The sequence below is a fragment of the Quercus lobata genome, chromosome 9 (assembly GCF_001633185.2).
Source record: "Quercus lobata isolate SW786 chromosome 9, ValleyOak3.0 Primary Assembly, whole genome shotgun sequence".
In the NCBI taxonomy this organism is placed as follows: Eukaryota; Viridiplantae; Streptophyta; class Magnoliopsida; order Fagales; family Fagaceae; genus Quercus; species Quercus lobata.
In genome coordinates, this window is record NC_044912.1 from 43,913,313 (window position 1) to 44,057,491 (window position 144,179).

A 144,179-nucleotide genomic window follows, 5' to 3' on the forward strand; every position below is an offset into this window, starting at 1 on the left:
CTCTCCCATTCACAACCAGAAGCCTCTAATAATATAAGAGAGAGCGAGAGAGAGCTGGGTGCCAAAGAAATCTCCCCATTATTGACCATGTCAAATCCTAGGATTATAACGCTCACCCTGACCATTGTCCTAGTAGTAACAGTTGCACCTAAAGCCGAGGCAGCTCGGGCTTTCTTTGTTTTTGGGGATTCACTAGTAGATAATGGCAACAACAACTACTTAGCAACTACTGCACGTGCCAATATTCCACCAAATGGTATAGACTATCCCACTCGCCAAGCAACTGGCCGATTCTCCAATGGCTTGAACCTTCCTGACATTATCAGTGAGTTTATTGTTTTAATTTCCATTTCACTTCATATCTCTTTTCTAAGCTTAACAAAATTTTCTCGTACGAATGTGGTTCATTGAACTAATTAATAAAACATAATAAAATGTGTACAATATATATACATTTAGGTGAGCAATTGGGGGCAGAGAGCACATTGCCATACTTGAATCCTCAACTCACAGGACAAAAACTGCTTGTTGGTGCCAACTTTGCTTCTGCTGGCATTGGAATCCTTAACGACACCGGATTTCAGTTTGTAAGTCCAACATTAATTAAATTTGAGTTGGAACTTTTCTATTGTTAGGATCCGTTTGGATGCAACTTATTTTGTTGAAAATTGAAAACATTATAGTAAAATAATTTTTAAATATGTAAATAGTATTGTACGACCTATTTTTAATATATTTTTTTTTTAATAAAGTGCTTGTGAGTAACCAGTTCATTCTATCGTAGAAAATCTAAAATGCGTGAATGGTGTATAGTTGGAAAAGTCAAATTTTATGGCTTAAAAAAAAGAAAAAAGAAAAAGATAAAAGAAGAAGCTGAAAACGCAAACACAATAGACGCGAACACGGAACTAAACACATGCTTAATGTCTAGAAAAAGTTTATAAATGCAACCTTTGTCATAATTTGACATGTTTAACAGAAAACTGAAAATTATTAAATACTTTTGAAATACAGTGACGTAATGATCCTCTCTCAATCGTGCATGGTACCCCACCATAAACGTGGAAAGCGAGAGCACTATGCCATTATTCTCTAAAAGTATGTAATAATTACTCGTTAATATTGTGAGTGGTGGAGAAAATACTTTAGCAAGTTGTAGCAAATAGAGTGATTCTAGAAGAATTTTCGTACCAAATCTAGCTCTATTTTTGTCTACTTCTCAATAACATTCTCTTTTAGATTTTTTTTTTTTTTTGGTTGAGAAACTTCTCTTTTAGTTTTTAATTTTTTTATTATTTATGAACAACATTTTAATACCTCATTTTTTTTTTATAGGGTTTGAACATGTTCTAGCCATTAAGCAAATAATTTTAAACAAAAATCACCATCCAAATAGACACTTCATATGTAGACATATAATGACAAAAAAAAAAAAAAAAAAAAAAAAAGAGAGGTGAAAATATGGAACTTTGGCATGTGGAATTGAAAGACATTTTTCTAATCCGAACTCCAAAGTTGCCTTCTCTTGACTTCCCACCGAGAAGATTATGAAGTGGATATATGTATGTCAGAGCTTGAATTAGAAATGTACATATGAGCTTGTATATATGTACACCTAAAACTTGATATTGAAATAGATGGTTACCTAGTCAAAAGAGCATACATATAATACGGAATTCGAAATTGCAGCAGCCGCAAGGGTAAATTACTGCCTCTATGGTAGAATCAGTATTGATTCTACCACAGAGGCTAACGATAGACATACAATAACTCCACTCCAAACACAGTTTAATTTACAACTTTTATCATATTATGTTCTCCAAAAAAACCTGCTTGCAGAAAAAATTGTAGAATTTCTTGGGTCATATAGTTTATAAATATCCCCTACTTAAGTATAAGGTTACTTTAAATTTTTGACACCGTTTGGCAACCAGTCCTAAGTTTTGTACGTGCAGCAATTTTTCAAGCATTCCTTTGAGGTTTAAGTTTTTAATGAAGTAATGAGTAGTGAATCAAAATTTTGCATATTGCAGTTCAACATTATAAGAATCTCCAGACAGTTTCAATTGTTCCAACAGTACCAGCTAAGGCTGAGAGCGCAAGTCGGACAAGCCCAGGCTAAGCGGCTAGTGAACGATGCACTCGTCCTCATTACACTTGGTGGTAACGATTTTGTTAACAACTATTTCTTGACACCTTTCTCAGCAAGGTCACGCCAATTCTCCATCCCAGATTACTGCCGTTACCTCATCTCTGAGTATCGAAAAATTCTAAGGGTAATTCTCATAAATAAAAATTCCTTCCCTTCTCAAAATCCTAGCTAGCTAGCATATTCTGTTCTGCAAATTTGATTATTAATTGTCTCAAAATTTTTTAATTATTTGAATATAGTAAATTTAATTATTTAATTTTACACTTCTAACATTGCATGCATATAAGTTAGTTTGTTGCTTTACGTTGAGAAAATTGAGTTTTGGATGAATATATTTGGGGGAGTATTGAATTATTTACGAAATAAATGTTTGGTGGGTGAGGACCCAGTAGTGTTTAATTGTTTCATAGATATGGTACACACATTCAAGATGAAGGGCTTTTTCACAATTAATTTTTTTCACAATAAGTGTACGTAGACTGTAGAAGCATTAATTTTTTTTTCACAATTACAGATGATAGTACCACGTCCTTATATTTAAAAGAATTAAAAAAAAAAATTCTTTTGATCTTTCGCTATCCCACTGGATTAAAGACCCTGTAAACCCCACTTCCCTTTATTGCGCCGTATCTCTGTGGCTGATCAATGCGGTTGATGTGAAATCGATGTGCATACACTAGCGTAGGGGGGACATCCACTACATGCACTGTTGTCCCAAAGAAAGACCACAGATAGCTATATAAGACCAAGACTTATTCATTGATATTGTAATATTAATTAATTTCTTCATTTTTATTAATTTAAAATTTTAAAATAAATAATAATTTATTAAGCTTTATGATATAAAGCATATATAAGCGATCTTGCATTCAATCTTATATCTATTTTATCTTTCATATTCCATAAGTTAAAAATGAATTATCTTAAAATGATAAGTGAGATAATTCATAATTTATCAGTTTTCTTTAATTGATTTCCATATATCTTATTTAGTTCAACTAGCATACCAAAAAATAAAAGATTTGATTATGAAATTCGAGCTCCACTAGTCACTTACACCAAAAACTAATTAATGTTTTGATCTGATGATTAAAAAAAAAAAAGCATAATTCTTACAAGTGTGTTATATTTAAAATTTATTACAACTTACAAGTACTCAATTGTAAAATAAATGAAATTTACTTTAAACCAAAAATAGTTCAGCAAATTCTTAATTAGAACCTCTCTATCTTATTGAAAAAAAAAAAAACCATATGCATGTTTGGCTTTTGTTCTTTTTTTTATTTAATCATATATTATTTTGTTTGGGCCCTTTGGTGGGGATTGTTTTCTCACCCATTTGTGAAAGTGTAGAGACTGTACAAGCTGGGAGCCCGTAGAGTACTGGTGACAGGAACTGGGCCACTGGGTTGTGTACCAGCAGAGCTAGCCATGAGAAGCAGAAATGGGGAATGTGTACCAGCATTACAACAGGCTGCAGGAATTTTTAACCCGGAGCTCGGCCGAATGATTCAACAACTCAACAGTGAACTAGGCTCAAATGTCTTTGTTTTTGCCAATTCCTTCAATATGAACAGGAACATCATCGACAACCCCCAAGCATATGGTTTGTTTTCCTAATTAATTTGCACCCTTCCCCTCCCCTCTCATATTTATAGTAATATTAGTATATTACTGACACAAAAAATGTCACAATTATTTCACAACATATTTTTAAAATACTCGACCACCTCATCACACATGACCTACCATAATGTGAAATTTTATATTTTATATTACTTATTTGCTGATGATGTGAACTTTTATTCTGTAACTAGCATATTATTTTAAACATATATATTTATCAGAAGATTTAGAACATCCTCCTCGTATATATATTGGTTAAATAATCGTTCTACATTTATATCATGTATCACTAAAAAAAAATAAAATAAAATAAAAACCTCCTTAGACCTTTTTTAATCTTTTGGGCTTTTCATACCTTTTTCAAGGGTTTTGATCCTTAAAAAAAAAAAAAAAAAAAAAAAAAAAAAAAAAAAAAAAACCTTTTTTGTGGTGTACGGTCCTGGCCCTCCTGTGTCCGGACCTTGAAGAAGGCCACATAATCAATGAAACTTGTAGATTTTTCACGTCATTTGGTATAAGAAAAAAAAAATTTGTAAAAAAAAAAAATCATTTTTAAGATAAAAGTATTCCCCTAATATCAAAGGATTATTTTCAAATTAAATTCTCTCTCTTCAACCTAGCTATAAAAGAGGTTGGCGAAAATATATTGACAGGTGTATATAGAAATAATACAATATAGTTGATTGGCAGTTAATACTTGTAACGTAGCTACAGTACAAAGATCAATAAGTTTTTTTTTTTTTTTTTTTTTAATTTATTTTATTTAAAGGTCGATAATTTTGGGTGATCATGAAAAAGACTAGAACGTTTCAAAAAATAGTAAAACTCATGAATATATCCTCTAAAAGAGAAACAATAATATAGGGACCCAATAAACTTTTTATTTATTTTTTTAATTCCAATCATTCAATCTCTATAATGATTTTTTTTTTTTTTTTGGTGGAAATGGAACTCATGAAAGTATTTGAAAAGATGAATTTTTTTAATTTATAGTTTGAATTTTTATTAATACAAGAATTTAAAATATTCAGGGTAAAATATTATTTTAAATCTATTACATTAAACTTTATACCAAACAATTTATATAATTTTCAAAAATTTTTTGATTTTAATTCCCTAAATCCAAATGCATCCTATTATTTTGATTGGCCATATATCAGCAATTTGTGACATGGCTCTTATCTTTCTACTTCATTCTCCATGCATATTTGGTTGGGAAAAATGAGTAATTAAGGTTGAGTTTGGATTGCATTGAAAAGGAAAAAAAATTTGAGTCTTTTTTTTTTTTTTTTTGTGGTTCCTGTGCATTGTTCGCGAGATCCATAAGTATGAAAAAATGCAACTTTTAAGTAAAAAAATGAGTCATATGGCACTATTCACATATTAAAAAATTATTTTGTTACAGTGTTTTCAGTTTTCAGTAATAAGTGGTATCCAAATAGATCTTAATTGTATGTTACTCGCTGGGTGGACCAGGTTTTGTTACATCAAAAGTAGCATGTTGTGGCCTAGGCCCCTACAATGGACTTGGAACATGCAATCCACTGGCAAACCTATGCCAAAACCGGAACGCCTATGTGTTTTGGGATCCTTTCCACCCTACGGAGCGTGCAAACCGGATCATTGGTCAGCAGATCATGACTGGTTCCACAGAGTACATGCACCCAATGAACCTGAGCACCATTATGGCCATGGACACTAAGAACTAATATCTAGTATTTTTATTATATAACTAATAATCCTCAAGAAATTATATATTTAGGTTCCAATGTACTTATTTTTCTGTGTCTCTACTCTCTACCCCTTGAATGCATGTTTGCTGGTGTGGATTATCAGTAGAGTCTATAGGCAATAAGGTACGAGGCTCATATATCAATTGTGGAACTTTTTAAATATAAATATTGATGGGCTTTGAGATGTAGTTCCTAGTAAATCTGCAACTTGTGGCAGTGCACTTATGCGGTACTTGTATTGTATCTGATTTTCTTGTGTTGCACAATCACGTTATATTAATTTGCTTGGTTGAAATTTGATTGCATAATGTTGATGTATTATTAATAGCTCGGTGAACCCTTATTTTTCCTATTTCTTATTATTCCTTTAAGGCTTTACTGTATTAATTACTGATTGGAAGAAAATAAAGTTCTTTGAAATTTTGAACTTTAAAGTCTATACTTTTTGAAGTTAAAATAAAAATACTAGTTTGGTGAAGCCTATGTATGTATAGATGCAATAATATTCATGTCTCTTATTTATCTTATTTATGGGAGATGTATAGTAAGTGTATTCAAAGAAACCATTGATATATTGTCTGTTGATCATTTGCTTTTATGATTTCTTTGGACCAATAAATAAGATAAAAAAAACAAAACAAAACAAATAAGATGAGCATGAAAGTTCGTCAGTATATTTTGCCTATCATATAGTTGGTTTCAATTTTATTAAAAATAATGCTATGTTTACAACAATTTTTTTTTTTTTTTTTGAGAACCATGTTTACAACAAATTAATCATAAGTGACATGCTGTTTTTTTGTTTTAATTTGGACTCACCATTAAAAATACTTTTTTTTATTCATTAATAATAATTTATCATCTAAAATTTGTTATGAAACTTTTGTGGGCATAATATTTCCCTTATGTTAAACATGTTATAGTTATTGCCATCTATGCATTATAGTTATTGCCAGATTTTTATTGTCGAGATTTGGAGGGAAGAGACAATGAAATAAAACAAATAAAAAACTACATTAAGAAGAATGAAAATTTACCTGCATTAAGTTTAATATAATAGCTAGGGGTGTCAAATGGGCGAGTTTGGGTGGGTTTGGAGGGACAAAATGGGCTCCTGCCCTTTTCGGGCAAATTAATTAGCCTTTTGCCCTTCTTCCCAAACTAAATAGGGAAATACCCCTCTTTTGAAAATCGATTTAAACCCTATAGTGACGTTTTCAAGGACCTATAGTGACATTTATGAAGACCTATAGTGACGTTTTGTAACTTGATATCCATAAAATCGAGTTATAGGCAATAAAAAACGTCACTATAGGAAATCGAGTTACAAAACGTCACTATAGGTCTTCATAAACATCACTATAGGTCCTTAAAAACGTCACTATAGGGCTCTAGAATTTTTTTTTTTTTTTAACTCGATTTTCAAAAGAGGGGTATTTCCCTATTTAGTTTGGGAAGAAGGGTAAAAGACTAATTAATTTGCCCAAAAAGGGCAGAAGCCCATTTTGTCCGGGTTTGGAGTGAGCATAATTAAGTTGGGTATATAAATCTCATTTACCCATTAAAACCCATTTAACTAATTGCTTCTAACCCAAATCCAATCTAACTCAATTATTATGGGTAAACTCCAACCCACCCAATTACCAAAATTACAAAAATGCCACTAAAATGAAAATGCCCAAATTACTTTAAAATCTTCAAAAATGACCAAAATATTAAACAAATTTCTTGTAGTTTCCCACACTTTCTCACCTACCAAACAGTTGAAATCTACCAAAAATAAGAAAAATACAGAAAAGCCATAAAAAAATCTTACTCCAAATCAAAGAAATACAGAGAAGCCTAACAAATCTAACGCCAACAGATAATTCAATATTTCCAAGTCGCCAGGGGTTCCTTTTTTTCTCTCACACTCTGTAAAAACCACAAAAAAGTTGGCTTTTTAAAAATTTTCTAGTCCATTTTCTCAACAACCAAACATATCCTAAATTTAAAGAATTGACAATTAAACAAACCTTACAAGCTTACACTCTCAAATCTCAAATCTCCAATCTCCAGCATGTCACCCACCTCCGAAAACCAAGTAATTCTGAATCCCACCACGAGTGGACAACCACCACGAAGCCACCTCCAAGTCAAACGAGTTAGAGCCACCGCTCACCTACGATCAACCCCTGGAGAACGACTTGGACGCGGATTATTACAAGGCACACTCATTAGCCACGATTTTTCCTCATTTTCCATCATTTTCTGGCCTACCAAACATAGCACCACCAAACTCATTGTCCATTTCCACAATAGATTCTTATTTCCACCACAAATAACGCCTCCATTGAAGAGCTTCGTGCTCAAAGAGAAGCACAGAGAGTGAGGGAAAGAGAGAGGCTAGGGTTTGAGTAGAGAGAAGAAGATGATGGCTAGGTTTGAAAAGAAACACTGAAACAAGCTGGGGTTTTTTTTTTTTTTTTTTTAATTTTTAATATGGAATGAGCTGGGTTAAATTTGGGTGTATTGTTTTTGGGTTAAATGGGTTTTTAGTTAAAACCCAATAATTACTGGGTCTAATTGGGTTGATGCCCATTTAACCCAATTAATAATTGGGTGGGCATATGGGTTTGAGTTTACTTTACCGTCTCTAATAACAGCTGACAGCTATTATCCTCCATTGAATCTTCAGTACAATACTTGAACCTACTGCTATACCACTTCTATTCCTAAATTATTCTAATGAAACAGAAAAACAACTGTTGATTAAAACAGAATAAGTATGCATATACAAATACCCTACCAAAACTTTTTGATGAGTAATACTACTACCATCCAAACTAGACATTTACATGATGTCTAAACCTTAAAACAGAATCAGTAAGCATATAAAAATCCCCTACCAAAACTTTTTGCTAAGTAATATATATACCAACTAAAACTAGACATTTACATAAAGTCTAAACCTCCAAAGCTCATTCCAATGAACAGTGTGTTATAAGTGATATAACCGTAAAGAACCAGCTAAAAGCCTAAAACATCTCCAATCCAAGTTGATCTGCACCATAACCAAAACCCAGTACTGAATCTGTGTTGCATAGAGGATCACCATTTAATAGTGCCATAATTTCAACCATAAAAATTTCATTTTCTGAACAATCCGGCAAGTACTCCTGTCCATTAGACTCATCCTTTGATTCTACCCCCACCAAAATACTCGGCATGTCAACTTCAATGACTAGATAATATAGAGCATCCTCCTTAGCCAAAAACTTAGACACACAGGTAGGCTCAGTGGCAGAGCCAGAAAGTTTTCTTTAGGGGGAGGGGGGGCACGACTAACCTAAAGGCCCTAAACCATATATCTAAACAACACAAAACTCAAGAAAAACAAAAAAGTTCTTATCATTATCATTTATATTCAAAATGCTTTGAAGAATTCTTTTTATATTTTATGTTTTTGTTTATTTATATTCTTTAGATGTAAAAGAATACTATGTTATTGTATATTATTTACTCTATAATTTATAAGTTATCAAAATATTAAATAAAACACGTTTTTTTTTTTTAACAATTTGCTAGTAGCCAAAGATTGTAATTAAATCAATTATAAATTATAGATATGTGGTTAAACGATTGAAAATTACATGGAATAAGAAAGAAAAAAACATTACACTTAGAAAGATATTATTACATTTTACACACCAAAAAAATTGAAAAACACTAATGTTCTTTACAACCTAATATATATATATATATATATATATCATCACTCTTGACATATATTATGAGAGGATTATTACTTAATTATTTATTGATTATGCTTACTCTAAAAAGCATTTAATTTAGACATTTAATAACAAATTGAGGGGGCCAAGTTGTATTTTTCCAAGGAGCTACTTATAAATATAATTACACCATAAAGCGAGAGAGATATTTTTCAAAATGTTTGGGGGGGGCCTTGGCCCCCTCTAGTCCCTTTGATCATCCGCTATTATTAGACTCATCCATTACTTCAATCCCCACCAAACAACTTGGTGTTGTAGCTTCAGTGATAGGATAATAAGGGGCATCCTCTGCACAAAACTCAGAAGGATTTGTTGCAGTTGTGGATTTAGATCCCTCAGGACTTCCCATCAAATAAGGGCCTGATTCAGAAGAAGACAAACAACACTCCTTCGCAAACTCCATCATGAATGTGTGACTCATCACATCTGGAAAGTTGAGTCAAGTAGAGGCAACGTATGTTGTCCTAGTAGCTTCATCATAAGCGGAGGCAACATCAACTGCAGTATCAAAAGTCCCCAGCCACAGTCTCTTTCCGCCATTCGGCTCGCGAATCTCTGCCACCCATTTATCCCATGTCCTTTTCCTAACCCCTCTGTAACGGCACTGTGAATTTTCAGGCCCTCCCTATCCTTTCATACACCCTTTCTTTTACCCTTTGGCCGGAACTTTAGGACTAGCACAAGACTCAAGTTGGGCAGCACTGTATTCTTTCCACTTAGCCGGTGTCTTAGCTACAGAGACTTCTCTAGTCTTCCTCTTCCTTTTCTTCTCATCAGGATTGTCCATTTGAAACTCTTTTAGACAATTCCAATAATGCACATGTTCAACACAATACCCAAAAACACTAAAATTCAGTAACAATGTCTAATTTCTCAAACAAAGAAAATCACAAACCCTTTAGCAACAAACCCTAGAAAAATCAAACAATCAAAAAAACCCAAATGCCAAAGGAAATTTATTTATTTTTTATCAGTCAAACAGAAAAGGAAATTGAATTTCCCAAACAAACCCTTTTGAAACAAACCCTAAAAAAATAATTTAATAATAAAGAAAATCCCAAATGGAAAAGGAAATTGAATTGCCTAAACCGAACAATTACAAACCCTCTTGCAACAAATCCCCCCCCCCCCCAAAAATAATAATAAGAAAACCCAAAAGGAAAAAGGAATATATAGAAAAGAAAATTAATTTTTTTATAATTATTAAAAAAAAAATGAACCGCTCTAAGACTATGGAAAGCACGGGTGTGCCTCTAGGGGCTGCGCACTCATTTCTAACACGTACAGATGCACCGTGCGGCTATTTACACAGTTGCACACACATCCATCACAAATCCTTTTTTTCCGATTTTTGATTCGGCCTGAGGCCAATTCGGTTCGGAAAGGGCTGAAACAGTGCCGAAATAAGTGTTTTTTTTTTTTTTAAAGTTAAAAAAAAAAAAACAGCAAAACACACCGTTTGACTCTAGTTTAAAGAAAAAAAAAAAAAAAAAAAAACTGCAACTCAAGCTCTCTTGTTCTCTCTGTTTTCTTTGTCTCCAATCTCTCTCTCCAATTCACACTCTCTAACCCACGACTCATCCAATCAGAATCCCTCCATCTCTCCTCAAGTTCACTCTTCATCTCTCAGTCATGGTTTTCAGACCCGGACCGTTCATTGAACCGTAAAAGGAAGAGGTTCAAGGTTTTTGAGGTCGAATCGAGGTTGAATCGAGGTCGAATCGTAATGACGTAATAATTAATTTAATAATTAATTAATATGAAATAAATAAAAATTAATGCATAAAAATTAATAATCTTAACTAAACATTTAAAGAAAATCAAGTATTCAGAGACTAATAAAAATAAAATGTATTTTTTACAGTTTAATATAAGTTTTAAATAGATATTTTCTTATCATTTATAATATTTTAATAAATTTGTACATTAATCAACCTAACAATATCTTTAAAAGTCATGATTTATACCATTAAAATATTTAACTATTTATCATCCACAACAGCCTATCCGCCTAGGCTACAAAACAAGAAACAAACTAAACACTACCACGTACAGAAGACATGACTAAAGAAACGAATAAAAAATTAAAAGATGCTGCGGCAGACCAAAAAAGTGACTAAAGCAAAGAATAAAAAATTGAAAAAAGCTACGTTAGACTAAATCATGTCCTCTGGTTATAAATGATAATTCCAAATCTCAATGTTTAAAGTTTCAAGGTGGCTAGCTGTTAGGCATTTGGGCATTTGATCTGACCGTGGCTTTGAAAAATGAAGTATCAACAGATTCAACACTAACTTTGCAAGACAAAAAATGCTTCTCTCTCTCACCCAAACACCGTTTTGCAGAACCCATTCTCTCTCTCTCTCCATGAAATCTCTTGTTCCTCTTTCCTCTTAGACCAAAATCACAAAGTGAAGATGTCATCTAGTCCACTGTGGAGCTACGCTGTGAAGAACAAAGTCCATAGTGAGCTGTGACCTCAGATCTGGTTCTTTTGGACCACCATTTTTTAGGGGGGAAAAATGGCAGTTCCGTCAATTCAACCAATCACGAGACTCAGACGCAAGCTTTAGCAGCAACCGTCCTTCCTCCTCTGTTAGAATCCCTCGTTCCTTCGATCTCCTCTACAAAGACCGTTCGCTCCAACAATCGGCCCTCTCCACCATCAACTCTTACTCTGAAGGGAGTAGAATTTAAAGCTTGTTTTTCTATGTTTTTTTTTTTTTTTTTTTTTTTTTTTTTTTTTTTTTGAGGTTCAGATTGAAAGGGAAGGAGGGAACCATGAGAAGCGGTCTGATCACGGTTCTCAGAACCGTGAGGTCCGACCGCGGTTCACACGGATCCCTGTTTTTTTCACATAGAGAGGTTCTTGAAGCTAAAAGAACCGCAAAGATGAACGGTTCGAGGTTTTCCCGGTCGGACCGTACGGTCCGGTCCGGGTTTCAAAACCTTGCATTAGAGTGAGTGTTATGACACTCACTCTATAGAACAAACCGCTATGGCCTTCCTAGACTCTCATGCATGAAATTTGGTAGGCTGAAGTGAAACAATCTTCTGAGCAATAATTGTCGCTTTACCACAAGGGACCCCTTGAAAATAGCGAATTCCTTCATTTAGGCCCCGAAAACTGCGATTTTTCCGTTTATAATAATTTGTGTTTCCTTAATAACTTTTTGTTCAAAAGTCAGAATAAGGTTCCGCTTATTTTGGGACAACCCTTAAGGTTAGTAGTTTGGAACTCTGCTTTGATAAAATTCACCAACACCTTTAAAATTTTGTTAATTGCACTATTAATTACTATCAAATGTATCTAACAGCAAATTGTGTATGGATTTATAACTTGTAGATGCAAAACGTGAAAAAAAAATTATTCTTGCATTTAGTCAATATTTATCTTTGTTACTTTTTGTTAGTTAATTAGAAATTAATTATAGTTTTTTAGACATTAAACTAATATTTAAAATTAAATATTTTAATAAATGAAAGTTTAACTTATATTCCTGTGAATTTAAAATGTTGCTATTACTTCATACTATTAAGTATAGCAGTATCAATTCACCTCAGTGTTTTTGCAAACATAAGGCAAATTTTTGCAAACATAAACATGTTCTTAACGATAACCATATATCTTAAACATATAAAAATTAATAATGATTTCATTCTATTTATGTTTTTTTTCCATGATATATATGCATAGTCAAAATATGTGCATCCAATCTTTCGGAGACATTTGATAAAGTTAAATAAATTACATAAAATTATAGCACTATAATAATTACTAGCCTCATCCCACGTGCTTAATTCGCGCGTGCGATGAGGCTTTTTTTTTTAGTGGTCTTATTTTGTAGAAAAAAACACCATGTAGGGTTGCATTTTTATATATATAATTTTTATTTTGAAAATCTAATTTATAAGGGAATAAATTAATTTGAAAATTAATAAGAGAGTTGTCCTATTTTTTAGGCAATATTTTAGTGGGAGTTAGAGTTGCATTTTTACCGGATTGTCCTTTAATTTTATCTCTACTTAAATATAGGGGTGTGGGGCATTTTTGAACTAAAAAAATAAAGAATCCAAACAGAGGAAGCCCCTTAAATAATAGTATAGATAAGTGTACACATACACTTATACACGGATGGTTGTTTATGTATGTAAAAATTTAAGTTGGCATCAACTCAATACAGTTTGAGACTTAAGAAGATAAATTAAAGTAGGGTCATCTTATATTTAAATTTCTATGTTAGAAACTTTTTTTTTTTATTTAAAATCAAATCTTCTTTCTTTTGGGATGCAAAAATTTTAATGAGTTTTTGTATTTATGTTTTTTTAACATATTCTTATCAATTGATAATATGACTAATTCACTTAATTTTATTTTGATACAATCAATCTTATGTGTGATTTTATCAATTTTAGTTTTCAAAAACTTCTATCTATATAAACAATTGTAACAAGTATTGCTAGTAAAATTCCATAATAATATAATCTTTTTTTATAATGAAGAATTATTATGTAATAAATATTTTATCAACATTTTTTTTAAATATCTTACTCCTTTATGTTTTTTATAATAATGCATTGTTAAATTTTCTATATTGCAAATAACAAATTTTGTATTGAAAAAGTTTTAATATAAAGATTGATGCATTCTAGTAGAAATATATAATTATAAAAAAAAAATTACTAATAAAATTAAAACAATCCACAATATAAATTTATAATATAAATATAATAAATTAAATTGTAGAAGAATATAATTTTATCAAATGCACTATTTGAACTTCACTGAACAATAGAATAAAAAAAAACCGTAACCTACCGAGAAAAATGAATTGAACATATATAACTCGAAGAGTAAATACAAATCAAACCAATATTAATTTTATATAAAGTGTCAAAGATTATAATTTCATATTCAATTTTATTTCGGTGTTGAGTGAGATATTGTTTGGTATGTGTGGCCAAGTGGGAGATTTTGGGATCTATTATAAGGGATTATTGACTTATAATTTTAGGGGATTTCCTAAGGAGACCCTAGTTAAAGACCTAATTATAGATATGGCCTTGGTTGAAGGAAAAACATACAAACAGTAAATGGCAGATAAAAAGAATGAGAGAAAGATGGAGATGACTGTTTGGATTGCAATTGGTTTTTTCATAATGGGATATTCTAAGTGTAATTATCTATATCTTTCAAAGAGCCCTAAATCGGGTAGTTATAGGCACGTAAAATTCTCAATGCTATACTTTAGTTCCTAATTAAGTTCAAGAATTGAACCTTAATTCACTCTTATCCACTTCATTGATCACACTCACTAGCTCCATATCTTTGTAAAATGAGAAGCCACTTAAATTGCACATTTGATCACATCAACCCCAACACCCCCCCCCCCCTTCTCTCTCTCCAAAACAAAACCTAAAAGACCATTAATATACATTGTATAAAATAACTTTTACATCATGAAAAAAATCCCAATTGTGATGTAAACTTAACTCTTTTATTTTTCTAAGCCAGAATCGAGTCGAACTGGAGTCTAGTGACCCAACACCTAGACCAGTCCATGTGTTTAATTGGATTGTTTTTGTAGAGGACCTGGTTAGTCCCAAGAGGTTTGTGGTGAATCGTGTAACCCGATTGGGTTTGTATCACTTGCCTGGATTTGTGAATTTTGTAAATTGCATTTATAGATCCACTCTATTTACTTCTTTATTATTTAATGTGTGATCATATAGTAATTTAAAGAGGAAAAAACCTATAAAAAAAATGCACTACTCTCTACCATTTGCATGTTGTGCCCTTGTCTAAGTGAGCGTTTGCGCGGATCCACGTTCATGTTTTCAACTTTTCTCTCTCTCTTATTTATTTATTTTTCCCAACTCGTGAACAGTAAAATCACATGAATTTACTGTGCATGAGACAAAATACACTGTTCATGCACTGTTCATGGGTCCCACAACACTATTTACATATTTAAAAATTATTTTGTTACAGTGTTTTCAGTTTTCAGTTTCAGCAAAAATAAGTTATATTCAAACGGACCCTAAGAGTTCCATCTCATTCAAAGACTACTATGTTATTATTGTTTTATGACATTTCAACCTTTGTGATTATGCCTAAGTTTTTTTTTTGCTCCTGATTAGTTTTCACTTTCAGTCGTAGCCCATAGGTAGTATATCGGTTTATGTTTTAGTTTTATAACTCCAGGTTTTTTAGGCTTTCAGCCTTTAAGGCTTTAAAAGAGGTTTTTCCTTTGTTATGTTTAATGTTTTTGTCGTGTAGTGTGAGTGTGCGATCGGCTTCTTTTGAGAATTTTATTGTTCTATATTCGTTTATTGCGTTAGTTGGTTTTGGCTGTTGGATAGTATTTTTTTACTATTTAATTTATTTTTGCTATTATTTATAGATTTTATTACACATTTTGGTACTATTTATGAATTCCACTTTATTATTTCAGCTAACTTCTACCATTATCTAGAGTACTTTTGACAAAAAGTTTTCAGTTTCAGCTAAATAAGTTGTTTCCAAATGGATACCGTTGCGTTTAACATTGGCTGAAAAGCCAACTTTTTTTACTATTTAGTTTATTTTGCTACTATTCAACTTATTTTTAGTACTATTCATAGGTCTCATTTTTGCTACTATTCAACTTATTTTTAGTATCTCATTGTTTGGGTACTATATCTGAAAAAAGTTTTCAATTTTGTTGCTAAGGTAAATACCACTGTTGCTAAGGTAAATATTAGGAATGGCAATAGGTCGGGTTTGGGTCGGGTTTCTTTATACCGAACCTAACCCGCGGGCTTATACCCATTACCCGAACCCAAACCGTTTAATAAACGGATTTTTTTGGTTGCACCCAAACCCGCCTTGTTCCAAAATCACAAACCCCAGCCCAAAATCACAAACAAAGAAATCAGTACAAACCCAAAATAATCATAGCATGTTCTTGCCATCTAAACGGATGCCAAGATCTAACAAACCAATTTGTATAAAAAATCTAACAAATCCCAAAAAATTTGCAAACCCATAAATAAAATTAGCAAATTTGAAAATCCCACCAAAAAAAAAAAAAAAAAAAATCCAAACCCAAATTTTGCTCACAAAAACACGAAAAGAAAAAAAACCCAAATCCAACCGGTTGTAGGTCTGTAATGGGTGAGGGGTAGTTCACGGGGGTTGTGGAGATTTTCATGGTGCTTGATGCTTGATTGTGGTTAGGCTTGTCGGCGAGGTGCTTGATGCTTGATTGTGGCTAGGCTTGTGCGAGGATTTTCTTGGTCGCTTGAGGGAGGGCTTGCGTCAGTTGCGTGGGGCTTGATCACTTGAGTTGAGACTTAAGAGTGAGAGTGGAAACTGGAGTTGAGCTTGAGTTGCTTGAGTGCTACGGCGACGGTGAGATTGTGAGTGAGTGTGTGAGAATGGTGAGCTGAGAGGCAGCTGAAGAGATTATGAGTGTGAGTGAGGTGAGGTAGGGTTATAACTATATATATATATATATATATGAAGATATTTTAGTAATACTCACACACACACATATATATAACCGGGTCAGGCTGCGTCAGAGTTTGGGCCGGGTTTTTGTAAAAACTTGAACCCGCTTCGGTTTTTTTTTTTTTTTTTTTAAATCCAAACGCGACCCTATTTTTAATCGGACCGGGTAAAACTTGGCCCATTAGGGTTAGGTCAGGCCGAGTATCTGTAGGTCAGGTAGAAATTGTCATTCCTAGTAAATACCTAATTATATATATACATATATATAATTATTTTCACTCCAAAATTAATGATATAATAATTTATGTTGCTTTTGAATTATCTTATGTTGCGTTTGAATTCTCTTTGCAGTATACTTAGTGTGCATTTAGATACCTCTTATTTTGCTGAAAACTAAAAACAATTAAAAAAAAAAATTTCGGGTTACTGTTCATTTGCCTGTTTGCACCGTTCATGAGACTTAAAAAAATAAAATAAAAAAAAGGCAGACGTGATGAAGGCGACGCCAATCCAAACAAAGCTCTAAAAAAAAAAACCTCAATGGCCTCTGTGTTCATAGTGACCCCGTCACCCACACCTCTGAAATCCATGAGATCAAACACCGTAAGTCTCAACCTGGCATAGGTTTTCCTTGATTAACACCATGACTAAACACGAAAAACGCATCAAAGATATTCCTTTGCCAAATGAAAATCGAAGCGCACGCAATGATTCACAGCACAATGAACAACGTTCTATGTGATGAAAACAATGCTACCAATACCTCTGGTGATGTAACAAGTTTGATAATTTTCTTTGATTTTCATTTTATGATCATGGCTACTGCCCAGTGCCTTGGGTAATGGTGGGTTAGCTTGGTTTTAAGGGAAATAGTGAGAATGGGAGAGTTAGAGAGAGACAATATGATTATACAAACTTTCCGATGAAAATGTATGGAAGCATCTGGAGTATCACCTTTATAGCTCTTGGTTGGTCTAACAATTTCTCTCATTTTTTTCTTCTTTGTATAATCATTCCAATTTTTAAAGATCCATGTTTGTACTTGTTTTCTTTTGGATTTTAATCTTGTTTACATTGTTTGCTAGTTTGGGTCTAGTTTTACAGTATTGATTTTTTTTTTTAAGAATCTTTTTACAGTATTGATCTCAAGTGGATATTCGATTATGAGGTGATTGCATTTGTTTCCTTAGCTTATTTTATTCTTAAAAGAATTGTACAAAAACTTTTATTTTACTCCAATTTGTATTCAATTGATTGGCCTAATTGAAGGAGCTTGAAGAGTTTTCGTCATGGAGTCTGAGTTTGAGGATAGAGAGAAATCGAGAGAGAGAGAGAGAGAGAGAGAGAGAGAGAGAGAGAGAGAGAAGGGGACACAAAGAGCGTTATAGTAAATTAGAAATTGTTGATATTTATAATTAATGTCGCGTGGCAACTTATGTGAAAGTCATGTAGTATAAAAAATAATATTTTATTTTGAATATTAGCCATGCGAGCATTTTTCATCAATTACTTAATGGTTGGATCATTTTAACACAATATCAAAAGGTTATAGATCAAACTGACACAATTAAAAAGTTAAGGAACAAATTAAGATATATCGTAAAGAATAGGGACCAACTTTGTAATTTATCCAATAATAAATTGTGAAGCGGTGCAATAAATGCAATAACTAAGAAAAACGGCGTAGTTGCCTCTAAATATCTTGGCTTTCATGTGTTGCTGTGTCCGAGCGTGAGGGTTGTCCAAAACCCAAACCAAAACCAAAAACCTTATTTTTTCCAAAGAATGAGAGAGGTTCCATCTTTGATATCCTTATGCGTTCATTCACTCAAGAAAGAACTCATCCACGGTATTAATTTATTTCTTTTACTTTTATTAATTCATTATCATGCTTTAATATCATTTTTTTTAGTTTGATTTTGTTGTCTATGTGGTTTCAAACTTTCAGGAGATGATCTTGTACCGGTTGTCTTCGAGCTTCCACACGAGTTATCTGATACCTTAGTTTTAAGTTTGCCCCCGTTGGCCTTGCAAAACGTGCAAACACAAACGTATGTTCACTCGATTCTCCTACTTTCTCACCAACACTTTTATTTTATTTTATTTTATTAATATGTTGTGTTCACTGTTGTTGGATTTGGATTTTTATTTCTGGGTTTCTCTTTTGAACAATCAAAGAATAGAATTTATCAGAAATGAGAGAAAGAAATTTTTTTTCCTTGCACTTGAATTCAGTGTTATTCTTTTTTCTTACTGTAGGATTTGGGATTTTTTGTGAACATTAAAGAAAGGCTAAAATGAGTGTGACTCATGATCAAAAGCAATGGTGGGTGTGTGTAGTTATAAAGTGTAATGATTATTACATTTAATAAAAAATTGAAAAAGGTCATACCCAATGCATGAAGCTTTGTGTTTTCTTAGAGAGGTAATTGGTAGGCATCCTTATCCCCAAATTTTTTTTTTTTTTTTTTTGAGAGGCTAATTTGTGAACTCGAACTCACACTTTGTCGCTTTTGGTAAAAGACACTTGGCATCACACAGAGGCCCGACCTCTACAACTATGAAAATTTAATGGTTGTAATTATATGGGGCTAGTTGCGCTTCTGTTTAGAACCATTTTCGGGTGGGATCAAATCCGAGGTCCTAGGGACAATACTCATGAGAGTGTATGAGACTTTAGGAGTAGGATACCGGGCACCTTTGTTGATGTAGTTAATTCACTTCTCTTCTACCGTAACTAATTACTTTCTTTTTACTCTGTAATTGTTATCCAATTTCTTGTTTGAACAGGCCGTTTGAGGACCGTAATTACCAGGAGTTTACTGATGATTGCTTTAGAAATGGAAGAAAACGTGGAAGGTTTGGAACAATTAAGTGTTTTATTTATTTATTTTTATAAGAACAATTGAGTGTTTTATTTTCTTTAATGACATACTCATTCATACATTCTGTGGAGTTTTTACTCAATTTAGGGATGATATGTAGAACAGTACAAATGCCCTCTGATTGGAACTTTTTATTTTTTATTTCACAGGCATTGGAAATTTAACACAGCATGGAGGGCATTATGCAAATTGCGTTGGCGTGACCTTGTTGAACAGATCGAACCAGTTGATTGGCAGCAGAAGTATTGGGAAATGCATTTGCAAAAGTAGGCCCATTTGTGGACACAAACTTTTAAGTTCGTATTGTTACGTATTCATGGTTTCATCTTATGATTTAGACCTTTTGTTATGTTGAACAAACTTGAACAGTTGCGTAGATGAGGCAACAGAGATAGCTTTGCTTCCATCTTTTAATGGATGTATTGGTGACATACGAATTCCAGGTACTAATTATGATGCTTTCATTATCTTTCAGCAGTTTTTGAACATTCTGAGTGAAAATGGCTTCCAGCTTAAATTATAAAGTTTTTCGAGCCTTGTTATAGAAAATTGGGTTTAATTTTCCACCATAGCTGGATGACATCATCACTTGCTTCCTTTCATGTACATACAGAAATGCATCTGTGTTATTTCTTAGTGTAGATCATGATTATGAAACTAATTTTATCACTTTGGACGCATTTCATTGCACTTGTAAAGTAATCCAAGATTCTTTTGTGTGTTAGAAGTATATTCAAGTGAATTTGATGAAATAAATAAACAAGGTGATGTAGCTGTTCTTTCAGGACTAAATTTTATTTATTTAATATTTCATGGATGCCCTCTTGTGGAGCTCTATGGACAGGGAATTGATGATTAAGAACTCCCCCCTGATTCCATTGTAGAATTGAGCTTTTGAATCTCATTAGTAAGTTTCAAAAACTGCACTTTGTGGGTACACATACATCACAACATTTTCTTTTTCATTGTCTCCTTTTGTGACTGTTATAAAGATTCTACATAGAAAAAAAGAAGAAGCAAAACAAGAGCTTTCTACTTCAACATAAATTTTTTTGGGGGGTTCGTTTTTGTTTTTATTGATACCTTGCTAAGTTCGTAAATATTTGTTTCCTCATTTTTTGTTCTGTGCAGATGCTATATTAAAATATATTGGGGTTGACGGACAAGAGAATAATTTAACTTCTGATTATTTGAAGTTATCTTATCATTGCCAAGCTTTTGGTTGCTATGCTAGGTAACACATTATGCTAGTTTTTACATTCTGAGAGCTTATGCCAATGGTCTATAATGATTGGCTGGATTCTAGTTACAATATAACAGAAGTACTTCAGCTATCTATTCCTATGCATTTTTATGCTTCTTTTGCCTGTATTTATTCTTACTGTACTAATAAATTTACTTATGATTTATTTTACACTTTGCATCATCTAGGTTTCTTGCAAATGTGCTAAAATGAAGTCTCTAAAGTTTTTATATCATTAATGTTTTTTTAAGCCTAAGTCTTTAATTCTTAGATCATGGTATAAATGGATGCTTGGTTTTGGCTGCATCCATGTTTCTTCTCCTTTAGATTCTATAGATTGGCTAAATATTGCTTCTAAACTTTTTGGGGAGCCTTTTTCTATTCATCCAAGTGTACATTTGGTCTCTCCTCCTTTTAATAAAATTTTTTAATTTTTAGTACTTAGAAAAATTAAAATAAACATCTGTTATTCTTTCTTTGTTGATTTTTTGAGTTATAAGGATTGTTTAGGTTGTTACATGATTTTTGTTTATTTGTGCAGACGTCTGAGACTGCAACATATACTTTGCACTGCAGAAACTTGTGTATGTTATTCATTTCATAGTAGTAGATGTCAGTTACTTGATGAGTTGGCCTTTAGTATCTAAATATGTTTTTGTGCCCTGTTTCATTTGGTTTTGGATTATATGCATGTTTTGGATCCCTTCTTTCATTAATGAAAACAATAATAACAGATTGGGTTCTATTTTGCTTCTCTTAAAACTGCATTCACTTTTCCATTAAAAAAAAAAAGCCTGCACTCACCTTATTTAAAAATTTAAAAAATAAATTTTTACTAACACATTTTTTTCTGCATGGAGGGGCTATGAACTGTCTTACAGACTAGGTTATAAGGTATATTGCTGGTGGCATAAGAATTGGATCTAATTGACTCTGAGAGTGCGTGCACATGTGCATCCATGCACATCTGCTAGTGCTAACATAATAGCTTGACATATGTTGTCACTTTTTCTGCCTCTAATATTATTCTTTTGCAGCATTTATTGAGAACTGGCAAGTTAAAGAGCTTGGTGCTAAGGTGGATCAGATCCAAAGAGCATGTATGTTCAATTGTTTTTCCGAGTATTCTTAAGTTTATAAGACACTTGTGCTCCTTTGATTTGTGAGACGAATAACTTCATTGGTAAAGAGATGAAACTATTTACATGCATAAGAAAGGAACAATTGAAGCAAACACAACAGAGAAATAGAATAAGTTATTAACAGCCAATGTGCTTTCGCTCAACTGGCACCTCCTCGGCTCTCAAATGCTAGGTGGAGAGTGAGGTTGTGAGTTCAAAACCAACTGGGTGCATGCATAACTTACCAATAAAAAAATTGTTAGCAACTTTTTTCCTTAATTAGTATTTTCTTTCTATCTTGATTAGACTTCCTAGGTCACCAAATATTTTTCTAAGCAACATTGAGTCATGCATGTTCCTAGGCAACTGATTAGGGATAAGGTAGTTTTTTCATTTCAAGTCTCTGGCTAATTTCTTCTCTCTTTTGTCTTTCCTCTCCCTACTCCCCCACCCCCACCAAAATAAAAATCTCACCTATTTGATTGCCTCATCTTATAACAAGGATTCATCACTTTCAACAAGCATTTTCCAGGAAAATGCATGCATAATTCTATCCATTTCCCTGTTAGTTTGGAAAACTGACTAAAAGTGTCAAGAAAATGATTGTTTCCATAACATGGACTGTACATATCATCCCATACTTGGAGATCACAAGAAAAATAAAAGACAGGGAGTTTTAGTGTTTCAGTGTCATGTAAACTTAGAAGACTGATTGATAGTCCTATAGGATACCACTTCAAGGAAAAATCATATCAGTTTTCACTGAAAAATATGAGTGTACAAATAATTTACTTAGGACAGAGCATTGTCAAAGAAAATATGAATGGAATCTACAAGAAAATCTAATCATCAATAAAAATTTTGAAGGGAGTAGTCTAAGTTAAACTGCATATGAGATTCTTTGTGGACCTGAAGATAATAATTTGCCCCTTTTCCATTATTCTATTGGGGGGACTGTTGAAATATTGACTAAGTTGGCAACTCAACAAAATACATTCAGTATGCACCATGGAATGAAAGTAGAAAATTTTTATCTTTATATGGTGTGATTCTGCTGAAGCACCTTCTAGGAAAATGTTTTGGAATTTGTTACCAGTGCTAGATTCATTAAAAAATATTTTGGTTTACATGAATACTTAATGCTTCCTTCCAAATGCTAATTGCTAATACAATAATTTTCCATGCACCTTTTTTCAGACTGATGGGTTATGCAAACTTCTGAACCAGAACAGTGAAACATTAACATCACTTGAATTCATTCACTGCAAGCTTTCCCCAAATTTTATCAACGCAATTTGTGGTTCTTTACTCATACAGAGTATGCAAACCCATGGGATACAGCACTTCTCCATCAATACATCTAGCTTTCTTGAACACAACCTTTTTTCATTACCCATTGGACTTTCATCATTTTTATCATCGGGAAGGTACATCCATTCTATTAATGGTTCACTTTTATCAACTTGTATGTATATGTTATCTGTGATTGACTGGGTTGCTTAACATGCTTATGAACTCACAAACCCGTAGATTGTAACTACAAAAACTGCTGTCTGCTGTATTCTAATTATGTTTCCTTCTTATTACAATGTGGTGCTTCAAGGGGTATATGGGGTTGACATCTTATAGAAGCAATTTGTCCTTTTCCCATGGCCAACCATGAGTAGTGGAAATCCTTTTGACTGCCACTTGCTTTATTTTGTTAACTTCTCCTTCCTTCTTCTTCTCTTTTTTTTTTTTTTTTTTTTTTTCAATTACAATACATTGTTCCTCTGTATTTTGTGGTGCACTTATGTTGGCATAGCAGTTCGCACTCTCTTATTTTGGACCAATAATGTTGAAGATTTAGAGTTTGATCTGCTTGTAAGGAAATCCCATCTCTTAAGATTTGCAAACTTTTCGAAGAAGTTGCAATCAAGTGATCTACGATACCAGAAAACCCTAGTTCAAATCAAATGGTACTCAATGAAATAGGTGTTTGAAAATGGGATAAAATCAATGTGGCAGACAGTATCAGGCAGAGAAGTCAGTTCTAGGTGGGACTCCATATCTCAGATTAGATAACAGCGACAATCTTTATCCACTTCTGAGTTGGGTGCAATAGAAAGCATACAATCAATTTTCCAGTACCCTTGTGAGTTGATGGAGTTTCAATGCCTGGACTTTTGTAGTGATACTAATTGGGCTTTCTTCTTGGATTTTCAGAGCTTGGGATCTAATCTCATTAGGCAAACTTTGTCAAGGCCTAGTTATCTTTAATGCATCACACATTTCATTCTTGCACAGCTATATGTTTATTGCTTTCAATTTTTCTTTAAAAAAAAAAAAAGAGCTCTAGTTTGACCAATATTGCAAAATCATATTATACCTGCATGGAAGAATGCAAATATTAATTACTTGCCTAAACATTTAATCTCATTTAAGATGGAGTCTGAGACTCTGAAGTATATAAGCATGTAATACTATTACAAAACTTAAATGTTTAATTATCTGCCACTTAAAGAAGAATTCAGATGAAGCTTTAAGCTTTTTTAACTGTATGTGTACTTAAGGACTCCAACATATCCAATGGTATATGCCCTGAAGTCCCTGTTATTTTGCCATCAGGTCCTTGTGTTCATTAAAATTCTGTGACAACCAGCTGGGTCGAAATTTTGCAAAAATGGTCTTTAATACCATTCTCGATGTTTCATCTAGCATATCCATCCTTGATCTTTCAGAAAACAATGTGAGTCATGCATTCTTTTTTAGATAATTTATATACTGTGTATTTGATTAGCCAAAGAAAAGGAGAAGAAAAACATATATGTATACTTTGTATCTTTTACTTTAGACCAACATAAAGCTTCATAAACACTTTGCAGATATCTGGATGGCTTTCTGATTTTAACAAAAGATCCCCTGGTGGACCCTTATCATCCCTAGGAATTGGCAAGTCCTTGCAATCTTTACGTGTTCTCAACCTGAGGTACCACACTAGCAAAGTTATGTCTTATATGCAAAATTATTATTCCCTAGGATCAATTCATGGCAGTTGTGGTATCTTGGAAATTGTAAATTGTACCCCTGGGTTTGTGCCTAGTCTCTTAGAGGATATGAACTACCACAAATCAATGCTGATAATGTTGTAGTGAGTTCCAAATAGTCTTCCATGCAAAGAGAGCTTACTAATCTGATTTTAGGGGTAACAATCTACGCAAAGATGATGCTGAAAGTCTAAGATATGCATTAGTTCATATGCCTAACTTGGAGAACCTGGATATAAGTGACAATTCCATTGAGGATGAAGGAATCAGGTGAGTTGAGTTTCCATTCTCCACATGTGTTTTTCGATGCAGTAGTGAATAGGCATTTGTTTTCACACACTATCTTTGAACTTGCAGGAGTTTAATCCCCTATTTTGTTGAAGCAACTGAAAGATGCTCCTCCTTGGCTGATTTGAATTTGGAGACTTGTGAGCTTTCTTGCAATGGAGTAACCCAACTTCTAAATACCCTTTCAACCTTTAAAGGACCACTAAAGTCCCTATCTCTTGCTGATAATTGCCTTGGCAGGTTTGTCTGGTTGACACTGGCATAGACATTACACTTCACCTCATTTTTTTTTTTTTTCAAATATGTTGAGATTATTTGTACTGTCTTTCAGCCAGGTAGCTGTAGCTTTGGGAAAATTTTTGCAGACATCCATTGAAGTACTGAATATTGGAGGTATTGGACTGGGTTCAACTGGTTTTCAGGAGCTACAAGAAGGCATGACAAAGGAGTTGAAGCTAGTCAAGATTAACATAAGGTTCGAATTGATGCTTATATATGTTCTTTGTAATTTTTTGTGGTTGCTATGGTAACTAATATTTTTTACTTATCAAAAAAAATATGGTAACTAATATTTTAATGAATTTCATACAGCAAAAACCGTGGTGGGATTGAAACTGCCAAGTTTTTTTCAAAACTTATGTCATTTGCTCCCAAACTTGGTGAAGTTAATGCAGCATATAATTTTATGCCTGTAGAATCCTTAAGTATCATCTGTGCGGCACTGAAAGTTGCAAAAGGTAATTATTTGAAACTCTTAGTAATTTTTGAATGGATAGCTTTTTTATTATTGTAAATTTTCAAATATATATTTGAATATTCACTAAATTATAAGTGCAGCTGGTTTCCTTCTTTTTGTACTGACATTACCAGAGAATTCTAGAATACACCTTCCTCTCTTCCTTTGTGTTTTCCTCCACAGTTTGGGGTTTTTCCATTCCCTTATCCCCCTCCTCCAACCCTGACTACCCTGTCCCCACCATCTCAGGGGCCTAACCTTGGCATTTTGCCTAACCCTGTACCTGCACCTGTAGCCTCACCCATTATTCCCTCCTTAAAAACTTCACAAAATACCCCTCCTATAACTTGTGTGCATGGGGGGCAGCAAGAGGTCTTTTCGTATTGATGCAAAACTCTTTTCTCTCTCTTTTGATTGGGGGGCGGTCCAATTCGTATGCCATACATGAGAATCGCCGGAATGTTAGGAGTTCTATTTGGGTTGGACGTAGGGGCATGGAGTGGATCATTTCTTGTTTTTCCGACATTCGAGATTGGGTGCCTAGTCAAGACGACCTTTGTAAAAGATTAAGGGAATATGGAAAATTGATAGAGTTTTGTGGTAGATCTAATAATGCTGGTCTCTTTGTGGTTATAGCAGTTTATTTTGGGGGGGCTCAAAGAGGATGTGTTATGATACCGGCAAGTTCTAATCGTGCTGGTTGGTCTCTGATCCAGAAGGAACTAAGGAATTTCTTATCTAGAAGGAACTAAGGTATTTTAAAGCATACTGGTAGGCTTGTTAAAGCCCAACCTGTTGCTACAGCTGACCCGTTAAGAGTAGGTAATACTGCCAAGCCCAACACGACACTTTTAAACTCAAGTGCTCATAGTATATGGGTTGTGGGTGAAAGCTCGAGCAGTGGTGGTACGCGATTGTTGGAAGATATTGAGGCGCCGGCGATAGTTGTGCCGGAACATGTTACCCATACAGAGGATCATTTTCCTTTCGCCCCGGTAGACCCATCTTCTATTAGGGTGGGGGAGGCTCATCCCGTCAACGTGGGTAGAGCGACGGTGGCTCACAGTTCTAGGTGTATCGGCGAGGCGGTGATCAAGGGGGGTATGGGTGCCACTTTTTTGACTCTGATGTTTGCTGTCTTGAGCTCAGGGGCAACGGTGGTGCCGACGGGGTCGGGGCTAGAAGATTCTACTTATCAACAGAACTCGTTACTTGATCAGAATCAATTTGCTCCTCTCTCGGCCATGGGTAATGAAACGGGCTTCTGTTTTGGGGTGAGCGATGACCTTACGGAAATTTCGAGTGTGGAAGGAGATCAATGGTGCGCTCCTCTAGAAGGGTGTGTGCCATTGAGTAACTTAGATGGTGTTGAGTTTTTAAAGGGTGATTTTGAGTTTCCTCTTCTACAGTGGAAACACAGTGAACCTAACACTCACGAGGAGGCAGGGAGTGCCTTGTTGGAGTGTTCCCCACTGTCTAGGTGGGATCCTTTTGAACAGAGGGAATTGGAGGTGACACAAGCAGTGGAGGAGGGAGAGTTTCTGGGGCTTGAGGGGAAGAACTTGAAATGGGTGGTGAACTTAATGAAAAGTTTCTGTAAAATTGTGGGTTTTCCCATTGTAAAACATGAAGACCAATGTCTGGCTTTGTTTCGTCTTCTAGAATAGGACTACATTGATGTGGTTAATGTTGGGAAGTCTAAAGGGATAGGAAACACTAGGCAGAAAGGGCTCAGGGAGCTCAAAGGATTGATTTCTTCAATTAATTATGATGGGGTACATTCTAAAGGGAGGGACAGAGTTTCTTCAGTTGGTACAGGGGTGTTGACTAGTTTTAATTGAGTTTAAGGCTTTTTATCTTGGAATGTTAGGGGATTAAACAATCCTCAAAAGTGAGAGGTATGTAAGAATCTTCTCAAGGAGTGGAAGTGTGATTTTATTTGCTTTCAAGAAACTAAGTTGTCTTCTTTAAACTCTTCTGTTGTTCGTAGTCTTTGGGGTAGTCCGTTCATTGACTGGGTTGCTCTGGATGCAGTCAACACTGCAGGAGGGGTCTTACTAGTTTGGGATAAGAGAGTCTATGAAAAGATTGACAGTTCTACAGGTCAGTTTTCTGTTAATGTTTTACTATAGGGGGTTGTGGACGATTTTGTATGGGCATGTTCAGGAGTGTATGGTCCTAATGATGATAGCCAATGGGGTGCGTTGTGGGAGGAGCTCACAAGGATACACTCCAAGTGGAATACGACCTGGTGTGTTTTTGGGGATTTTAATATTATTTGTTATCCGAGTGAGAGATTTGGTTGTGAGGCTTTCAGTCCGGCTATGTTTGCGTTTTCAGATTTCATTGAGGTTAATTACCTTGTGGATTTACCACTTGAAGGGGCTTTGTTCACCTGGTTTAGAGATTCGAGGACAGATTGTATGTTAAGTATTGACAGGACCTTAGCATCGGTGAATTGGGTAGATCATTTTGGGAATGTGTCTCAAAGGGTACTCCCCCGAGTAGTCTCTAATCATTGCCCACTTTTGGTGGTTGCTGGTTGTGTCAAGAAAGGTCGAAGTGCCTTTAAGTTTGAGAATATGTGGTTGAAAGAAGAGGGATTTGTGGAGAGAGTTCAGCAATGGTGGAATGGGTTTTGTTTTCTGGGTTCTCCGAGTTTTATTCTGGCTTGTAAATTAAAAGCTCTTAAAGATGACTTGAAAAAGTGGAATAAGGAGGTTTTTGGGAACTTGGCCTTTAGGAAGAAATGCCTTTTATCTGAGTTGTTGGAGTTGGATGCAAGGGAGGACTTGTTGGGTCTTTCGCAAGAAGAACAATCGCGTCTTGGTCAGATTAAAGGAGACATTGCACTTTTAGCCTCTTTGGAGGAGACTTCTTGGAGACAAAAGTCCCAGATATTGTTTGTGAAGGAGGGTGACAACAATATTCGCTTTTTTCATTGGGTAGCAAACTCGCATAGAAGAACTAATCATATTCAAGGTATAAAGGTAGATGGGGTCCTTTATGAGGATGAGGAAGAGGTACAGTCTAAGGTGGTTCAGTTTTACCAGGGCTTGTACACGGAGTCAGATTCTTGGCGTCCTTCTATGGACGGTTTGGAGTTTGCTCGTATTGAGGAGGATGAGCTGCTTGTTCTTGAGAGGGATTTTTCTAAGGAGGAGGTGGTACAGGTCCTCCAAGAGATGGAGGGTGATAAAGCCCCAGGTCCTGATGGCTTCACTATGGCCTTTTTTCAAAAGTGTTGGAGTGTAGTGGAAAAGGATGTTATGGCCTTCTTTGTTCATTTTCATAGAAGCTCAAAGTTTGAACGCTTTGAATGCTTCTTTTCTAGCTTTAACCCCCAAGAAGAATAATGCCCTAAATATCAGAGATTTTAGGCCTATCAATTTAGTGAGCAGTGTGTATAAGTTGCTATCTAAAGTGTTGGCTAATAGATTGAGGACAGTGTTGGATAAACTCATTTCGGAGTCTCAAAATTCTTTTGTTGGTGGTAGACAAATTTTAGACTCAGTGCTTATAGCTATGAATGCTTAGATAGTAGACTGAAATGTTAGATTTTAGGGGTGGTGTGTAAGTTGGACATTGAGAAAGCCTATGATCATGTAAGTTGGGATACTTTGTTCTATTTGCTAGAGAGGATGGGCTTTGGGGGTCGATGGAGAAGTTGGGTAAAGGCTTGTCTATCCATTGTTTGTTTCTCAGTCTTGGTTAATGGTTCTCCTACTGGTTTTTTTGGTAGTTCTAGAGGCCTTAGACAAGGTGATCCATTATCTCCCCTCCTTTTTCTTTTGATTATGGAGGTTTTAAGTTGGATTTTGAAGAAAACCGAGAACGGTGGCCTTATTCAGGGTTTTCATGTGGGACCTATTAGCCCTACTGGCATTTGTTTTTCTCATCTTTTATTTGCTAATGAAACCATTCTTTTCTATGATGCTTCTAGGGAGCAGTTGCTATCCATTAGGTTGGTTTTGTCTTGTTTTCAAGCTTTTACTGGTTTGAAGGTGAATGTGGGGAAAAGTGAAATTGTCCCTATTAAGGAGGTGAGCAACATTCACAATTTGGCTAACATTCTTCATTGTAGGGTGGGTAGTTTGCCCATGATCTATTTAGGAATGCCATTGGGTACTTCGTATAAGACAGCCTCTATTTGGAGTCTGATTCTAAAGAGGATGGAGAAGAAGTTGGCAGGCTGGAAGCGGCTTTATTTGTCAAAGGGTGGTAGACTCACCTTGTTGAAAAGTACATTGTCAAGCCTCCCGACCTATTATCTTTCCCTTTTTACTGATCCTAAAGTTGTGGCAATGAGATTGGAACGTATTCAAAGAAATTTTTTGTGGGGTTCTTTAGCGGAGTGTTTCAAATACCCTTTTGGTGGCTTGGGAAAAAGTTTGCTTACCTTGTGAGCTAGGTGGGTTGGGAATTCGTAATTTGGTGTCTTTTAATTAGGCTCTTATGGGAAAATTGCTTCGGAGATATGGTCATGAAACTACTCATCTATGGCGAAGGGTTATAGCCACGAAATATGGGGAGGGGAAAGGGGGTTGGAGCACTAGAGTTTGTAGAAGGGCTCATGGTTGTGGTTTATGGAGAAGTATTCGTGACGGGTGGGAAAATTTTTCTAGGCATGTGTCTTTTGTGGTGGGGGATGGTTCCTGTATTCTTTTTTGGCATCATAAGTGGACTGGGGATAATTCTCTCAAATCTTTTTATCCTCAGCTATTTGTGTTTTCAGCCAATAAGGAAGCTTTTGTTTCTAAAGTGTTAAGTCCTTTGGCTGGTGATAATTATAGAGTATGGAGTCTAAGATTTTATAGGGAATTTAATGATTGGGAGTTGGCAGCTTCCTATTCCCTTCTTCACTTCATTCAAACTAGAATTCCTAGGGGTGGAGGTAGTGACAATCTTTCTAGGTGTCTTAATAGAAGTGGGAAGTTTGATGTTCAGTATTTTTATCTTAAGATTCGAAATGCAACTCCTTTCCCTTGGAAAGGTAGTTGGAAAACAAAGGTTCATAAAAGGGTGGCGTTCTTTATGTGGACAGCAGCTCATGGTCAGATCCTTACTTTGGATAATCTTATGCTCCGAGGCTGAACTTTGGTAAATTGTTGTTGTATGTGTTGCTGTAATGAGGAATCTGTGGATCACCTGTTGATTTCTTGTCCGATCGCTCATTCTCTATGGATGTATATGCTTCAGCTGTTTGGGATTGATTGGGTCGTGCCAAGTTCCGTTATAGACTTATTTTTTTGTTGGTATCAGTGGCTTGGGAAACATAATTCTGATATTTGGAATCTGGTTCCGGGTTGTTTAATGTGGAATATTTGGGCAGAACGGAATCGACGTTCTTTTGAGGATATGGCGAAATCATTGGATAAGTTGCTAGATTTATGCAGACGGACCCTCTTTGATTGGTCTCGGTGTTGGGGCCTCTCGGAATGTTCTTCTATCACGGATTTTCTTTTGTCTCTTAGGATAACTTAATGCCCGTTTGCTGTTCTTTTCCCTCTTTTCTACTTGTTCAATATCGTGAATCTTGTATTTTGTTCTTGCTTTTCTCTTTTAATAAAATTTTTTCTTTCCTATCAAAAAAAAAAAAAAAAGTAAATCATGCACTTAAGACTAACTGCATTTGGAGTTGCAAAGATGCAAACAATGTTCTATTTACTCTGTTCTTCTTCACGTAGAGATTCAGTACACTATCTGAGGAAAAACCCTCACTCAACCTTACTTTGATTGAGCCAAGAGAGAGTATCATTTGAGTTGCATCTATAATTGCAATCTTGATAGTATTGTTGTACTTGTATCTTTAGTCCCATTAAACAACATGCCAGTGTAAAGGAACAGATATCATCTTTTTTCAATAAAGACTATGCAACTCTAGAAATTTCAAATGCATAAAGCTAAACATATTATTAATTTGGAATGCTATTTAATACATAATTGAACCATTTTTTTTCGCTGATTTTGCTTATGCTAAGACTAATATTTTTTTAATCAAACAACAATAATAGGCTACTACATAAAATGAATAAATAAATAAAATAAAAAGGGGGGGGGTGTGGGGGTTAGTGTGTCCATAAGAATTCCTCCCATCAGGAACATTTGGAGAGTTTTACTATATTCTGCTTGTGATTTAGGTAATCTTGAGTGTTTGGACTTGACGGGAAATACTTTGGACTATCAGTTGGCTCAAGCTTCAGTGCTTAATGGAATTGAATGTAATGGAAGGCCCATTGTAATTCTTCCAATACGATCAGCCGCAGATGCACCTTATGATGATGATCCCTAGATGTTAATGCTTTCTTCTGTTTTTACTCAACCATTATATATGGGACTGCACGTTGCTGTTTCCTGAGTTTGTGATCAGTGCATTGAAATTATGCCAGCATTTTGAATGTAATTTTTTGTGTAATGCATAAGGCTTTTTCCCTTCATAGTTTGTAATAGGTTGTGGTTGTTCACTGCTCAACAATTCTGGTGTATACATTAATTTGATTTGAGCTGTATTAGATTCATCAGTCTGTTGTAACCATATTTAATTTCTTTGGCTTGCATGACTCATTATATTCATGTTGTAATTTTCTTATACATGTCTTGCCAATTGGAATATATAACTTTTGTAAAGCACAATGATAGTTAAACTTTATAAGATCTTAGGGCCCTCCATCACAAAATATGTGGGGTCGAGATTTTGCTCTTTGATTATGTTTTCAACCCCAAGTGTCCAGCTGGATTTTATTATTTCTGTCTTTCGGCTTGCTGTCTTTTATCTTTGGATGGTGGTTCTACTGCCTACTTCCCAAGGGAACACAGAAAACTTAATGGGTTCAAAATCCTGATTGGCCCATTTTTGTTTTATATTGTTTTGATGAACGAAAAATGGGTAGGGGGTGCGACTTGAGTTTGCATCTGGGTTTCTATTTAATCTGAATACTGCTCTGCCGTGTATTTTCTAACGTACCAAATCAAGCTCCACAGAGGGAGATGCAAGGATTTATTAAGTGAAAACGAAATATTGCTCTCAAGGCCTAGGCATGGATTCGCTTGTATAGAAGAAAACAGACAACATTATTCGATATAAATCATGCAATGACAGTAGGCCAATGTTTTGGACAGGTGGTTCTAATAATTTGCTTTTTCTACGTATCTAAGATTTTCAGTTCTTTTTCAACTTCAACCCTAGTTTGGATATCCCATTAAAATAGGGAGGTTTTATTATGTCTAGAGACATGGGTCACCCATGTCACTGAAAATGAAACAAAATAGGAATTCAAATGGCTGCCAATAAGATAATAACAATGTTACAAACACAACAAAATTCACAATTTTTTCCAAAACTTTTTAAGGTTGCAGATTGTGATAGTAAAACATCACCCATATGAGATTATTTGTATTGTATACCAAGTACAATCTACCAACTCAATAATTGTGAAAAATGTTGGCAAAATTTGTTGGGTCATTTGATTTATGAGATTACCACCGACATTATTTATATTGTATACCAAGTACAATCTGCCAATTTAATAGTTGTGAAAAATATTGGAGAAAATTTGTTGGTTCATTTGATTTATTGATAAGATAGTAACTATTATTCTCAAAGGCGGCTCGTGCATGAAAAAGAATGCCCACACGTGTTGCTGTTGCAAGCTTCTTTTTTGTTTTTTTTTTTTTTTGAGAAAAGTGTTGCTGTTACAAGCTTCATGGTCTGTATAGTGCAGACTCTCAAAGTCTCAATAAGTAATGAACCACCTGTTGTGTGTGTGTGTTTTTTTAGAAAGAGAAGAAGTGTGCGAGTACTTTAATAACTTATGCATCATATGGAGGAAGAGAGTCGTTTCCATCATAGTTATGAGGAAGGAAAAAGGTGATAAAGACATCCCATCTTTAAGAAGTTGGACAGGATGGGGTTGTGATGCAATGTAAAAGCTGACTTGTCCATGAAGAATGGTACTAAAATAAAGGCATCACTCTCACAACTTTTTTTTCTTTTTTCTTTTTTTTCCTCTCACTTGGAAGCTCCTCTCATGGGTTTCAATTAGCTAAACTAGTAAAGTTTTTTATGGTTGAATAAGAGATCTGGGGTTCAATCTCCACTTATACCAAAAACCGATTGGTGTTTTGGTTTGATGATAAAAAATTATTATCAGAAGCGGACGTCATAAGTTAAAATTCTTTCTCAAAAAAGAAAAAAGAAAAAAAGAAAATTAGAAGCCCTCTCTAGGTTATACCGGAGAGACAATGATTTTCCTTTCTTTAAACCCTCTCTCCTCCTAATGTAACATGAGCCATTCAATTTTAGGTTCATTGTTCAACAACATTCAATTTTAGGTCTATTAATTGTTCAACGACAATGAGAGGCTTTATCTTTACTAAAATTGATTTAACTAAGCTTATATTTATGAAAACATGTTTGCAAATATCGAATTATCAATAGTAAAAAAATATATTTATAATTGGTATTCTAATCTATGAAAACAATAACACGCAAACCTTAATACTCCGTTTGAGAGGAGGAAAAAGAATGGAATGAAATGAATTGTTTTGGAATATTTATTTCATTCATTTGCTTTCTATTCCTTTGTTTAGAAGTTTAAGTGAGAGATAATAGAATAGGTAGGAAGAAATACTCATTTCTTTCTAGTTTCTCAAAACATTAAATTTCCATCCAAAAATTAGGAAGAATATGAGGGAATGTAATTAAGTTTAATGACATTTTTACTAAAAATTCCTAAAATACTTCAATACATTCAATCATTTATTGAAAAATGAGGAGTGTTACATTCATAACATTTTCATAACAAATTATAGGTGATAAATTGTTAATGGTTATAATTTGAATCCACAACTAAAATTACTTTTTGCCACTCATAACAACATGTCATTTAAGATTTAATTTATTATGAAAATGTTATAAAAATGTTGTGAACATAGTATTTCTCTTAAAAAAAAAAAGTTTTCCTTTTCTTTTCTTTTTTTTAAGAAAAAACATAATACTCATTCAATTCATTTCTATATTTCTTTAGATTAACTCGTTTCATTCCATTCATTTATAAACTATAAAAAAAAAATGAAGTGTAATAGTGTTGGGATTGCTAAGAATTGCCCTTGTGCTTAGATGCGCATGTATTCCCAACAAACCTGATCAGCCAAGCTGTAAAGGTCAAACTATTCACAACAAAATGGCAAAACCCACTTAATTATATCTTATGGTATTAGCAAAAACCTAACATGATTTTATAAAATAAAATAAAAAAGAGAGAAAGTGGACAACTTTTTTTCCTTGAGCTATGTCCAAAAGTAGTTGTTGAGTTGGCTTTGTCATGAAGTTAGCCTTTTTCCCTCGTCGTGCATTGCCAATCATCTCCCATTGGGAACTTATCCCATCCAAAACCAAATTAACAAACATTTTATTATGAATCTATCATTACTTCAACGACCCGTGAACAAACAATCTGTTATTAATTTCTGGTAGCTAGAGCTTGTTGTCATTGTTCATTTTGGAGACTATGCCTATGCCATCATTTTATTTATGGACCATTGTTTCAATATCCCAAGAAATAGTGGTCCTGCTCCACATCAATCTTCATCCATTACAGTGGCGGATATATCTAAGACCATCTGAAAGGGTAAAAACTATAGCCTTGTATTTTCAGAAAGCAAAAGAAGGCTGGGGGGTAAGATGAGAGCAGGGCAAGTCAAGATGGAGTGCGAGGTAAAGGCATTTTGTTATCCCTAATTAGATGGTTCTACTTTTATTCTTGATTTGATAGTGATTATAGAAAAATGAGACAAACGCAATGAGAGCGTTGAGAAAGAATTAACAATTATGTTTAAAATATAGTAATATAAAATATATAAATAAGATATGTGTAAAAAATTAAATTATATATATACACACACTCAAAGCGGAATGGGACAACACAAGTCCCGTCCCCATTTCAGAGCAAAGCGAGCTAAAACAAATCGAGCAAAACCAGAAAATTTTGCCATCTCGGCTTCTCAATTCTAAAAAAAAAGAAATTGAAAGGAGGGCTGATTGATGTAACATAGATAAATACACGCCAATTTGATAGGCAAAGTATTCCTTCTTGCATAAAATAGAATATATGATAATCTGATATACTGCTTTATTATAAAACTAAAAATTAAGGTAATGCGTGATATTCACACATGACTGAATCTTGGCTTTAACGTGATTTTGGAATAAAGAACAGCAAAGCCTTTTAGAAAAGTATTGGAATACTGACAGAATATTTTAGATGAAATCACTATATTAATTAGCAATAATGGGAAAAGCATTATGGTACGAATGCTAATAGAAAGTATGAATCTATATCTATAAATTCACTACTCTTATCATTAAGGTGTTGAACCTTAAACCTTCTGCTTATTATATCGATGGTCCAGTGGCAATTAATGAATACTTCAAAATGAAACTTCATTGATTATGAGGCTAAAAGAAAGGAAAAAATTTTCGATACTTAGGTTGCGTTTGGATAGCTTATTTTTTGTCAACTTATTTTACTATTCAGCTTATTTTTGCTATTATTTATGGTCCCACTAGACTTTTTAGTGCTATTCATGGGTCCCATTATACTATTTTAGCTAATTTTTACCTTTATTTACAATACTCTTAACAAAAAAAAAAAAATCAATTTCAGCAAAATAGGCGGATCCTAAACAGATCCTTAGAAAGACAAAATTATGCAAATGGAAGAAACAATATGTGGAGCCCATGAGAGAGAGAGAGAGATGTTCTGAACATATGTGAGTAAAGAAGATTGATAGAAACAAAGAAACACAATTTATCAAAAATAGTAGCTAGAATTAACACTTGATTTATATATTATCCTTATGGCACTTTTTTTTTTTTTTGGTTAATAATTTGATAGTTGGGAGAGGGAACTTTAAACTAGACGCATATTTATTGTAAAGATTAAGAGGTGTCAGTCAAGCCACAAAACACTTGGCTTTGTAGTTTGCTAACTAAATTATTATTATGAATCTTCTCCTAGCATATTTTATTCATGATTGACCTAGTTCCTGCCTACATTCATTGAATGTGTTTTCAGTAGAATAGTGTCACCAAAAAAAAGAAGGGTCATGTTAATGGCTGCCCTTATGATAATTGTTAATAAATTATATTAGGAAAGTTTTAACAAACTTTTATGAGAAATATAAAAAACTATTAACAAAATTAATTGTTTTTATCATTTTCTCATAAAATAATTCTAAAAATAGTTTATAAACCAATGCCCCTAGAGGGCATTTGTTAACATTTCCCAAAAAAGAATGAAGATAAGGCAATAGCCAGTAAGAGTTTTACTTAGTTCTAGTGTTTGCAGTTGCTGATGTATGTTACTTCTTTTTTTGGCTTCAAACAATATTTCAAGTTATATGATACATGGATGTTAGTGTTACATGGGCACCATTTGATTACTCATTGTTAGGAATGCCACGTTTATTTATTTATTTTTCACAATTGTTGACATACCTTTTTTTTTTTGGGAAATTACTTTTTTTGGCCTTAAATTATATCTATAGGGACTCAAAAAATAATGGCCCGAGCCCACTTAGAACAGTGTTATCTTATCCTTCAAATTCAAGCCCAACAATAAAAATTTTTTAGAGAGTGGGCAAACAATTCAAGTGCAATTCTAATCTGAATTCAAGTCAAAGACTGAAGAGCCCAAGATAATAGAAAGGAATAACACAAGTAGATAATGAGAAAAATAGCTCTCCTTGGGTAGGTCTGGGGATTAGTTTCTGATATGTAAAGTTTGAGATCTACACCAAGTAAAGCATTGTTCACTTTCTCTTTTTTCTATTTTCAAAACAAGAATGTTCGTCCCCATTTTTGGGAGACTCCCCTCTTTTTATATCCATTTTCTTTGTATTCTAGCCCTCCATCTGTATGCTTCCAGGCGTTTCTAATGATACTTGTCCTATCAACACTCTATTGAAGGTGGTGGAAAGGGCTATTAGTTGTGAAGTTATTGTTCAGGGGTCATTTTCTCATTAAAAGCAGCTGATAAGGTTGTTCCAGGGCATTTAATGCGGAGGGGGAAGGTATACCTTTCCAGGAAGCTTCCTCCTTCCGTTTCTGCCCCCCTTATGGTCCTATCTATTTCACACAGGTTTTCATGAAACGCTATTCCGTATCTCATCCCATTCTCGGGTTAGTGAAGTCCTCGAGGCTGATACACTTCTACGATTGGGTTTGTGCGAAATAATTCATGTTTTAGTCATCTTCGGTCCTCAGACCCCGCACAATATCCTTTTTACAATTACCCCTAAACTTTAAAGATAAATACTTTAATTCCCTTAAACTATGTCATTTTTACACTTACCCCCTAAACTATGAGAATGCACATATACTTTCCTAAATTATTACCCATTGGATAAGGGACAAAATGTTATATGGGTACTAGTTTAGAGGAATAAGTGTGCACTCAGTGGTGGCTTCAAGATTTTTTTCTAGAGGGGTCACCAATGGTATTTTTCATGGGGACAAGTAAAAAATAAATAAATAAATAATTTTTTTTTATATGTACAACTTCTATATTATATACATTGTACAATAATCTAAAAAAGTATTCTAAATATAATTTAGTATAAATATCGGTAAGACAACAACCATTGAATGCATAAATAAATATAATATAATAACTAATCATACACATGGTCAATCTATTGGAGTTGGACTAATGGAAAATGTGAAACTAAGAAAAAAAAAAGTAATTGATATAAGTTTTTATTTTTAAAGTTTATGACTTCTGAACCATACACGTGGTCAGTCTCTCGGAATTGGAGCAAGCATTAAAAGACTTCTTGGATTTGGAAATCTATATAGCATTTATCAAACTGCTTGATAAAAAAGAGAGAGAAACTAAGAAAACATAAAAGGAAAAAAGAAAGATAGAGAGAACAAGGAAATAATCACAGATATAGATACAAATCTATTGGTTGTAACAGTAGTGTACTTTTTTTTGTTAATAAAGAAGAAAAGTGCAGGGAAAAACAATTTTATTCTATTATTAATGGAAAAGTAAGCCAAAGTCCTAAAAAAAAGTTTTTTTTTTAACGAATGAGCAAAAATTTCTTTCTTATAAAATTAAATATTTTAAGAGTAGTACTATTGACATAACACTTTCACAATAAAACTTAGGTGACAAGTTGTTAAAGGTCGGAAAAAAGTGATGTTAATTGTGGGTCCTGATAAAAACTAATTACAACTTGCTACTTAACCTTTATTGTTAAATTATTGTGAAAATATTATGAAAGTAGCATTAAGATGATCATATTCAAACTTATATCAGCTAGGTTTAAACAAAATTTAGGGTCAAGGGATTCAAAATTTTATTTTAAAGGCTTAAAAAAATTATTAAAAATTATATATATATGTATATATATATACCTTAAGGTAACGCTGCCCCTGTGTATACTCTAATAGCTTAGGGGAGGCAAGTGTTATGTGGCAAGTCAGTGGGTTCATTTGAACCCCCTGACCTTAAGATAATGCCGCCCCTATGTGCACTCTAATAGTTTAGAGGAGGCAAGTGTTACACGGGTAATAGTTTAAGATAGTAAGTGTGTATTTTTCATCATCTAAGGGGATAAATGTAAAATAGGGTATAATTTAGGAGGGTAAAATCTAATTTATTTTATTTTTATGGGATATGGCTTGTTTTAATTGGTATATAATAAAAATAGTATTAGTGATGGACACATATAAAAAATGATGTTTCTTTGATTACCAAAAGCTATGTCAACAATTGTATCAAATATCGTGTCCTAGTATTACTCTAGTTCTAAAGGTGATACCGCACAATGTAGGAAACAGATAACTTTAAATGTAACTTTCCGGAACTAAGGCAGGAGACAAAACCATAATTTTATCTTTGGGAGGATCTCAAAAAAAAAAAAAAAAAAATATATATATATATATATATCTTTGGGAGAGTTAAAGTATGAAAAAAAAAAAAATCAGCATTTAAGAATAACAAATGGACAAAATTGGTTGTAACGTAAGATTATAACCTTACTCAATATTTCTTTATTAGAGATAAATTTTGACAAATCTACTATTAGATTACATCTTTTTCTTATATACTCCATACTTACCAAATTTATAGAAAATTAAAGATCAATAGCTATGTTATCAATAAATTGTTTAAATTGCAAGTTTTTGTAGTTTAAAATTATGCATAAAGTATAAGCTTATAGATCACATAGTAAATAATATCTAATTGACACAAAATTTGACATGTGTATTAAGAGCGTAAAGAATATATAATTTAACGGTTAGATTTTCAAAATATGTAGCAATATTTATTTTATTAAGTAAAGTTGTAACCTTAAGTTACAACTAATATTATAACTAAATTTTGTCTTATACTAAAATTTTAAAATAAAGCAATGTATGTTTAGTGTTAACTTTTTTTTTTTTAAAGAAATAAAATAACTGTTTTTAATACATTTCACTCAATCATTTATCAAAATGGAACACAAAATTCTTTTAAATCCCCATATTCACTTATGGTTAATTATGTACTAAATTTGTAGAAATTTTCCTTTTAAGGTATAAAATTAACGAATCCATCAAAAAAACCATCTTCCCTTTATTGTTAACGCTTAGATTTGGCTTCTAAATTATTTGAATTTTTTTTTATAAAAATTGAAAATGTTAATTATTGTAATATGTTTTTCCCACAATCTACAAAATTAAATAAAAATTATCTTTATATATTAAGAGAATTCAGTATGTTAGTTATTGTCTTTTTCACTATAAAAAATACGCCTAATTTAATTAACTTATCATTCTTCCATGGGGTTAAAATAGTAAATTGACAAAAAATTAAAATTATTCCTATAAAAGAAAAACTACCCCACGACTGTTACTCATATATATATATATATATTTATATATATATATATATATATTAAAAAAAAATCCTATTAAAAAGTTCCTTCCTACTTCCACTACCATAACTTAAAAATTAAGGAAAAAAAAAAAAAAAAAATACCCACAATCTCTATTAAAAAAAAAAAAAAAAAACTATCCATTCCCATGTTATATATATATATATATATATATTTATATAAACAACTTCCTAACAAAAAGAAAAAAGAAACTACCCACATTGTATTAAAATAAAATTAAAAAAGTCTTATCGTACGTGTAAAACACATGAGGCTAATATATATTATTCAATTATATGTTTAATATTCTTTCTACTAAATAAACAAGGATAAAAATACACACTCAAACACAAACAAAAAAAATTATTAAAAAAAAAACTTAAACAATCTTTTAGAGCTAGACAATACGGTAAAATATATGAATTTGAAGGTCTTTTTTTTTTTTTTGATAATCTGAATTTAAAGGTCTTGAAGTCTTAACTTTGGATCCCAATAATAAGTAACCAAAGGTGTCGTGTCAAACAAATTTGTACTAAATTTAATAAAAAATAAATAAATAAATACACGCACCATCATTTAAATAAGGGGGAAAAGTCAAATACTGAAGTCTGAATTCTGAAACACTATAATTATCGCAATCTTAAAGAAAGAATCTCCATGAGAAACACTGTCTATTGAGATTTGAGACTATTATCTAAATAAAATTAATTCTCAAATCAAGAAAATGGGTCAATTTTCAATTTTGGGCATTCATTTCTGACTAAGGCTATATATGAGTAAATATAACGCTTTTATCAACTTAAGTATATTTTCCTATCAAACAAAAAAAAAAAACTTAAGTGTATTTTATTCCTTTCCCTCCAAAATATATATATATATTTCTTGTTTCTCAAAAAAGAAAAGAAAAAAGAAGATAGTATATTTTATTCCTTTTAATTTACACTAAACGAATTCGATTAATTAATTATTAAGATTCTTAGAAGTCCATTGCTTAAAGGCTCGAATTATAATTCACTATCATCACCTGAAATTTGATGTTGTTCAAAGACTTCAATAGGACTAAGAGTAGGAATTAAATGTGGAATTCGTGCAAAGCAAATTCAGATCCTCTATGCTTAGAAGATTACCCAAAAAAAGAAAAAGAAGAGAGAGAGAGAGAGAGAGAGAGAGTAGAACAAGCTGCTCCAACCCTACAAAACCAAATGGTTTGTCTATTGATAAAAAAACTACATCCGAAAAGGACATTTATTATAAAGGTTATGTTAACAGATGCACTTAGAGTAAAGGTTAATAAAAGGAAAGATTTGATGCTACTTTCATAGAAAATATGAAAAATTTGTCAAAACAATTAATTGTTTTTTTATTTTCTCATAAAGAGTTTCTAAAAATATTTTCTAAACAAATACACTTAGGGCATCTGTTAAATTTTCCCTTATTATAAATTATAATGCAGTAATTATGATTTTTTGGGCTATTTGATAACTAGTCTCAACAAAAGTAACTAGATTGTCAAAATGGTTAAATACTGTTTTGGTCCTTAAACTTTACAAAAAGTTTTTTTTTTTTTTTTCATCTCTAATCTTTAAAAGTTTGTTTTTCATCCTTGAACTATTGAAAAGTTCATTTTTTGCCACTAAACTATTGAAAATGTTTTACTGTTCTTAAATTTTACCAAAAATTTGTTTTTCATCTCCTAAACTATTAAAAAAAAAAATTCCATCCCTATTTTTGTCTTTAAGAATTTTTTTACAAAATTTAAAAACGAAAATCAAAGTTTTGGTAAAATTTAAAAACCAAAATAGTATTTTACGCTTGTTAAAATGTTGATCATAACCATAAACCCACTAAGTTGGCTTGGATGTTACTTGTTAGCATGGAGATGGAGGTCACCTTGAGTTACTGGACATTTAGCAAATTGAGCATCCACCAAAAATATCCAAAAGAATGAAATTCAACTGTTTTCAAACTTCACATGAAAAGACATCAAGGGTTCGTTTGGATTGAGCTTATTGTTGCTGAAACTGAAAACTGAAAACACTGTAGCAAAATAATTTTTAAATGTGTAAATAGTGTCGTGGGACCCATAAATAGTGCGTGAACAGTATTTTTGTCCCCTGCACAGTACTTTTACTGTTCACGTGCAGAGGAAAAAAAAAAAAAAAAAAGTAGGAAAACGTAGAGCTGAAACGCAAGTTTCAGCTCTACCCAAACGGGCACCAAATGTCATAACTACTTGGAAGCAGATTAAAAAAAAAAAAATGATAAATTACAGAGTACTCTTTTAAAGTTTGGAGTTTATTGAATTTTACACCTTGAAAGTTTGGTTTTGTTAGCAAAACTCCACTCTTTGTTAGTTTTGGTTGTTAAGTGATACATTGGTGTGTTGATGTGATTTTTTGTTTTTTTTTTTTTTTTTTTTGGGTGCTAAATTAGCCTCCCAAAACGACATTGTTTCACTTAAAACAAAGAGTACTGTCGGTGCTTCCAAAACGACGTCGTTTTGAGAGGCTAATTTGGTATTAGAAAAAAAATACACATCAGCACAATAAAGGATCACTTAATGAATGGTGGAGTTTTGCTAATAGAAACAAACTTCAAGGGTGTAAAATCTAATTTCTCAAACTTTATGATGTAAAATCAAAGTAACTCTAAACTTTAGAAGTGTACTTTACAATTTACCCAATATATATAGTTTTTTCCTTGAAATATGTAATATCAGGAGTCTTCACCAAACTGCACAAATTGTAAAAATTGCACTAAAACCACCCATAAAATGGCATAACCACATTGCACCGCAAGTAACAGTGCATCGCACTGTATGGTGCAATACAATTTGCGGTTTTGTAATAACAAAACAGCTCAAAGCACATCACACCACACCCTCTCTATATATTAATATATTTATTTTATAATATTAAATATATTATTAATAGTTTAATAACCCTAGTTTTTAAAAAAGAAAAAAGCTTAATAACTCTAGTAAGTGTTGATTAGGAAAGCTAGCCCAAAATAAAGAGAAACTAGTTCAATAGTTTAAAACTTGGCCTAAAATAAAGGAAAAATCAGTTTTAGGCTGGGCTAGGTAGGAAAAGCTCATAATTTGAAAAATATACCGGTTTTGAATCTCATCTTATGCACTACACCTCACATGTGACAACAAAAATAAGGTGCAGTGCAGTTATGGTTTTGGCTAAACTCTAAATCACACCACACCACATATGTGATCGCAAAAATAAGTTGTGGGGTGGTTATGGTTTTGGCTAAATCGCACCACAAAGTGTAATGCTAAAAATAACCCAAAATCGCACCGCAAACACTCCTAAATATACATGTGGGGACGCAAGCCCAAATATATATTGGGCCTTGGGCTCATTCCGAGGAGACACAATGGTCTGATAATAGATCAACAGTAAGAAATGAGTAAGACCAAGAACTCCACGAGCAAACTATGGCTGTAAAGGATGGGAGAGGTAAGCCGAGGAGAAGTATCTCCTTAGTTAAAACAAAAAAGGGGTCAAAAGGTGAGCTCTATTATCCAAAGTGACATTCCAGGAAATTTTATTGATAAAGATATGCACTGTGAAAGTACAGGACAAGATGGAAGCTGAGAAATATCTAAAGAAAAGCTGCTACCATCGCATTGGATGCTCTGCAGCTAATTCTCTGGTCGCATTTATGTGGAGAAGACCCTTGAATAGTGTTGCCTTGGCCACCCCAACTCACAAAGGACCTTTGAGGGTGTCCGATGGGATAATCACTCAAGTAGTGGTTTAGACGACTGACAAGTGGAGGGTCAGGATCATTCAAAGGGAGGTATATAATGTATGAGACCCCTAATGAGGAGGGAATCAGGAAATTAAGAGAAAAATACTGTAACAATCAAGAATTGAACTTGCAATCAAACTTGAGCATCAATATATAAGAACAGATCTCCTTAAACTGTGACGAGGACGATTTTCTTTTAGTTTAAACTTGACTATCTTCACTTTCTTGTCATCAAGATCTACCTTACTTGTTGTCTGCTTCACTAAAACCCAATTTTTCAACCCACTATCTACAAATTCATTGTATTGAGCTTTTTGGGCCTAAACTCATTTATCCTTTGAGCTAGGCACCCAAATCTAGTCCTTACAATACATATAAAAGTAAAAATAAGTCCCATACAATAAACATGATCTGCTCAAATTTAGTGCAGAACAAATTTTCTTGAGTGAGTATATTGATTTTTCAGCTACGATACATTTTACACTCTCTAAATTTGGATTACTTCTATATTGGTCCCTCAAAATTCAAAACTTGCAATTTATATAATCCACTATTACAATAATATCAATTTTCAGTCTAATACAACAACATTCTTTTTGGGTGAGTAAACGGTAGGTAGTAAACTTGTAATAGTAAGTTTTTTTTTTAAATAATTTTTAGGGGGAAAAACCGTAACTTTATCAATGTAAGTCGACTAACATAATAGTTGATAACATAAATCATACCATTTGAGAGTTGAGGGTATAAATAAAGACATGAATAAGGCTTAAAAGAAGATAAGTAGAAATTTTAAATGACGCCTTAATGGGAACGAGATTATTATAATGAAAGTTAGATTTCTTTGATTAGAGGATGTGCTAAAAGTTAAAACAATGCTCTATCGAATGTTATTATTCATTGTAAAGGTCTTAGATTTATTTTTATTATTTCCTTATATATTATTATTATTTTTCTTAATGCTAGGGGCATAGGAGTAAATTAATACAATATATAAATTAATACAATATACATTTTCTCTCATTTCATTTTTCTTCTTAACCAAATAAAAAAGTTTTCTATCTCTCCACTATTCCTCCACTCCAACTAAATGCCATGAGAGAAAATTAAAATATCTTCCTCCTATTTTTCTATCCCTTCCCAATTTTTTCACCCCCAACCAAGACCCTAAAATTTGATGAGTCTTCAGTCAATTTTTTGCAACTATTTTGAATTGATAACTTTGAAATTTCTAAATAGTTTATCAATTTTTCCAAATCATAAATTTTGTCTAATCTTAACTTACATTACTATTTTCAGCAAGATTTAGCACAAACCTTAGGTATTAAATTAATATTACACCAGAAAAAAAAAATTGATAACTATACCAAAAAAATATTGGTTGTTCACTTTAACCTCTTTAGAAGGAAGTTGGAGTTTTTATCGAATTTAGTAAATAAGTTTTCTGATTCTTAAAAAAAAAAAAAAAAGATTAGTTTTCTAAAAATCTCTCAAATTAGAGAGCTAAACTCAATTTTGCAATCTTTTCTCTTCAAATTTTTATATGTTCTAAAATTCTTAAAGCAAATGTAATAGAATTGACTCCCTTATGCCAAGAGTCTTGTAACCTTAACCTAGATTAAAATAAATAAATCAATAAAACCATTATTAGTGGGTTTTTGATGGGGGAGACCGACACAATAACAGAAGAATTCATACAGTTAGTTAATAAACATTGTGTTTTCTTAAAGGTCAGAGACAACTATGTATGCATGTACGCGTGGTACAACAACCATATAAATGCATGGTTTACTTCATTAATGTTTTCTTTTGAATATTTGGTAATGTTGTACCCTACCTACATTGTACAAAAGTGTTGGATTATATTAACTAACAGAGTTGCAGTGTATTCAAGAGTTAAACCCTTTTATATCTATACCACTGTCAGTTTTTTTAAAAACTTCTCCTCTCTCTCATTGTGTGTGTTAAAAATACTTAGTATTTAAAAAAAAAAAAAAAAGAGTTGCAGTTTTAGTTAGAGAACTGTTTTGTTGTTGTTGTTGTATTGGATGTGTTAATAATAACTCATATTATTATGTTGTGCATGCATTAATAGCTATAGTATTGTTGAATTAAGTAATATATCTCCACTTAACTCACTGGTATCCAATCATAAAGAAAGTTTACTTATTTTCTGCTTTTAATTGTTTCTTTAACTTGCCATATTACTACCTTAAACATTACAAAAATTAATCTTTAACTTTGTTTTTTTTTTATTTTTTTTTATTTTTTATTTTTTTATAACTACATGTACATTACAGAGCATTTCACATTTTCACTTCATTCCGCATTTAAAGTTTCCAATAATACCTCATAAATAAACTACTACTACTATTTTTCTAAATAAAATTCCATATTAAAAAAATTTTCCTGACAATAAAGAAGACCCCACCACGTCCAATTTGGAATTCGGAGCCACAAACCCAGGCCTATCACCATCTGGGCCACCACACACGCATCACACCCCGTGTAAATCCGGGCCAACCCACCAGACAATACCATCCTCTTCAAAATTATATAAACAAATAAGTACGTACATTTCTCCTTTAAAATTTGAGGTTATTTTTATTTTCGTCCTTAATATTTTTATTTTTTATTTTTTTTACTCTGTCTATTTATGATTTATTCTTTTTTTTTTCTTTTATATTGGTTCTATCATCTATTTTTTTTAGTAAACTGGTTATTCATAATATATTTTTATAAGTGCCACAATGAAAAATTCTTACATTACAATAAATTTTAGATCTAGTATTTGATGAAGTAGTTAAATATTAAGTGCACTCAGAGGGTTAAATTACTAAGAATAATGGATTACAAAGACAAGATAAAAACAAAATCTAGTAGAAAATGTCAAAATATTTATTTTTCCCAAATTGTTGTTTCTTTATTTCATTTTAAGATATCACTGGGAATGGTCCCTATTGAAAAGTCAATAGATCTTTCTAGACTTACCATTTAATTTTTTAAAATTGTGAATATCATTTTTTTTTCTTGCTAGAGTTTAAATGAAGGACAAAATTTAATTATAAACTTGGTAGTAGTGTTACATGTCAATTCATAATAGAATATGATGTGTACCTATTATGTGCATTGAACATGTCTATGATTATATTTAATCATTTAAGTGCGAGTCATGTGTAATGTACATGACAATGTTGTATGCCATCTTCTTATTGGAGATTGAAATTATAAACAAAATTGTTGAAATTATAAACAAAACTCGAATATTTTAGCTAATATAAAAGATAACGAATTAAATAATAAGTTTGATTTAAGTTATATTTGGTGTAATTTTAAATAATATTACATCAATTGATATTTTTTATTTGGATATTTTGTATACACTCCATAGTTGTAACATTTCAAAGTGATTAAAGATCAACAACCATGCCATTAATTATTATTTAAATTCAAGTTTTATAGTTTAAAATAATGTAAAAAATTTAATTTATTACTCGAACAATAAATAATAGCATTTAATTTAAGAACATATACGTAATTAAACTATAACAATTTCAAAATTTGAATTAAGTAATAGTTTGAATCCGCATGCTTAGAATTACAGATGTAACTTTAACAAACCCAAGGCATAAATAATACTCTTTTCCTAAACAATTGGATTTTAATAAACAACCTCAAATTTTGAAATAAATAAAAAAAATTAAAAAGAAAACAAGACAGATAGACAGACACAATGGTATATTGGGTAAATTATACAGAAACAAGTGTCAAATTGCACAACCACCGCCCCCAACCACATCAGTCTCATCATCTTCTTCCCCGTCAATCTTAGTAAAGCAACACCAACCTTCACTCTCACTCTCACTCTCTCTCTCTCTCCTCTCTCCCTGTCTCTGTCTCTGTTTCTCTCTTTCTTTCTCTCTCCGCTTAATTTAGCGGCTAACTCCTCCACTCTCTCTCTCTCTCTCACTCCCTCCCTCACCAACACTTTTGATTTATAAACCACGTCCAGATCTGACTCTAAACACAGCAGATCCAACCAGAACAACCAAAAAATAAAAAAATAAAATGGAGGAAGCATTAGAGCTCGCACGTGCGAAAGACACGAAAGAGAGAATGGCCGGAGTGGAGCGCCTCCACTCGGTTCTAGAAAGTTCTAGAAAAACCCTAACGTCTTCGGAAGTAACCGCTCTAGTCGACTGCTGCTTAGATCTCCTCAAGGACAACAACTTCAGAGTCTCCCAAGGCGCGCTCCAAGCTCTGGACTCCGCCGCCGTCCTCTCCGGCGACCACTTCAAGCTCCACTTCAACACCGCCCTCGTCCCCTCCGTCGTCGAGCGCCTCGGCGACGCCAAGCAGCCCGTCCGCGACGCCGCCCGGCGGTTCCTCCTCACGCTCATGCAGGTCTCTTCTCCGACCATAATTGTCGAGAGAGCGGGGTCTTATGCCTGGAATCACAAGAGTTGGAGAGTGAGAGAAGAGTTCGCTCGGACTGTCACTTCGGCTATCGCGCTCTTCGCCGCTACCGAGCTTCCTCTTCAGCGCGCTATTCTTCCTCCGGTAACTTCATCATTTTGCTGAATAATTGTTCAATTTTCAACGATTTGAAGAGTGTGATTTTGTTTTTTTTTTAAAATTAATTATAGATTTTTTTCTTTTTTCATTTTCAGATTTTGCAGATGTTGTCTGATTCCAATCCTGGTGTTAGAGAAGCCGCTATTCTGTGCATTGAGGTTGGTTTATGTTAAATTGAAGATCAGCTACATCCACTACTTGATTTATTTTATTTTTTAGTATCTCTGTAATTTTAATGTATTTATTTTATTTATAATTTTATACTTTTTTTTAGTATATTACTTTACTTTAAAGATCAGACAAGTTCAATACTTGATTTATTAATTTTTTTTTGATTTTTCAATGCACAAATGAATTTAGGATTGCTATGATTTTTAAAAAGAAAGGATACCTTGATTTTGTTCTGAGACATTTTGCTGACAATTATTATTATTATTATTTTTATGTGATGGAAGATTGGATGAAGGAAGTGTGTTAAGGGATTAAGTAATATGGAAGTAGCACTGATTTTGAAGCTTGCTATTAGTGAATGTTGGATTTTGTAGTTTGTCCTTAACCAATAATTTAATTCCGTGAAGAATGAAGATTCGCTATGAGTCTATGAATACCCGATGCGGCTTAAAAGTGTCTCAAGATGATTGGAGGATTATTACCATCTATTTTCAAGCTTTTCATGTCTTTTGTCACCAATTTTCTATGAGGGGATAGGAGATCTACTGAATATGTTGTCACTATGCGATATAAAATTTTTATTTTTGATTGGTAAATTATGTTTGCGCACTAAGCACTTTAGTTCTTGAATCCGGGGCTGCAGTCTACCTTTTGTGCCATTTGAGCTTTAGCAAGCTCATTGGCTGGGATAAAGATCATAAACATGCTCCTGCTACTCCAACTCATATAGGAACTCTCCATCTCCATTTACATCATGTTTATGCTTTACACTTGAAAAAGAGAAGGGCTAAATCTATGTACTCCCCTTCAAAAATTACCGCTTTTTAATTACACCCCTGATTTTAATTTTTTTAATAACACCCCTCGTACTTCAACATTAGTTTTTTTTTTTTTTTTTGACAAGTAATAAGGATTCATTGATATCAAAATAAGAGAGACACCCAAACATTAGTTTAATATAAACATGTATGTGCTATTTTATTATATTATTATTATTATTATTATTATTATTATTATTTTAGAAAGCATTGTTAGATGCGAGAGAACCCATATAACCATGTATGTGCTATTTTATGTCAATTGAATCCTTAGCCATTACATAGTAGCATTGCTTAAACCATCTTGATCTCAGATTTCGTATTCTTCACCCCTGCTTGGAGAGTGGGATACAATAAGGAGATTGGGTGTGCATGTGGAAAACTAATAGAAGAGCTATTTGGGTTCTTAGAAATTGGTTAGGAACTTAGGATTCTGTCAACCTTTTGTTACCTCTAAATTTTTTAGTTTTCTCTTCCTTGGTGTTTCCCATAACTTTTGTACTCTGATTTTTACAGTATTTGGGAAAAAAAATATATTTTTAGTTAGTTATGTCTAATAGCAATTAGGGGGTCTTACTTGGTCCTTCTCTTGCCTTTTGGGATTTGTATGCTTTTCAAGAATCAAGTGTCCTCCCTCGGGTCCTTAAATTACTGGGATTAGCATTCATTGATAGAAACAAAAGTCACTTCTGTAATGTAAATGTAAAGACAGATATCTTGTTACTTGAGTTGTGTTTGATGGTATGGCATGGATTGTGCTAGTTTAAGAGAATTCTTTGTGTTTGTGTGTGTGTGTGTGTGTGTGACCTATTGTTCAAATGCCTGTTATCTTCTGTATTGACCAACACCTCCCTGTCCCATTTTGTTGGTCCTTTATTTTATTTAGGATGTCCCAAAATATAGTCATCTTTGAAAAGTCAATAAACACATGAGATTCATGAGGTCTTGGGATCCAAACTTCTAGTCAGCATCTTAGGGCCACCTCCTCACATTAATTATTTGGTGTGTGTGTGGAAGGGGGGACTATACATACTTGGGGGAATAATAAGTGCTCGAAGAGCTCTGTAAACTCACGTTAGCAAAAAAAAGTTTAAATTAATGAAGTTAGCTTTGGAAATTTTTATCTTTTTATTTAAAAGACAATGCATTAAATGATGTTTCTCTGAAAAATTGGTTGTTCTAAATAGGACCAGGACGAAGAATTGAGCCATTTATGAACATTGGGACGTGATTTACAATCTTTGGAACTTCTCACTTGATGATTTGCTTATATTTGAAAAAATAGAAACCTTTTTTTTTTTGATAAAATAAAAAAGAAACCTTCTTAGTTGATTCAATTTAAATGTAGGACTGATTTGTTGCATTAAACAATTGTTATTGATATTTTTGAAGGAGTGATACAAGTTTTTTTGGGATTGATATTTTGATTTGATATGTTGCATTGAAGGATTGGAATTTTGGAATTTTAGGTGTATCAAATGCTATGGTAACCGAAGGGACTATTGCTATGCAACTGGGTGGTCTAGTTATGCTATACTCCTACCTCACATAAGTACTTTTATAGATGTTCTGCTTAATCAGTCATCTGAGTTGCTTGTAGGAGACAAATGAACTTCTAGACAACGAATTGATCTGATATTTTCTCTTTGTTTATTTATAGGAGATGTATGCACAGGCTGGACCTCAATTCCGTGATGAACTTCAGCGCCATAATCTTCCTTCATCCATGGTGAATATCTAACTGATAACATCCCCGTCTCACTCTCCTATAGTTTTTACATCTTGCAAATGTAGACTACTTTGTCTGCCTAAATTTCAGATATTGTCATAAACAATAAAAGCTTATATATAGACCGGTTGGTGATATTAAAATTTCTACATAAAAGGATGGTATTACTCTTTTTTATTTATTTATTGTTTTTTGATGCAATATATAACTGCAGGTGAAAGATATCAATGCCAGGCTAGAGAGGATAGAACCACAAATTCGCTCTTCAGATGGAGTTACTGGCAATTTTGCTGCAGGAGAGAGTAAACCTGCAAGCCTGAACCCCAAGAAAAGTAGTCCAAAGGCCAAGAGTTCCTCAAGGGAGACATCTCTTTTTGGAGGTCAGGATGCTTTGACCTCAAATTTTATTATTATTCTGATATTTGTTCACATGTGTTTGTTTTTGTTTGAAAAATTATTGGCCAACACTTCAACTTATGTACATACTTTTCCCTGCATTTTTTCTTTTCCAAATCATGGTCTCAAAAGTCCATAATTTTCAAAGTATCATGTCTCAAAGATAGCTTGCTACATCTTTGAAAGTAGCGGTTACATTGTTTTGTGTTCAAAATTATGTAATGCTACTAAGTGTGATTATTTTCAAATTATCTTTGTCTTTTGACTGCATGTGAGATAAATTTAGCCTTGTCTAAAAAGAAATAAAGAAAAGAGAGAAATTTGACCTTGGAAGGGTGGGAACTGATATAGTAGCATTGCAAGGTTACTTTGGTTGATTTTGGAGGTTAAATGTAACTGGAATTGTGGCCTTTAGAATAGATTCTATATCATATTCGCAAAAATGTAGTAATACACTCATTACTTTTAATTAGTTTTTTCTCTTTTTAATAATCTTTTTTTTATGGCACCTATTAGTTGCAAATAGGAGCTCTTTGTTTCAATTTTTATGTTCATGTTCTATGTTGTTGATCAAAGTTGGCAATTCTACCTAAAGCATTTCTCTTCCATGCAGTAGTTAAATATTTCATTACCGTAATGCACTTGGAACATTATAGGCAGAGATTAACTGTTGAATATTGCTATCTTATTTACTATTAATATAATTTTCTGTGGAAATGTATTTTTTGTTTTGTTCTTTTCTTGCTATATATGACATTTTGAATTACATGTGAAGCACATGGGTTTTGCTGGAAAAATTATTGATGCTGTCAGCACTACATGTGTTAAGTCTAATGTTCATGTTATGAGTGCATTTTTTATTTATTTATAAATATTGGCATTTTAGTCTTTTCACTCTGTAGATTTGGTGGCATTTGATAGTGGGTGCAATTTCTTTACAGCAGAAGGAGATATTACTGAGAAACCTGTAGACCCTATTAAAGTATACTCAGAGAAGGAGCTAATACGGGAAATTGAGAAGATTGCTTCTACCCTTGTACCAGAAAAAGATTGGTCTGTCCGAATTACTGCGATGCAGAGAGTTGAAGCCCTTGTTTTTGGAGGTTGGTTTTTGCTCCTGTCTCTCTCTCTACTTGTGCATCTTTGCTCGTGCCTGTCTCTGCATGTGTTTGAAGATTATGGTTTTAAAGTGAATACTTTGAAATTAAGATATGAATTTATTTACTTTTGCTGTTTTGGTAAAAGAGAATCTTGCCTTTGCTAGTGAAAATAAGAAATTATCCAAAGAGCTGGCTAAATGTGGACAAGTACAAGAGATGGGTTTGCTTGTAAAATACTGTTTAATGAAAGAGATGATGTGTTAATAAATACTGGTGTCAAGAGTACACATGTTTTCTACTACTTTGGTCATGAAGTTCAACGTAACTCCTCGATTGTGTGATGACATTGATGAGGTTCCAGTTTTGGTTGATTTAGTTATCATGGAACACGAGGCATTATTAATTATAGAATATGTGTAGCTCTCTATACATAGCTTGTTGTATATTCTTATTCATAAACAACTCGAGATGGGGTGTAAGTGTCTGTGCCCGTTTTATTAGGTCTTTTTAGGGTGTTATATCTTGCTTACTCTTTTATTGCTTAATATTTTTATGCATGTTTGTTATTTTGGTTGGTGATTGCAAACTAGTGAGGCTGTAGGAGGTTTTGGCTGAATTCATCTTTCCATTGTGCTATCAATCCTCCTCTCTCTCTCTCCCCCCCCCCCCCCTCTTTTTTTTCTTATCCTCCTCTTCTTGCATTTTTTTTTTTTTGAGATATGGGGCTTCTACCGGTCATTGTGTCTTTCACTCCCATGAGTATATAATATAATTGTAATGTTATATGTATGCAAGTTTAAATTATGCACGTATATGTAAATCAGGTGATTATTTTGGTGCCATTGTCGTCTATGCCCTAGTTTACCTCTCCCTGCTTCTCACCTTTTACAATTTAACTCTGGTTTGAATAGTTTTTGCTAATTTGTAAGGATTGTACTTGAAAAGGTGAATTATTTCCATCTAAGGGCACCTTTCAATGGAAAGTGTTTCAGATAATTATTTCATCTCTTAATTGTCAAATGGACGAAACCAGACCGGAGTTTATGACATTCATTGTGTAACTCCAAATCTTTTGATTATTATTTATACCCCTTTCTTCCATGCTTCAATTTGATCATTCAATTTGATTTGTAGCATACTTATGACGGACCAGATGCTTTGAGACTGGAATAGGCATAATCTTATACATTCTTCTGTCAGTATTGATCTTAGAAGACAATGATTCACCATTAATTAATGCTTTTCTAGATTAACTTATGAAAAAAAATCTACTATTGAACATTAAAATTTGGAGTGTGTGATCACTAATAGAATCTATTATAAAAAGGTCAATTATTTTTAACTTAAGGTTCAGGATCTCACTTTGCCAAGAGCCTTGAATGCTTGAAGCTCAATTGGAACTATAAAATTATCAAAACAAAAAAAAAGGGATCTCACTTTAACTAAAATTAAGATTTAACACTGAATTAAATATGCTTGAGTTGAGTTATATTAGTTTCATATAAAAAAATTACTTGCATTAAGTGCATTCCAATTCTTTCAATTGACAAAGTCTCTTGTTCTCGAATAAGAGATCTAGGGTTTAAATCCTGCCTACACTGAAAAGTAATTGGTGTCTTAGCTAATGATAAAGAGCAATCATGGAGTGGACTCATAGGTTGAAATTCTATTATACTTCTCAAAAAAAAAAAAAAAAAAAAACTTACATTAAATGAGCACGACTTTTGTGAAGTAGAGATCATCGATCTAGTTGGATGGGACATCCTCCCACATGAATTCTGACTCTTTAAATGTTGATAACCTGATATTGAATGTTCTAATAGGATAAAACCCACCCCAAATACTTATCTATTGACATTTTTGGGGCGCCTGCTTACGTTTATCAATTGAACAAGAATGCTGGAAGGTAAGGTTATGTTTGGTAACAGTTTTTGTTTTCTATTTTCAAAAACTTGTTTTAGGGAATATAATGAAAAAAACAATTTTCTTGTATTTTTGAAATAAAAAACATGTTTGGTTAGTTGAAATTAAAAGGATAGTTTTTTGAAAAAAAAATAGAAAATACCAAAATATGTTGTTACTAGGATTTGAACTCTAATACATGTCTAGTGATTCCCTCCTTTCTTTTCTTTGCTCCCTTTCTCTTTTGTAATTTTTCTATTGTTTGGTTTTCTTTTTTGTTTTTCTCTGTTTTTCTTTTCTTGTATTTTCTAGGTTTGCTCTATGTTCTTCATGCATAGAGTAGCCTTTTGTATATATATCATTCTTACTTATCAGAAAAAAAAAAAAAACAGCCTTTTGTATGTTTTCAGTTTCCTTCACAAATTGAGTTTTGAGAACAATTTTTGTTTTCTGTCCATTTTGAGTTGCCAAACAAGTTTTTTAGTCTAAAAAATAGAAAATTGTTTTTGGAAACAGAAAATAAGGGGAAAAAATAGTTACCAAACATACCCTAATATTCCTGTCCTTGCCATTGCCCTTGGTGAGATGAATTAGTAAATTAACCCTACTATTTTTCTGCTTCTTACATGTGGGAAGGTGGTGACAGGTTAAACAACACTTGAATTTACATTACTCATGTCATTAATTTGGTTGCAATTTGGTGTCCACGTATTGACAATCAGTGAGGGGCTCATTTTGGGGTTCCATTAGGTTAAGATCACTCTCTCTTGTCTACCTATGCATTCCCTTTGATCTTGTTTTTCCCCCTCCTTAATTCCTCTTTGATGCATCATTTTCCTTTTTTGTTTTCGCTCATATGACTAGTTGTGCATTTTACTTAAAGTAAAGGTAGTTGGCTTGAGACCAATTCATCTTTTTCCAATTGTAACTCAGGTAACATTTAAAAAAAAAATTGTAATACTACGAAAAAAAAGTAACCTCTTTTATATCTACTTTTTGATTTTTCTTTTCCCCTTTTGTCACACTTAAGTTATTTCAGAGCTTGTGTTCTCAATCAATTGGTTGGTGTAGCTTGGATATGAGTTTTGTCAAACTATTTTTTTCAAATTTACATCAAGGCATATTTATTATGGTCATTTTTTCTATCAGGTGCTACTGACTATCCATGTTTCCGGGGACTCTTAAAGCAGCTTGTTGGCCCTCTAAGCAATCAATTATCTGATCGGAGATCTAGCATAGTGAAGCAGGTGTGCTTGCATTTTGTTGTGTTTCCAGCTTCCAGTTGTAGTTCCTTTGTGTAATTCAAATCACAGTAGGGAAAAAAATTATAGTGTAGATTTAAATATGCATTAAGAAGGGAAAGTCTTTGCTAATCCCTGGCTGTAGTCTTGGTGATGTTTTGGAAGGAAGAATCTAGGAATATGGTGATATTTGGGTACAATGAAAATGTGTCTCTAATAAATTACACTGCTGCAACCCCAAACATTTATCTGTTTTTTCCTTCCCTCTTGAAATTCTCGTAGTTGTATGTAGCTTTTGATCTTTTTTCCCCTCCCTCTTGTTTGGTTCATTCTTTCTAGGCATGCCATCTATTATGCTTTTTGTCAAAGGAACTGTTGGGAGATTTTGAGGGATGTGCTGAAATGTTCATTCCGGTAAGTTTAACCTTTTCTTATTGACCATAGAAATCTTTAAATTTTGAAATATATAATGATTTTATTATATGATAATCAGGTCCTTTTCAAGCTAGTTGTGATCACTGTACTTGTAATTGCAGAGTCTGCAGATAACTGCATTAAAACGGTAATTCTAACCTTTGTTTTCTTTTTCATTTTTTCCCCCTTCACGCTCTATGTGCTTCCCTTGCCTTATCCTTTTTGCATTCTAGATGTTGCGTAACTGCAAAGTAGCCCGTGTGCTCCCTCGAATAGCAGATTGTGCAAAAAATGATCGTAACGCAGTACTTCGTGCAAGGTATGACTCTCAATTCTTTTATAGTATATAGCAGTGTGTATCATTGTTTCACTCACTATTTATATTCTATTGTACTTAAGGTGTTGTGAATATGCACTGTTGATATTGGAACATTGGCCTGATGCACCTGAAATACAGCGATCGGCAGATCTATATGAAGATCTTTTAAGGTGCTGTGTTGCAGATGCAATGAGTGAGGTAATTATATTTGGAATTCTTCTAATTTTTTGTGATTGGACTTAAAAATGCATTTTACACTGTTGTTGCATGATAGGTTATACTTGTGCTTGTGAACTAACATGCATGACATTAGAACTGGCCATGCATAAGCTGACAGGTTGTGCTTTTATAGCTGTTGTTTTTCTAGTTTTCTACTTTGAGTTTCTAATCATCATTCATTTTAAGTTATTTTGATCCTCCAATTTGAGGTTTTAATCTGTTTGTTTTCATTGAAGGGCCTCTCTCTCTCTTCAATATTTTTCTTTTAAAAGAAGGGGAATTTGGGATGAAGAACTCTTCATCATCACCATTATCATCTCTCTCCTTTATTGAGTTCAATAAATAATATGCTTCTCAGACTAAGTACTGGTATCTGTGATAAGAAAATGCTAATTTGTTCAACTTGACAGGTGCGATCAACTGCAAGAATGTGCTACAGAATGTTTGCAAAAACTTGGCCAGATCGTTCTCGCCGTTTATTTTCATCCTTTGATCCTGTTATTCAAAGGGTACATATTTCTTTTCCTCTTGATGTTTCATTTTATTTTTGATGATTAATATATTTATAGAAAGCGGGAAAAGGGGTTCAACCCTGGTACATGGGAAGTATACAATGGAAGATCCAAAAGTCAAAAAAAAAAAAAAAAGAATTATCTATCCAGAAACTCTATAAAGTTTGAAGTAGAGAAAGAAATAGAAGCCGAAGCCAACTCATAGGGCCTTCAAAAATATAAAAACTTTAGCTTCATCAAAGCTAACTCCTTTCCCTCAAAATAAATATTGTTCCTTTCTTTCCATATGCACCTCATTAAGTATAATGGAATAGCTTTCATTATTTTGGTACTAGTCCTCTTGCCGAAGTCCTTTACTAGTTTTCAACAAAATAGTAAATCCATCATGGAGCTAGGCATTACCCAACTAAAGTCAAACGAACAAAAGAGTAATGGCCACATTTCTTGAGCAGTATCATAATGGAGGAAGAGATGTATAACTGACTCCTTATGGCTCTTACGGATAACATTGATCTATAATAGTTATCCCCCTTTTCCTGAGATTATCTGTTTTCAAAAATTTCTTTAATGCAGCACACCAAGAGAAGAAAGCCACCCTCGGGGATACAAAAACTTTCCATATTCTTTGCCTTGGAAATTGTTTTCCCCCTTATATAATGCCCTTAAGTAGCTCTTCACTTGCAATCCATTGCCTTTTCAGAGGGGTCCAAACCATCTTATCTTCCTCCTCCCGCCCTAGCTTGCTAGCATAGAACTCATCCAGAAAATGCTTAATTGATTCTAGTTCCCAAAGTATTTATCAAAAATGGTTCTAGTTCCCAATCATGAGTCGCTTTGAAGAATACTAGGGTCCAATGAGGTTATCCATTGCACTAAATCTACCACCCTGGCACCTGTCTCTGGCTATTAGGAATAGCTCAGGATCCTTTTCCTTAAGCATAGTATCACCATTCTGAATATTATGCTGAAAGCAAATTCTGGATCCATTCCCCACATCAAATCTCACAAATTTAAAGAAGCCATCCCAAGATGTTTGTTTCATTTCATTGCTCAAAATCATTGTTGGAGGTAATCCTTTTTTCCACAGATAATAAATGAAGAGGATGGGGGCATACACAGGCGACATGCTTCCCCTTCCGTCCGTGATAGAGGTGCACTGACATCATTTACCTCTCAATCATCTGCTCCCTCAAATCTAGCAGGATATGGAACTTCTGCTATTGTTGCAATGGACAGAAGTTCAAATTTACAGTCAGGGACATCTCTTTCTGTTGGACTGCTGTCACAAACAAAGTCACTTAGTAAAGGTACTGAACGCAGTCTTGAAAGTGTCTTGCACGCGAGTAAACAGAAGGTCAGTGCAATAGAAAGCATGCTTAGAGGTTTGGATTTGTCAGAGAAGCATAATTCTTCAACGCTTCGATCATCTAGTTTGGATCTAGGTACCAACTGACTTTGCCTATTAATTATTTTTCCTTCACTGCAAACAATCATTGTCGAGTTTCAGAGCATGAAATCGTTCAGTGATGCTGTGATGAATGCCTTTGAAATAGTTACATTTTGAACAACCTGTGAATGGTAAATTTTTCTCTTATTGCCCCTAGTGCAGGAGTTGACCCTCCATCGTCTCGTGATCCACCGTTCCCTCCTGCTGTCCCAGCTTCTAATCATCTTACAAACTCTTTAATGGCAGAATCAACTGCTTCAAGTAACACTAAAGGTAGCAACAGAAATGGTGGCTTAGTTTTGTCTGACATCATCACTCAGATTCAAGCTTCCAAAGATTCTGGGAAATATTCATATCGGGGTAATGTGGCAACTGAGCCTTTGCCAGCATTTTCATCATACCCAGCTAAGAGGTCTTCTGAAGAGAATAATGACATAAGGGAGGCCAGGCGATTTGTGAACCCCAACATTGATAGGCAGTATGTGGATACACCTTACAAAGATGGGAACTTTAGGGATTCACAGAACAGTTATATTCCCAATTTTCAGAGGCCGCTTTTGAGAAAGCATGTTTCTGGACGGATGTCTGCAGGCAGGAGAAAGAGTTTCGATGACAGCCAGCTGTCACTTGGGGAGATGTCAAATTATGCAGATGGTCCAGCATCTCTAAATGATGCTCTGGGTGAGGGACTCAGTACAAATTCTGACTGGTCTGCTAGGGTTGCTGCTTTCAATTATCTTCATTCTCTGCTGCAACAAGGCCCTAAAGGTATTCAGGAAGTAAACCAGAGTTTTGAGAAGGTAATGAAGTTATTTTTCCAGCACTTGGATGATCCCCACCATAAAGTTGCACAGGCTGCTCTCTCAACACTTGCAGATATTATTCCATCTTGCCGAAAGCCATTTGAGAGTTACATAGAAAGAATATTACCCCATGTTTTCTCACGTTTAATTGATCCAAAGGAATTAGTTAGGCAAGCATGCGCTACAACCTTGGAAATTGTAAGCAAAACTTACAGTACAGATTCTCTTTTACCCGCTTTGCTCCGTTCACTAGATGAGCAGCGATCACCAAAGGCCAAATTAGCAGTTATTGAGTTCGCTATCAGTTCCTTTAACAAGCATGCAATGAGTTCCGAAGGCTATGGTAATAGTGGTATTCTTAAGTTATGGCTTGCTAAGTTGACTCCTTTGGTCCACGATAAAAATACCAAGCTTAAGGAAGCAGCTATTACGTGCATTATATCTGTTTACTCCCATTTTGATTCAACAGCCGTTCTGAATTTTATTCTTAGTTTATCGGTTGAAGAACAGAATTCCCTGAGACGTGCCCTTAAACAGCACACTCCTCGCATTGAAGTGGACCTAATGAACTTTTTGCAGAACAAGAAAGAGCGGCAGCGATCTAAGTCCTCTTATGATCCATTAGATATTGTTGGAACATCTTCTGAAGAAGGATATATTAGTGCATCAAAGAAGAGTCATTTCTATGGAAGGTATTCGGCTGGTTCTATTGACAATGATGGTGGGAGGAAGTGGAGTTCTACTCAAGAATCAACGCTGATCTCTGGAAATGTTGGCCAAACAGTTTCTGATGTAGCTCAGGAGAACTTGTATCAGAATTTTGATACTGGTTCTAACACTGAGGGTCTTAATTCCAAAACCAAGGATTTGCCTTACACGGTCAATCCTACAGGTCAGAATTTGGGCTCCTGGTCCACCCAGCTAGAAAATGTTGACAATAGCGTGAACTTGGAAGGTTTATCTTCTCCTCGCCTGGACATTAATGGTCTGATGAGCTCAGATCGATTGGGGGTCTTGGGCCATGTTGATGAAGCTCCAACTGAGTTGGACCTTAGCCATTATAAACCAATAGCTGTAAATATTAATGCTATGCCGGACACAGGACCCAGCATTCCTCAAATTCTTCATCTAGTGAGTTCTGTGATATCTGAAGCTTAAATTAGTTTTTTTCTCAAATTTATGTTGAAAGATTTACTTTATACACCTTTAATGTTGAGGACATAACTTCTAAGATAATTACACAAAGAGGGTTTACCTTTGTTTTTCTTTAGATATGCAATGGGAATAATGACAGCCCTGCTTCAAGTAAGCGTGGTGCACTTCAGCAGTTAATTGAAGCTTCCACGGCTAATGATCACTCTATTTGGACTAAGGTATGTTCAGTTTCCATATTTACTAGAGGCAATTGTATGTACCCACTTGTTACTAGAATGAAAATGCTAGATTTTCTTGTGATGTGGAAGAAAATCATATGTGACCTGATCTGTGTTGAGTTAATCCACTTTCTTGATCTAATAAATTGTTTGGAATCCCTAGGAGTATTTGAAGGTTTGAAATTAGTTTAATTGCAGTAGGCACTTATGTATACAACAAATTAACATTTCAGCTCTCTTATTCTGTGTTGGAATGATTATGGTGTTCTGTTCGGTATCACTGCTCTGATAAAACCTGGTTTATTGGTCACAATTGAGCAACCAAGTTCATTAAGCATCCTTTGTTGAGTACTGTGTTCTTCAGAAATCATCTTACAAGGGCAGTGAATTCAATGATTTTAGCAGTGAACAAGTGGAAAATTATAGAATAAGGATTATTCTATTAATACAATCTAGATACACTATTATGGAATATTTGTTGGAGTCTACTTGATATCTGTTAATTAGAGAAATAAATAATGTGTCAACTGTCAAGTGCTTTCCGACTCTGGCACACAACCAAGCACGTGGCATTATTACTTGACTCTGTTCTGTATTTGTTTTATTTTTAAGAAAATGATATAAATTATTAATTAAAATTTGATCTGTTGCTGCTGTGTTTTCCTTTATCTAAGCAGTAAATTTTGAATAGTTGAGGAGTTGGTTGTAAGTTTATAAATGAATCCCTTCAAAACATTTTCAGTAAATGTGTATGTTAATGAAATCTACTTTAAAACATTTCTGTCTACATGTGTATGCTAATGGGGTTTCATGGTATATTTGCAGTACTTCAATCAAATATTGACCGTTGTACTTGAGGTGTTGGATGATTCTGATTCCTTAATTCGGGACCTTGCGCTTTCATTGATTAATGAAATGCTCAAAAACCAGGTTTGTTTTTGATACACTTGTATATCATCCCATATATATATATATATATAGATATATATATATATATATATTTTTTTTTTTCGCTGAGGGGCATTTCATGCTTAACAACTATCTTCATTTTTCTCCACCCCCTTCTCCTCTCCTTTCCTCTCTGTGGTTTCATGTTTCCAGAAAGATGCAATGGAAGATTCTGTTGAGATAGTAATTGAGAAGCTGCTTCATGTTACGAAGGATATTGATTCCAAGGTAATTTATTCTGTTGAAATATCTTAGTTGCTGTCTACTTGCTTTCCCCTTCCATATCTTATTCTATTTTACTTCGTATTTAGGTTTCAAATGAGGCAGAGCACTGCTTGACTATTGTTTTGTCTCAGTATGATCCTTTCAGATGTTTAAGTGTATGTTCCGAAATACTCTCTCTCTCTCTCTCTCTCTCTCTCTCTCTCTCTCTCTCTCTCTCTCGCGCTCTCTCTCTCCAGGAATTTCTCCTTCCCTTACCATCTCCACCACACCTCAAAAAATCATATACAGAGAGTGTTTGCTTTGTTCACCCTGTGCTTTATCAAAATATAACAAAGATGCTCTCAATTAATGATACTGCAGGTTATCGTCCCTTTATTGGTTACTGAAGATGAGAAAACTCTTGTTACTTGCATAAACTGTTTGACCAAGGTACCTTCCTTGGAACAGCCATTCATTTGAGGTGTAACAACTATCAATATCATGCATCTAGTCTCTCAGTAGGAGGTTACTTCTTATTGTAGCATCATGGATATTTTTTTAAGCATATTGAACTCTTATGTTTAAATGAGGAATCTGGATGACCTATCTTCTGAAGCATCCTAAACTCTGGTTATAATTAAACAATCAAGTTACCTATTTTATGCAGCACGTTTATCTTTCAATTCTCATGCTATTTTTATCTACACTAATTTTTAAGCCAATGTTTATCAGCTTGTGGGCCGGCTCTCGCAGGAGGAACTGATGGCTCAGTTACCCTCCTTTTTACCTGCTCTTTTTGAAGCATTTGGAAATCAGAGTGCAGATGTTCGTAAGGTACTAATTTTTTAATCCGCACTTAATAATGTGTTTCTGAGCACTAAAACAGTTTTTTGTTAATGGTAGAAGTGGAGAGAACAGATGCAGTTAAAAATTTTAATAACTTATCTTTGGTATTTAATTACTCAGGCCTGATAATCATCCCCATTAACTAGAATGAGAAATGAAGTGTTGATGTACAACATTTATATTACAGTGTACAGCTAATCACTGCATGACCTCAGTTGGCCATATTATTTTTTTTTCTATACTTGCTGCACTCCTTTACATTACCTAGTAAGAGTAAAAGCTATAAACTTCACATCCTCTTCTCATCAATTCTTTTTTCTAACCAGATTGCCACACTAGCCAATTTCTTTACGGAAATTTAAACAACAGAGTTTTTTATTTTATAAAAACAGTTTTATTATTTGACAGGTGATTTGAGATCAAAGTAATGGATTAAAAGATCTGTTTTGTCCTTGTCTCAGCCTCTCACTAGATTATTCTTAAAACATTGTTTTCATAATAGTTTGTTTGTACAGGTTTTTGTTGTTGTTGTTTTTGGGTGAAATATTGTTGTTGAGAAGTATTAACTTGGTGCAGAAATGAGAAAATAACTTGGAACCTAGTAGACACGTTTCTATTGTTCCCCCCTAATAACATAATAGATGTGATGGCAAATTAGATAAAAAAGGGAAGGAATAAGAAGCTTACTTGCACGCTTTCCCCCTTTCCTGCCCCTTTTTTGTGGAATATAACTGATAGGAATGAATGATACGATACGACACTATGTTTCCAGATTACTATTAGACCAGAATATGTGCTCAGCATGTTTATATGGATGTAATTCTATACCCATCTTGTCTAATCTGTTCTATTTCTAATTTTGTGTTACTGTATGTCAATTTTGGGATGTACAGACTGTTGTTTTCTGTCTAGTGGATATTTATATCATGCTTGGAAAATCATTCTTGCCTTACTTGGAGGGGCTTAACAGCACACAATTGCGGTTGGTTACGATTTATGCTAATCGAATCTCACAGGCTCGGACAGGCACTGCAGTAGATGCTAATCATGATTAGCCAGTTGATTCAGAAGGATGTTGGTATGGGGTGTTGGCTTATTCATTGTTGTGTATTTTGTATATTGTGTGAATGCATTGCAGAGGCAGGTTTTCATCTCTCCCCCACTTCGCTTAATTTTTAATATATATTTTTATCTACCATTTTTCCCCCGGTTTGGTTGGTTTGTGGAAGTAGAGTGTTTTTGGTGGAAGCAAATATTGAATTGTACTATTGTGTCAATATTGTAATCTACATTTTTAGAACATTATCATTTATATGGAAGGTTTTGGAAATTTTTTTTTCCTTCTTTATTGCAAAAGTTGAACACATTCACATTTTGTATTGTTTGATGGCATTCACGTCACGCCCATGCATACCTGCACACACAAGGAAATGAAAATGATACACTAATCTCACAAGGTGGCTGGTGAAATGCCTTGCAGAAATACTCAACGATATATCATGCAGGGGGAAAAAAAAAAAAAAAAAAAAACTCAAATCCCGAATTTTGTTATGATTCTTATATAATTTTAAGAGAGAAAAAAAATTCAAGCCTTATTAATTTTAAAATGTAAAACAAACACACGATCCCTAAGCCTTTAAAAATACTGAAAAACGCTCTTTCCATAAATAGGAGAGGTATCCCAAGTTCCCGGCTGAAAGAGGACTAAAATTTCTTCCTATGGTAGTATAAAAGCTCTAGTACATGGTTAATGAACCAAACATTGAAACCCATGAATTTGCTCACATAAATCCTCTAGGAAACCATAGAATATACTCACCCGCACAAAATTCGAGCGACTTTTTCAACTAATAAAGGAAAATGTTAGCGACATCTACGCTTACACTACAAGGTTAAGTTACAGCTCACACTACAAGGTTAAGTTATATTTGGACTCCTCTTACACTACAAGGTTTAAGTTATGTTTATATTTGGATTCCTCGTAATTAATTATAAATCCAAGATTTACTTAGTAAACACCTAATGTGGAACTTAGCACTTCTCATAATCTATATTTATATATATCTAAATGCTGAAGTGTAGTATTTATTGTTGTTATGCTCTCATTGAATCACATTAGCAACTATGTCATTACAATTCTTTTTCCTGATTTTTTCCTATAATTTTAAAATACTATTAATTCTAGCCCTATCTCCACCATAAAGCCCAATCTTTATAGCTTTAATTATATATATGCATCTCACGTTAATGTTGTCCACCATAAAGCTCAATCTATATGTATGTATTACATAATATTGTCCACCATAAAGCCTAATCTATATGCATGTATATTATGTCAATGCTGCCAACGGGAGCTTGGCTAAGGGGGTAAGGCTCGGGTGCTTCGTGCACCATACCTAAGTTCGAGTCCCGCTGCCCACAGGAGTCCGTTGGTGGGCATCCTTAGTGGGGTAAAAATCTCGCACAGGCAGCAACCATAAATTCGGTTTGCCTGACGCCCTGCCCGGGGGTGTAATATAACCATAAATCCCCCCATTTTTTCATTTTACTAAAAAAAAAAAATATTATGTCAATGCTATCCACCATAAAGCCCAAACCCAATCTGAATGGTCCTTACTCTTTATGCCAACCATTTTTGTCTCCCCTCCTTTTGCTTTACTTGTGTTTCACGGTTTCAAAACTTCATCCCTTCAGCTTGCTAACACCAACCTCTGTCTTTCTCTCTCTTCCTCTCCTCATTTAAGGGAATCACTCCTTCATACCTCCTCTCTTTCCCCTCCTTTTGCTCTTCCTATTTTTCATGGTTTCAAAGAATCAGAAAACAATATATTTGATGATTCACTTCAAGTATCCACATCAGAAATTACACTTTAAAATTTGAACGCAATAGTAGGTGCTTATTAAATATTTCAATAACATCACATCAGTAATGTAGCCATTCCTTAGAGAAACAATGGTGCTTACTTTATTGCTATGCAATCTTTCTGATTTTAATTCACTCAGACTCCAAACACTTTCTTTTAAAACACATGCCATACCTTCTTGCTTATTTATTTACTTATTTAAATGTTAAATTTTGTATAATGGGTTTTATTTATTTTGATCGTTATGATATTTGCTGCTGAACATTTTTGCAGTTTTTGCAGTCACAATTTTTTATTCCTCTTCATCCCCCCATGAAGTTTGTGAGTTTTTTTTCTACATAATTAACAGATATGAACATAGCTAGCTATGTACCCATGTCTCTGTTTATATGATTGAATTCCTGTTTCGGGTGATTCAATTAATTTCGTACTTTTTCAGACATGTTTTGAGTAAAGATGTGGGTTTTATCTTTTTCACTGTGTCATATAGTCCATGTATCTAGGTTTAGGAACAAATTGTGTGTATCATTGAAATTCTGCAGACATGTTTGAGCAAAGGTGGGGTTTTCTATTTCCCACCATGTCTCATAGTCATTGTATGGGAATTTTTTAGGATCTCACTCTACTGTCCCATGGACCCTTTTTGCTTTTGCAATCTTCTCTCCTAATTAGGTGGATGTAAAAGTTTCCCACTTTCAAGAATGTACTTCTTCGGGTTTGGAATTTGTTGCTAGAAAAAAAAAACACAAAAAATCAACAAGCCCCTTGATGCAAATAATTTAATTTAAGCAGTTCCTTGTTACAAAAATGATAATAACTTGCACACGTGGAATGTGTCTTTTATAGATATTGTATTAATCTCAAGCCCAATGGGTATGTTAAAATTATCATTTCTTACTCGAATGAAGGATTTTTCCACTAAGGTATGAAGAAAATTGGGTGATGATATTAATTACTAAATTAGTGTTTCCCACTAAAGTTGATATGATTTCTTAATTACTAAATTAGTCTTGCCCACCCTTTTCGTGGAATAAATGGTTTCTGGGTAATCTCAATTTGAAAAAACCTCCCTTTTTTTATTTGTGTTTTAAACAATAGTTTTTTCAAAGACTTTTTCTTTGCTTTTGGAAAGCAAAAGGATTTTTTCTTTTAATTCTGACACAAAGCAATAATCCTCTGATATTGAATTGGTAAATTTTGAAATTTTCTATTTATTTTCTTATTAAACACCATATGACTTTATTCACTCTTATATGATCTTCTACTCTGTGCATAGCATGTGCTCGTGTTGTTGTGCAAGTGCAAATGTTTTTCTTGAATTAGTAACCTAATATACTAAGTTATAAAAGTAGCAGAGGTTTTTGGGTAAACTGTTTAAGAAGGTTCATATTTTTTTTTTTTTGATTCTCATTGGGGTGTAGAGGTAGATCTATGTGTTTTAATGTTTTTAATTTTTTTAATTTTTTAATTTTTTATAATGTTTTTTTCTTTGTTTCCTAGGTTTAGATGGTTTATATTTGTTCACTATTAAAAGTTGTAGTCAAAGCTTGAATGTTGTAGTTTAGTCATTTGACTAATGGAAATTAATCGTTTGTTTTAATTTTTTCGCTTTTAAACAAAGAAATAGGTGTTAAAGTTGTTGAAAAGGTTGATGATGGTCATTGCAATGGAATAATTTTTCAAAATCTAAAGCAAACAAGTGGAGTAGACCTAATTGGATTGAATAGAAACTGTTTAATTTTTTGGAAGAACAAATTATCTTCAACACATTTTAGAGAAAAAAATTATAAATAATATTATAATTACAAAATAATTATTTATACCCACGTATCCCGCGGGTCTGCGACCAGTTGCTTATAAACCAAGATTGACCTAGTAAACACCTAATGTGGACATTAGCACAAGCCTACAAAACACTCATTCAAAAAATTCAATCCAATCAAATCCACATAATTTAAAGTATTACAATCTCCTTCACTTGACGTCGTAGTTACAACCTACATTGTGTGTGTTAGTTAATATTTTTAAAAGTAAATTTATTATTTAATAGAAGAATCTATCCTCCAAAGACAATCAAATATAATTTTATTTATTGTAATTACTTTTTAATAAAAATTTCAACATAATACTAGTCGATATCCAATTTGATTAGGAGAGAACAACCTAAACATGTGTTTGCATACGGTTTATGTGTCCGGGAATATTGAATTAGTGAAAAGGGGATTCAATATTTCTAGAGTTGCTACTAATTGTTGGAATTATAAGGTATGATTAATAACTTATGTGTTACGTACCTTTATTTTATTTAATTTTATCATTTTAAAAATTAATTTTTTATTAGGAGTTGGAATACTTAGATAAGGATATGATAGATTATTAGGTTAGCTTTTGAATAAATCTTATCTACTTATAGTAGTAGATATTAGGTTTCATTGGAATTTGAATGCTACTTTATCTTGTAAAACCATTTATGTATGGCTTGATGTTGATTAATAAAGGAGATTGAAAAATATTATTATTGAGTGAGATTTTTGCTTTGGAGGTATGGACTCCTTTGAAGTAGTTCATTTATCAAATTAAGACTTAATTCCCTTGAAGAAACCAACAAAACAATTGGGTCCATAACAGTTGGTATCAGAGCTAGTTATGGTGGGCCATTGCATGGAGAGTGTTAAGAATATAAAGTAAGAGAGAGAAAGACTGAATAATTTGTATATTCTGTGTGAATAAAATTGTACAATAGAGAGCCTTATATAGGCTAAGTATGTTTGAAGTACAAGTAATATAATTGTACTACAAGTATAGTATACTGGACTAGGCCAGATGGGTTAGACTAAACTAAGCTATATACTAACATCCCCTCTCAAACTCGAGGTGGCAAGGAGGAAGCCAACTGGAGTTTGGATATCAGATCTCAAAGACAACCAGACGAGTAAGTTTTGGTGAAAATATCAGCAGGTTGGTCGACAGAGGAGATGGAGAATAACTGGAGATTGCTTTTCTTGAGTTGCTGGCGAGTGATGTGGCAATTGATCTCAATGTGCTTGGTGCATTTATGGAAGACATTGTTATGAGCAATGTAGATAGTACTACGATTATCACAATAAAGAGGAGTGGAAGTGGGCTGTGGAGCATCCGTGTCAGCCAAGAGCCATTGAAGCCAGACAAGCTTGTAGGTGGTGTCAACAAGAGCATGATACTCAACCTCAATATTGGAATAGGAAACCACGTCCTGCTTCTCGCTATGCCATGAGACGAGAAGTACCCAATAGGAAACAAAAACCTATGATGGAGCATCGATTAGTCGGATCACCTGCCCAATTCGCATCTGAATAAGCATGGAGCTCGAGAGAAGACCGAGAGGAGTAGAGAAGACCATGATAAAGTGTGCCCTTGACGTATCAGAGAATCTAAAGAATAGCAGCATAATGAACAGAACGAGGGGTGTCCATGAACTTACTAACCATACTTATGGCATGTGAAATATTCGGGTGAGTGACAGTGAGATAGATTAGAATACCAACTAGCTGACGATAACGAGTAGCATCTGAGATAGGTTCACCATTCAAGGGTGTGAGCTTGGCATTGTATTCCAAGGGAGTGGAAACAGTTTTGTTGTTTGTGATACCGGCCTTGGAGAGAAGGTCAGAAGCATATTTAGCTTGGGAAAGATAGTATCTATCAAAGGGTGAGGTAACCTCAAGCCCAAGAAAATAGCTGAGAGTGCCCAAATCTTTCATCTCAAAATGCTGACTAAGGAAGTGCTGAAGAGAGTGGATACCTGCAGAATCATCTCCAGTAATAATCATGTCATCAACATAAAGAAGAATAAGAGTGATACCAGCAGAGGATCTTTGAACGAAGAGAGTAGTGTCATGAGGACTCGAAGTGAAACCCTGCTAAGTAACAACTGAGCTAAAATTTTCAAATCAAGCCCGAGGAGCCTGCTTGAGGCCACAAAGAGCATGACGAAGGCGACAAACTTGACGGCCTGAGTGAGTATAGCTAGGGGGTGGTTGCATGTACACTTCTTCTTGGAGGTCTCCATTAAGGAAAACATTCTTCATATCCATCTGATAAAGAGGCCAACGATGAATGACAGCCACGTCAATGAGACATCTGACAGATGTAAGGCAAGCAACAGGAGCAAAATTTTCCTCATAGTCAATGCCATATTCTTGAGTAAAGCCTTTCGCAATGAGGCGAGCTGTGTATCGTTCAATAGATCCATCAGCCTTTTGATCTTGTAAACCCACTTACAACCTACTACAGACTGACTAGGAGGCAAATCAACCAGATCCCAAGTGTGATTTTTGTGATGGACATCTAGTTCTTCGGACATAGCTTGTTGCCAAAGAGGGTCAGTATGTGCCTCACGATAGGTGTGAGGCTCATAGAGGGTGGCAAGAGTAAAAGAGAAGTGATAATCAGTGAGATAAGGAGGAACGCTTACTTGAGTAGAGCAACAAAGGTTAGGACTAACAAGAGGCTCAGGGGACAGTGGTGCTGTAAGATCTAGGACAGGCGAGTCATGTGTCGGGAACAAAACCGGAGATGAGTTGTCAGGGGAGGCAGCCTATGTTGCAGCCTATGTTGAAGAATCTTCCACAAATTCAAGATAAAAAGGGAGGAAAAGATCAGTAAAAATGAGAGACTCTGAGGAAGAGGATACATGAAATTGCTGAAGACTCGTGAAAGGATGTGTTCCCAGAACTCAACATGACGGGAGACATGAAGGTGATGAGTGATGGGGTTATAGCTACGAAAACCCTTTTGGGATACATCATATCTAAAGAAGCAATAGAGACGAGCATGAGGCTGGAGCTTTGTTCGTTCATGAGGAGGAAGAGAGACAAAACAAGCACAACCAAAAGCCCAAAGAGATGAGTAGTCAGGGGTTTAACCATAAAGGAGCTCAAAGGGTGATTTGTTATGCGTGGTCGGTGATGGAACACGATTAATGGTGCAAACAGCAGCAAGTGCTGCCTCACCCCAAAAGCGCTTAGGAATAGAGGCAGATAATATTAAGAATGTGATGGTGTTTTCGTTCTGTACGACCATTTTGTTGAGAGGTGTAAGGACAAGTTCGGTGGGGGAGAGTACCTTTGCTATCTAAAAAGTACAAGAAAGATTTATCATTATATTCTTGAGCATTATCTGACTGAAAGATCTTAACAGTGTGATTAAACTATGTTTCAATCATTCTATGAAACGGTTGGTAAATGGACATAGGTTCAGACCTATGGTGAAGCAGATAAATCCAAGTATATCGAGAAAAATCATCCACAATATGACAAAATATCGAGATCCCCCCTCAGTGGGAAACGACGTCGGACCCCAAATATCAAAATGTATAAGATCAAAAGGTTCAGAAGAAAAAGAGTCACTATTATTAAAGGGCAATTTTGTTTGTTTGCCAAAATGACAGGAAGTACAATCAAATTTTGGAAACTGAATTGAACCTAAATGACCTGGAGAAGCTAACAACTGAAGACGAGATAAAGATGTATGACCAAGACGAGCATGCCATAAATCAGGCGAGAGGGTGGTAGTAACAACAGCAGCAGAAACAACTTGTGAAAGAATCTTCAAGTCGTGAACCTCAAGCATACATCCAACCTTACGCCCTGTCCCAAGCATTTGACCCATCCAGGGATCCTGCACATCCACACCATGATTAGTAAATAGAATATCTACTCCTAATTCACAGAGTTGACCAACAGAAAGCAAATTGAGGGACAATTTTGGAATATGAAAAGTGTCACTAAGGGATAAACTAGGAGTAGAGATTGTTCCTTTATGAATAACAAGCATAAGAGTTCCATCTGCAGTGTAAATAGAGATAGGATGTGCTAAGGATGCCTTATCAGAGAATTGTGATTCATCAAGGGTCATATGGTTACAACATGCAGTATAAAAAAACCAAGAATGGTTACCTGAAGTAACAAAAAGGGCAGTGGAATTTTGGGATAAAACCTTTTGAACTATTGCCTCAATATCAGCTGTAGTAAGTAAGGAAGCTAAAGATGGACCTGTAGGAACCGATAGATCTGAGGGACATATAGCAGCTGCCTGAGAAGGAGGAGCTTTATTATGCTCTTGGATGAATATTTGCAGTTTGCGACAAACAGATATATCATTGCCCTTGGCATGGCAAAACTCATAGCGAGTACCTTTCGAAGATTGAGAGGAGGGATGTCCAGAGTTGAATCGTGGAGGGGTAGTGATAGCAGCAATGGAAGGCTATGGAGGAAGAGAGGGTGTAGCTAACACATGGTCAGAGGATTATGTGTGATAAGTATGCCGATGATTCTCCTCAGATATGAGCTCCTTGACTACAGCATCAAGAGAAGGGAGTAGGAGATCGGCTAAGCATAGAAGCTTTAGTAGGCTCAAAATCCTCACGTAAACCCATCATGAAATGCATGAATTGACGACGATCCCGATATTTGGCAAAGAGCTCAATGTCCTTAGGGTATCGTAATGGAGGATCTGCAGCAGAAAGTTGTTCCCACATAGAAGAAGTCTGAGAATAATAATTAGAAATAAACTGACTTATCTCTTGGCGCATTTGATAAAGCTTTGATTCAATGTGAAACTCTAGGCTTGAATCATTAGTGCAATTGTAGCGATTGGACAGAAATATCCAAGTAGCCGCAGCAGTACCAAGATGAGGAAGAAGACTATGAATGGAAGATATAGAGGTATTGATAAACCAAGACAAAATCTTACTCTAAATACTTTCCCATTCCTCTAGGCGTGCTTCATAATCATCCTCAGTAACAGTAGTCTTAGAGGCATCGACATCAGTTGCAGCTTTGGACTTAGGTATTGGCATTGGCTTGGGAATTGAACCAGTTACATAACGCCATAGTTTGCGACCCATGAGAAAGATAGTTATATTCTGAGACCATGCATGATAGGTAGTAGGACCATCCAGGATAATGGTGATAGGACGTATAATGGCTCATTCGTTTTCTTGAGCTATAATGAAGAAAATGACCAAAAGAGGGATTTAGAGACCTCAAACGAAGAAACGGAACCCAAAATCAGAATCTATACGAAAAATTGAGCAAGATAGGACCTGTTGAAAAATATTGACTTTTGGTCAAAAGTTAATAGAAAAAGTCAACGGTCAACTGTAGAAAAGTCAACGGCTGACGTGTGCTGATGACGCGAGGTGCTGACGTACGCTGATGATGCAGATGTTGACGTGTGCTGGATGATGTTACCCTAGGGCTGACGTGGAGTGACACTGACAGGCTCAGGCGTGTGGAGGTGCAGTAACTGGTGCGTGTAGTGTGTGTGAGCTGCTGGTGGCGCGTGTTTGACAATCAAAAGCTTCAGGCAGCACGTGTGGGCACGTGTCAGGTCATTTATGGCTGTTCTTGGTTGGGTTTTGCTTGAGATTGGCTGTTTTGTCACGCTATGCCTTTGCTTTGACAGTTTGATGAACATAATGATGAGATACGAGAGTTGTAGGGACTGTGGATGTGATGGCGGTAGCTTGCTTCTGACAGTGGCTATTGGATGAAAGCGAGGGCACCGGAAGAGTGCCGAAGATGACCACATGAACTAGAATGTCAAAGCAATGACTCTGATACCATGTTAAGAATATAAAGTAAGAGAGAGAAAGACTGAATAGTCTATATATTCTGTGTAAATAACATTGTACAATAAAGAGTCTTATATAGGCTAAGTATGTGTGAAGTACAAGTAATATGGGTGTACTACAAGTACAGTATACTGGGTTAGGCCCGATGGGCTAGACTAAACTAAGCTATATACTAATAGAGAGATTGGAAGCTAGAGTGAGTAACTTGGCTTCTATGAACACGAGACAACAATAAATGTTCAAAGAAATGCTATAGATGCAATTGTGATGCTTGACCGCCTTGATCAAATTGTGGGTAATCAAAATTGTGATCATGCAAAAAGTTCCCATAAACAAGGTGAGATGAGAGGATCCAACCAAGGACTAACAAATTCGAGTTGTGTTATCTTTCCAAAGGTCGCTATAATCGAGTCTTCATGTTTCAATGGCATTGGAGGGCTCACAAAGTATTGGCAAAGATTACAAGTCTATGCAACCAAAAAGTAGTAAAGATGCGTAAGGGTGCAAAACTGCTGTCACACAATAAAAAGGTTTTGGCCTTCATAAACTCTACATTGTTCACTACTTCACCCACGAAAACTACACATTTTTTTAGGTTGATATGTAAAAAACTAAAGAGAAGTACTTCGTAGAGGAGGAAGAAGAAGACCTTTGAAGACCCTTGGGGATGAGTATTTTCAAGAGTCAAGGAATGTTATGTAGCTTTATTTTATTTAATTTTTCATTTTAGGATTGAATTTTTGTTCATTCTCAAAAGGATTGAATTTTTGTTATTAAGAGTTGGATAATTAAATAATGATACAATAAAATGAGGTTTCATTTGTTAATATATTTATATATATATATATATATATATATATAAAAGGTTTCATTTGAATTTGAATGTTACTTTATCTAAATTAATAAAAGAAGGTTGAAAAAAAAAATTATTGAGTGAGGTTTTCACTTTGGAGGTCTGAAATCCATGAAAGTAGTTTATTTATCAAATTAGGAGGTCTTGGTTCACATGAAGTAACCAACAAAATAATTGGGTCCATAACACTATGTTGCATCACATTTTCACCAATTCTTAGGTGACCAATGACATGTAATGTGGTTGATCACCTATGTCTTCACCACATTAGAATATTTCCTCTTGTGGGGGTGGGGTGGGGGTTGGGGTATAAGAGTCGGGGTTCGGGTCTCCTAAATGGAGTTTCACACGCATACACTTAGATTAGAGATTAAAGTAAGATTCTATATCAGATAAAAAGAAGAAGTAAAAAACTAAGATCATACCACATCATCAATCCACCCACCTAACCTTAGAATAAGGTTTTCCAAGTCAATATTATTAGACTTGAAAACTCAGATTTGTGCTAAAACACAAGAGTTTGTTCAGACCCCCAATTACAAATTATGGCTAGATTGCTTTTACTCTAACTTAAACAAAGTGTGGAACAAGAGTAAATAAACACAATAAACTGATAACACTACCCTAATCTATATTCATCTATCATCAACAATAAAATGAAAGCTTAAAGAGTAGGGAAGAGAGATGCTAACACAAAATAACACCAAGACGTGTTATCACAGAGGAAACCGAAGAATTCGGCGAAAAAACTCTCCGCGACCCTCCAAGTCGAAATTGATTCACTAGAGAATAAAGTTGGAGTATACAAATAACAGAAGACCTTCCAAGCCTAATCTACTCCATGTACTTGAGCCTTCCAAGCTCCTGCTACCAACGGACTTTTTGGAGTCTTGTCTTCTCTAATTTTCCAGATGCCACAATTCAGCCCGATTGCATCCGCCAATAAATGACTCCTTTCAATACTTCCCAATAGCACCAAATTCTCACTTAACACTCAGAATGGGTGTGGTAAGTATTTGGGCTAACAACCTCTAAAGGATCTAGAGATGGAGAGATAGGAGTTTAAGGAAACCCACAAGGAAATGTGTATATGATTGTGGGTATAACAATCTCTAACTCTCAAGTGTATTTGTTAGGGTTTTCTCTCTGAAAAACACTCTATACAATTTGTTGGTAATGAGGGTATATATAGTGTGGGTAAAGAATTTGGTAAAGAAATAAACTTTTTGCCAAATAGAGAGTTTTGTGGGTACTTTGCAGGATGACCTTTCTGGCAAAACACTTGCGAACTTGACAGCCTGACATGACTTTTCAGGTTCTAGTCATGTGCTTCACACGTGGCCTTTTCGTGGGTTGCTTCTCGCGAGCTACTCGTGAGCTAGTTGCAAATTCCATTGATTCATCTTTTGAAGCTTGATTCTTCACCGATCTCTCACATTCATCCCTTACAAATAAACCCACATACATACAGGGAAATGATTGAGGAAATTACAACCAAATTTGGTACAGAATTAAAGTCAACACAAGATAGTTGGAAATCACAACTTTACAAGACTCATTCATGTTAATTACTATTGCACACCCTTTGCGCATGATGATCATTCCACAAGTATAAGTGATGGTCACTCCACAAATATAAATGCTAATGATTGAACCTTGTAGGAAAATATTGTATTCACCTAACAATTGAACCTTCTTTTTTCTCTTTGTGAGACTGTTGTTTCACGGTGGATGAAGGGTTTTTACTTTTTAGTGAGATTAACTTTAGAAGCTCAGCACCATTTTCAAAAGAAGAAATGTTTTCCTATTTTTATAATAGAACCATCACTTTGTCTTGTTTCCATGATCCTTTAATTTATTACTTGGAGAATCATATATAATTTTACTGTATGCATATTCTTTTTTTTTTTTTGGCTAAGTACTGTATGCGTTTTCAAACAAGGTGGAGAAAACACTCTTATTACTACTAATAATATATTTGAGCTCATTTAGAAGCATTTTATTTAGAAGGTTATTTCAATACTATAACAAATTAGTTCAAAGAATTAAAGTAGCCAAAGCAAGCGTGCAATTATATTATTTTTTACAAAAGTTTCTGCAAATGAAATATTAATGGTGCAAAAATCAGTCGTCTTAAGCATTACCATATATGAAAGAAGTCTGGATCCATTAATTTGGTCAATTATCAAAGTTATGTTCCTGTGTTGTTCAACAAGACAACAAAATTAATACTGAAGACTGCAACATAGGAAACACTATAGTGTGAAGTTATGCAGCATGTTTTTGAAAATGAACTAAAACTGGTCAATTTTATGTCACTCAACATAAGGATAGTTCAAAGCTAAGTTGGTGAGAAGAAATTTTTTACTGAAATTTATTTTGACCCAAAGCAAAAAGCCAGTCTCATGCTTTATGTCACCATTAAATGTAAGGCAGCTTGCAAAGTTTTTAAGTTCATTTGTCCATCGACATTGAATTATATGTATGCCATTGTATAAATAAATGGACAAATATCTACAGGAAAACTTAATTTTCCCGTTGGTCCCTTAAAATATAAAAATGAGATCCTAGAAAATGAGAAATTTCATTTTTAATTTAAAAAAATGTGAAATTTTGAATTGGGTGAAGTTCTAAATTTATTTATTCACAATTATAAAAATAGAAAAAAAAAAAAATTAGCATGTTTAGCATGTGTCGATCATTAGTATTTTGTTCTTGTGTCATAAAAATGCCCAGATGTATGAAAATCATGGATATTAACTTCATAAAGAAAAAGTCTGGCTGTCAGATTACAATGCATCTTTTACTACAGCTACGTTACCGCGAATCTCGGGTTTCTTCACTCTCTTTTTGTCAAATTCTGTACATTTTATGCCCACTGGATATGGTAGTACACATAGAAATGTTAGCTGCTTCATCTATATAAGCTGATTTAGAGGTACTTGCATTATCATCAGCACTGAGCTTTGAAGAGTATAGTGGTAAGTCACAATATTACCTAGAGTTGTTCTAAAACAGTGCTGTTGGTTTCTTTTAAAAAATATAATTTTCCCCTTTCTAGACAGAAGATGTTGCTATTTGCAGTTGGGCCAAAAAGAGATTTGGCCCTACTTGACTAAACAGAGTAGCTACAACTGAATTCTTATTAGTTTCATAGCTATAAACTATAATTGTGTTTACCTATGAAGCCTTTGCAAGTATTTATCTCAAAAATGAAGCTCGAGTTCGTATTAAAAAAAAAATGTAGCTCGAGTTTGTTGAGGAAGAAAAAAATGTTTAGGAACAGAGATGTATTTTTCATTTTTTGGATAATTTCAGTTTTGATATCACTTAATTATATGACCTATTGTTTGATGTAATTATGTCTAAATTAGTTCATTTTCATTCCCATCTTATTGTGCAGAAGTTATTAGTTGGATTTAAGAAGGAATGGGAGCAGAAGTTGATCATATTTGCCCCACTGGAATGAGTGGAGGCTCAGCTGAAGGGAATGACAAGAGCGAGGGGCAGCGCTTTTCCTGCAAAAACAAGCTGACAGCGCTTGTGGTGGATTGCCAGCACTTTTCCTGCAAAAACAAGCTGACGGCGCTTTTCCCATTTGAAGATTTCGCCTTAGGCCTCCGAAATGCTTGGGCTGGCCTTATCATAATGGAGGAGTATGCCAAATCATACAGACGGGACTCCTACGTTCCTATGGTGTGGAAACAGAAGTTGTAGAGACTGGGGAGGCTGTAGTGGAGCTCATTGCCTCTGGAGCAACTTTCAATCTCATTATCATTGAGATGCTTCTGCCTGTCCTGAATGGCCCTGAGGTATATATTACATCTTTCTATTTTATCTTATTAGCTAAAGGGCCAAGCTTAATTAAATATCTAGTTATTCACAATCAACTTGTTATAATAAGTATCTTCTGATATGTCAAGAGTTTTGTAACTCAATTAGTTCCCCTAATATTTTTAATGCAGTAGTCCAAGTTCAAATGCTCCCTCCCATGTTATTCTAAAAAAATAATAATATAGTGTGATACTCATGCTACTTCATTCTTCATGTACAATTTAACTTTCGATTTATTGTACTTTAGCCAAAAGATAATAATATCTTGTTCCATCTTATATGTTAGACTGCTAGGCAGATTCGTGCTATGGGTGCTCAAGGCAAGATTTTGGGGATCACTACATTTTTTGATGAAAGGGACCAACAAGAATTTCTTGCTGCTGGAGCAGACGAGTTCATTGAAAAGCCATTGTCACCAGAAATTGTGATCCCAATCATAAGGGGGCTCGACAACTAGATGTGAAAATGCACATCAAAATAGCTAGAGAACTTATTGCAATGCAGCCAATGCTAATTCCTATCATATCATATCGTACCGTTATTATATTCTATGTTATGTTCTTCTTTTGGACTGATGTACTCATATGTCATAGGCACTTGAAGTAGACATTCGTCTGTGTCCTTATCTTTAAAAAAAAAAAAAAATATATATATATATATATATATCTAAAAGCTGAAGCGTAGCATTTATTGTTACTACGCTCTAATTAAGCCACATCAGCATCCATGTCATTATCTTTTTTCTTTCCAATTTTACTATAATTTTTTTTAACATTCACTTAATTTTTAAATATTTACACTTTCTCCAACCTTTCTTCTTCTTTTACATTTTCATCGCCCCACGACCCTCTACTTTAATATCATTATTCATCTTTCCCTTCATCTTTCTTTATTTGTCTCTTCTTATTCATTTTTTTCTTACTATAAATTTGTCACTCTTTGTTAAAACATATGTGAATTATGTTAGGAACATATGTGAATATAGAATTGGCTAATCCTTTCACAAAATACACTTTACTTGTAATTGTGTAGATCTAAGATGTGTTTAATGCTTTAAGGAATAAGGTTTCAAGTTCAAGTGTTAGTACTACGCAAGTCTGTCCAAGAATCAAGTGAAGAAGTGCTGGATTTTAAAACTTGACAGCTAACTCGACAGCTAGTATCTATTGAGGTTTAAAAGGCTGTTTAACCCTAATGCTCGACAGCTGCTCGATAGATAGGGTATCTATCAAGATTTATGAAAATCAGTTTTTCAGATCTGATTTCACTCCAATTCATGAATAGATGTTTGAGCTTTCTTTTCTCACAACCGTAAACATATATAAGGATTGTTTTAAGGGTCGTCACAGCTGATGCACCTCAATGCAAAAGTTTTTCACAAGCATATTGTGAACCAGAGACATATGCCCTAGTTCATCTTTCTCTTCAAGAAGCTGCTGTGTTTGTACACTGTAGGGTTTTGTAACCAAGGAACTTCGTGATCTTCATCGTGTAGATGAACTGAAAAACTTTGCAACTAACATCCTTCTCAAGTTGGTGAGTAAGTTGCGTACCGAGATCCGTTCATCGAATTGTTAGTCACGTATTGGGAGCCATGCATTGAAAGGAGAGATTGTCACTACAGAATAAGTCTAATTGGGTATTGGGGTAATGATTCAACTGTAAGTTGGTATAAGGTACTACGATTCCTTGTCGTTGTGATAATAGTGAATTCTCGGGAGTGGTGACTTTAAAATCACCCGGTGGAGTTTTTGCTGTGTAGGTTTTCCCCATTCGTAAACAAATCACCGTGCCAATTTATTTTCCGCTGCATTTTAACTTAATTGGTGATTTGTTTGTGCTACCAAGCCTATTGCATACTAATTGAATTAATTAATTAACTTGGCTAATTAATTGATTAATTCATCACAAGGGGTCAATACATTCTTGGCTTGTCACTCTCTTTCATTCTTTGCATAGTTTTTCCTCACAAAAAAGTTATTTCTCTCTCTCTCTCTTTCAATTTTTTGGTGGATTTTTATTTTTCTTGCGTCTTTGCTTTAGGTTTATATTTTTTTGTGTTTTTTGGAACTCTTAATTAATTGATTAATTTATCACAAATGGTCAATACATTCTTGGCCTGTCACTCTCTTTCATTCTTTGCATAGTTTTTCCTCACAAAAAAGTTATTTCTCTCTCTCTCTCTCTTTCAATTTTTTGGTGGATTTTTATTTTTCTTGCATCTCTACTTTAGGTTTATATTTTTTGTGTTTTTTGGAACTCTAATTTAGGTTGATACGATTTAGTTTTGTGTTTTAAGTTATTATTATTTTTTGTTCTCTTTGATTGTTAAATATTATCCGATTACATTATAAAGAATTAAAGATAGTAGATAAGAATATAATATTATTCTATTACATAGCATGATTTGAATAATTTAGTGTTTATTGTTATATCTTTTAATTAATTAATTTTTTCTTCTCATCTTATTTTGTTCAATATTGAAATTCAACCAAATCCTCCTTATCATTAAATTATTTATATTCTCTCCCTTTTTGTTTTAAAAAATAAAAAAATGTAATATTTTACTTAAATTAAAAAAAAAAAAAATTGTCCTCATAAAATTGTACTCATTTTTTTAACATTTACACTTTCTCTAATCTTTCTCATTCCCTTTACCTTTTCATCTCCCCAAACCTTCTACCTTAATATCATTCTTTCTCTTTCCTTTTATCTTCCTTTATTTTGTTTCTTTTTATTATCTTCCTCTTAGTATAAATTTGCCATTCACTCTTCCATTCTTTGCATAATTTACCCTCACAAAAAAGGGTTATTTCTCTCTCTTTCTCCCTCAGTTTTTTGGTGGATCTTTTTTATTTTTCTTGCATCTCTACTTTAGCTTGATCAAGTTTTGTGTTCTTTAGAACTCTATTTTGGATTGATATTATTTAGTTTTGTGTTTTAAGTTTTTTGTTGTTGTTGTTGTTGTTGTTGTTGTTGTTAACTTTGATTGTTAAATGTTATCCTATTGCATTATAAAGAATTAAAGATAATATATACGAATGTAATATTATTATATTACATAGAATGATTTGGATAAGTTAGTGTTTATTGTTATATATTTTATTTTTAATTTTTTTTTCAACATTTGAATTCAGCCACATCCCCCATATATACCATTAAATTATTTACATTTCCTCTACTTTTTTCTATTAAACATATAATATTTTTCTTAAATTCAATAAATAGAATTGTTCTCATAAAGTGGAGTAATGCTAGGGAAACACTCATTCTCACACCCAATGCATCAAAGGAAAAATGGAATACAAAACAAATGTCAATTTAGAAACACTAAATTAAAATAAAAAACTAATAATGCAAATTTAATGTCATAGAATCATCATCAAATTTTGGAAAACGATAGGTTGCCAATGGGGGTAGAGAGAGAGATGGAAAAGAAAAAAAACATTACAAAGTAATAAAAAGTAGATAAACAAAAAAAAAAAAAAAAATCAAATATCAATTAGTAACCACTAATTGGAAAACAAAGAGGTTGTAAGGAGAAGTATAAAATAAAATAGAAATGACCATACGGAGAACATTAAAAACTTTATATTGTAGTAAAATAAACCGTTAAATCCACTTAAAAAATTAAATCAATAATCAACAATTAAATACAATCATAGTACTAAATTTAAACTTAAAACTAATCTAACTCTAACTATGGAAACCATATTTCTAATCATAACTAAAAAAGAGATGTTCTCTGGTAATAGTAGAAATTACATAAGAAATAAAGTTAGAAAATTTTAAATCCCTTTTTTGACAATTCATCTAACCTTATATATATATATATATATATATGTAAAGGTTTAAAAAAAAAAGGTATATTTAAGGTTTTTATTAACTTAAAAACTAATGAAAAACCAATGGTTAATAACTAAAATTATAGTATTAAAATATTTAATGAGATCATTCTAAAAAATTTATCTTGCGCAACACGTGGATATGCGACTAATTTAAATAAAGCTGTCCTCTAGGTTTCTTGCAAATTTTTGTATCACATTTTTATCCTCTATTTTATGCTCTTTTCCTTCTCATTATTATCGTTACTACATACAAAATTGACAATTCTCTATTGTATTTGATGTCAGACTACCTATATGCGATCGTTGTTAGTTGATCAACTGAGGGACGGAACCATGATTTCATCTTTAGGGGATCAAAGTGTGAACAAAAAGGCTTTAATAGCTAAAGAATGGAGAATATATATGTTAATGTGTATTAGGGTATGTGGGCTTTAGGCCCACCTTGTTTACTTGTATAGCACACTTACTTGTACTACACATTTTGCCTTCTATATAAAAGGCACTCATGTATATTCTATAATTCGAGAAATGCAATACACTTATTCAGTATTTCTAACATGGTATCAGAGCCATTGCTCTAATTTTATTGTGTCTTGCAGTCTTGTTTTGTCGGTATTTTCCGCTGCCTCAACTTCTGTGATCAGTAAACCCTTTCAGTGCCCTTGGGTTGAATCTCCGCCGCCAGAAGCTCCTCCTCCACCACCAAAACCACTGCCATCATCGGATTTATCACCTCCGAGCTCTGATTAGGACATAAGAAATATCACTGTGTATTATTTTAATCCCTCTACACAATGCCGTCGGAAACTTCCTCATCTGATCATCCACGCGCCACCACGCGCCGGTCAAAGTTTCTACAAAATCATCCACGCGCCTCACGCGCCATCAACATTGCTTCGATCCTGTCACCACCGCCTCTATCGGAATCTTCTTTCTTCGATCTACATAGTCGGCGAAGAACTGGCCTCATCGGACATTTCACACGCCCTCATACGCCGCTTGAATTTCATTGCAACGTAAGCTACACGCCACACGCGCCGCTGGGTCACCTGTTGACGTCATCACTGCCATGTCAGCATCCACGTAAGCCCTAGCTGACGTCATCAGCTTACGTCATCTTGCTGACGTCATCATTGGGAGTTGACCGTTGACTTTGATCGTTGACTTTTTTTCAGTGTTGATTTTTTGTCGTCTAGGTGCTCCTTACCCAGTTTTTCACGTAGATTTCATTTTTGCATATTTTGCTTCTAAATGAAGAATAAGGACAAGTCTTCTTCCTTTTGCAACAATCGCCGCCGACAATCCAACAAACGTTTTTGCAATTTTTGCAAACGTTTTGGCCATAATATTGAGATTTGCTATCAATGCAACAAATTAACATTTTCCATTTCTGCTGCTACAGTTGCTAACACTGAGAGTGTCCAACCTATGGCTCCCGTCTCTGCAAAGTCTGAGTCTTTTGGATCCACTTTCACCATTTCTAGAGATGACCTTATAAATATCATCGCCAATGTCATTCGTATGGTTGGTAATGCATCTTATTCCTCTTCTCTCTCAGCTTTATTTGGTATGTCTCCTACCTCTTGGCTTATGGATTCTGCTTGTTGCAATCACATGACACCTCACTCGTCCTTATTTTCTGACCTTAAACCTGCACCGCACCCTCTTAATATTCGCACAACAAATGGTTCCACAATGTCTGGTCATAATATAGGTTCCGTTGCGACCTTCAATCTCTCGGTTCCTGAAGTCTTTAATGTTCCTGACCTTTCTTATAATTTATTTTCTGTTAGACAATTAGCTGAGTTGGGTTATTGCATTATCTTTGATTATTCTAGGTGTATTGTGCAGGATCCAAGGACGGGACGGGAGCTTGGACCAGTCCTAGAGTTGGGCGCATGTTTCCCGTGGACAACCTTCGTCTTCCACTTGTTACTCCTGTTTCTGTTGCTGCAGTTGCTGCTGTTCCTTCTATTCCTTCCCTTGCACTTTGACATGCTCGACTTAATCATGCATCTTCTTCTCGGGTACAACAATTGGCTTCTAGAGGTTTGTTAGGTTCAGTGTCTACAGAAAATTTTGATTGTGTTTCATGTTAGTTAGGAAAACAACCAGTTTTGCCTTTCAATACTAGTGAATCAATATCCACTGATATCTTTGACCTTATTCATTCTGATGTTTAGGGGCCTTCCTCTGTCTCTAGTATTGGTAGATCTCGATATTTTGTTGTCTTTGTTGATGATTACCCTCGCTATAGCTGGATTTTTAATATGAAATAGCGTTCTAAATTGTTGCAAGTATATTCTAATTTTGCAAAAATGGTTGAAACTCAATTTTCCAAACGTATCAAAATTTTTGATTTGATAATGCTCTTGAGTACACTCAATATGCTTTCCAAGCTGTTTTGTATTCTTATGGCATTGTTCATCAACTAACTTGTCCAGGTACCTCTCAACAAAACGGTAGAGCCGAATGAAAACTTCGTCATATTCTTGATACTGTTCGCGCTCTCCTTCTCTCTGCCAAAGTTCCTGCTCCTTTTTGGGGCGAAGCTGCTCTTCATGCTGTTCATACTATTAATCGCATTCCTAGCCCTGTCATCCAAAATCAAACTCCATATGAGCGCCTTTTTGGGTCACCTCCAGACTATCACCACCTTCGCTTCTTCGGTTATGCTTGTTTCGTTCTTCTTTAGCCACATAAGCATAACAAACTTGAGCCTCGGTCAAAGTTTTGTTGTTTTCTTGGCTATGGCGAAACTCAAAAGGGGTATCGGTGTTATGATCCTGTCTCTCATTGTCTTCGTATCTCCTGCAATGTTGTCTTTTGGGAACATCGCCTCTTTGTTAAGCTCTCTCACTTCCGTGCCTCCCTATCTTCCTCCTCTGTCTTAGATCTCTTTTCAGATGAGGCACATATTCCTTCTATAGCTGCTTCTGATCCTCCTATAGTTGCTCCTGATTCTCCTGTAGACTTCTCTGTCCAACCACCAGATATCACTGATCCCTTTCCTAGTTCACCCTTTAATGAACAGGTGGAAGATGAACAGGTTGAAGACGAGCTACCCAACCCCAACCCTGAGCTTGGTTCCCCTGCTCCTGCTTCGCCTGAAGATCTTGCACAAGACATTCCATTTTGTCACTCAACTCGGGTAAGATCTATTCCTGCACATTTACTTGATTATCATTGTTACATTACCCTTGCTACACTACACGAGCCTCACACCTATCGTGAGGCTTCCACTGACCCTTTATGGCAGATTGCAATGAAAGAGGAACTTGATGCATTATCTAAAAACCATACTTGGGATTTGGTGACACTCCCCCCCGGGAAATCTGTGGTTGGTTGTAAGTGGATCTACAAGATTAAGACTCGCTCTGATGGGTACATTGAGTGTTGCAAAGCTCGTCTTGTTGTAAAAGGGTTTACACAGGAGTATGTGATTGATTATGAAGAGACATTTGCTCCGGTTGCTCGTATCTCATCTGTTCGTGCCCTCTTAGCTGTTGCTGCTGCCAGTAAATGGGACATTTTTCAGATGGATGTCAAAAATGCATTCCTTAATGGGGATTTAAGTGAAGAAGTTTATATGCAACCTCCTCCTGGTCTCTCTGTTGATTCAAACAAGGTGTGTCACCTTCGACGTGCACTTTATGGTCTTAAACAAGCTCCACGAGCTTGGTTTGCCAAATTCAGGTCTACCATCTCTCGCTTGGGTTATATGGCCAGTCATTATGATTCTGCCTTATTTCTTTGTCGCATTGACAAAAGCATTATTTTACTTCTCTTGTATGTGGATGATATGATCATAACTGGTGATGACCTCAGTGGCATTCAAGAACTTAAGGATTTTCTCAGTTAGCAGTTTGAGATGAAAGATCTTGGACATCTCAGCTACTTCTTGGGTCTTGAAATCACTCATTCTACAGATGGACTTTATATTACTCAAGCCAAGTATGCTTCTGAACTATTGTCTCGAGTTGGACTCACTGATAGCAAGACTGTTGACACTCCAATTGAGCTTAATGCGCATCTAACTCCCACAAGAGGGAAACCATTGTCTAATCCCTCTCTTTACAGACGCTTGGTTGGCAGCCTAGTTTATCTCACTGTCACTTGTCCAGACATTTCCTATGCTGTTCACCAGGTGAGCCAGTATTTGTCTGCTCCACAATCGACTCACTATGCTGCTGTTCTGCGCATTCTTTGGTACCTAAAGGGCACCCTCTTCCATGACCTTTTCTACTCTGCTCAATCTCCTCTTGTTCTCCGTGCATTTTCTGATGCTGATTGGGCAGGAGATCCCACTGATCGCAGGTCCACCACTGGTTATTGCTTTCTTTTTGGTTCTTCCTTGATTTTTTGGCGAAGTAAGAAACAAACTCATGTGGCCCGTTCCAGTACTGAAGCAAAATATCGTGCCCTTGTTGATACCACATCTGAGCTCCTTTGGCTACGATGGCTTCTCAAAGACTTAGGTCTGTCCACATCTTCTGCCATTCCTCTTTATTGTGACAACCAGAGTGCCATTCAGATTGCTCACAATGATGTCTTCCATGAACGGACTAAACACATTGAGATCGATTGTCATTTTATCCGTTATCATCTTGTCCATGGTGCTCTCAAGCTGATCTCAATCTCCTCTAAAGATCAACTTGCAGATATTTTCACCAAGTCACATCCTAAGGGACGTCTTCGTACTTTGGTTGACAACATCAAGTTGGTCTCACATCCACCTTGAGTTTGAGGGGGGCTGTTAATGTGTATTAGGGTATGTGGGCTTTAGGCCCACCTTGTTTACTTGTATAGCACACTTACTTGTACTACACACTTTGCCTTTTATATAAAAGGCACTCATGTATATTCTATAATTCGAGAAATACAATACACTTATTCAGTATTTCTAATAATATATATTCAATTGTAAATAAATACAAGAAAAATAAAACTAGCAGTTATTTAGTGTTGTCCAAATATAAATAAAAGATAAGATTCAATAAGAGTTTCTATATACATTTCAACTTAATATTTATCAAGATGTAATTCAAATTTTTTTATTAAAAAAAAAAACCAAAAATCATCTATGATGAATTTTGTACTAAATTTTGCAATAATTCCCTTTACTCTAAAATAATGGCTATACTGAATTATTTTACATAAAAAAATTATTTTGTCATCTTCAATTTGAAACCTGATTTTAGCCCCCAATTTTATTTATTTATTTATTTAAACAATTTTGAAAACAAAAAAGAAATGATAAATTGTTGAGTTCAATGAAAGAAAAAAAATATAAATTCGAGAAAATGAAAAAACCAAACTATCATAGCCTTAACCCAACAAATAAACTAGGCTTATGACAAGGGCCATGGCTGCTGCGCAATTATAAAGGTTTCACCTTGTGAGTATGCAAGACCTTGCTAAAGTGTGACCTCAAATAAAAATTAAGAAAGAATGGAGTTGCATAAAATACTAAATACCATAGGTCTGATCTTACTGTGAAATTATTCTTAAACTCTCTCATATGCCCCTACTTTAGTGAAAACCCCAAAACTTCATATTCCTCGCAATTTGAAACAGAAAAGAGAATAAATGAGGTGAAATTGTCCACTCAATAAAATTTATAGGCTTTGCATCATATCAATAAAAACAATGGATTTCAATGAAGTAATAAATAACACATTTCTTTGGATTCAAAAGTCATGCATGCGAGATATTTCCACATCATCAAATCACTTACCTAACCTTAGAATAAGGTTTTCCAAATCATCTTATTAGACTCATTCACGTTAATTACTACCTCGCACCCTTGGCGTGTGATGATCATTCTGTAAGTATGTGTATGTGGGGTGTGGCGGGTAAGGACTGGGTTTAAACCTCTAAGAGGGAGATTTATGCACATACACATAGATTATGGTAGTGTAGAATTCTATCTCAGATTTAAAAAAAAAAAAAAAAAAAAAAAAAAAAAAAAAAAAAAAAAAAAAAAAAAAAAAAAAAAAAAAAAAAAAAAAAAACTCTAAAAAAAAAATAACAAAACAAAACAAACTAAATAATAAAAAATAAACTCATTCATTCACTCACACTTCGATTGACCCAAGACATTCAATCCAACCAAAACCCACAATAATCCAAACCACTGCCTCATGTTTGGCACTCTTTGGAGGAAAAGGCAAAGGTCGAGATCAAGGGAGGGAGGACTGAATCAATGGCAAAGTTGGACAAACAGAGAAATAAAAATAAGAAAGTGACAGATTGATAAGAAAAGGAATATTGAGAGCTGGGTTTTCAGTATTGGCCGTTAGATTTATTTTCGGTGGAAATTACTGTTAGAAACTGAAAAACGCAGGAAATTGGCCACGATATGAGAGATAGGAGAGCAGCCTTTTGGACACTTTTACCGGGATTAATTAAGAGTTTCCTGTAAACTAAATTTTTTTCTTTGAAAAGCTTTATTTTATAGTTACGATAGTGGATTGATGGTCACCCAAAAAAAAAGATAGTGGATTGATGATGTGGCTTAATATATTTGCCTTTTATTATAAAGGAAAATTCATAATTTACATTTTACTAGGCTACAAGATTTTCATTCCCAGTATAATATAAACCTATAATTACCCAATTATAAAAAGAATGTGAGAATTTAAAGAACTCTACATGGTTAAGTACATAGGAAATCTAAAGAATTTTGAAATTAAGGTCCATTTGGGAACAACTTATTTAGCTAAAACTGAAAAAGTGTAGGATAAAAATTAAAAGTTAGCTGAATAGTACAATGAGACCATAAATAGTATTAAAAAGTGCAATAAATAGTATTAAAAAGTGCAATAGGACTCATGAATAGTACTAAAAAGAAGCTAAAAATTCAAATAAGCCGAAGCAAATAAGCAAATCCCAAACATATTATAAGAATACAATTATGAAATAATAAAATAAAGGTACATATATATCAAAAGAACTGAGAACATGATAGAACGTTTTTAAGATGATCCTAATCCCATTTGTAGGAATGCAACACGACGTACTGCATTGATGCAGCCTATGCATCGTTGTTTCGATTGTCAGAGAGAATTCTGCACTCAGCTAGCTTGCATGAGTGCCAGGAATTTACGGAAATGCTTCATTGTCGTCATTGGAATGGAAAAATGACTTCACCTAGTTTGAAAGACTATCTCGACATGTTTCTCTTGAAGGAGAAATATATAGCCATTATTCTTGAAATATTCCCATTGACTATTCACTTCTAGGAGGTTGTAGGAAAATTTCGTATTAGCCTAATGATTGAACCTTCTTAATTTTTTCTCTTTTGTGAGACTGTTGTTGCATGGTGGATGAAGGGTTTTTACTTTTTCGTGAAATAAACATTTAAAGCTCATCACCATTATCAAAAGAAGAAATGTTTTCCTCTCTCGATAATAGAACCATCACTTTGTCTTGTTTCCAAGATCTTTTAATTTATTACCACCGCGCACCCTTAGTACGGTAGTCACTCTACAAGTATAAATGCTTGTGAGGTGTTAGGGGTAAGGGCGGGGGTTCAAGTCTCTTGGACGGAACTTCATACACATACACTTATATTAGACTAGAGTAGAAATTCTATCTTGTATAAAAAAGAAAAAAAGAAAAAAAAAACTTTTAATTTATTACTTGAGAATCATATATAAATTTACTGTATGCGTATTCCCCTCTTTTTTTTGCTAAGTACTGTATGCGTATACAAATCAAGGTGGAGAAAACAATGTTATTACAACTAATAATATATTTGAACTCATTTAGAAGCATTTTATTTAGAAGGTTATTTAAATACTACAACAAATTAGTTCAAAAAATTAAAGTAGTCAAAGCAAGCGTGCAATTATCTTATATTCTACAAAAGTTTCTGAAAATGAAATATTAATGGTCTTAAAATCAGTTGTCTTAAGCTTTACCATAAATGAAAGCAGCCTGGATCCTTTTAGTCAATTATCATAGTTATGTTCCTGTGTTGTGAGTATTGTTCAACAAGATAACAAAAATACTACTAAAGACTATATGCAATATAGAAAACACTAAAGCGTGAAGTTATGCAACTTGTATTTAAAAATGAACTAAAACTGGTTAATATTATGTCACTCAACATACGGATAGTTCAAAGCTAAGTTGGTGAGAAGAAATTTTTCACTGAAATTTATTTTGACCACAAGCAAAAAACAGTCTCATGCTTTATGTCACCATTAAACGTAAGGTAGCTTGCAAAGTTTTAAGTTCATTTGTCCAACGGCAACGAATTATATGTATGCCATTGTATAAATAAATTGACTTATATCTACTGGAAAACTTAATTTTCGGTTGGTCCTTAAAATATATATAAAATGAGATCCTAGTAAATGAGAAATTTCATTGTTAATTTTAAAAAATGCGAAATTTTGAATGGGGTGAAGTTTTTAATTTATGTATGCACATTTATAAAAATAGAAAAAAAAAATTAGCATGTTTGGCAGGTGTCGATCATTAATTAGTATTTTGTTCTTGTGTCATAAAAATGCCCAGATGTATGAAAATCTTGGACATCAACTTCATAAAAAAAAAATCTGGCTATCAGATTACAAAACATCTTTTACTACAGCTATGTTACCGCGAATCTCAGGTTTCTGCACTCTCTTTTTGTCACCTTCTGTACATTTTATGCCCACTGGAGATGATAGTACACAGAAAATGTTAGCTGCTTCATCTATATAAGCTAATTTAGAGGTACTTGCATTATCATCAGCATTGAGCTTTCAAGAGTCTAGTGGTAAGTCACAATATTACCTAGAGTTGTCCTAAAACAGTGCTGATGGTTTCTTTTTAAAAATATAAATTTCCCCTTTCTAATTTAAATTATTATAGTTGTGTCCTCACAATATAAGTGCACGTACGTAGTTGTTCCTGAATTCCTTAATTTCATTAAGTTCTTGCATTTCTAGACAGATGATGTTGCTATTCGCAGTTGGAACGAAAAGAGCTTTGGCCCTACTTTACCAAACGTAGTGGCGACAATTGAATTCTTATTAGTTTTATAGCTCTAAATTATAATCGTGTTGGCCGATGAAGTCTTTGCAAGTATTTATCTCAAAAATGAAGCTCAAGTTGCTATAAAAAAAAAAATGAAGCACGAGTTTGTTGAGGAAGAAATAAATGTGTAGGAACAAAGATGTATTTTTCATTTTTTGGATAATTTCAGTTTTGATTTCACTTAATTATATGACCTATTGTTTGATGTAATTGTGTCTAAATTAGTTCATTTTCGTTCCCATCTTATGTGCAGAAGTTATTAGTTGGATTTAAGAAGGAATGGGAGCAGAAGTTGATCATGTTTCCCCCATGGGAATGAGTGGGGGCTCAGCTGAAGGGAATGACAAGAGTGAAGGGCTGCGCTTTTCCTGCAAAAACAAGCTGACAGCGCTTGTGGTGGATAATGGAGGAGTATGCCGAGCCATACAGACGGCACTCCTACGTTCCTATGGTGTGGAAACAGAAGCTGTAGAGGCTGGGGAGGCTGCAGTGGAGCTCATTGCCTCTGGAGCAACTTTCAATCTCATTATCATTGAGATGCTTCTGCCTGTCCTGAATGGCCCTGAGGTATATATTACAACTTTCTATTTTATCCTACCAGCGCAAAGGCCAAGCTCAGTTAATTATCTAGTTATTCATTATCAACTTGCTATAATAAGTATCTTCTGATATGCAGTGGCGGCGCCACGTTATGGTCAGGGTGTTCCCAGGAACACCCTGACCTGAATTTTTTTTTTTTTATATATAATAATTAATTTTTTTATTTGTTCATCCTTAAAATAAAAATTAGGAACACCCTAATAAAAATTAGGAACACTCTCCAATTAAAAGAAAAATTTTATTTGTTCTCCTTTCAAGGAAAAAAAAAAAGCCCAAAAAAAATTTTGAACTAAAATCTGAAAAAAAAAAAAAATTGTAACAGATGAAATGGCAAGCCCACGGATTCTAAAAAAAAAAAAAATGTACGGCAAGCCCAACCAAGCCCAAAGCAGCAAACCCAGCCCACGGATTCTCAAAAAAAAAAAAAAAAAAAAAACAACCCAATAAAGGCTAAAGCAAACCCTAAGCTCCAGAATCTCCTTCACGGTCCACTAAGATCCTTTGCCATACTTGTCAAAAAAAAAAAAAAAAAAATCCTTCGCCATAGACCTAGGCTTCATCACCTTAGCGATCTCGATGACATCGTCGAGCGAGATGTTACCGTTGTGCTTGATGTTCTTCGTCTTCTTCCGGTCGCGCTCCGGCTCCTTCAGCCGCCTTGATGACTAGTGCTGCGGCGGCGGAGGGCACCACGGACACCTCACACCTTGGCTTGACGGTTCTAGACCGTTAGCTTGATCATCACGCGGAGATCGGCGACGGCATAAGCGAGATCGGCGACGGTATTTCAGTTCTCTTTCCTTTTCCGGTTTTCCCTATCTCATCTCTGACTCTGACTCTCACTCTCTCTCTCTCTCTCTCATGCTCAGCTCAGTCTGTCTGACTTGTGTGTTTAGGAGTTTAGACTTATCTTTTCACGATATAATTATATAAATTGCTTAACTTTTCTGCTTTTGTCTTTTTTTTGACCATATAAATTGCTTAGTTTTTTACTGTTTGTCTTCTTTTTGACAATATAAATTGATTAGTTTTTTACTGTTTGGGTAAGTGTATATAAATATAAAAATATGTAATTTTGTTGACATTGCTGTTCGGCTCTTGTCTTTTAGTGTAGAGGTGGATGGGGCCGTGGCATTGAATTGGAGTTGTGGTATATGGTCCCTTAAAAAGTAAGTGAATACACATTATAAAAGACAAAAAAAAAAAAATAAAAAAATAAAAAACAATGTTAAGTTGATACTTGATATACATATATACACTTTTATTGTACTATTTTTAGTTGTTGTTTTTCATTATTTAATTACATATTTATGTTTTAATATTCTGAAATAGTAATTGTTATGTAATAACTAAATGATTTGAGTGTCAAAGAAGAAAAACTAAATGATTTGTTTTATTTGAGGATTACTTATTTGGATCAATAATTTTATATTGTATAAGAAAATATAAATATATATTATTTTTAATTTTTTTTAGAAACTCCGAAACACTCTGAAACTGTACATCGAAATAGATCGGTACCAAAATATTCCATTCCACAAAACAAACCGAAACAGGGTCTAAAACGGTATTCATAACATTGTTTTCAAGCAAAAAAAAAAAAAAAAAAAACAAAAAAAAATTTTCAACTAAAATCTAAAAAAGAAAAAATTGTAACAGGGTAAGCCCACCCAGGAACACCCTGAGGAAAATTCCTGGAGTCGCCACTGCTGATATGTCAAGAGTTTTGCAACTCAATTGGTTCCCTTGGTATTTTCAATGGAGGAGTCTAGGTTCAAATGCTCCCTCCCATGTTATTCTAAAAAAAAACTAATAGTGTGATACTCATGCTACTTCAGTCTTCATGAACAATTTAACTTTCGATTTATTGTACTTTAGCCAAAAGATAATAATCTCCTGTTCTATCTCATATGTTAGACTGTTAGGCAGATTCGTGCCATGGGTGCCCAAAGCAAGATTTTGGGGATCACTGCATTTTTTTATGAAAGGGACCAACAAGAATTTCTTGCTGCTGGAGCGGGCGAGTTCATTGAAAAGCCATTGTCACCAGAAATTGTGATCCCAATCGTAAGGGAGCTCGACAACTAGATGTGAAAGCACACATCAAAATAGTTAAGAGGACTTATTGCAGTGCTAATCCCTATCATATCATATCGTACTGTTATTTTTTTCTATGTTATGTTCTTCATTTGGACTGATGTACTCATTTGTCCTAGGCATTTGAAGTTTACATTTGTCTGCGTCCTTATCCTTTAAAATTTAAATAAAACTGCGTCCTCTAAGTTTCTTGCGATTTCTTGTATCACATGTTTATCCTCTATTTTATGCTCTTTTCCTTCTCATTATTATCGTTACTACATACAAAAATGCCAATTCTCTATTGCATTCGATGTCAGACTACCTATATGCCATCGTTGTTAGTTGATCAATCGAGGGACAAAACCATGATTTCATCTTTAGGGGACCAAAGTGTGAACAAAAAGGCTTTAACCACTTAAGAATGGGGAATATATATAAATATATATATATATATATATATATTCAGTTGCAAATAAATACAAGAAAAATAAAACTAGCAATTATTTAGTGTTATCCAAATATAAATCTAAGATAAGATTCAACAAGAGTTTCTTTATACAATTCAACTTAAATATTTATCAAGATGTAATTCGAATTTAAAAATAAAAACAAAAATCTTCTATGATGGATTTTATACTAAATTTTGCAATTGTAAAGTTGTGATTTACAACTATGTTTTATGTTGGCTTTATTCCATGACAAAAAGTGTTGTAATTGCTTTAATTTTGTTCATTGTATTTTGTGGGATTTTATTGTATTGGGTTTAGTATTAAGTTGGTGAAGAATCGAGCATGAAATGAAGATTAGTGCAGTTTCGCGACTAGCTCACAAGAAGTTCTCGAGAAGAGTAACCTGCGAAAAAGGGCACATGAGAAGCACATGCTGGAAGCTGAAGAGTCAAGTGCCAGTTGCATTTCGCGAGTGCTTTGCGAGATAGGCCATCTTGCGAGGTACCCTCGAAACGTCCTGCCTGAAGGATTTTAAGTGTGACTTTCTTACCCTTCACCCATACTATATATACCCTCATTACCCATAAAAGTAAGAGAGGCTATTCAGAGAGAAAAACCCTTAGATAGGTTTTCTACAACACAACACACCCATCTTTTAGAGAGAGAGAGAGCTACTCATCTTTAGTGAGAAATCATTGTAGCCTCTTCTCCTTCCCTCTCCCATTTTCATACTTTGAGAGGAGATTTGTACCCAAACACAACCCACACCTATTCAGAGTGTAGAGAGTGTTTTGGAGCTTGGGAAGCTTTGGAGATTTGCCAAAAGAAGCCGGTGAGGCTTGGTGGATGCAATAGGGCGTATTGTGGGATCCGGAAAGTTAAAGTTAGAGAAGACATGACTCTGAGAAGTTAGTTGGTAGTAGGAGTTTGGAGGGCTCAAGTACATTGGGTAGACTAGACTTAGAGGGTCTTTTGTTATTCGTGTACTCCAACTTTATTTTCTAGTGGATCGATTTTGACTTGGAGGGTCGCGGAGAGGTTTTTTGCTGAGTTCTTTGGTTTTCTCTTCAATAATACGTCTTGGTGTTAACTTGAGTTTGCATCTCTCTTCCCTTACCCTTGTGCTCTACATTTATTGCTTATTGTTCATGTTTGTGCACTAGAGTAGTTTCGATGATTGCGCTTCATTTATTCTTGTTCCACACTTAGATAAGTTAGAGTAAAAACAATCTAGTCGTAATTTTTATTTTGGGGTCTAAAAAATCTCGTGTTTTAGCACAAATCTAAGCTTTCAGCAATAATTCCCTTTACTCTAAGATAATGGCTATACTGAATGGTTTTACATAAAAAAATTATTTTGTCGTCTTCAATTTGAAACATAATTTGTAGCCGTAATTTTTTTTATTTAAAGAGTTTTGAAAACAAAAAGAAATGATGAATTGATGAGTTCAATGAAAGAAAAAAAAATTTGAGAGAGAAAAAAAAAAAAAAAACCAAACTATCACACCCCCAACCCAACAAATGAACTAGGCTTATGACAAGGGCCATAGACAATTATTTCACCTTATAAGTATGCAAGACCTTGCTAAAGTGCGACCTCAAATAAAAAGGAATAATGGAGTTGCTTAAAATACTAAATACTATAAGTCTGATCTTATTGTGAAATTAATCTTAAACTCATCTCATGCCCCTACTTTACTAAAATCCCCAAAATGTCATATTCCTCTCAATTTGAAATAGAAAAGAGAATAAATGAGGTGAAATTTTCCACTCAGTAATTTTTTTTTTTGATACAAGATAGAATTTTTATTTTAGCCTAATCTTTTTTTATTTTTATTTTTATTTTTTATACAAGATACAATTTCTACTCTAACTTAATCTAAGTGTATATGTCTGAAACTCCCTCTTGGAGAGTTGAACCCCAACCCTTGCCTCTCATACCCTACAAACATTTATACTTGTGGAGTAACCATCGCACCAATGGTGCGCGGTGGTGTCCACTTTGTAAATTTATAGGCTTTGCATCATATCAATAAAATCACTGGATTTCAATGAAGTAATAAAGAACGCATTCGTTTGGATTAAAAATTCAATCCACTTACCTAACCTTAGAATAAGGTTTTCCAAATCAATCTTATTAGACTCATTCACGTTTATTACTACCTTGCACCCTTGGCATGTGATGATCACTCCAGAAGTATAAATGTTTGTAGAATGTAGGTGGTAAGGGTTGGGTTTAAGTTTCTAAAAGAGAGCTTCACGCATATACTCATAGATTAGGGTAGTGTAGAATTCTATCTCCGATTTAAAAAAAAAAAAAAAACTCATTCACTTTAATCTCTATAAATAGAGGCAAAAACAAACTCAAACTCTATTAAAAAAAGAAAAGAAGATAAAGGTACTACAAGTTTTATCATATGAAGTTTACAAACTAATGTAGCATTAATGAATTAATATAATTGGTGCGATTCAATTACTTCATAACTGAATATTTGAATTGACTTTATATAATTGATAACACATGAGTTTGTAAACTCAATGTACTAAAATTTGCAGTTCTACATTCAAAAGACAGGTCATCTCACCCCTCGGACAGCCAACCTCTGGTGTTATACACCCTCCACACACACTCACACTTCCATTATCCCAAGACATTTAGTCCAACCAAAACCCACAATAATCCAAACCATTGTCTCATGTTTGGCACTCTTTAGAGGAAAAGGCAAGGGTCGAGATTAAGGGAGGAGAGGACTGAATCAATGGCAAAGTTGGACAAACAGAGAAATAAAAATAAGAAAGTGAAAATTGTATGGGAATGTGGTAGAGGAAACTCGTCGTTAAGCTTGCAAGTTTCATTTTTGTAGTTTTTCTCATGTGCATCGGGGTGGAAATAAGTTAGGCCACGCCCTCGCTAGAAGAGCAGTTCATCTGCGGGTTTAGATGTTTGGGTAGAAGAAGTACCCATTGAGTTGGAGAGTGTATTCCAAACTGATAATTAAGAGCTTACCTTTTTCTCAAAAAAAAAGAAAAAAGAAAAAAGAAAAAAGAAAGAAAGAAAGAAAGTGACAGATTGATAAGAAAAGGAATATTGAGAGCTGGGTTTTCAGTATTGGCTGTTAGATTTATTTATTTATTTTCGGTGGAAATTGCTCTTAGAAACTGAAAAATGCAGGAAATTAGCCATGATATGAGAGCTAGGGGAGCAGCCTTTTTGATTCTTTTACCGGGATTAAGAGTTTCCTGTAAACTAAAATTTTTTCTTTGAAAAGCTTTATTTTATGGCTACGGCAGTGGATTGATGATGTGGCTTAATATATTTGCCTTTTATTATAAAGGAAAATGTATTTTGGTTTAGACCCTTAAAATCAGATTGTTTAACCTAATTAATTAATCAAGTAGTTACTTAGGTTGATTAAACACATACAATCATATCACTAAGTGAAGAAAAATAAAGAAGACAAGTGATATGATGACCTAGGAAAACCAATGAAATTGTTCAGTTTCATGATAAAAAACTGGGGAGAATTTAACCTAATTATCCTTAAGGTAAACAAATCCACTAAGATAATATGGAAGTTTACGATAGGTTTTCTCCCTAAAATCTAAAACCACCTCTTGTCGAACTTACTCACACGACTATGTACAACTTCGAATCCATGGATTCTTCTATCTTGAATCTATAGCACATAAACTCCCCGTTTGTGACTTTGAGATCCCCTCAAAGGTTTTAGATCACTGTCAGTAGTTGATCTTTATGCAACAACTTGTTTTCGCCAGTTCTTGATTGTAGATCTTGTTCCGATAGATGTTTGTTGAGTTAGAAGGTTACAGAAACCTCTCAAATTTCACAATAGTAACGCACAAGACTTCCAAAAACTTCTAAAATGTAATTAGGGTTTCCCTCTTATACCAAGTATTGTTTAACTCAAACCCTAAACATTTTCGCAAGCTTTGGGCTTAAATTCAAATTTGCAGACTACGACTTTCGATCAGTCGAGCTTGTCTTTCAATTGATCGAGCTTGACAGAGTCTGAACTCTTCATTCTGTAGCTTGACTATTCTTGAAATTTTACTTGAACCATCATGATCAATGTCTAACACCTAATCTAGACAAGTTTTATTCTCAATTTGCCAACATAAATTTGAAATCAAAATATTTAATCCTAAATATTTAAAACCTAATAGAAAATTCATAGTTTACATTGTACTAGGCTATAAGATTTACATTGTCAGTACAATGTAAACCTATAATTACCCAATTAGAAAAAGAATGTGAGAATTTAAAGAACTCTACATGGTCAAGTACATAGGAAATCTAGAGAATCTTGATACTAGGGTCTGTTTGGAAACATCTTATTTAGCTGAAATTGAAAACTTTTTATTGAAAGTGTAAAAAAATAAAATTAAAAGTTAGCTGAATAGTACAATAGGATCCATGAATAGTATAAAAAAGAAACTAAAAACTCAAATAAGCAAATCCCCAACACACTATAAGAATACAATTTTGAAGTAATAAAATAAAGGTACGTAACAAAAGAACTGAGAACATGATAGAACGTTTTTAAGATGATCCTAATCCCATTTGTAGGAATGCAACACGAGGTACTGCATTGATGCAGCCTATGCATCGTTGTTTGGATTGTTAGGGAGAATTTTGCACCTAGCTAGCTTGAATGAGTGCCAGGAATTTACGGAAATCCTTCATTGTCGTCATTCCAATTGAAAAAAGCCTTCACCTAGTTTGAAAGACTATCTCGACAGGTTTCTCTTGAAGGAGAAATATATAGCCATTATTCTTGAATATTCCCATTCACTATTCACTTCTAGGAGGTTGTTGGAAAATTTCGTATTAGCCTAATGATTGAACCTTCTTTTTTCTCTTTTGTGAGACTGTTGTTGCATGGTGGATGAAGGGTTTTTACTTTTTCGTGAAATAAACTTTAAAAGCTCATCACCATTATCAAAAGAAGAAATGTTTTCCTCTCTTGATTATAGAACCATCACTTTGTCTTGTTTCCAGGGGATTTTGGCATTTTACCCTTAATTTAAAAAAAAATTGGCAATATGCCCTTGTTTGCAAACTATATAGGGGCGTGCTCCTGTTTTGATACTCGATTACCCTAAAATCGAGTTCAATTAAATACTCGATTCGTAGAAAATCAAGTTATGCCCGGTCAAACTTAAAAAAAAAAAAAAAAAAAATTGCATGGAACTCAACTTTCAGGAAATTGAGTTCTATGCAAAAATTGTTTTATAAGTGTAATTGCCCCATATTCAAGGAGCCCTATAGTGGCGTTTTTAAACCCTATAGTGACGTTTTAAATCCCTATAGCGGCGTTTTTCAGCAAAATTTTTTATAAGTATAATCCCCAGTTTAGGGAGCCCTATAGTGGCGTTTTTAAGCCCTATAGCGGCGTTTTGGAACTCGACTTCCCTAAAATCGAGTTCCATGCATTTTTTTTTTTGGTTGTTGTTGTAGTTTTATTGGGCATAATTCGATTTTCTACGAATCGAGTATTTTATTGAAACTCGATTTTAAAATAATCGAGTATCGAAACAAGGGCATATCCCTATATAGTTTCGAAATAGGGACATATTGCTAAATTTTTTAAAAATTAAGGGCAAAAGGCTAGAATCTCCCTTGTTTCCATGATCCCTTAATTTATTACTTGGAGAATCATATATAAATTTACTGTATGCGTATTCCTTTTTTGTTTTTTTTTTGCTAAGTACTGTATGCGTATTCAAATCAAGGTGGAGAAAACACTCTTATTACAATTAATAATATATTTGAACTCATTTAGAAGCATTTTATTTAGAAGGTTATTTTAATACTATAACAAATTAGTTTGAAGAATTAAAGCAGTCAAAGCAAGCGTGCAATTATCTTATATTTTACAAAAGTTTCTGCAAATGAAATATTAATGGTGCCAAAATCAGTTGTCTTATATGCTTTACCATATATGAAAGCAGTCTGGACCTTTTAGTCAATTACCATAGTTATGTTCCTGTGTTGTGAGCATTGTTCAACAAGACAACAAAATTACTACTAAAAGACTATATGCAATATAGGAAACACTAAAGTGTGAAGTTATGCAACTTGTTTCTAAAAATAAACTAAAACTGGTTAATATTATGTCACTCAACATATGGATAGTTCAAAGCTAAGTTGGTGAGAAGAAATTTTTCACGGAAATTTATTTTGACCTCAAGCAAAAAGCCAGTCTCATGCTTTATGTCACCATTAAATGTAAGGTAGCTTGCAAAGTTTTAAGTTCATTTCTCCATCAACATTGAATTATATGTATGCCATTGTATAAATAAATTGGCTTATATCTACAGGAAAACTTAATTTTCGGTTGGTCCTTAAAATATATAAAATGAGATCCTAGTAAATGAGAAATTTCATTGATGATTTTGAAAAATGCTAAATTTTGAATGGGATGAAGTTTTTAATTTATGTTTGCGCATTTATAAAAATAGAAAAAAAAAAAAAATTAGCATGTTTGGCACGTGTCGATCATTAGTATTTTGTTCTTGTGTCATAAAAATGCCCAGATGTATGAAAATCTTGGATATTAACTTCATAAAGAAAAAATCTGGCTATCAGATTACAAAGCATCTTTTACTACAGCTACGTTACCACGAATCTCGGGTTTCTGCACTCTCATTTTGTCACCTTCTGCACATTTTATGCCCACTGGATATGATAGTACACAGAAAAATGTTAGCTGCTTCATCTATATAAGCTGATTTAGAGGTACCTGCATTATCATCAGCATTGAGCTTTGAAGAGTCTAGTGGTAAGTCACAATATTACCTAGAGTTGTCCTAAAACAGTGCTGTTGGTTTCTTTTAAAAAATATAATTTTCCCCTTTCTACTTTGAATTATTATAGTTGTATCCTCGCAATATAAGTGCACGTACATAGTTTTTCCTGAATTCCTTAATTTCATAACGTTCTTGCATTTCTAGACAGATGATGCTGTTATTCAGAATTGGAATGAAAAGAGCTTTGGCCCTACTTTACTAAACAGAGTAGAGACAATTGAATTCTTACTAGTTTTATAGCTCTATATTATAATTGTGCTGGCCCATGAAGCCTTTGCTAGTATTTATCTCTAAATTGAAGCTTGAGTTCCTATAAAAAAAAAAAAAAAAAATTGAAGATTGAGTTTGTTGAGGAAGAAAAAAATTTGTAGGAACAGAGATGTATGTTTCATTTCTTGTGTAATATCAATTTGATTTCACTTAATTATATGAGCTATTGCTTGATGTAATTGTGTCTAAATTAGTTCATTTTCATTCCCATCTTAGTGTGCAGAAGTAATTAGTTGATTTAAGAAGGAATGGGAGCAGAAGTTGATCATGTTTCCCTCATGGGCATGAGTGGAGGCTCAGCTGAAGGGAATGACAGGAGTGAAGGGCAGCGCTTTTCCTGCAAAAACAAGTTGACAGCTCTTGTGGTGGATAATGGAGCTGTATGCCGAGCAATACAGACAGCACTCCTACGTTCCTATGGCGTGGAAACAGAAGCCGTAGAGACTGGGGAGGCTGCAGTGCAGCTCATTGCCTCTGGAGCAACTTTCAATCTCATTATCATTGAGATGCTTCTGCCTGTCCTGAATGGCCCTGAGGTATATATTACATGCTTCTATTTCATCTTATTAGCTAATGGTCAAGCTCAATTAATTATCTAGTATTCATGATTGTATTGTTTGATACATCAAAAGTTTTGTAACTCAATTGGTACCTCTAGTATTTCCAATGGAGGAGTCCTGGTTCAAATGCTCCCTCCCTTGTTATTCTAAAAAATAAAATACAGTGTGATACTTATGCTACTTCAGTCTTCATGAACAATTTAACTTTCCATTTATTGTACTTTAACCAAAGATAATAATATCCTGTTCCATCTTATATGTTAGACTGCTAGGCAGATTCGTGCCATGGGTGCCCAAAGCAAAATTTTGGGGATCTCTGCATTTTTTGATGAAAGGCACCAACAAGAATTTCTTGCTGCTGGAGCGGATAGGTTCATTGAAAAGCCATTGTCACCAGAAATTGTGATCCCAATCATATGGGAGCTCGACAACTAAATGTGAAAGCGCACATCAAAATAGCTAGAGGACTTATTGCAATGCTAATACCTATCATATCATATCGTACCATTATCTTTTTCTATGTTATGTTCTTCATTGGGACTGATGTACTCATTTGTCATAGGCACTTGAAGTAGACATTTGTCTGCATCCTTATCATTTAAAATTTAAATAAAACTGCGTCCTCTAAGTTTCTTGCAAATTCATGTATCATATGTTTATGCTCTGTTTTGTGTTATTTTCCTTGTCATTATTATTGTTACTACATACAAACATGCCAATTCTCTATTGCATTCGACGTCAAACTACCTATGCAATCGCTGTTAGTTGATCAATTGAGGGAAGGAACCATGATTTCATCTTTCGGGGACCAATGTTAATAAAAAAGCTTTAACCACTTATGAATGGGGAATATATACCTTCAGTTGTAAATAAATACAAGAAAAATAATACTAGCATTTATTTAGTGTTATCAAATCTATATCTATATTCTATATATTACTAAAAGCTGAAGCGCAGTGTTAAATGTTGCTGTACTCAGGTTGTGCCATGTCAACGCCCATGTCATTTCCACCCTTTTTTTCCTACAATTTTAAGATAGTTTTTTAAAAATTTCAGAATCATAATAAATCTATAAAATTAAAAATAATAATAAATCTGTATAATAAATCCCAGCCCTATTTCCACCATAAAGCCCACTTTTTATCTATTTAATTCCATCATAAAACCCAAACCCAAACCCAAATCCAAAGCCTTTTCAACTTAAAAGAAAAATAGGAAAATTGAAACCGTGAAATAGGGTACGTAGTGTAGGGAACGGTTTGAACTTTTGCTATACGGTTTCACATCGTTTCAACCTAAGGAAAACCAGAAAGTCTGAAACCGTGAAGGGAAAGAATTTGATACCATTTGAAACCGTGAAAATCTCCCCACCTTCTTGCTCTATGGTTTCACAGTAACGGCCGCCTATCTGTCTTCCTTCCTTTCTGTTTTCCTCTCCTCATTGTATATAAATACTAACAGAACTTGGATGATTCGGTTGAGGTATCTCTAAATCCCAGTTCTTTTTGTGCTCCATTCTTTTGCTAGATGTTTTTTGTTTCCTTTTTTTCATTTTGTTACTGCCTCTTTCATGTTGTGGTGTAGATGATTGTTATGCTGAAATTTTGATTGTTGGGGATTTTAATTGGAGCTCTAAGTTGTACATTTTGTTATTGCCTCTTTCATGCTGTGGTGTGGATGATTGTTTTGATTGCTGTGGTTCTTAATTGGAGCTTTGTTTTGACAGTTTGAAGGACAACCATACGGTTTGAACTTCTGCAATACCTAGAAAGTCTAAAACCATGAAGGGAAGGAATCTGATACCATTTGAAACAGTGAAAATCTCCCCACCTTCGCTGCAGAAATACTGCCAATAGATTATCTTTTGATTTATATGAATTGGTAGTAATGCATGTCCAATAGATTATCTTTTGATTTATATGAATTGTGTAGGCTATTCGGATTGTCTTATTTCTAATAGATTCAACACTAAAATTTCCCAACACAGCGTTTATACCTGTCATCTTTCAAAGAATGTAACCATTAGTTTCTTTCTATTATGGCTCTTTTGTAATTTGAATAAATTCCTATGTCGCTTTAGTTGTTATTTGTTTGAGCAAAATAATGACTGTTTTCTGCAGATTAAAATAACTGTGTAATTTAAATAAGTTCTTGCCTAATTTTGTTTGTATACCATGTTTCCCTATATTATATTTTTTCCCTGATTCAGTGATGAAATATTAATTTTCAATGACTTTGCATTCGTTTGAGATTGCTTTTATTTGTTTATTTATTTAAAAAAGCTATATAAGTGTAAAGTTGTACATCCCATAAAGAAATAATTTGAGAAGTATTCATATATAAGTTGGATTTTAATCTTATCCAAACCCAAATTTAAAATGAAAGTGATTGAACAATTATTATTTGTAGTAATCGCTAATATATGCAATGTGTTGAATAGATTTGCAGAAATGTGTAACATATAAACACTCAATCATTAATGACTCAATTTCTACATTGTTAAAGTGAAAACTAAAATATTAAAAAGACTCCATATATACCATGTAAAGATCATTAGCACCTATTATCACAAAAACATATCATGACCCAACTTGAATTCTAAATTTGCAACCATGACCGACATGTTAATAACTTAATACCAAGCTTGGGTCAACTTTCATCCAAAACATTGTATCTTGCCATAAGCTGTGATGTAAAACCGCCAATAGATTATTTGTAATGAATTGCTACTCAGTTTTGAATTATATGAATTGTGTAAGCTGTTTGATTTTACTACCAAAATATAATGTAAAAGACATTGTCTTACTTTTAATAGATTCAATATTGACAAAACCTGAAGAAAAATTCCCAACATAGCGTTTATACTTGTCAACTTTCATCCAAAACATTGTGGGTCAACTTTCATGCCACAAGCTGTGATGCAAGAGGCACATCGTCACCTTCCATAGTAACCCACAAGTTGGATTGTTTCTTTAGTTTATGTAACCAAAAGAATTAAACAAAAGAAATACAACATTGTTCAATGATTTGCTTTGCTAGAAAATAAAAATGAATTGCCTTGCTGTGGTATGGATGATTGTTTTGATTGCTGGGGTTTTTAATGAATTGCTATCTTTTGGTTCAATACTGACAAAAACTAAAGAAAATTACAATGTCATATAAATCAATAGATTCATATGACATTGTGACAATCATGTAGCTATATTGAATCTATATATTAAATCTGTCACATTTTATGTATTAAATAGAGATTGTTAATATTTGAGCATGTATGTTGATGAAAAATGTACAGATTGCCAAATTACTTTTTGCTTGAAATGTTCGGGTTTCTTTTTTTCCTATTGGATTTTTTTTTATTGTCTGCATTGAACAGCTTGCTAAATACAGGTTTTGTTACAAAGCAAAGTTTAATACATCAAATTTTTTTATCATATTTGCATTTTGGGGAATTGTGTGATTGTGGTTTCTATGATAGGTTACTTTCCCTATATCAGTATGTTGTCTTTGAAGGAAATCGAGTACTTACTTAAACTTGACTTTAACTGAGTCCACTTCAGATATGTATTCACGAATATAGTTCGTTTAAACGGCCATAAATATCTGGAGTCAAATCTTTTGCATCATTTTCCATATATGTGAAACTTAGCAAACTTGACGGAGCTTTTAGAGGCGCAGATTTGGAAGAATTCCTTCTGCAGGTTTGTACCCACCTTTCCTAATATTTAGCAATATTTTGGTCATTAATGTTAACTTTGAAAAGTTACAGATTATAATGTCTTATTTTTGGCAGTTGTTAACTTACAATTAATTTGGAAGACCAAGATGGAGTAAGAGGATGAGTTTGATATGCTTACACATTCTCTCTACACTTATCTCTCTGACGCTTTCATTCTTTTGGGTCAAGACAGTAGAGGAAATGAGTAACCAAATTTTGACAGAGAAAAACTTAACAGAGCTTTCAGAGGTGCAGATTTGGAAGCTGTAGAAATGTCTTGATAAATGCATGCATTACTTTTTTGAAGAGAGATATTTTTCTAATAGATTGACAAGTGAAACTAATGGGATAAAGATTGTAACAATTCTACCAGTTCGTTGTTTTGTTGATTCTAATGTACTTTGGATTTTCCCTTTTGGTTCCAACATTAATATTTGTCAAATGCTGAAACATAAAAAAATCAATAAATAAAATTTTCACATTTTCCTTTGCTGGAACACAAATACTTTTTGCGTGTTTTAATGCTGTGCTTCTTGAATAGAGAAAACTTGGATGAGCTTTCAGAGGCGTGGATTTGGAAGCTGTTGAAATGTCTTGATAAGAGCATCCCTTAACTATTTTAAAAGTTATATATTTTGCCGATAGATTGAGAAATGAAACTACAATCAAGAAAATGAATCAACTTGCTATTCGGTTGCTCCACAACTGTTATTTTACCATTAATGCAAGTAACAGACACATGTTAATTTATTTGCTACCCTCATCATTTGCTGATCATAAATTTATTTTGCTTTGCTATTACATGGACTCATAACAAATATGACTTTAATTTTGTTTAATGACCCATGTGTAAGTGAGGTAAAAAAGTAATTTAATAATGTTTTGAAATTATTGAGAATTTTTGTGTTCCTAAGAGGACTCTTTATTATTAGACAAAACATTAGGCACTTATATAAAAAAAAATATTGCACCTTCTTTGGTTGTTAGAATAACGTGTGAGAGGATTTTACATATTCATCTATTTGAATTTTTTTTTTTTTTTTTTTGGGAAAAAGTTCATCTATTTAATTTAGATATTTATAACTAGACAATTAAATAATAATTCATGCAAAATCCAGAAATGCAAAAATTGTCTATACATATTCATCATGGATCGTTTTAAATTTAGATTTAACTTTGCATTTATGTATTCTTATGCTTTAATTTAGATATTTATAACTAAACAATGAAAATTATGAATAAAATAATTGAAACGGTTCACTCATCCATAAAGCAAGCAAAATACTATAAATTACAATCCTAAACAACATCAAAAATACAAACCAAAAATATCTCAAAAATACTCTTTACACAATCACAAAAATGAGCATACAACATGAATTACCTATAGAATTATTGCTCAAAATCTTTTCCAATTTTGGAAGACAATTGCCAAAATTTTTAGGCAACATCAAAACGAGGTACACATATTTAAATTCACAACTAATGTTTGTTACTTTCATATGAACTCTCCACTTTTTCTCTACTAACCACAATCTACCACGTCCAAATTGTGGCACAAAATATTGTAGTCCTATATTTTCTTTTTTGATTAACTTTATACAATGATGTCATGCACAATTCTAGAGTCATTATTATATTTTTGTAAAAAAAAAAATTGACTTCATGGATCCAATATTGCAATTGTGATGATAACAATGTTCATGTGCCATCCTTATTATATGATTGTTTATGTTTTTAAAAAATAGCTGCAAACGATTCAATCGGCTAATAAAAAAAAAAGTTATTCACCACATCAATTTGACTGGACTGCTCCAAAATCCTTTATTCCTTTGAAAGGAAGAAGAAAAACTCATTCATTAATGCTTTAGGGCTGGAAACAAACAAGCACTATTTTGGGTTAGAGTTCACAAATATCTTATACAAGATCAAACGAAAGCGAGTAAAGAAATCCTTCTTCAAGCCAACATAGAAGGAGACAAAAATGCAAATATGGACTGGCAATTATGCGAATCAAAAGATGAGGGAATACAACTATTGTTATCAATTCTAAACCAACCAGATGAAAAACTATTGCTGCTAAACTATTGACAAATCCTTTGACATATAAATTTTGGAACAAACACATTTCACATCCCAAATAACCAAGCATGCAAGAAAAATGGAGTGAGTCATTGGGATCATGAATGCCCTTACCCTTATGGAAATGAAGAATTACATGTAACAATCAAAATGTGCTCAGTTGACATGGGAATGTACAAATTAGCCAACCGAGTATGGTAGAAATTATGTTTCAAAAAAAAAAATCTACAATAAAGTTTCCTCATTCTATTCCAAATACTAATCTCTAATAATACAAAATCAATTCCATGACCAAAACCTCCAATCAACATGAATCTTGCAATATATTGGTCACATATATATAATGCAGCTTTAGTAGTAATACATAGAAAAATGTTAATAATAATATCACTATCATAAAAAAAATTTATCATGCGCAACGCATGGGTTCACGACTAGTTATGAATAAAAGATAAGATCCCATAAGGGTTTCTTTATACATTTCAAATTAATTATTTATCAAGATGTAATTTTTTTTTAAACTCCCAAAAATCATCTATGATGGATTTTATACTAAATTTTGCAATAATTCCCTTTACTCTAAAATAATGGCTATACCGAATTATTTTACATAAACAAAATTATTTTGTCATTTTCAATTTGAAACTTAATTTCTAGCCCCATTTATTTATTTAAAGAGCTTTGAGAACAAAAAGTAAATGATGAATTGATGAGTTCAATGAAAGAAAAAAAGAAAAAAAAAACTTTGAGAAAATGAAAAAAATGAAACTATCACACCCCAACCCAACAAATGAACTGGGCTTATGACAAGGGCCATAACTTCCTCACAATTATAAAGGTTTCACCTTATAAGTGTGCAAGACCTTGCTAAAATGCGACCTCAAATAAAAGGGAAGAATGGAGTTGCATAAAACACTAAATTACATAAATACTAAATACTATAAGTCTGATCTTATTGTGAAATTAATCTTAAACTCATCTCATGCGCCTACTTTAGTGAAAGCCCCAAAACTTAATATTCCTCTCAATTTGAAACAGAAAAGAGAATAAATGAGGTGAGCTTGTCCACTCAATAAATATCGAAACATTTTATTAGTAAGTAAGCCATTTCCGAACTAGCCGAATCAAGCATGGTAGAAATTGCAAACAATTTTCCTATACATTATAAAGTTTATAGGCTTTGCATCATATCAATAAAACCAAAGGAATTCAATGAAGTAAAAAATAGCACATTTATTTGGATTCAAAAGTCATGCATATGCTAAGATCATACACTAATAATCTACGTGACTATGGACACAACCTTTGCCTATGACTAGGTTTAGAATCACAAATTGGGTAAAAAAATGTTCCAAAAGCAACAAGTGCTTGAGCCACATTTTGATTTACCCCATTGGAAGGATTCTAAGCATATTTAGATTGTTTATTTAACATCATTCAATTCATAGTCAATATCGCATTTGTCAAAGCTCAAAAAAAGATTTCATTTAGGATGAAATACACTATTGGCCACATGGAACCATGCGGCTATGTGGGGTTCTGGCAACACCATATTGTTCCCTACTTGGTCCTTAAGTTTTCCTATTTCGTCTTTTTTCCTTGTTCTGATCCAATTTTCATGCTGTTGTTTGGAGGCCTTTCTGAGCTCCAATTTCTTCAAAATCGATATCCCTAGAAAGCTCTGGATGTCTAGTTCCATTGGCTCTGGCCTTGTTCTATTTGGAGTTATGGTCGTCAAGATATCGCATTTGGAAGAGAGGTAATGTAGTTCAAAAAATTCTGCAACACTTTTCTTGAAAAATTCATTTATCTAAATCCGTAACAGATATCGTCAAGCTCTTTTTGTGGGAGGTAGTCAAGACGTTATACTTCAATCTTATGTAAATGGATCACCCCAATTGTTGCTCAGTTGGTACAGTTTTTTGCGTGAAAACAGCCCAAAAACAGCTCTTTTTGATTTGAAAATAGTGAAACATATAATAAGGGTTTTTGAATTTTATTGATATCTCATCTGTTTTAACTTTGATTTTGGCGCGTGAACTGTCATTTCAAAGGGAAAAATATGACTTACAAGATGGTCCAAAATTTAGCCCGATCGAATAGTTGGATGAAAAAGTCAATTTTTTGATTGTCAACGGTTAGGGTTTTTGGTCTTAATTCTTGTTAGAAGTGACTAAATTGGTTGCAACTTTTTGCTTCATTGTCCAATCATGTTGCATTTATTTATTCCCTTCTTTTGGCCTTAAAAATCATGATTTTCACAATTTTTTGAATTTTAAGCATTATTTCGATGTGTTAATTGGGGCTGGACAAAATACGGTATCAACAATTATTGGTTTGAATTTTTAGTTATGTTAGACATTTAAATACTAGATAATTACAAGTGGGTATTGTCAAAATTTATAAAATTTTGTATCTTGTTGTATTATAATATAATTATCTCGATTAATTAAAGAAGAATTTTAATTGTGGAAGAATGAAATTAAGGAAGAATCCTAAAAATTGAAAGCGGTGATTTTTTTTTAAATCTTAAAATTTTCAAAAAATTGGAATAAAATGGAAAGATTTGAAAAGTAGGGCCCTCAATTCTAGGTCCACATAATATGAGGAGTGTTACAACTTACAATATTAATTAAATAATAAATAAATTCATTCTCAAACAAATTTTTAGACAATGAAAACATGCCTATAGAAAGAAAATTTTGAGAGCTAAGGATGTACAAGGGATTCAGGTTTCAGGACATGTTTTTTTATAGTGATTTCCATCACCCATAACTCATTTTTTGTGGATATGATTTTCTTTTTCAGTTTCCATCACTCATAACTCAAAAAAATGAATTAGACTGCGTTTGTTTTGGTGGTAAAGGTAATCAGGAAAATATTTTACACCCTTGAGGGTGTTTGGGTATGCATGAAAATTCGGTCAAACGGAAAATAAATTTCGGTTGACTGTAAAATAGAGACCCTCACTCTGTAAAACCAATTACATACTTATTTTACCTTCAATGAATTTCCAGCCTCAGTCAGAACTCAACAACTTGAAGAGAGAGAGAGAGAGAGAGAGAGAGAGAGAGAGAGAGAGCACTAGAGGAATTAGACCGCCGTGCATGCTTTGGTCACCGTGCAAGCTCCGTTCATCATCTGCCGTTTGCCGTGCAAGCTGCATCGATCGTCCCTTCCTCCCTCGTTCTCTCTTTCCCTCTAACCAACCAAGGCCGAATCTTCAACAGCATGTCACCGATCTACAACCCACCACCCACCCCTGTTGTCGCTACTGCCTTTAGATCAAACCACCAATCTCGTCACCCAAAGCCCCAAGCTTGAACCGCCGTTACCCATCTCTTTCTCTCAAGCCATCTCTCTCCACCTCTCTCACAATTGGTGTTTTGTCTAAGGAAAGGGGCCAATTTTTTTTGTTTTGATCTCCACTTCACCCCCAAACCCATCCGATCTGGCCGCCACCGTCCTCCATCCACCCCGATCTCTCTCTTTCGCTCAATCTCTCTCTCTTTCTTCCTCCTCTCATCGAGTATATCATGTATATGTTATGAATAAATGTTTTTATTTTGATTTTTGGTTGTGTTAAGTGTATATTAGGAGATTTTTCTGTCATAAAATGTGTTTGGAAGCTGAGAAAATGGCTAAGAGAATGTGAAAAATTTGTAGGAAAATAGCATTTTCAGAATGTTACCAAACACCGGAAATTGTTTTCCGGACTATTTTTCATTGCAAAACCAAACACCCGGATTTCATTTTCCTTGTGGGAATTCAGTTTTCCCTGCATTCATTTTACACTCGGAATTCGATTTACATAGAACCAAATGCAGCCTTAGAGTGACGGAAAATGAATTTATTTTTATTTTTATTTTTTTTTCAGATTTTGAAAACAGATTTACTATGGTAATCTTGTAATTTTTCTAAACTAAATGGTTCCCACCCATATGTATTGTCACCATCAATTGCAAAACACTAATGCACACAAACGACTCTTTCACTATGCAAGAGCCAACCTTTTGTTTTTTCCCTTACTTTTCCTATACTTCCACTATCCCTTAACATTTGTTTTGGTTTCCATTTTATTGTGTTTCCGAAAAGTGAGTTAAAGTTCTCTGAAAAATCTTGCATCCGGAGTAGTGAAGAAGATCTCCTTCTTCTTCTTTTACAAATCTCGGTCTTGCAACTTATTTTCTTTGGTCTTTGCTCTTGGATTTCTGTTTCTGTTATGAAGCCATGGGTCCTTATTAGCTAGACAACAAATTTAAGAAAATAGAGAGAGGGGGATAGATCTACAGTGAGAGAGAGAGGGGCGAAGAAAGAGGGGCGGAGAAAGAGGTGCAGAGAAAGAGAGGTGGAGAATGAGAAATTTTATTAGGTTTTGTTTAAACAGATGAAGATGTGTGAATGGGGTTTGAAGTGGAGAGAGAGTGTCTATGTAGGTACTCAATGTAGCTGTCCTGTGCATTTTGCAGAGTAATAATTTTCATGGGTCCCACAACTTTGCTTAAAGTTGAGTTTTTGAATTGACATATCTATTGAGAATTTCCATTCAAACACACACTGCAAGTAGAGTTATAGGAAAATTTTGAGTTAGAAATATGAGAATTGGGTAATGACTTTGAGTGTTGAGATATGAAAATTGAGTATCCTCCAAACCAAACATGATCTAAGTTATTGAGGGAGCAATGTGCTCATAAACATGTGCGGAAAGGGATTTGAAAAGTTGAAGTCACTAGGGTGCAAGTGGGAATTGGCATACATTGATTGAGACTATAGGTTTCATCATTTTAAAGCTCGGCTAGTTTACAACTCTATTTGATCGGATTTAAAGTTATTGCGAAAGATGCAGGTACAGTACGGGTTGACCTCTATCTTTACTTAACCGTTTACTTTATTTTATTTTATTTATTAAAAAAGCTTTTTTAAAATTGATCTTTCTCTTTGTCATTTCTTTCTTTCTTTTTTGATCACTTGACTTGATTGAGCAATTTCCTTCTTCTTTCCTAACAATCTGTGAGCCCACATTTCAAGAAACGAATAAAATTCTTGAGCTTTTCATTTACCGCTGCAAATTCCTTGTCCTAAATCTCTGAATTCCCTTTTCCACCATGTGTAAAATTCTTCTTCTACTACGATGCCTAGAATGAAACACGAGGTGTTTATCAGTTTCAGAGGATTTGACACCCGCAGAAAATTTACACACTACGTTGGTTCAGAAAGGCCCATGAGTACATAAATCTCTTCTTGAAAGTTGGGTCGAAAGATGTCCTCATTCTAGGCATATGTTGTGGGCCAAGCAAAATGGGAAAGACAGCAATTACAAATTTACAAAAGCCATCTATAACCAGTTAAAAAAAAAAAACTTTCGAAGGTAGCAGCTTCCTCACAAATGTTACACAAATTTCAACGCAGCCCAATGGTCTAGTCTACCTACAACCAAAGCTTCTTTCTGATATTCTGTTAAACTTTACTTTAAACGGGTTTTAATTGTTCTCTACGATGTAGATGATTTGGACCAATTGTATGCTCTATTCGGAAATAAAATCATCGTAACGACGTCGACTACGAATGTTCAACTGCTGGATTTGCTTGGAGTGGATCAGATACTTTTGGCTCTACTACCAAACATTGAAGTAAGCATGTGCTTTTATCGAAATCTATATTTTGTCGCATGTCGGAAAAAATCTAGTTGTACTATGATGTATAGGACATTTGGGAGCAATACCAGCTAAGTTGTCACATAGTTACAGGGCTTAAAAGGGTATATCTTGGTACACTAATAACACAATCTCAACTTTTAATTTGAAAAAATAGCAAATCATATTTGATTTCTTGTTGATTTATCCCTTTATTCATATATTGTTTTCCTCCTTGGTTTGTAGAGCAATGACAGAGTGAAGTATCTTGAAATTTGTTTAATCAGAGCACGTCAGGAGAATGCTGTTCAGGTACTATTATCTTAAAATAAGTCCACAATAACCCCCCCCCAAAAAAAAAAAAAAAAAAAATCAGAGCTCATCAATACGATACCTAGCATTCATATGAAGATATTATGCTTTTAAATTCAAGACATAGATTTATTATGTTTAAAAATGTGAGATATAATTTTAATATAATGCTCAAGCTAGCTCAAGTATATAAAATATTAGAAGAAGAAGAAAATAAAGGAGACAGAATGAAAGAAAAAGAATGCATTGAATTAATGTGCTCGGTCATGGAAGCACAAGCCTTGTTGGGCCAAATAATTATTTTATTAATGGCTTACATGGCAAAATAGGGAGAAGCCATGTAAAAAGTGAAGATTATGTGGATGCCCAGGTATGATTTAATTTAGATAAAGATTAAGGCCTGGGAGAATGACAAGTGGTGTTAGATCGGATTACAAAGCAATTCTATAAGATAGTGGGCAATTACCTCGAGAAAGTTATGGGCAGTTACCTCGTGCAGTTATAGTCTTATAGAAGACTAACATGAATGAAGTGGTTATGAGAGGTTACCAAACCCTCTTATCTTTTTTATTTTTTATTTTTTATTTATTTATTTATTTATTTTTTATTACAAAGCAATTCTATAAGATAGTGGGCAACCCTCTTATCTTAACATCGAGACAGTTGGCATTGGAAAATCATTAGGAAGAAACAGATGAAAAGTTTAATTGGGCATAACCGTCAAGGCCTCAAGTATAAATAGAGGCTCATTCTACAAGAAGGGGATGCCACACATAACCGAGAACATACCAGAGCAATATTGAGATCATATGTATTTAGTTTCTTAGGAGATCTAGTAGTTCTTAGGCAAGATAAAGTACTTTTAGGCATTATAGAAGACTTTATGCTTGTAATTTGCTTCCTTTGTATTTGTGATCTTATTCATTCAAGTATTAGCGAAGTTTGATGCAATATTTAATTGTTGATCTATGTTTAATCTGATTTCTTGCTTGTTTAGAATTAATTTGATGTTAGAATAATGACTTAGGCTTGAATATGTTACAATTGCCGCAATTTACCTTACTTTGAGATGATCTGCTCTGGATTTAGTTTACTTTGAGATGATCTGCTCTCGATTAGTTTACTTTAGGATGATTTTCATCAAAATGGTTCACTTTGAGATGACACACTCAAATCTAACCAACTTGTGCAAAACGTTTCTGTATATGAGAAGGATTGTTTCCTTTTCAAATCCTCTACTCTCTTTAGCCCCAAACCTCCCCACTCTATGTCACACATTGAATTGAAAGCTACTTAGTACATGAGTAATCACTTCCACTGCAGTAGGAATCTGCTAAATTTCTGATCAATCAACTTAATGGCTATCTTAGGTGGTATGAAGATGTTAGAATAGTATAACTATAGGCTATAAAGCACTAAGGATAGCAATTGCAGCCTCCCAGAAAAGGACAGTTTCTTAGTTCACCAGGACAATTCTTGCATCTTAGACCTTGCTTGCATTGTTTGATTTTATATATATATATATATATATCTCATTTTCTTTAACAAGAAGTAGTGGTTCTGGCTTAGTCAATATGCATTTGAGTTTAAATCAATCTAAAAATGATGTTGGTAATTAGATGTAAGTCCATTTTTAGACCCACTCTTGTCTACAAACTTCTGCTATTTCTTTTTGCTGTTTTTCTAAGAGGGAGGACTGAAGATGCAGCAGCTATTGGTGTAACCTGCAAGGACTGTCATTGGATTGAATGGCTGCAAAGAAAGCTTTGTCATTGATTTATGAACTTCTATCCCTATTGTTTTACAAGTATACTTCAGTCTGTTGGAATGGACCAAGGTATATGTACTGTGATGTAGGTCGTATTTTTCTTCTGTTAGCTGTTATATGCATGCTAATTATTAAATCACATGAGAGAGTTGCATAATCTATCTTGAACAGATATTTCCAACCCTTTACCACGTTGATTTCTTTAAGGGGAAAGTTGTAAGCAAAGAGTTTTATTCTTCTTTAGAACACTTCACTGGCCTTAGTCTTATCTGTTCTTTATTTGATTTTTTGCTTTTTTGCTTTTTCTGAAGGATAACAGAAGCTTCATTCCAATCAGTGACGATATGATTATTTCCAATTCTTCACTTTTGTGTAACAACTCTGATGTGGTTGCTTATGTGTAGTATACAATCATTTTTACATGGACCTGTCACTTTTTTTTTTACCACTCATTATTCATAGTAAAGTTTTGGCAAACTTTGTGTTGCTAGACCTTCTCTGTTATTTCACTGAACTTTTTAGTGTGGTAAGCTCATTATGAAAGCAATCTTACAGGAAAAAGCCCTTTAATCACATTCTTAAAGATGAGGGAAAACAAGTTTTAAGTTTTAGAATACCCTTTCCACTACTTGCACGGCAGCCTTCATTGCTTCTGTGCTCTTCCTTCTATCATAAAATTATATAAAAGATACTCATTTATTTGTTCTTTTCTTTGTGATTTGGTGAGATATGATTTTTCCATGACACCTATTACTCACATTTTCACTGCCTCACTTTTAAAAATATTCCTTTATGAAATATGTATGGTGATGGCCTGATGGGCTTTTATATCACTGGAAATTTATAGCATGTAGAAGAATTTTCTCTCTTTTGATAATGGGCAATGTCTATTACACACTTATGTGCATCCACATGAGTGTGTAACAAGTTTTTCCCTTTGATAATATTTTTATCACTTTGGGATATGAACATAATCCTTTAACATATTAATAGAAGAGTAAAATAAAAAATTAATGTTTGCGTATTCCATTTTTGCTGAGTATTGTCTGTGTATTTAGTTCAAGCTGGAGAAGACACTCTTATTACTACTAATGATAGATATAAACTCATTTAGAAACATTCTAATTAGAAATTTTATTTTGATGCTATAATAAATTAGTTCGAAAAATTAAAGTTGTCAAAAAAAGCGTGCAATTATCTAATTTTTCACATAAGTTTCTGCAAATGAAATATTGAGCTTTACTATATATTAAAGCAGTCTGAACCCTTGTAGTCAATTATCAAAGTTATGTTCCTGTGCGAAGTTATTAAATTTGTTTCTGAAAATGAACTAGAACTGTTTAAATTTATGTTACTCAACATAATGATAGTTCAAAGCTAAGTTAGTGAGAAGAAATCTTTTACTGAAATTTATTTTGACCTCAAGCAAAAAGCTAGACTCATGCTTTATATCACCATTAAATGTAAGGTAGTTTGCAAAATGTTTAAGTTCATTTTTCCATAGACATTGATTTATATGTATGCCATTGTATAAATAAATTGGCTTATATCTACAGGAAAACTTAACTTTCGGTTGGTCCTTAAAAACATGTAAAATGAGTTCCTAGAAAATGAGAAATTTCATTATTAATTTTGAAAAATGTAAAATTTTGAATGGGGTGAAGTTTTTAATTTATGTATGCACATTTATAAAAATAGAAAAAAAAAAAAATTAGCATGTTTGGCACGTGTCGATCATTAGTATTTTGTTCTTGTGTCATAAAAATGCCCAGATGTATTAAAATCTTGGATATCAACATCATAAAGAAAAAATCTGGCAATCAGATTACAAAGCATCTTTTACAACAGCTACGTTACCGCGAATCTCGGGTTTCTGCACTCTCTTTTTGTCACCTTCTGCACATTTTATGCCCACTGGATATGGTAGTACACAGAAAATGTTAGCTGCTTCATCTATATAAGCTGATTTAGAGGTACTTGCATTATCATCAGCATTGAGCTTTGAAGAGTCCAGTGGTAAGTCACAATATTACCTAGAGTTGTCCTAAAATAGTGCAGTTGGATTCTTTTTTAAAATATAATTTTCCCCTTTCTAATTTGAATTCTTATCATTGTATCCTCACAATATTAGGGCAGTTACATAGTTGTTCCTGAGTTCCTTAATTTCTTAAAGTTCTTGTATTTCTAGACAGAAGATATTGCTGTTTGCAGTTGGGCCAAAAAGTGCTTTGGCCCTACGTTACTAAATGGAGTAGCTACAAGTGAATTCTTATTAGTTTTATAGCTATGAATTATAATTGTGTTTACCTATGAAGCCTTTGCAAGTATTTATCTATAAAATGAAGCTAGAGTTCCTATAAAAAAAAAAAAATGAAGCTCGAGTTTGTTTCAGAAGAAACAAATGTGTAGGAACAGAGATGTATGTTTTATTTTATTTTTGGATAATATCAGTTTGATTTCACTTAATTATATGAGCTATTGCTTGATGTAATTGTGTCTAAATTAGTTCATTTTTATTCCCTTCTTATTGTGCAGAAGTTACTATTTGGATTTAAGAAGGAATGGGAGCAGCAGTTGATCATGTTAACCCCATGGGCATGAGTGGAGGCTCAGCTGAAGGGAATGACAAGAGCGAAGGGCAGCGCTTTTCCTGCAAAAGCAAGCTGACAGCGCTTGTGGTGGATAATGGAGGAGTATGCCGTGCCATACAGACTGCGCTCCTACGTTCCTATGGTGTGGACACACAAGCTGTAGAGACTGGGGAGGCTGCAGTGGAGCTCATTGCCTCTGGAGCAACTTTCAATCTCATTATCATTGAGATGCTTCTGCCTTTCATGAATGGCCCTGAGGTATATATTACATCCTTCTATTTCATCTTATTAGCTAAAGGACCAAGCTCAGTTAATAATAAGGTTATTCATTACCAACTTGTTATAATAAATATCATCTGATACGTCAAAAGTTTTTTTAACTCAATTAGTACCTCTGGTATTTCCAATTGAGGAGTCCAAGTTCAAATGCTCCATCCCATGTTATTCTAAAAAACAATATATATATACACACACACACACACACTTACGCTACTTCAGTCTTCATGTACAATTTAACTTTCGATTTATTGTACTTTAGCCAAAAGATAATAATATCTTGTTCCATCTTTTATGTTAGACTGCTAAGCAGATTCGTGCCATGGGTGCCCAAAGCAAGATTTTGGGGATCACTGGATTTTTTGATGAAAGGGACCAACAAGAATTTCTTGCTGCTGGAGCGGACGATTTCATTGAAAAGCCATTGTCACCAGAAATTGTGATCCCAATCATAAGGGAGCTCGACAACTAGATGTGAAAGCGCACATCAAAATAGCTAGAGGACTTATTGCAATGCTAATCCCTATCATATTATATCATATCATATCGTACTGTTATCTTTTTCTATGTTCTTTGTGTGGACTGATATAGTCATTTGTCATAGGTACTTGAAGTACATCTTTAGTATTTGTGGCAATTGGAGACATATGTCCGTATCCTTGTCCTTTAAAATTTAAATAAAACCGTGTCCTCTAAGCTTCTTGCAAATTCTTGTATCATTTGATTCTCTTTTGTTTTATGCTCTTTTCCTGCTCATTATTATTGGAAGGAAAAAACTTGTTTTATACTGTGTAAAGCTTGATTTAAAGTCACATTTTCAAGTTATAAAAACACAGCGAACACACTATGTAAGACAAATGCCGCACTTTTTGTTACTACATACAAAAATGCCAATTGATCTCTATTGCATTGGACTTTAGATTGCCTATATGCGATCACTATTAATTGATCATTTGAGAGATGAAACCATGATTTCATCGTTAGGAGACCAAAGTATGAACATAAAAGTTTCACCACTTAAGACTGGGGAATTTATAATATATATGAGATGATTTCAAGTTACATCTGGTATAATTCTAACGAGTTACACATTTTCTAAACCATTGGATTTAAGTAGATTCAACGGTTAAAAAAATGCACCCGTTAATATTGATATTCTAATAAGGATTTTATTTATTATCCTTATTTATAACATTCCGTACCTATTTCTAATCCCAAATATAGGTATATTTTTTTCTCTCTGCTCTCTCTTTCTCATCCACTACACGCTTCTCTCTCCTTCATTGCTCTTCCACCACCATTTTCATATGGTTCCAACTTCCACCTCCACAGCCACATAGAATCTTTTTATTTTTTAAATGAAAGACTAAACTTTTGGTACTTAACAAAGCTTTTGGTGAATCATATATATATATATATATATATTTCTAATCATATGTGATACATACTATTAATTAGAAGGAAAACTAAGTCAAAAGAGATGGTACAAAAATTGAGTAAATGGGCTATTCGGGTTTTTACTTTTCCATGAATAACAAAGAATTTTATTAACAAAAGGTGAAGCCAAGCACATGGGAAGTATACAAGAGAAGTGCTTGAAAACTGAAAATAAGATGTAAAGTTACTAAGATTCAAAAAATCGAAAAAAAAAAAAAGGATGAAGAATTGAATTTTCCAAAGTTCTAGCCAACTCCAAAAAGATCTCAGGAATAAACTTTTCAGCTGAACAGTTGTAGATTCAATTCACTCAAATGTCCCGGCGTTATGCTCTCTCTAAATACTCCATAACAAGCAAAGTGTGATAGCATCCCACGTCTCTAACTGTTTATTGAAAACCCATTTTAGATACTGGGAATTCTTGTTACTACCTAGGGCTTTTGATAGGGGTCCATTTGCTAAAAAAATGGGTCCTTTGTCCTTTTGATCCTTGTCTAGTGTGTAAGTAAATTGAAACAGGATTTTCTGGCTGTTATAAATCCTTCGGTTGTAACTTATATGCACCCCATATGTTTATATTCATATAAGCTTTCAGCTATTCAAGCATTTTGAAATTTATGTTTTCTGAATGTAGATTCTAAAGGAGAACAAAGACAAGAAAGATGCTGAGTTTAATGAACGTTTCAAGCACAGTGAGTGACCAGCTCTAATTGTAAAGCCAAGCATTTGTTTTCCTTTTTCTGCAACTCTAGGGGGCCACATCACATCAGGGTAAAAATGATCTATGCATTTTTTGGTATATCCCAACGAGCACTTTTAATAATAAAACTAACCAATTTTTTTTTTTTTTTAACAGGACCACCCAATGCTTTGGATGATGATGAGACAGAGTTTCTTGAAAAGGTGGTAATGGTGAGATTAATTAAGAAATTTATCTATTTAGTAATACATAGATTTTTTGTATCAGATTTTATGTGGTTGTGGAGGTGGAACCTTATAAAAATGGAGGTGGAAGAGCAATGGAGGAGAGAGAAACGTGTAGTGGATGAGAAAGAGAGAGCAAGGAGAAAAATACACCTATTTTTTTGGATTAGAGATAGGTATGAAATGTTATAAATAAGGATAATAAATATGATCCTTATTAGAATATCAGCATTAATGAGTGTATTTTTTTGACCGTTAGATCTACTTAAATTCAATAGTTTAGAAAATGTGTAACTCTAAGGTGTAATTTAAAACCCATCTCTCTCTCTCTCTCTCTATGTATATGAAAAATAAAACTAGTAATTATTTAGTGTTATCAAAATATAAATAAAATAAAAGATTCAATAGGAGTTTCTTAATGTTTATTAGTGTTAACTTAATTATTTATCATGATGTAATTCAACTTATTTGTTTGTTTGTCTGTTTTTGTTTTTGTTTTGTTTTTTTTTTTTTTTAAGAGTTCTGAGAACCAAAAAGAAATGATAAATTGATGTGTATGGCAATAAAAGAAGAAAAAAAAAATTTGAGAGAATACAAAACCAAGCTATCACACCCCCAACCCAACAAATGAACTAGGCACACAACGAGGGCTATACAACTATAAAGTTTTTACATTTGAGGCATTTTTGCATATATGTCACTGTCAGTTCCTTTAAGACATTCTCTCCTCTTCCCGTGTATGTGTGTTAAAAATACTTAGTATTCTAAAAAAAAAAAAAAAAAAAAAAGCCTGGAAGACCTTGCTAAAGCAACTAACCTCAAATAGAGGTAAGGACGGAGGTTCATAAAATACTAATTATTATAAGTTTGATCTTATCCATATATCACTAAAAGTTGAAGCGTAGCATTTAGTGTTGCTACGCTCACATTGAGCTACGTCAGCAGTCATGTTATTTCCATATTATATATATATATATATATTTTGTGTATTTTCCCAACAATTTCAAAATAGAATTTATCAATTTTAAAATAATAGAATAAATCTTACCTCTATCTTCACCATAAAGGCCACTTCTTATTAAATTAATTCCCACCACTATCTCCACCATAAAGCCCATTTATTAATTCCCACCACAATCTCCACCATAATTCACACCACTATATCTATATATCTATATCTGTATGACTATATTTATATCTATATCAGTTTCTCTCTTCATCTTTGCCAAAACCTACAGTTTCAAACTCTTAATCTAATTCTCACTAGCATTTTCCCTTAAAAACTAACAAACACAACGTTTCGACTTTAGGAAGTTACAAATCTCACCTCTATCTCCACCATAAAACCCACTTCCTATTAAATTAATTCCCACCACTATCTCCACCATAATTCCCACCACTATATCTATATATCTATATCTATATCTACATCAGTTTCTTTCTTCATCTTTGCCAAAACCTACAATTTCAAACTCTTAATCTAATTCTCACAAGCATTTTCCCACCACCATCTCCACCATAAAGCCTACTTATTAATTTAATTCCCACCACCATCTCCACCATAAAGCCCATTTATTAATTCCCACCACTATCTCCACCACAATTCCCACCACTATATCTATATACCTATATCTTTATCTATATCAGTTTCTCTCTTCATCTTTGCCAAAACCTACAGTTTCAAACTCTTAATCTAATTCTCAATAACATTTTCCCTTAAAAACCAACAAACACAATGTTCCAGCTTTAAGAAGTTACAAATTTGTACCTTTCATATTCCTTCTCCCTCAACTTCTTTCTTTATCTCTCTCTACATTCTTCTCTTTGTCCCTCTATCTAAAACGCCAAAGCACATTCTCTCATTCTACAACCCTTCCTTCTTCTTACCTCTTGCCTTTCTTTGAATCTAACAATGATGAAGAAGCATGATGGTTGAATCCGAACTATTTAAATTGGAGCTATTGACAACGGTGTTGTTGAAGGCGAGAGTGGCCTTGATGATCACCTCCTAGGCTGTTCATTTCTCCAACCCAGAAGACTGAGTTGTCCTACACAATGATTTAAAGGCTTCCCAACAGGTTTATAACTCCAAAGATCAAAACTTTTTTTTTTTCTTTTTTGTTTGGTGGGTTTCATTGAAATTTACTATATGAATGAAATGTTTTATTTCTGAACATGAGATTTGAAGAATTTTTACTTATTTTGTAGTATTACATAAAGCCCAATTCGTGGAAATGCAAATCGAAACATATGGGAAGAATAGAAAGTAGTTTTTTTTTGGGATCAAGAAATGGATGTGTGAATATATATGGAGACTATGGCAATAATTAGTTGGTTGATAAATCTTTAATTTGCAAATAATTTGGAGGCCATGCTTAGCAAGTTGTTATATTTAAAGTTGTTTTAATATGTGGTTAAATGTTATCCTTTATTTTGAAGCAAATTGGCCGTGTTAGATAGTGATTATTTAGAGTTTTGTTATTACATTTGAATTATGCATCAATTCATAATTTTTGTGCTACTATTTAAACCCCTAATTTAAACTTGGATAAATTTCATAGTGTTACATGTGCACAAATAGTTTGATAAAATTCTTAAGTAATGTTTCACTGGCCTCTTTTTAAAGTGGCATTTTTCATACAATATAACAAAAGTTGCCAACAATTTTATTTATTTATTTGGATTATGTTTCTCCAACTTAAAATGAATTACTGGCTTCTATGGATGGTACCTATTCTTTGAACTTGATTTTAGGTTTCTTTTGATTCTATTCTTTTAGAAAACATATAAATTCTCCAATTGTAAGTTTTGGTTTGGTTGATAGATCTTGAATTGGCAAGCAAGCAAAAGCTACCTTTAATAGTTTTAAGGTTGGTAATTAAAGTCATTCATTAATCTAGCAGATGTTCAGGATTGTGTTTGGTTCTAAAGGGGTGGTTTCTCTCTCTACTATTCGATGAAATTTGTTTTTTTTTTTTGTTTATTGTTTTTTATTTTATTTTATTTATTTATCTTGGGTCTTATACTGTTTCTCATTGTTTAATCAAAATGCAGAAATTCAGTTTATTTCAAGGTCATCAAAGCTGTTGGGAACTTACACTCATGGGCCTATTTGTTGGGAACTTAATTGCTTGATGAGATGAAATGGTAAATGTTTTCTCTTTAATCTTCTTTTTTGGGTTGCTTTGAATTAATCTATTCTATAGGTGTTCTTTTGGTGTTGCATAACATATGCTAGATGAAATCTCTTTTAAATTTGATGTGAAATCTTTCCATTCAAAGTTTTTTCCCATCCTCATGTTGTGATAAATCTAAGTAGCTATACTATGGTTGTAAAAAATTAATTTTTCTATGCAAATGATTAATTTGTTATAATATAAATTTCCCAAATATATTTATTTAAATAAAAAATTAATTTGATTGTAGACAACTTAACTACTTTTATGACTCCAAGAATGGACTAATATGTCATTTACTATGATATACAACAAATTTTGTGCATATTGTTTATAGGTTTAATTTTCTTTCTTGCTTGCTTTGCACTTCCTACGAATGGTTTAATTTTTTTTTTCAATTTCTTGCTTTGACTAATTTTGCTTATTGTTGATTTCATCAAAGAGCAGTATTACCAACAAAAAAAAGAAAAAAAAAGAAAAAAAGAGAAAGGGAGAATTGAGGCTGTGGGTCATAATAGGTAGGCTTTTTATTTTTTTTATTTATATTTTTAAATGTACTGTTATGATTTTATGAGATTATTGTGCCCCTTTGTAAATTTTTAGCCATTTGCTCTAACCTCTAAATTTGGAATGATGTCCTAGGACTATATAATGGTTGTTGGAGCATCAAAGCCAATTGTAGTGGCTGATGCTGATAGGTTTTCCAGTATGAAAAGGTAGAATGTTGGTGAGTTTTATTTAGTTTCAATTTATTTATAATGTATAAATTGTGTTTCACATCTCCGACCTTATGAAGTTTGACGAGCCCAAACAAGTTCCTATAAGTACACTTTGGTGAGATTTTTTTATCTTCAAAGAATTGGCATAACAATTATCATGGAATTTATTGTAGCATAGGAACTATAAAGCAATTTGCTATACATAGCCATGAATTTTGATTAGGTAAAATACTATTTTGGTCCCTAAACTTTGACAAAAATTTGATTTTCGTCCCTAAATTTTAAAAATTTCTTTTTTCATCCCTAAACTTTGTAAAGAGTTTTTTTAATGGTTTTGAGACAAAAATAAGGATGAAAAAGGAACTGATTTCAATAATTTAGGGATGAAAAGTAAAGTTTAAGGACATAAATAAAACATTTTCAATAGTTTAAGGATGAAAAATGTACTTTTCAATAGTTTAGGGAAGAAAAATGAACTTCTTAAAGTTCAGGGTTGAAAAACAAACTTTTGATAAAGCTTAGGAACCAAAATTGTATTTTACCCATTTTGATTCTATATATCTATTATCACAAGAAATGATTGATGCTTTTGAATGCTTCAAATTCTATCCATAATTTGTTCAGTTTTCATGGAAAATCTATTGTTTCAGGTTTAGGTTATTCATGATACTCAGATTTGGAGTTTGAACTTTTGGATTAAGTTTACTGTAAATGATTGCATCATTGTGGTGTCCCCTTCATTGCTTTGAGAAGTAAATTTTGACTTGAACAAATAAGATGAACTAAAGTATATATGAATGAAATAAGACGCATGTGGCTGTGTTGTCAATTGCCATTACTCGTATTCTATACCATATATAAACTCCACAATGACGTAGCTCTTCATTATAACAAATGGTCTTAGTTGATGAAAGTGAAAAATCACTGCAGAAAAAAATTGATATTGCTATCTTTATTTTGAACTCATATGTGCTCAATTAGGATTGATATATATTGGTCATGGTGAGCAAAGAAAGCAAAAATTATTTTATATTTTGCACACATGCATGTAATGAATATACGAACAGGATGGCTTCAGTCAGTTTGCCAAATAATGTCTTCCAACTCTTTTTCACATTGTTTCACAGAATTAACATCTCATGCTGATGGTGTTTGATGATGTGTAAGGCTATAAGATGTTGAAACATAAGAAACTCTAGGATCTTTTGTTTTTGGTTTTGCACAGTAAGAGCATGCAATTAGAAAAGGCAAAACCCACCCACACTCCAAAAGGAGAAAAAAAGGGCACCTAGATTTGGGCAAAAGTGACTTTTACTTGAAATCATTGGCTGAAACTATTTCACTTAAAATTGTTCATATGTAGATTTAAAGAAAAGAGATGGGACTCTAAAAGGAGGATGCTTGGGTGAAGATTGTTAGGTGAATGATCTCCAAAATCATATAAGTGTAGAATATATTTATGAAATGAGGTTTATTTATATGTAATAATTTATATTAGAAAATAACGTTAATTTATATGTAATATGAAGTGGTATAGATTTGTTGGTGCAAAAATAAATGTAGATTTTGCATAAAATTCTCTCATTGCCTTGATTTTTTTTTTTTAATAAAAAAAATTATCATCTTTATTTTTATGTTGTATTCTCTTTTTTCTTTTAGTTTATTTTAATTTTCTAGGCTAATTAGGCTCTTATTGATATTTGATTTCCTTTAAGCTCGTATTCCATGTTAATTAGAATTTAGAGGTGCATGTTTAAGAAGAATAAAAAGAACAGATGGAATTCTAGAATGATATTTATGTTAAAATTTGAAAATCCTTTATTTTTTATGAATGCATAATAGTGTTTTAGGTCTAACTATAGTAGATAGCATGCTTGATCCTAAGAAGTCACAGTTATTATTTTTTAGACCTTAACAGTATCAAATTGGTCTCTTCAATTTTTGGGAAATTATTCTAAAAGCCTTTCTAAGCATTTAGATTCATTTATATTAATTTATCTTTAATGTACTCACACATTTGTTTTATCTTTGTTATTATAAATATAAGTGATTTTAAATTTAATTATCCTGTGCATCGCACAGGTTAACGACTAGTTGTGAAATTAATCTAAACTCATCTCATGTGTTGAGCTTAGCCGAAGCCCCAAAACTGGATATTCCCCTCATTTTGAAACGCAAAAGGGAAGACATGAGGCGAGCTTGTCCATTCAATATATATTGAAATATTTTAGTAGTAAGTAACCAAATTCTTAACTAGCCGAATCAAGCTTAATACAAATTGCAAACAAATTTCCAATGCATTATAAAATTCTTAGGCTTTGCATCGTGTCAATGAAATTGATGGTTCTCATTAATGAAGTAACAAATAGAAAATTTATTTGGAATTCAAAAGTCATGTACATGCTAAGTTCATCTACTAATAATCTACGTGAATATGGTCACACTCTATCCAGATGACTAGGTTTAGAATCATGAATCGGGTTGAAAAATTTCTAGAAGCAGCTGGTGCCTTAGTCACCATTTACCCTACGATCCTAAGCATATTTAGATTGTATAACATATTTAACATTGTTCAATTCATAGTCAATCTCGCTTATGTCAAGGCTCAAAAAAAGAGATTTCATTTAGGATAAGATTCACTATAGGTTCCTAAAGTTTTTCTATTAAGTTGTTTTGCTCCCTGTAATTTCAAGTGAGCATAGGTCCTTATATTTACCTCTGTTAGTTTCTTTAACTATGTATCTAATGAAACAATGATACGTCATTTTTAAATGACGTGGCAACTTTTTAATTATTAAAAAGTTATAAACACCTTAAACAACCTGTTTTTATTACCCACCCAATTCAGACCCATTTCTAATTGGATATCTGTATCCCTAAATCAAACTCCAACTATCTTGCTTCTCTTGGAGGAATTGGTGGTGGAGCCACCAAAGAAGATTTAAGTAGTTGAAGTGAGGAGAGAAGAACTTGATCTGTTGATGCCTCTGCTAGATTGCCATTGGACCCAAAAGTGGATGGTGGCTTTGTGGTCTATGTTGATGGTTTTCCGATGAGAGGCCCGAGGCTAATATATAACAATATAATGTTTGAACTTTGAACACTTAAACTCTATTTAAATCTTTAAAATTTAAATGGACAAATTGACAAAGTTTGACTAAAACTTTAGTTGTAGTCAATGACTATAACTCCCAATTCCTACTAAAAAAATTAACATGATTATATATTTTGAAAATGTAATAATTGAATTGCGTGTTTTTTTTTTAACATGCATATATAATTTCGTGCCAATAAAATGTTATTTACTATTTTTTTAATTTATTTTTTATGCATAATTTTAGATTACAAAAAACTTGAAATTTAAACATTTGATTAATAAAAAAGCATTAGTCTTTGATCTTTTGGAATTTTGCAAACATGAGAAATATAAGAAGAAAATGTAATTCAATGTTGAATTTGTCAAAATTTATATCCAATAAAAATATTTTGAGTATAGTTGTAGTAATTGGTTATTACTAAGTTTGTAACCAAACTTTATTCAATTTAAATGCCAAAACTCTAAGTTCCTGTTGAAAAATTCCAATCTAGAAAATGGCCGCTTTCAATGTCTTAGCGAGGTCAGTTACCCATCATTGCTGAAATCGTGAATCTAAGTTGAAAATTGTGAACTTGTCACTATTGAAGCTGTTTTTTTTTTTTTTTTTTTTTTTTTTTCTTCGCATGTGTTTAACAAACATTGCTCATTCTGAAAAATGAAAACCATTATATCTACGTACTAAACAAGACTAGATCTTATTTGGAGGAAAAGAGAAAAACACCCTTATCATTTGACTTAATTAGCAACAACACCAAAATCCAAATAAAATAAAATAAAAGATCTTATTCTAGAAAATATAATAATTCTTCCAAAGACATCTCACTTCACTAGGACTCTAACAGTTCACAGTCTATCCGTTCCATGGAAACTGAGTTCCCAGCAAGATCATAGGCAATATTATAATTTTGTTGAGCCATTACTCCAATAATAGTCATGTCATTTGCTATACTCGGAAGCACAGCCATGCAAAATTGGTTTGGACTTGTTTCGATAAACAAGCTCTCTACGTCTAACGCCAAATCAACCCCATTTGCAAAGTTAAAGGTTACTACTGGAAACCCAACAAGGTCACGATTGATGACCCCATTGAAGCATGGAGCTGCATAGCTAGGTCTTGACACGAGTTGTACCAAGCCATCCATTAATCTCAGAACTTCGGCGTTTAGTGGATCGAACGCTCCTCTTGGAAGATAAGTAAGTGTTGTACCTGAGTCAATCATTACTCCACCTTTGCCTGCTGGAGTCATTGTAAACACTTCAGGCAAAATGTCTAGCTTTTTCTCTCCCACGCTGATGCTTTCTAAGGTTAGAAAGTAAAGGCCAGCCAAAATTTCAATTGGGGTAGAAGAGCCTTGTATTATTGCTCCCTCCCCAAAAATCAACTGATTATGACTATATTGAGGATCCCTAATAGGGCCAAAGCAATAAGAGAATTTAGAACCCACTTGATTCACCAAAGATATTTTGTCAGCGGCTAGACCAAGTATACCGCTACTTTGGCCACTAAAACCACTCACGCTATTTGCACAACCCAAAACTAAATTGGGTATTGATGTTATTCCTTCATCAGAAGTCTCAAAGGTGAACTTTTCAGTGCCCAAAAACCCAGATACAGAGGTGCCATCGATGTATCCTTGTTTGAAGGCGCAATGTGAAGCTTGACAATTGCTACTGGGAGCTCGATAGCAAGAAGGAGACGTACAAGGTAGCGTACTATATGTGGAAGACTCGGGAGGATTAAAAATTGGAAGAGCTTGGGTAAAACAGTGAGTGCAAGGCTGACATTGAGTCCATAATAGACCACTGCCTGTGTCCATAACCAGGAGCTGTGGAACAGGAGGTGAACCAATGGATATATTTGCCATAAACCCTTCATGCTTAGTCTCTGCAATAACACCAGCGCGCACATCATCTGTGTCTAGAGAAACCCCTTGAATCTTCTTCCATATGTAGTCTGAACGAGCATTTGAACTGTCTATTGCATGTCTAGCTCGGTCTGCTATGTTGTCCTTAGGGTTGTAGTATGGAGAGTAAACCGAATTATGGTGAATGAGTTTTGTCACCAACCGCTTAGGTTTTGTGATGGTGGGACTAGTGGTGGCTAAGGATGTAGTACTAGTAGTGAAGCAAGAAAGAAGAAAGAGATTGAAAAGAACAGCCATAGCTACAACGCGCGATATTGCTCTGCTCTCAACTATGTATTTTGAATATGTTTTCTCCTTTTTGGCTACTAGGGTTTCTTGTATAGTGTTCTTATATTATATAGAGACACAAATATTATAGATTCATCCACGTACTCCCAAAACTTTTAGGATTACTTAATTTTCTTCCCACGGAAAATTAAAAAAAGAAACGTGGAAAAGACTCAAGGATTCCTTCTGGTATATGGATCAGTGCGGTTCTTACAAGAGCATGTCCTTCTAGTTAACGGAGAACAAAAGACTCAAGGTTTTAACGTGTTGGTTGGGCTTTTTCTTAGTGGAACAAAGATTGGTACATGGTTACCTTCCTTTACTCATAGTATTTATCAAATTATAAGAAAAATAAAAGGGGAATATAAAATTTACTAAAATTCGAACTAAGACTAGTCACCTATATAAGTGCAAGTTGTCACCATAAGTTAGGTAACCATTTGATTTCAACCATGTATACCTTTCTCGGCCTTTTGGCTAAGATCAAGTGTAGTATCAAATTTTCAAAATGAAAAGATAAGAAATGAAAATATGAAATATGATAAAATTGAAACTAAGTTGATATTAATTAAAAAAGGTTAAAGTATACTTGTGGTCCTTAAAGGTTTGGAGTTATTTTTATTTTGACCTTGAATATTTCAAAATTTTCAATTTGGCCCTTAACATTTGATTTCGTTTTCAAGAAGTCATGTTGTCCATCGTTGTTAGTGGTCTCACAATTAACTACGAAATGACTTAATCATTAAGACATATTACCTATATAAGTACCCGTTGTAACCATAAGTAACGTAACCATTTGCTTTGACATAAAGAAGGCCTTAATCTAAAAATGATGTGAGAGAATAAAAGCCCCAATTTGTACATGTTAATACCACAGACTAAATTAGAATTTTTTCTTTAAATAATCAAATTAATTTTAACTTCAAATTCTTTACCATTTAAGAATAAAATATATACTAAACTTCCAAACTAATTTTAAAGTTTGGAGTTTTCATTTTGATGCCTATCGTTTCAAAATTTTGTTATTAACATTTGATTCCGCTTCTGAAATGTTTAGCTTATAGTCACCTAATTTTACCTATGAAATTTTATGTTTTAGACTAAAATGGAATTTAGGGTTTAAAATTTTTGGTTCAATGTCGTTCCCTACATTAACAAAGTAACTGAAAGGGCCAGTCGGGAAAGTGCGGAATGCAAGAATGTGGAACTGGAGCACAGTACTTTGACTAGGAATTATGGTGAGAGAGTCCATGCTAAAGCGAGTTGGTTAAGAAAGTGTGGAATGTAAGAATGTAAACACCCTATTTTTTAAGCATGGTGTTAATTGAGTTACAAGACTTTTGACTTTTCAATTTTTTAGATTATAAAAAAAATGGTAATTTCTCATGTGTGAAAAATTACATAATTAACCTTGATCTTAAAATTAATTTCATATGTGCTCAATATATGATTAGGGGAAAATTGGTCTTAATCTGTGTTTGACCATGCATGATTTTATGAAAGCATAATTTAGATTAGGGATATAAATGACCAAACTGTTTATTACGTTCATTTTTTCAGTAAAATAAGACAAGTTCAAGCTCATGTTTAGACTTGACTATTATACAAACTAGCATGTAACCCATTTAAAATTAAACACAATTTTTATTATAAAAATATAAAGAATTAGTCAAATTATTAAAAAAGTAGTATGTAACACGTGTATACGTATAGATACATTTAAAGTTAAACAAAATTTTTACCATAAAATATAAATAATTAGTCAAATTATTTTTTTAAAAAGTAAACGTAATTAGTTACATATTAAAATTTTTACCTAAATTTAATACTGCTTATAATTATTTTTTTCCTAATTTTTAATAAGATAAAACGTGTAGTGATCTTTGTTATGCAGTGATTTTTATTGAGTATATTAAAATTCATAGTTCATTAATATTATATTTTTAGTATTTTGCATTCATCAACTCACTTGGCACAAAAATTAAAAAACTTAAGTGGATAATTACGGTGTGGTCCTTACATAAATTTAGACACATGATGCAAAATTGGATTCTAATTTCAAGTTCCAATTGAACTTTCTCTAAGTTTTACCTATTAATATATATAAATTAAGCACAAAAATAATAATATGTTCATGAACAAGTTTGTGAACATAATACTTGATTTAAATATATAAAAACATGTTCTCAATATATATATATATAAACATCCTTTAATGTATTTTCGTGAACAAGTAGTTTGTGAACATAAGACTTGTTCTTAGGAGAACATCCTTTAAAGTATTTTCTTTTATATAAAAGGTACATTATTCCAAAGCTACCCTTATTAATTTACACTTTAGTGAAAGTGAGGTATTGAATTTCTAAACAAAGTATGGGGTATGTTAGAAAATTTAATTGTTGGCTTTTTTTAAAAATAAAATGGAATAGAGGTCAAACAATTTGGAATGGAGGGAGTATATATTTATATGTATACTTGTCTAAAGATATGCTTCAAGTGGGTAATGTCAATTATTAAAATTTAATTTATCTTGTTGTATAATATAGTTATCTTGATTAATTAAAGAAGACTTTTAATTTTGGAAGAATGCAATTAAGGAAGAGTCCAAAAAATTGAAAGCAATGATTTATATCTTAAAATTTTCAAAAAATTGGAATAAAGTGAAAAACCTAGAAAAGTGGGGCCCTTAGTTGTGGGCCCACATATGAGGGAGAGTATCATAAAGTCTTATGAAATTAAGTGACAACTTTACTGACAAATGACAACTACACCCTAAGAATGTTTTTCATTAAATTTACAAAGTGACGGACAAACTAGTTCAAGTAGACTTGTTATGTTGGATTAAAATCAGGTGCAATACTTATGGACAAACTAGTTCAATGATTTTGCAAATTGGATAACGGATAGTCGTCGAAGTGGCGCGTGGTCCTAAATAAGGAGTTGCGAGTGAGAACCATGAAGCGACGCATGGAGAACTTGATGATGGCTGCTGTGATAGGCCTGTGGGCTCTTGATCTAAATTCTTCAATAAAAGATTCTGTGAGAGACCGGGAACTTCAGGTACTCTAAAAAAAGAGATTTGGGTGCTTCTAAGGGCACCTCTCTTTTTGGTAAGTGGTGTGCCACTTATTTTTTATACAAAAAAATAAGAAAAAATAAATAAAAATTACATGTTCAAAATACTTCGACTATCATTGATTGAATAAAGAAAAGTACAATCTTAGTAAATTAAACCTACAAGGCTTTGGGTCCTAGTTATAATCTATGCAAAAGAATACAAAACTTTGGTCCTAATTACAATCTACCAAAATTAAAAAAAAAAAAGACAAGACACTAATCTACCTATCAAAAAATCCTAAGCTCGGGGGCTAGGTTACGGAATGGGAAGGTGTTAGGCACCCATTCCGCCCAGACAGAGTCTGATCTTCTAGACTCTAATGACCAACATACCCTTTTTGCATGATGTTGAATGATATGTTGAACTCATATGACAAACACTTGACAAGAATTAATCTAAATAAATTTACCTCATGAGTATGTTTTCTTTTTAAAAGAAAAATCAGATCTGTTTTAAAAGATAAAAGAATTGATTTTGTTTGTTAAAAAAAAATCATATCTGTTTTTGTAAAGGGTAAAAAGAAAGATTTATCAAGAAAAAACCAGATTCGTTTTGAAAAGTTAAAAAATTAGGTTTGTAATTGAGAAATCAGATTTTTTTTTTTTTTTAAAATTTTAAAAAATGACTTTTTGAAAGAGGATCCACATTCATGAGATAAATTTATTATTCATGCATCACATAAAAAGAAAATTCAACCTAACTTTAAATCCTTTCTTTTAAATTTCAAAATCTGCAATTTTGTATAAAAGAAAACTTTTTCTAAAAAAATAAGATCTGTCTTTATTGAAAATACAAATAAGTTTTGTATATAAAAAAATCAGATCTGAAAATACCGATTAGTTTTGTGCATTAGAAAAAAAATTAGATTTGTATTTAATGAAAATACAAATCAGTTTTGTGCATTAGAAAAAAACCAGATCTGTATTTAATGAAAATACATATAAGTTTTGTGCATTAAAAAAAACCAGATCTGTATTTAATGAAAATATAGATCAGTTTTGTGCATTAGGAAAAAATCAAATCTGTATTTAATGAAAATACCGATTAGTTTTGTGCATTAGAAAATAAATCAGATCCATATTTAATAAAAATACAGATCGGTTTGGTGTTAAAAAAAAACCAGATCTAAAAATACAGATAAGTTTTTGAATCTTTAAAAAATTTAAATTTGAAAACTTTAGATTAGTTTTTGAATTTAAAGAAAATCAGATAATTAGTAGCAAATTTTGAGATTTGAGAAAAAGAATCACAATAAACAATCATCTAAGAACATATTAAAGAAAAACTTCAAACAAAACATGGCAATTATATCAAGAATCAGAAATAATAAAACATGTTAAACCTATTCATGCATCATCAACCAAAATTAATAGAGAAAAACAGAAAAAAGAATACCTCTTGCATGAGCGTGCTCTTCTTAGTGAAAGAATATTTTAGGATTCAAAGAAATTTATTCAACTCTTTGAAGCCTAAAATACTTTTCTTACAAAAACAAAATGCCTAAGGCAAAAGCCTCCTAAATTTCTTTAACGTAAGGGGGAATTGAAAAAGAGAAGAACCAAAAAGGAGGGGGGGGGGGTCAGAAAGTGTAAAAAGTGTGCTAAATTTTGAAAGGCATCCTCTATTTATAGAGATTGGAATGTTTCGAAAATTACTTGAATGATCTAATACGAATTGGGATGTGTCCTTATCTCTAAAAAAACAAAAAGGGTAAGGTTTATCTCAATCCAAGAGTGCTCGGGTTAGGCCTCGAGTTTGTGCCAATTGACACTTGAGAAGTGCTGATTGGCACTCCAAGAGTGTTGAATGGACATCTTGGGTGCTGGACTCATGTTTGAGTTTTGGTCCACTTTGGACTCCTTTTTGGAGGTTTTTTGAGCCGGGACTTGCACTTAGATGCGTTTTTAATCCATATTCTAAAAATTAAATCCCTTTTCTGGATATTTAGGTCTTTACAGTGATAATTATCTTGTAGGTAAACACTCCAAAAAGTCTTGTTTATCCATAATTTCGTTGTTATCTGATTATCCACTTTATTCCCATGCAAGCAAGTCTATTTTTAACACTAACTAACAACCAATCACAAAATTATTTAATTAATTTTAATTGTCTAGCCAATTAGAATTAATCAATTAAAATTAATTTAAATTAATCATGCATGATTGGTTTCACCTAAACAAAATGCATGTAGACCGTGCAAACTTGATCATGCGATATCTTTCAATCCGAATGTTTGATTTGGAAATCAGGCATACCGTCGCAACTATTAGAGCCTCAAGATCATTTTTATGATATACAATGAATGAATTAATGCATGTGATGCAACTCTAAATTTTGGGTATATGAATGGTCATTCTAGCCATCTTCCTTGATTAAATTATGGGTGTAAAATCAAGTGTCTACAGATTCATATTGCAAGCAAACAGTGGTAGAAAGAATCTGTAAAATTGAAGGTTGAGGGAGCAAGCTTGATTGAGAGATTTTGCTAGAGGCCAAGAACGAAGTTTGGCTTTGATACAATGTTAAATATTAGTATCGATATATCATGTTAAATATACTAGAATAGATGTGAAAGCGGAAGTATAAAGTATAAAACACAAGAACACACAAGAATTACGTGGTTTAGCCTAACAGCCTATGCCTTTGAAAGAAACCTTAAAAAGCTATATCTTTAATATATGAGAGTATAATACAAATCCTGTATTACAAAGGACCATAACATGTGTATATTTAGTAGGCTAAACCTAGGGACGACTCCATGTATAACTCAAGGTGGTCACAAGACCACCCTGACTTGCCAAAAAAATGTATATATTTACTTGCAAATATATATATATATATATATATATTTATATATATAAACGTAGTAAACTAACCTATTTTGATCACCTAAAAAATATTGACCACCCTAACTTGAGAATTATAAGAATTTTGGTTCAATAAAAATAAAAGTAATGCTATATTCACAAAATTTTTATAATAATTTCACAACAAATCTTATGTGATAAGCGGAAAATAGTTACAGATTCTAATTAGGACCTAATATTAACACCAATTTTTAACCCACTAATAACAAATTTTTGCATAATTTTTTTTAGAATGTTGTAGATGTAACACTGCTCCAAAAATAATTCTAGCCCCTTAAACATAATCCTTAATCCCCTAAACTGAAAAATAAACCCCCCTTAAATAACCAAAAAAAAAAGCCCAAATGAAATAAAAATAACCCAAACAAAAGCAAAACTAGACTAAACAACAACGAGTGAACAAATTATTCAACAAATTGCTTATTTTCAAAAAGAAAAAGAAAAATAATCATTCAAATTTGTAACCTTTTCAACCTATTACAAAAAAAATAATCTCTAATTTTATTTTCCTTGAAAAAATGACTTAAGAAAAATATTTTAGTTATGAGTTCTCTTTGGTAGTGCTGCCAATTATGCTCTTTTTGGCTTTACAGTCGCCATAGTTTCCACTCCTTAGCTACTCAACTCTCAATTGTAGCAAATATCATCCATTTTTCTCTTCTCTATTATCATCTTAATTATCTTACTTTTTTACTGTCATCTCATCATTCTCAATTCCCATTTTATCTCTTTATTAACTTTTGTATAATTTAAATTTCTTAGTGATCACCTTAAAATGCCTAGAGCCACCACTAGCTAAACTCTAGACTAGAAGGATTGTGTTTGGTCTATTATATTGGGTATCTCTAACATATCTTTAACAGGATATAAAACATCAAACAGAATCACATAAATTCTTGCTTTGAATTTCTCACTCACTTTCTCTCTCTCTTTACATCTTTCTATTTTCAACATTCATTTAGAAGCTCACATGATTATATATAGTGCTTACTTATTTTTTAGCAATCTAATTGTTGTATATTGGTCTTATATAGAGACAAATATATTCTAGATTCATTCTCCTACTCTTAACAAAGTTTAGGATTAGTTAACTTTCTTCCCACTGAAAATAAAAAGTATAAAAAAGAACATTTTAATTTTTTTTTATTGGTAAAAGGTTTATGTGGAGTGCGATTCCTCGGCTAAAACTCTCTCACTTGCTCAACCCCCCCCCCCCCACCACTTTTATTTTTATTTTAATTATAGAAAGAGAAACACACTCTAATGAAAGAGAAAGATATTCAAGCACAAAGGCACAACACAATTTCTAATCAAAAGTTATAGGTTTTTATTTTTTTATTTTTATTTTTATTCATTTTTTTAGAAACAAACACACACACAAATCTTAAGGTACATGTTTGTTATTTTGCTTAAAATGTGGGCTAAAATTTTCATATTTTATGAGAAATACCTAAACTAAAATTACCAAAAAAAAAAAAAAAAAATCTTAATTCAATTTCATTTTAATATTTTTTACTCATAAATTTTGTTTAGATATATTATACCATTCATACAAAATTGAATAATCCATTTATTATTGTTAATAGGAAAAGCCCCCCCCCCACCAACTTTTATTTTTATTTTAATTATAGAAAGAGAAACACACTCTAATGAAAGAGAAAGATATTCAAGCACAAAGGCACAACACAATTTCTAATCAAAAGTTATAGGTTTTTATTTTTTTATTTTTATTTTTATTCATTTTTTTAGAAACAAACACACACACAAATCTTAAGGTACATGTTTGTTATTTTGCTTAAAATGTGGGCTAAAATTTTCATATTTTATGAGAAATACCTAAACTAAAATTACCAAAAAAAAAAAAAAAAAATCTTAATTCAATTTCATTTTAATATTTTTTACTCATAAATTTTGTTTAGATATATTATACCATTCATACAAAATTGAATAATCCATTTATTATTGTTAATAGGAAAAGCTATATTTTTTAATATAATAATTGAATTTAAATTGAATATTTATCTGGTATTTGTAGTATATTTATAGTTTGTGGGTGTTTTTTTTGTTAACGTGTTAAGGCCTGTTTTGTTGCCTCTAGGCCTGTTTTGTTGTGGGTCGGAGAGTTGGGCTTGACCCAATATTCTAGTAGGACTGTGCTATGGGCCAGTTTGTGCATAAGCCTGGCATCCAAAAATAGAGATGAAAAAAAAAAAAAAACAAACATATATGTATACATGTTAATCTGCAAGCACTAGCACATGTTTTATGGACTTAACATTAAATGTCTTACAGCAGGAAGTTAATTGTAACAAAAGGGTTAGTTACAGCAGAAAGATTAAGTTTGCAAAACAACTAATACAACAATCATAAAGATGCTATGGCAGAACAACTGATACAACAAATGTAAAAAAGATGCTATGATAGAACAACTGATATAACAAATATAAAGATGTTACAACAAAACAATTGATACAACAAAAATAATAAGTGTCCAGTAGGTAAAGTTATGTGTGCAAAAGTTTGTAATGAGAGTGAGATGTTGAATCTTCCTGTAGGAAGTGAACCAAAAAGAACCCGAACCCAAACTTGAACAACCTTACTATTGGACTATGCCATCAAAGTTGTACATTCTAGGGAGTGGGCCTAGATGGCTACTTGTTGCTGCTTCTAGGATTTCAAAGAGTGGGTTTGTTTAAGAGGGAGGGAAAGGATAGTTTATTGATGCATGCCTTTTTGCCGTGCTTGCTCTCTTTTCTTTTCACTTAACTTTTTCTCTTTTCTTTGTTATTTCTCCTTAAGTTCTCTTTTTTTGCCTTAGTTGCTATATGTCCTCGCTCTCTTAATTCTCTTTTTCATTTATGGCTACTGGCCCTCTTTATAGTGGGGTGGTTTCATGGGATTTCTCCTTTTTACCTCTAAAGTTTCACCAACTGTTTTTGATTTGTTGTGAGTATTCCTTCAGAACTGTCCACCAACCTAATTGGTTACCTAGCCACTACCATCATTGGGTAAACCAGTGTATTCTCTTTCTTCCACTACCCATTCCAAGACAAAATCTCTCTTTGTTTGATCTTACTCTCTACGCTCCTTGCCTAAATGGATAAGGACTTGGGTCTCTCACTACCTACCTCTATAGCATGCATCAGGTGGTCCCAACCGTTTACTACCTCTCTTAGGCAAAATGCAATCCTAGCAAAACATTTTCCCTAAAAGAAGCTTTGATTGGAAACCCAAAATAGACTCTTTTCCCCCCAGCACCAAACCACACTCTCTGAATCCATTGACTGTGTGCCCACCTCCCTTGTATTGGTTAAGTATAGGTTGGTGGTGCTCCGCCCATTGTGTGCTTATTCCATTATACTCTGATTTTGTTTTCTTTCACTCCAATGTTGTTTCTGCTGTTTGCAAATTGGTTTTGTTTTGTTTTGTTGTGTGCCTCTTTTGACCGTGTTTATCCTCTGTGGAAGAGGGCATGGGCTTTTGGGTTTGCCTTGTTTTCTTTTGTCCCTTCTTGGGCTTGTGAGTCCACTTGGTAGGCTCCCTACTAGAACAACTTATTGTACTTTTATTTCTTTTATTCTTCCTTTCTTGGGCTTCCATAGCCCACTAATTCCCCCCCCCCCTTTTTTTTCCCTTTTTTTTTTTTTAATTACGATTGTTGTCCTATTGGCTCATTGGGCTTTTACCTCTTTTGGGTTCTCATGGTCTGTTTACTTTGCTTTTACCTCTTGTTGTGCCTATGGGCCGGTTTGCTGCCATTTCTTGCCATGTTAGCCCATTGGGCTTTACTTTTTTCTTTGGGCTCTCATAGTCCTTTTGCTTTGCTTTTACCTTTTGTTGTGCCTATGGGTCTGCTCGCTGCCATTTCTTGCCATGCTAGCCACTAGCCGATTGGACTTTTACCTCTTTCCTTGGGTTCCCATGACCCATTTGCTTTTATCTTGTTTCTCAACCTTTTCCTTCTTCATTTTCTTTTGCTATTGGTCTTTTCTGCTATTGGGCCCTTCTAGTCAAAAATGGGTATCAAGATAGTTTTATTAACATGTTATGAGATAATTTTCGCTTTATTGAAACTTTTCTTAAATATTTGAATTTTTAATTCTAAAAACTATTTCATTTATCACTTTCAAACTTGTGAAATACAGTAGATGCCTAACATATATAACAATTGTGTGACCTACAAATAGCAAAGCAATACTTCAAACAAAAATGATCTAGAAACTCTCAGTCCAATCAATCATTCAAAAAAGTTTAGCTTTAGTTTTTTAAAACAATAAAATTTATTTGACGAGAAACTATGATTTTGGTTGACGAAGAAAAACTTAATTGAGGAAAACAACAATATCTTAAAATACTAAGGTTTAGGGATCCACATAATTCTAACAAATTTATTTTATAACTCAATTAAAATTCATATGAAGGATGATTTTAGTCATATGATTTAAGAATACAAGAATTAATTTTGTAAAGGTAGCTTTATGAATTTAATTGATTTTAGGTAAGATGAATCTAAGGGGTTGAATTAGTAGTTACTAAGGCCTCATGATATCCATGAGATTGCATACATGTGAAGAAATAGTCAGATATTCGAAGAGATCTAAACACCATCGTTTCACAAATCTAAGTTAAATCAAAGAATTATACAAAATAAACATTTTCTAGATAGATAAATCAATAAAAAATAGAAAAAGTGGATTTTAGTTAACTCAACTAGTAAAGTCTCTAATGGTTGAATAAAAGATTTGGGGTTCAATCTCCATCTACACCAAAAACTGATTGGTATCTTGGTCTAATGACAAAGAGCTATTCATCAGGAGTGGACGTCATAGGTTGAAACTCTTTTTTTTTTTTTAAAAAAAAAACTTAAGCATTAAAATGATTATTGTTAAGAACTTACCAAATACCAATATATAGAAGGTTGGTTTTCACCCATTGCCTTAATTAGCAAGGCTTTCAGCAAGCCATTAAAAAATAAAAATAAAAAATTGAAAGAAAAACCTAATTTTGTTTTAAGATTGCCATCCAATGGAAGTCTTAAGCTTTGGTCTATATCCAAAGACATCAAATATCCTAAATGGCCACCTAAAGATTTGTGTTCTGTCTGGGTTCGTTCCTTTGGAAAATGGTGTCATATTTAAATTTAGGCATTTTTTTCCTCGTCCAAGCAAATGGTGACATGGATTGTGGTGATAGAAAGGTCTTTAATTTATAATGTAAGAGTGAAAGAAAACACTAACATAGATGGATGGCGGAGCCAGGAATTTATCTTTGGGGGGGGGGCCATCTATAAAATTTTTTGTGTGTGTATGAAATCTAAAATAGTAATGTACAATACTTCATAACTCAATATGTGCTATAAACAATAATTAAATACATGTTAATTTTTTTTGAAGTGCTAAATACATGTTAATATAGTAGTATATACTTTATATTTTAATCAAACTAATCAAGTACATTTATAAATTATAATGCCATACGGTATATAATATATTGATTATTATAATAACAAATAATGTATTATAAGGAATATAAAAAAGAAAGCAGATGAAAAGTAAAGTAAAGAAATCAAAAGAAAGCAAATGAAAAGTAAAGTAACACGTACGGGAGCACTATACATGGGTAAGGGGTCTACGGAAACTTCAAACTTGTCTTTCACTCTTTCTTGTCTAGTTTAATCACACTGAACTTTTACTTTTATGTTGTAAACACAAAACTGTAGTAGCATTAATATTACTTTTTCATTTACCAATTACTACTCATCACATCAGCCATTTGTAATATTTTTTGTAAAATAATTTGTATCTCTAGCATTATTTTTCTATTTAAATGAGAGTTATGTTTATTTTTAGACTTTCTTAAATATATATGTATATTATTGGGTATGGGGGCCAAAATGATAAGGTTCTTTTAAAAATTTACAAATTATTTAGGATAATTCAAAAAAAAATATTCATTCATTTTTTTCAAAAGTTTGGGGGGGCCAAGGCCCCCTTCAGTCCTTGTGATGGTTCGCCACTGGGCGGAGGCTTTTGAAAACGGAAATAAATGGTAATGGCAAACTTTAAAATTTTAAAATATTTAAGCATTAAAATGAAAAGTGAAAACAACCTCAACTATTATGAGCCAAAAATTGTACTTTAGTCTCTTTTTTTATTTTTTTATTAATTTAGTTTCGAACTTTAGCATATTTTTATTCTGAAATGGTCCAAAATTTTAATTTATATTTTTAGTCACTAAAGAGAAAATTCTAATTCAGTCCATGGTAGAGAAGAGTATCTAAAACCTTGATGCTTTTGGTGGTTATGTGACTTGGCTTGTGTGTTGTTTTACTACATGAATTCCGTTTGGCTGCTATTGTGCTTAGCAGAAAATTTTGGGAATGATTTTAATTTAATTTATTTATTTTTGGTTACAATTATTGTAACTTTTAAAACTATTTTAGGTTATTTACTTGATGTTGCTTACTTAGTACATGTGGCTTTTTTTTATTGGATCAACTAGCACATGTGGTAGGCTTATGTGGAGCATAACATACACATTAAGGCATTAACAGAAGGGCTGCCAATCAAAATAAACCTCGAAAGTAGGGCAAGTGGATAAAAAATTAAAAATGTTAGGGGGAAAAGCAAAAAATAACCCTGATGTTAGGAATGCAATTTGCACCTTAGTCTAAAGAAAATAAGTTTCACGGACGAAATTAGGTGAATATAAACTGAAAGTTTCAAGAGTGAGAGAGTTTTTCTGTTAATCATCTATATATATATAAAACCGAAACTTCTAAAACTCCCACAATTTTCCACGTCAGCATTTATTTATTTTATTTTTAAAATTTGATTTAAAAATAAACCTAATTTTCCCCTACCAAATACACGTTAAACCAAAAAAGGAACAAATCTCTCTCCTCTTCTCACAAACTAACTTATTGTGCCACATAAGTTTTGAAGCCTCCACAATTTTCCACATCATTATTATTTATTATTATTTGATTTATTATTTGGTTTTTTTTTTTTTTTTTGATACAGATTTATTATTTGGTTTTTAACTCTATAAATCTACCTTCAAACCCTAAACCTAACGCAACCCTATTGTTGTCCCACTCTTATCCGTTTCTCCCTTCATCCCAGGCAAACACTACAAATTTGATTCTCATTATCATATTTATGAATCAGCACCAATATTGTCTCCATAAGGCTGCTTTTTTGCTTCTACGTCCATCTTTTCTTTTATCAAATTCAAAATGTTAAACCCTATAACTTCTTCTAAACAGTAAACTCCACACACAGTTGAGGCCGCACAATAAATGAGTCTTTGAATCTTTGGTCTATTGTAGGTCTAGGTGAGTCTTTACAGTAAGGTTTTTTTTTCCCCTTTTTTTTTGGGGTTTATTTAGAGAGGTTTTATGGTGAGGTACATCCTTTTGGGTGAAATTTTGCTTGAGTAATTTTGGTGACTCTATTTCCCCCTCCCCCCCCCCTCTAAATGTACCATGCTACTGTAATTGCATCTTTTATAAGAAAAAGAAAAAGAAAAAAAAGAGAGACTATATTGTAACTTTTGTTGTGTTTAAATTTCTATCTCCAATTTCATAATTTAGATTTTTATTTTGCTAATGATGACTTGACTTGTGAACATCATCAGTTTTTTCTTTATCAGATGCTAC

The 144,179-nt window shown here is 33.4% G+C and overlaps 9 protein-coding genes and 1 pseudogene across 16 annotated transcripts; 8 read left to right on the forward strand and 2 right to left on the reverse strand.

Moving 5' to 3' along the window:
* The first annotated feature begins 34 nt into the window (after positions 1-34).
* On the forward strand, positions 35-5,789 carry LOC115960781 (GDSL esterase/lipase LTL1-like). The gene is made up of 5 exons (XM_031079769.1): positions 35-325; positions 460-587; positions 2,034-2,276; positions 3,506-3,758; positions 5,255-5,789. Exons 1-5 carry the CDS (start codon positions 88-90, stop codon positions 5,485-5,487), a joined length of 1,095 nt encoding a protein of 364 aa, XP_030935629.1. The 5' UTR covers positions 35-87; the 3' UTR covers positions 5,488-5,789.
* A 3,934-nt stretch (positions 5,790-9,723) lies between these two features.
* LOC115961809 (dehydration-responsive element-binding protein 2A-like) lies at positions 9,724-10,071 on the reverse strand. The gene is made up of 2 exons (XM_031080724.1): positions 9,938-10,071; positions 9,724-9,877 (listed from the first exon to the last, which is right to left on the reverse strand). Exons 1-2 carry the CDS (start codon positions 10,069-10,071, stop codon positions 9,724-9,726), a joined length of 288 nt encoding a protein of 95 aa, XP_030936584.1.
* An 8,397-nt stretch (positions 10,072-18,468) lies between these two features.
* LOC115959845 lies at positions 18,469-32,666 on the forward strand. Its single transcript, XM_031078457.1, has 16 exons — positions 18,469-18,625; positions 18,725-18,827; positions 19,567-19,635; positions 19,811-19,927; positions 20,031-20,104; positions 20,793-20,895; positions 21,446-21,488; positions 21,942-22,004; positions 23,223-23,452; positions 24,633-24,753; positions 24,890-24,993; positions 25,208-25,321; positions 25,409-25,579; positions 25,671-25,814; positions 25,931-26,076; positions 32,216-32,666. The coding sequence occupies exons 1-16, from the start codon at positions 18,562-18,564 to the stop codon at positions 32,365-32,367; spliced, it is 1,818 nt and encodes a 605-aa protein (XP_030934317.1). The 5' UTR covers positions 18,469-18,561; the 3' UTR covers positions 32,368-32,666.
* A 15,878-nt stretch (positions 32,667-48,544) lies between these two features.
* LOC115961018 (CLIP-associated protein) lies at positions 48,545-65,120 on the forward strand. 2 transcript variants are annotated; one of them, XM_031080070.1, is made up of 20 exons: positions 48,545-49,322; positions 49,433-49,495; positions 51,987-52,055; positions 52,270-52,435; positions 53,393-53,554; positions 56,603-56,700; positions 57,034-57,108; positions 57,188-57,256; positions 57,342-57,427; positions 57,508-57,625; positions 58,057-58,155; positions 59,246-59,600; positions 59,768-61,539; positions 61,680-61,781; positions 62,607-62,711; positions 62,883-62,957; positions 63,041-63,109; positions 63,315-63,383; positions 63,666-63,767; positions 64,673-65,120. In XM_031080070.1, the coding sequence occupies exons 1-20, from the start codon at positions 48,831-48,833 to the stop codon at positions 64,832-64,834; spliced, it is 4,308 nt and encodes a 1,435-aa protein (XP_030935930.1). In that variant the 5' UTR covers positions 48,545-48,830; the 3' UTR covers positions 64,835-65,120. The 2 variants fall into 2 exon arrangements, with proteins under 2 accessions (XP_030935930.1, XP_030935931.1); XM_031080071.1 differs by having other exon boundaries at positions 53,396-53,554.
* A 13,420-nt stretch (positions 65,121-78,540) lies between these two features.
* Positions 78,541-79,402, forward strand: LOC115961810 (two-component response regulator 24-like). The gene is made up of 3 exons (XM_031080725.1): positions 78,541-78,661; positions 78,757-78,923; positions 79,232-79,402. The coding sequence occupies exons 1-3, from the start codon at positions 78,541-78,543 to the stop codon at positions 79,400-79,402; spliced, it is 459 nt and encodes a 152-aa protein (XP_030936585.1).
* Positions 79,403-92,102: 12,700 nt separating this feature from the next.
* Positions 92,103-94,511, forward strand: LOC115961811 (two-component response regulator 24-like). Its single transcript, XM_031080726.1, has 2 exons — positions 92,103-92,390; positions 94,341-94,511. Exons 1-2 carry the CDS (start codon positions 92,103-92,105, stop codon positions 94,509-94,511), a joined length of 459 nt encoding a protein of 152 aa, XP_030936586.1.
* A 7,789-nt stretch (positions 94,512-102,300) lies between these two features.
* On the forward strand, positions 102,301-103,087 carry LOC115961812 (two-component response regulator 24-like). The gene is made up of 2 exons (XM_031080727.1): positions 102,301-102,588; positions 102,877-103,087. The coding sequence occupies exons 1-2, from the start codon at positions 102,301-102,303 to the stop codon at positions 103,045-103,047; spliced, it is 459 nt and encodes a 152-aa protein (XP_030936587.1). The 3' UTR covers positions 103,048-103,087.
* Positions 103,088-112,488: 9,401 nt separating this feature from the next.
* Positions 112,489-119,730, forward strand: LOC115959414 (two-component response regulator 24-like). 7 transcript variants are annotated; one of them, XM_031077781.1, is made up of 6 exons: positions 112,489-113,255; positions 113,912-114,039; positions 114,289-114,354; positions 116,043-116,191; positions 118,658-118,971; positions 119,291-119,729. In XM_031077781.1, exons 5-6 carry the CDS (start codon positions 118,684-118,686, stop codon positions 119,459-119,461), a joined length of 459 nt encoding a protein of 152 aa, XP_030933641.1. In that variant the 5' UTR covers positions 112,489-113,255; positions 113,912-114,039; positions 114,289-114,354; positions 116,043-116,191; positions 118,658-118,683; the 3' UTR covers positions 119,462-119,729. The 7 variants fall into 7 exon arrangements, with proteins under 7 accessions (XP_030933641.1, XP_030933644.1, XP_030933647.1 ...); XM_031077784.1 differs by having other exon boundaries at positions 116,063-116,191; XM_031077782.1 differs by lacking the exon at positions 112,489-113,255 and adding an exon at positions 113,454-113,825.
* A 9,439-nt stretch (positions 119,731-129,169) lies between these two features.
* LOC115961813 (aspartic proteinase CDR1-like) lies at positions 129,170-130,504 on the reverse strand. The gene has a single exon (XM_031080728.1). The coding sequence runs from the start codon at positions 130,502-130,504 to the stop codon at positions 129,170-129,172; it is 1,335 nt and encodes a 444-aa protein (XP_030936588.1).
* A 486-nt stretch (positions 130,505-130,990) lies between these two features.
* Positions 130,991-131,067, forward strand: LOC115962341 (annotated as a pseudogene).
* Positions 131,068-144,179: the final 13,112 nt, after the last annotated feature.

Excerpts from the sequence above, each read along its gene's own strand:
- LOC115961018 (XM_031080070.1), top strand. The coding sequence starts at position 48,831 with ATGGAGGAAGCATTAGAGCTCGCACGTGCGAAAGACACGAAAGAGAGA. Across the intron at positions 59,601-59,767 it reads ATCATCTAGTTTGGATCTAG|GAGTTGACCCTCCATCGTCT; the intron begins GTACCAACTGAC and ends CCCCTAGTGCAG. Across the intron at positions 63,384-63,665 it reads GCATAAACTGTTTGACCAAG|CTTGTGGGCCGGCTCTCGCA; the intron begins GTACCTTCCTTG and ends AATGTTTATCAG.
- LOC115961810 (XM_031080725.1), top strand. The coding sequence starts at position 78,541 with ATGGGAGCAGAAGTTGATCATATTTGCCCCACTGGAATGAGTGGAGGC. Across the intron at positions 78,662-78,756 it reads GCTGACAGCGCTTGTGGTGG|ATAATGGAGGAGTATGCCAA; the intron begins ATTGCCAGCACT and ends GCTGGCCTTATC. Across the intron at positions 78,924-79,231 it reads CTGTCCTGAATGGCCCTGAG|ACTGCTAGGCAGATTCGTGC; the intron begins GTATATATTACA and ends CTTATATGTTAG.
- LOC115959414 (XM_031077787.1), top strand. The coding sequence starts at position 118,684 with ATGGGAGCAGCAGTTGATCATGTTAACCCCATGGGCATGAGTGGAGGC. Across the intron at positions 118,972-119,290 it reads CTTTCATGAATGGCCCTGAG|ACTGCTAAGCAGATTCGTGC; the intron begins GTATATATTACA and ends CTTTTATGTTAG.
- LOC115961809 (XM_031080724.1), bottom strand. The coding sequence starts at position 10,071 with ATGGACAATCCTGATGAGAAGAAAAGGAAGAGGAAGACTAGAGAAGTC. Across the intron at positions 9,878-9,937 it reads CCTAAAGTTCCGGCCAAAGG|AGGGGTTAGGAAAAGGACAT; the intron begins GTAAAAGAAAGG and ends GTGCCGTTACAG.
- LOC115960781 (XM_031079769.1), top strand. The coding sequence starts at position 88 with ATGTCAAATCCTAGGATTATAACGCTCACCCTGACCATTGTCCTAGTA. Across the intron at positions 326-459 it reads GAACCTTCCTGACATTATCA|GTGAGCAATTGGGGGCAGAG; the intron begins GTGAGTTTATTG and ends ATATACATTTAG. Across the intron at positions 3,759-5,254 it reads CGACAACCCCCAAGCATATG|GTTTTGTTACATCAAAAGTA; the intron begins GTTTGTTTTCCT and ends TGGGTGGACCAG.
- LOC115961811 (XM_031080726.1), top strand. The coding sequence starts at position 92,103 with ATGGGAGCAGAAGTTGATCATGTTTCCCCCATGGGAATGAGTGGGGGC. Across the intron at positions 92,391-94,340 it reads CTGTCCTGAATGGCCCTGAG|ACTGTTAGGCAGATTCGTGC; the intron begins GTATATATTACA and ends CTCATATGTTAG.
- LOC115961813 (XM_031080728.1), bottom strand. The coding sequence starts at position 130,504 with ATGGCTGTTCTTTTCAATCTCTTTCTTCTTTCTTGCTTCACTACTAGT.
- LOC115959845 (XM_031078457.1), top strand. The coding sequence starts at position 18,562 with ATGAGAGAGGTTCCATCTTTGATATCCTTATGCGTTCATTCACTCAAG. Across the intron at positions 18,626-18,724 it reads CAAGAAAGAACTCATCCACG|GAGATGATCTTGTACCGGTT; the intron begins GTATTAATTTAT and ends TCAAACTTTCAG. Across the intron at positions 21,489-21,941 it reads TTTGCACTGCAGAAACTTGT|CATTTATTGAGAACTGGCAA; the intron begins GTATGTTATTCA and ends ATTCTTTTGCAG.
- LOC115961812 (XM_031080727.1), top strand. The coding sequence starts at position 102,301 with ATGGGAGCAGAAGTTGATCATGTTTCCCTCATGGGCATGAGTGGAGGC. Across the intron at positions 102,589-102,876 it reads CTGTCCTGAATGGCCCTGAG|ACTGCTAGGCAGATTCGTGC; the intron begins GTATATATTACA and ends CTTATATGTTAG.